Source organism: Nycticebus coucang, chromosome X, assembly GCF_027406575.1.
Source record: "Nycticebus coucang isolate mNycCou1 chromosome X, mNycCou1.pri, whole genome shotgun sequence".
Lineage (NCBI taxonomy): Eukaryota > Metazoa > Chordata > Mammalia > Primates > Lorisidae > Nycticebus > Nycticebus coucang.
Window position 1 is genome coordinate 123,147,773 of NC_069804.1, and position 144,179 is coordinate 123,291,951.

The 144,179-nt window shown below is 38.9% G+C and overlaps 2 protein-coding genes, 2 non-coding genes and 2 pseudogenes across 10 annotated transcripts; 2 read left to right on the forward strand and 4 right to left on the reverse strand.

The window, feature by feature from the left end:
* Positions 1-762: 762 nt before the first annotated feature.
* Positions 763-109,113, reverse strand: LOC128578524 (plastin-3). Of its 7 annotated transcripts, XM_053581204.1 has the most exons (18): positions 108,980-109,022; positions 53,446-53,486; positions 51,063-51,129; positions 46,897-46,977; positions 33,125-33,288; positions 26,231-26,360; positions 25,337-25,469; positions 22,217-22,298; positions 21,196-21,361; positions 18,312-18,454; positions 14,901-14,996; positions 12,699-12,894; positions 11,268-11,346; positions 10,268-10,382; positions 5,484-5,617; positions 4,458-4,581; positions 3,873-3,997; positions 763-1,968 (listed from the first exon to the last, which is right to left on the reverse strand). In XM_053581204.1, exons 4-18 carry the CDS (start codon positions 46,967-46,969, stop codon positions 1,836-1,838), a joined length of 1,893 nt encoding a protein of 630 aa, XP_053437179.1. In that variant the 5' UTR covers positions 46,970-46,977; positions 51,063-51,129; positions 53,446-53,486; positions 108,980-109,022; the 3' UTR covers positions 763-1,835. The 7 variants fall into 7 exon arrangements, with proteins under 7 accessions (XP_053437179.1, XP_053437176.1, XP_053437180.1 ...); XM_053581201.1 differs by lacking the exon at positions 53,446-53,486 and having other exon boundaries at positions 108,980-109,113; XM_053581205.1 differs by lacking the exons at positions 53,446-53,486; positions 108,980-109,022 and adding an exon at positions 108,318-108,481.
* LOC128577939 (ER membrane protein complex subunit 5-like) lies at positions 6,339-6,704 on the forward strand (annotated as a pseudogene).
* Positions 65,643-65,771, reverse strand: LOC128578836 (small nucleolar RNA SNORA19). Its single transcript, XR_008377940.1, has one exon. It is a non-coding gene; the product is annotated as a small nucleolar RNA SNORA19 (small nucleolar RNA).
* Positions 99,737-109,327, forward strand: LOC128576982 (uncharacterized). The gene is made up of 3 exons (XM_053579064.1): positions 99,737-99,864; positions 108,050-108,261; positions 108,873-109,327. Exons 1-3 carry the CDS (start codon positions 99,737-99,739, stop codon positions 109,325-109,327), a joined length of 795 nt encoding a protein of 264 aa, XP_053435039.1.
* A 1,759-nt stretch (positions 109,328-111,086) lies between these two features.
* Positions 111,087-111,191, reverse strand: LOC128578702 (U6 spliceosomal RNA). Its single transcript, XR_008377842.1, has one exon. It is a non-coding gene; the product is annotated as a U6 spliceosomal RNA (small nuclear RNA).
* Positions 111,192-133,794: 22,603 nt separating this feature from the next.
* On the reverse strand, positions 133,795-136,120 carry LOC128576984 (periphilin-1-like; annotated as a pseudogene).
* Between the last annotated feature and the right edge of the window lie 8,059 nt (positions 136,121-144,179).

Here is a 144,179-nt window from a genome sequence, read left to right on the forward strand (position 1 = left end):
TTGAACCTGCCACCCTTGGTATGTGGGGCCGGCGCCCTACTCACTGAGCCACAGGCATCACCCCAAAAACCTCTTCATTTTCAAGACAAAGTAGAGTTGTCAAATTTATCGTTCTCTTATTATTCTATGTCCCTGGAGTTCATACAATATTTAGAAAGGGTTTTTCCTATTATTATTTTCAGATTATACATATATTTTATAATATTACCCTGTAATCAGATCCTCAAAGGACTGTACTTAATACTAGTCACTCACACAAAGGCTTGAAAGGGTACCATGAACCACTGGTTGTCAAGGAGGGAAGATTTTTCTACCCAGGAGACATCTGGCCCTGTCTGGAGACATTTTTGAAATAACTGGGGGGTGTGCTACTGACATCTAGCAGGTAGAGGTTATTAATATGGCTAAACCTCCCTCGATATACAGGTCAATCCCTTCATGTGCCACCTCCAAGGAAGAATTAATACCCATCCCAAAATGTCCACAGTGATGAGGCCGAAAAAATCTTGCCATTCATCATTTCACTTCCCAGGCTGTTCAGATTCCCACTGTTTTGGGGTCTGTATATAGATTGAGGGAGATAAAAAAAAAAGGGAGGGAAGAAATATTTCATGTATATTGCCCTTACCTAACTGGTATCTCCATTTCAGTTCCCAAAACTCAAATTTAATAAACACCATTCTATAGAATGCACCAGAAAAAGGAAAAACACCTGACGAACAATGGTATACTTTCTAAGGGACAGAAACATGAAGAAGAGACTATTATGTAAATGCCTTTATTTGAACTACTACATTGCTATCAGATTACATCACTTTTTCAGAGTTAGAGTAACATGATCTTAAAAACTATAGCAAACAGCTTGACAAAGCAGGAGTACATTAAGTCCTACATGTATATTTCATTTTTAGTGATGACATCTTTTCTTAGGTGTAAAATTAAAAAATATATCATACACTTAGCATACTTGGCCTACCGAATCCTTTCGAAGTTCTGAGCACACTCTCTCCTCAGGTGCCTATTCCACAGCATTTTAATTTTAAAGAGAGTATGATGATACAGGTCTTAAAACAAATAAGCATGTATTCAACCAAGTGATTTAAGACAAAATATTTCAAATGTTTGCAGCTTGGGTGTGAGAGGGAAGATGCGAATTTAAGGTACATTTTTCCTCTACCTACAATGTATGTTTTTCACTTACTTGAAGACCCCTTAAAAAAAGTAGCAAAATCAGCAGTCTTATTTGATGTAATCAAAATATTCTTAAATGTACAAAAAAGGATCATGTAGAAAGAATACTGTAAAAAGATACTGATCTTAAGAATAAAAGAATAAGAAAAGCTTCTATTACATTCTGCACAGCCAGTTACTTCGGCAAATTTTCAGTACTACAAATATAAGCAAAGGATACTCATATCCAAATACCCTCTGATCATAGTTCTCAAATAAGAACTAACATATTGGATAGAAAGCAAAATTACTGTCTAATAATATTCATATCCAGTCATCTAAGCAAGACCCAAGAGAGGGACATTCTAAGAGGAAAAAAGTTACAGAGCGACAAAGAACATACAGAAACAGGAAAGAGTAAAACAGTTTGGCTATGAGCACACTTCAGGTGTGCCTGGAAAATCCAAGTTTGACTATGGGAAAGAGGAGTTGTTTTTATTAGAACCCTTTCCCCTGCGGGCTCTCATGATGAGCTAGTCTTGTTAATTCAAACTAAAGTCCTTTAATGACCAAGAGTTCCTTAAGCCATGAGCACTTCACCTGGAAATAGCTGACCTAGGAATCATCCCCCTGGGAGTAAGGTGGTTTTATTCAGATTGGTTATTTTACACTCTCTTCATTCCCCTGCCCATCAAACATGCAAACACGGTCATAACCATCTTGGGCTTTACTTCCACAAGGTCTTCAGGAAGAGCGTACACTCTGGCTCCAATTCTTCTAGCCATTGACACGGCATACCTATTATTTGAGGAGACAAAAATTAAGATGAAATTCTTCTCAATTAAGGACACTGCCGTATAAGGCATCTATTTCCTCTTAAATAATCATTTAGCTGGGGATGTAAAAATTCCCTACTGAAAGTTCAAATCAGAACGATTTCACTTTGTGTTTTGTTCGATTTTGGTTTTGAGTTTGCTTTTGCTTTTAAGGTTTACTTTTAAGTTAGAGCATCTCTGTTTTAAAACTCTGCTATTTGGGATTGATAATGTTTATTCATTCCTTTTATCCAATGTGAAATGAGAATTAAGCTTGAAGCACTGACTATATGAAAATGAAATTATATATATGTATACATGTACATATAAATTGTCAAGGCTGTCTATACCGTTCATTGATGTGGATATTCTTGTTACACATGTAGTAAGTTAAGACAGTCTCATGCGATGTCAGAGATATGTGGTGGAAAATTATGCCAGATGCAGTGAATATTTCTAAATATTTAAGGGAAGGGAGAGAGTCTACATTTTACATGAATAGAGTGGCTGGACCAAAGACGGGAAAGGGTAGGCAAAGGAAGGAACAAAAGACCTGACATGTCCAGCTGGGGTAACTTACACGAACACTTCAACTAATTCATAAAATGTTTCTAGGTCTATTGTAACAGGAGTCTAAAGTTGATTAAATTATCAAGTTTCTGGAAAAAGAGTTTCAAGAGTTTTTTATATATTACAGGTATTAAGCCTATATCATATCTGCTATAAATATTTTTCAAGGAAGAAAGAACTCATGTGTCTAACTTCAAAGTTTGGGAGAAATGCTTCTTGGCGATCCTATAAAGCACTGTTGTGGGTAGATTTTCAGCGTATATTAGTGAAGTTTTCATAGGTCACCCATGAATCCAGGTGACAGACAGCCTAGGCCTTTGGTGAAGAAGTGAAGAGACAAGTATAAAATACATTCTAAAGAGCAGTGCCTGTGGCTCAACGGAGTAGGGCGCTGGCCCCATATGCCAGAGGTGGTGGGTTCAAAAACCCAGCCCCGGCCAAAAAGTGCAAAAAAAATAAAATACATTCTAAATAGGCTCGGCGCTCATAGCACAGTGGTTAGGGCACCTGCCACATACACGGAGGCTGGTGGGTTCGAACCTGGCCCGGGCTAGCTAAACAACGGGTGGGCACCTGTAGTCCCAGCTACTTGGGAGGCTGAGGCAAGAGAATTGCTTAAGCCCAAGAGGTTGAGGTTGCTGTGAGCTGTGACACTACGGGCACTCTACTGAGGGTGACACAGACTCTGTCTCAAAAAAAAAAAAATGCATTCTAAATATGCAAGTAACTTTCAAGGCATATATTTATGTTGAAGGGTAGTAAGAATCCTGCCACATTGGGGACCCAGGAAGATAAACAACAAATAGTAAGAACGATCTATGTGCAGTAAAAGAGACCTAAGTGGATACAGTGTGTTTAAAAAAAAGAGTGAGGCAGACAGATGAACACTCTAAGGCAGTGGTTCTCAACCTTCCTAATGCCACGACCCTTTAATACAGTTCCTGTGTGTCACGACCCACAGGCTGAGAACTGGAGCTCTAAGGTATGACTATCCTTAGTTCATTTTTCCTTGTTGTAAACTTGTACCCGATTTGAATGAAAATATACACTACGTTATTTCTGTAATCCCCCACTAAAGCAATAATAGATTGAGCACTTGGTGAGCCAGGCACTATGCTAGGTCTTACACATTTTTTCAGTTAACCTTTACAAAACCTCTAAGGTAAGTATTATTGCCCCTAATTTACAGATGAGAAATCTGAGGTTCAAAGAGGCTTCCCCCAGGTGATAGCCCTCTTAAGTGGCAGACCCTAAATTAGAATTCAGATCTGCCCAGGTGCACAGCCTGTGTGCTTTCCACAATATTGTCTCCCTTACTTGGCATTATTGTGCTTGTCATCTTCTGTTAGATTACCACTCTTAACAAGGTCATAGTTTATGCAGCCTGGCTGGATGGCATCAATTAAATCCACAACTGCCAAACTGGAGCTGATCGTCTTGTCCTAGTATAAAAGGAAAACAAATCTGTGAATTTGAATATGTACAAAATAACATGTGTTTACTTAGTATACAAAGTGACCAAAACAAAGCCTAGTGAATTAAAAGAGTATCTTGTGGCTTATGCCTATAATCCCAGCACTCTGGGAGGCCAAGGTGGGTGGATTGCCTGAGCTCACAGGTTCCAGACCAGCCTAAGCCAGAGTGAGACCCCCACCTCTAAAAATAGCCAGGCATTGTGGCAGGTGCCTGTAGTCTCAGCTACTCAGAAGGCTGAGGCAAGAGAATTGGTTGAGCCCAGGAGCTTGAGGTTGCTGTTGAGCTATGACACCACAGCATTCCAGTGAGGGCAAGAAAGTGAGACTCTGTCTCAAAAAAAAAAAACCAAACGTTGTCCCTCCAAATGGTAGATATCATGTATTATCTAGCCATAATAATATTTAACCATCAAATATAGATTCTGACCTTAAAACTCTGAATGGAAGTAGATTTTCCAGCTTCACTCAATGTTCTATTCACCCAGTTCACAATGATGTCATCGTTAGCTTTCTGACCCTCTCCCAGATCCTCCAGGACATTGAGTGTGTACCTAAGAGAAATAGCAGAAGAAAAGTTTACATAGTCTACTTTATCAGAAAAAAATGCGAGGCCAGGTGTGGTGGCTCGTGCCTATAATCCTAGCACTCTGGCAGGCTGAAGAGAGTGAATGGCCTGAGCTCAGGAGTTTTGAGACCAGCCTGAGTAAGATCCAATCTCTGCTAAAAATAGAAAAACTAGCTAGGGGTGATGGTGCACTCCTGTAGTCCCAGCTACTGCCAGGGCACTCTAGCCTGAGGGAACAGAGTGAGACTCTGTCTCAAAAAAAGAAAAGAATGCAAATATCAGAAAGATGCTTTACCTTTCTCGTTTCTTTTATTCCTTAGGTTTGAAAGACTAAAGATTTTATGGAAAGAGATTCACATTAAGTGAAAAAAATATTTTGAGTAGTACCTTGCCACTGATATACCCTTTGAAGTGGTGGGAAGAAGACTGATGGAGCTTTCATGAGCAAGCCCAGCAATGGACTGCAGGCACATTTCATTCTTACTGTAACAGTGATAATGACTTCTAATAAGCTGTGCTTTGGGGCTGGTGGTATCCAGTCATAATGAATGTTTTTAGCATTATAGTTAAGAGATCTTAATTTTCAAATGGCTACATAGGGATGTTCATCATTTTGTTCTTAAAATATTTTTATTCACTGACACTAAATGAGGCTTAATTCTACATGTCAGGCATCCTGTTTTTTTTTTTAAAGGAAATAGTCATAGATATGCTGCCTAACTTATGAGGAAGCACCTCCTACTGAACACCCAACATATATTCATTACTTAAATTCATTTGAGAGTCTAATATATTTCAAAAGTGTAGTTATTGATGTTGACGAATAAAGACTGGAATCACAGAGCTGCATTATAGTAAAGCTTAAACAGCTAAAATTATGCATTTTACCTTCTCATCAGCTGCCAGACTAAAGCTAAAGTCAGAGTTGGGTTCCCATCATTCAGGTCTTGCCCTCCAATGCCAACCAGGGAGAATTTAGCAGGATGCTTCCCTAATTCAACAGCATAGTTGCAGTTTTCTAGCTGCAAACACATAAAAGTAAATGGTTAAAGACCTTTACTTGTTTAATCTACATACATATGTGTATGTACACCTGTTATATAATGCTAGGTATAAGCACACAAAAACAAATAAGACACAGTTCCTGTCCTCAAGAAGCTCCCAGTCAAGAGTTTTTGAAACAGAAGACAATCGAGAATAAGAATAGTCTGTAGGGGGCTGAGCACAGTGGCTCACGCCTGTAACCCTAACACTCTGGGAGGCTGAGGTGGGTGGATTGCCTGAGCTCACAGGTTCAAGACCAGCATGGGACAAAGTGACACCTCGTCTCTAAAAATAGCTGGGCGTTGTGGCAGCACTTATAGTCCCACCTACTCAGGAGGCTAGAGGGGCAAGAGGATCACTTGAGCCCCAGACTTTGAGGTTTTTGTGAGCTATGACACCACAGCACTCTACCAAGGGCAACAAAGTAAGACTGTCTTAAAAAAAAAAAAAAAAAAAAGAATAGTCTATAGATCTTTCTGTGCTGCGTGGACACCTGCTGGTGGAAGAAGGAATAGCTCCACTGCCCTTCACTTCTTTTTTTTTTTTTTTTAACTTTTTTATTAAATCATAACTGTATACAATGATATGATTATGGGGCATCATACACTCACTTCATAAACCATTTGACACATTTTTATCACAGTGGTTAACATAGCCTTTCCTTCACTTCTTTTGTTGGGTTGCAGCTCCTTTGGAATCATGGCGCCGTCACCGTGGAAGGGGCTAGTGGGCATTCCCTACCTACCCCACACTGCCTTTTCCGCTGCTCAGCATTGTTCTTATATGCAACTAACAGAAAAGGAAGATGAATGGTATAGTTCATATTGTAGGGGAGTTTAAAGACATGGATACCACTTCAGAACTAAAAAATAAGACATTTGATACATTAAGGAATCATCCATCCTTTTACATGTATTTAATCACCGTGGTTGAGTACTGTTCCAGCCTTCAGATACATCATATTCTTCAAACCAAGATGCATTGTCCTCTAACACATCATTGAAGTTATGAAAACTCGAACTACTGCATCATTATACAACAGGACAGGACACAGGGCTGGAATAGTGGAGTTTGGAGTATAAAAGCACTCCCCACATCAGTATTTATACTGATCTTTCAGACCTAATTAAAAAAAAACTATGGCCCTTATTTATACACTGCTAATCAAATCATTATTCGTGAAATGAGTCTTTGGTATTTCACATAGAGAATTTTTTTTCATTTAAAAAAAATTCACGCCTTTTGTAAAAGCTACTGTTTTGAACATCTTTCCTTAGAAAATGTTGGTTTTGTGATTATTTTCTAAGATTTCTTTCCTTTTGCCCTACGGTTTTTGGAATCCTTTATACTATGTGACTATTGCATTTTGCATCATGATCATGAACTGTAGCAAAGTGGTCTTTACTTCTCAACATATGGATTTCCCTAATGAGACCAAAATGGTGACTTATCAAGTTTTTTTTTTTTTTTTTTTTTTTTAATTTTGAGACAGACTCTCACTTTGTCACCCTTGGTAGAGTGCCTGGTGTCATAGTTCACAGCAACGTCAAACTCTCGGGCTCAAGAGATCCTCTTAGGCCTGGCGCGATAGCTCACCCCTGTAATCCCAGCACTCTGGGAGGCCGAGGTGAGCAGATCGCCTGAGCTCATGAGTATGAGACCTGCCTGAGCCAGAGCGAGACCCCGTCTTTAAAAAATATATCTGGGCATTGTGGTGGGCATCTGTAGTCCTAGTTACTCTGGAGGCTGACGCAAGAGAATGCCTTGAGCCCAAGAGTTTGAGGTTGCTTTGAGCTATGACACCACAGCACTCTAAGGAGGGTGACAATGTGAGATTCTGTCTCAAAAAAAAAAAAAAAAGAGATCCTCTTGCCTCAGCCTCCCAAGTAGCTGGGACTATAGGCGATGGCCACAACTCCCAGCTATTTTTAGAAATGGGGTCTCATTCTTGCTCAGGCTGGTCTTGAACTTGTAAGCTCAAGCAATCCTAGCCTCCCAGAGTGCTAGGATTATAGGCATGAGCCAGCATGCCCAGCCCCTTATCAGTTTTTCTTGTTTCCCCCTATACAGTGGCTCTGCATCAGATAAATTAAAAACTTGCCAGCTTTTAATTTACCCATGACTTCTCACCCTACCCCACTCCTATATAAATTGTAACATCAGCCATCTTGTTTCAATACTTCTAAGGTTCTATGTATAGTGAGCAATTTTGTGTCAGAAATTCTTGGTCATAAAAAATATATTTAACAAGGTCAACTTGATGTAAAGCTACATGTGTTCTCTTCATTGATCTGTAAAAATTTTCCCTAAATGATTATGTACTGTAAAAATAGCAGGAGATAAACCAAAAAGACCATTATTTTATTTCATTATCCTGCCTATGTAAAAGAATAATCATTGAGAAAAAAATGATGACTTATCTGTCATTAATTAGTATCAAGTTATTCAAAGTCTCTTAGTTTCTTTCACACTGAAGTAGTGAATTAGTGAAAATAAGGAAACTTCTCATTTATCTAAAGACAGACTTCAAAGGAACTGGGACAAATATTTGGAACTAATTGATATCTTTTAGAAAATTAAGGTCATTTAGGAAATTGGTAGTGCTTATTTGTAGCAAGCTTAGTTTCCCATCTTCACTTTATGTTACCGAAGGTGAGGATGAGGATGCAGAGTTGAATTTTTTTTGGAAACAGTAATTTTACTTTAGGGAGATTTGGCTAGTTCTTTGAGCTGCAAAGTGGTAGGTAGCTCAACATCACAGAGAACATTGCTTTTGTTGAATTGTACAAGTATAAAAACATTGCTTTTGTCCAATTGTAAAGGTGTAAAGGAAATAACCATATGCAGGTTTAAAAAGGAAATGTACCTTTGGCAAGAGTCATAAAATGCCCTTTATACCTACTTGAACTTGATGGCACCTGTTAGAGATAAACCTCAGCTCTTCTGTTCTGCCTAGTAACACATAGTCCCAAAGTACAAGATTGTTTTGTCATTGGGTTTTTACTGTTTAGTTTACTTTTGTTTTGCCAACACAGTCTGTCTGCGGAACACTGACTATGATCTCTAATGAGAGCAAAGTTAGAAATCTGATAACCTAAAATGACTTAGAAACGAGTAAAACATGTGAAATCAGGGGTTAAAATGATGACAATTAAAATACACGTGAGAAACAAGCTCCTTCCATCAGGCTTGTCTACCATTTCCTCAGGTAGGATTTGATTGGAGAGAGCCTCTTGTTTGCTTTTTGAGGAATTGTCCTCCTTTTCTAATATGTTTTTGTAACAATGTTACAATGAGCTGCATTTTATATACCTTACAATAACACAATTAAAAGGGTACGATTCGATGGTTTTACAATATTCACAAAATTGTGCAATCCTGACCACAATTTTAGAACATTTCATTACACAGAAAATCCCCTTAACCCTTAGCAGTCTCCTCTTCTTTCCTCTCAATGGGCTCCTGGGAACCACTATCTATTATACATTATCTCTGTAGGTTTGCCTAATGTGGTCACTTATTATAAACAGAATTCTGTAATATCTGGTCTTTTGTGATTTGCTTCTTAAGTAGGTTTTCTATGTGGAGTGAGAGACTTTTCTTCTCATCTGGAGAATGCTTATTGCTGTGAAAGGGTGTGTTTGGTAAAATTAGACTTAAGTAGGGAGAGCCAAAATACCTAAGAGGTTTCTCAGCTAATCTTATGCTGAATAATTTTTCCTCAAAGCCGAACATTCATGATGCACTACTACTTATAACATTTGGGCTAAGCCAGATGTGGTGGTTTGAGCCTGTAATCCCAGCTATTCTAGAGACTGAGGTGGGAGGATCGCTTGAGGCCAGGAGCATGAGACCTGCCTGATAGGGAGACATCATCTCTTAAAAACCAAAAAAAAAAAAAAAAAAAAAAAAGGCTAATCTCTGGAATGGTTAATGAAATCTTTGCCAAGAAAGTCCTGCTAAAAATGATGCCAAATTATTTGGTAAGTAATTAACATGGTAGTTGTCAAGTGTATCTATCTTTGCTACCTGCTTTGTGTTTCAGGTGAATTCAATGTTTTTTTAACTGACTCAAGTGAATTTCTGCTATTTTTTCAAGTATGTGTCAAGTACAGAATTTTATTTGCAGTACTATGAAATCCATTACTGCCTAGGGTAGTTCAAAAATGTAAGTGATGTGAGCTAGTTAACGCTGTAGTTGTCTATCATTTCAGTGACATTCAGAAGTGTGTACAAATCAGAGCTCTTTAAAATATGGGGAGGACTCACATTTAACCAAGGAACTAGCCAAATACTGGGCTAATGGCCCAGCTGCAGAAAATGCAGGTCGGTGAATTATCAGTACTATTATGCTCTGTTCCTCCCCCAGTGAGTTTTTCCTAAGTATTGTGGCTTTTTTGAGTGGTATGACAGCATCTTCCTGGTTGTATGTGGCCTGTTTCCTTGATGCTTTCAGTCGTGTTGTTTGTTGTGATCACTGATGCCTGTAACACAAAGCTAAACACATTTTGGGGGGATACGTTTCTTCTCTAAATGACCTTGCTCTGTCCAATAAATAAATGATTGTCTCAAAAAAAAAAAAAAAAGAATAGTCTGTAACAAAGATACATAGTAACTTAATTACCAACCTTTTTCATGTTGGCTCCAAGTTTCGGGTAGGGAGGTTTATTAACCTTACTCCAGTCAACAGGAACTTTAATTCGTTCATATAACTGTAAGATTACCAGGGCATCTTGCAGGTCACTAATGATTTTAAAAAATAACTTAATTAGTGTTTTCAGACAATTGGGCCTTTATTTTCCTTAAAAAAAATAATACTAGACTGCCAACCAAGATATACAAAATGATAAATAATACCCAAGATTCATATTTTCTATCAGTCTATGTTGAAAATAGAGCAAAAACCATCTGATTCACTTAAAAGTATTTACTGAGAGCTTACTGTGAGTGAGGAATTGTCCTAAATGCTGGGCACATGGGACAAAAATCCTTGTCCTCACATTAGAGTGAACAACATAGACAATAAACAAGTAGATAATATAATTTTGGTTGTATATAAGTGCTAGGAAGAAAAATAGGGACTAGGGAGGGTTGAGATTAACAAGCAACAAGTAGGTAGTATTCAGGAAGTCTTGGAATCAATGGCAGGAAAATAGTAAGGGTATGAGCCATTACATGTGGGCAAAGACATTCTAGGCTGAGAAACAGTGAGCCAAAGGCACTGAGACATCACAGATGTCTACTCAAAGGGTTCCCCGGTCTGTGTTTCAAAACATAAAGTATCTGCTCTCTAGGGTTCTAGAAGGACATTTATACATTCTATCACTTACAGTTAATGATTATGTAAAGAAATAGAGCTTTTGGGTGGCGCCTGTGGCTCAAGGAGTAGGGCGCCGGTCCCATATGCTGGAGGTGGTGGGTTCAAACCCAGCCCCGGCCAAAAACCACAAAAAAAAAAAAAGAAATAGAGCTTTTGTATATTTGGGAAATGATACAAATCACCACCCAACATTTTCCAATATAAACAATTGCTACAAACTAAGGTTTAGCAAATCCTTAGAGCTGTCATTTGGGTAGCATCCATTCATGATGTTCATAACTGTTTACAATAGCAGTAAGAAGGCTTACGCATAGAGATGGTTCACGTGGGGATTAACACCAAGAGAGTTCATCCAGTTACGGAAGGTTCTTTCTTCACGAGTTTCTCCTATTAAGAATATTCATAAAATTCATTCATTCGTTAAACACCTTGTATACTGTGCCAAGCCATGTATTACTTTTTCTGCTTTCTTCAGATCTAGTTTTCCCCAATACAAATTTCCAAGCATTGTCTCTAAATATATCCTCTCTAGATACATGCTTATTTTTAAAACTTGTTTATTTTTAAATCAAAGAATACAACTTAAGGCAGCACCCATAGCTCAGTGGGTAGGGTGCTGGCCACATGCAACGAGGATGGCAGGTTTGAACCCGGGCAGGGCTAGTTAAAATAACAATGATAACTACAACAAAAAAATAGCCGGGTGTTGTGGCAGGCACCTGTAGTCCCAGATACTTGAGAGACTGAGACAAGAGAATCTCTTGAGCCCAAGAGTTGGAGGTTGCTGGGAGCCGTGACACCACGGCACTCTACCCAGGCAACAGCTTGAGACTCAGTCTCAAAAGAAAAATGCAAATTTATTATAGTAAGTTAAACAATTTGGAGGTTTATGAACCTTTTATAATCTCTTCTAATGTTTCTCCAATATCTCCTCAACGTGAATACCTCAGAGGAACCACTCTTATCAGTTTAGTTTATATTTTAAAAACTCTGCTATCACCACATCAACCTATACTTATATGAATTTGTTTTTCCTCTGCTTATTTTAAAATACCAAACTACACGTAATTACTACTTTTACAGACCTATGTTAAAATAACAAATTTCTCAAAACTTCAAAGGCATACAATTTAAAGATTTTAAACGTAATGCCAGTGGATACTTAATGAACTATTAGCATTTATTAATTTTTATATACTATACTTCACCCAAATATAATCTGGAAAAGGTAAACTCTGCCTTTCTCAAACTTAAACAAATAATTACCATATGTTATCATCTGAGTTTTGAAAAGGTAAGGGTGAGAGGGGCTGGGGCTAGTTCTAGTTAAGTCTGACTGTGGAAGAATGAAACTACCAAATACTACAAATCTATAGGTCAAATTAAATGCACATATCCATTTTTCTGGTGAGAAATTTAAAAAGTAGTCTCATCCTAAATATTAAAACAAAACATTGGTTTACTAAGTGGCTTTACATTAAATGACCCTGGATTACTTTATCATCTCAAGTTCACTTATATTATTTTATATAATAATATTTATATTATTTATATAATATAAAATTATATAATATTTTCCCTCTCTGACAATTTCTACTCAGTGCTTACATCTACTTCTAGCAGATATTTACGCAAGAAAAGCAAATAAAGAAACTTATTAAGTCAAAATTCTAAAATCACTGTGTATGTATTTCTACTCTACAACCCCACACATTCGAATTTGAGAGGCATTCAGTTACCTTCTAATAAAGTCCAGTCAATATCCTGGTTCTCTGGCTTAGTTAATGCCGGATATTTATTAAACAGGTTAGCCACGAAGGCTAAGTTGAGTTTGGGGTTTCCACTGACAACATCAGCAGGAGTAACAAACTGTCTGCAACCTAATTTATCTGCTTGTTGAAGCATACTCTCAGCTCTCTTCAAATCATCTGTTTCCTGTTGAAGTAAAATAAGAAGACATTTGCCAAACTTCATACTAAAAATATAGAAATTTTCCCTACAATCGTAGTCAGAGTATACAATTCGACTTTCTTTTAGCCAACATGTGGTACTTATTACAAAATTGTTTTGAACGCAAAAAGAACAAAATAAGTTGGTTCTGCTGGAATGTAGTACCTTTAAAATACCCCAGATGGCGCAAGATCATATTGCTAACTACTGAGTATGTTTAACCCAATTGGGATTACAAATCTCCCAGGCCAAAAGAAAATGCAGTAAGAAAAAAGTTAAATTGCACTGTAGAGGCCTAGGTGGGAGGTTAGCTCAAGCTCAGGAGTTGGAGACCAGCCTGAGCAAGAGACCATGTCTCCACTAAAAATAGAAAAATTATCCTGCACTGGCTCCCGCCTATAGCCCTCACTACCAGGAGGCTGCAACAGGAGGATCACTTGAATCCAAGGAGTTTGAGGTTGCTGTGAACTAGGCTGATGCCAGAGCACTGAAGTCTGGGACAACGGAGTGAGATGCTGTCTCAAAAAAAAAAAAAAAAAAAAGTTAAGTTGGAAATAAAAAAATAATAAAACTGCTTAGATTTTAAAACTAGTCCCTTAAAGAAGGTTTAAGGCTGAAAAAGATGAAGGATGCTGAAAAACACAGGGAAAGCAGGAGGAAAGGTACAGAGGTAAAGTGATTGTTTGGAGAAGACTGAGGCACCTGGGTGGTGATGGGAAGGGCAGCTTGCGGGTTACAGGCTTATAAGTAACACTGGCTAGGAGACACAGAGCAAGATTATAGAGGGCCTTAACTGCTAAGCAGAGCCTTTTAACCTGATTCTGCAGTCAACAGTCAATCCTTGACGGATTTTGAAGAGGAAAGAGACAAACAGGCGTTTTCAGATCAATCAGGAAGGACTGACAGAAGAAGGCCTGTATCAGAATCAGAATAGTATACTTGTGCCATTTACCCAAGCATAATACCATCTGGCTAGCCATCACAGAGAGCTCCCTTAATGTACAGGATGGCCCCTCATCCCTTCCAAGAGTGACCTGAGCTGAAAAGTTTTCCATTTAACATACAGACAAAAATATAAGCACACAAATCAGTTACAAATTGCATTTGGGTAAGGGCAATGTAAAACAGCTTAGCCAATGTAATCCATTCAAACCCATTGCATAATAGGCTATATGTGTGGATTCCATTAAATAGTACGATTACATTTTATAGCTACTGGGTATAAAGAACCACAGAATCCTAGAAACTTGGGGCTAAATAGTCCAGTCCAACTCCTTACTCCACGGATAAGAGAAGTGGGATCAAATTTGGGGAAGAAACCTGTCCAAGGTCACCAAATAAATTTGTGACATAACCTAGTAACCTGGCCCCTGACAGTAATTCCCCAAATTGCATTTCATGGATGGGGATTTTGTAACATTCACATTACTCTCAGCACAAGAATATTATAGATGTATATATGAATATACAGTCTTTACATCTATTACTGTGGTTATAGTGTAAATACTTGCAAACTGTTAGTCTCTAGTTCTTATTTCCTTACACTTGCTTTGAATATTTTATGCCATCCACATAACCAATACCATCATAACGACAGAATTCACCAATAAACTTCAACATAAATTAAAGGTAATTTTTAACCTCCAAATTACATATATAGTAATACATTTTTAAATAATGCTTAAAATTGCCAACACCACTACATAATTGTAAAATTCTTGTATTTATAATAAATTAACCTGAGCAACATAATGAGACCCCATTTCTACAAAAAATTAAAAACTCAGCTGGGTGTGGTCATGCATGCTTATAGTCCCTGCTACTTGGTTAGCACAGGAGTTTCAGGTTGCAGTGAGTGATGATGATGTCACTGCAACTCTAGCCCAGGCAATAGAGTAAGATGCTGTCACAAAACAAAACAAAACACAACAAAACAGAAACTGACAATAATTTTGCAAGACTGTAGAATTCAAAGGAGTACCTATACTTACATTGAAACCTGACATGCTAATGTCTATCCGTGGTTCACCTTCCTTTTGTCCTTTTGGTGCAATTTGATTGAGAAGATGGAAATAGGCTTTGGAATCCTACAAATGAATTGAAAATGTCAGTGAGATCACATTTACAAAGAATGAATGTATCCTATTGTCCCATGTTTGGATGGCTACTTGCATTTGATTTTGTGAGAATATATGGTATAAATCTCTGTCTTCTCGTTTAACTGGTCTTTTCCCCAGAAAAGTCCCTCCATCTGGCCTTATATCTATCTTGCATATGGATGAATTGGACGCTGACACGACTTTACAATTTACTGAAGCCATCAATACACTAATGCTAATAAACATATAACTAGTTCTGTACCTTCACTGAATTACTGAAGTCAATAAGCTTGAAAGGCAAAACAAACATTAAAACAAAGGAGAGCAGAAATCCAGGAAGCATAGGAAAAGAGAAAATAAACATGTTATATATCATTACAAAGCACAATATATATCATATCCTACGCAGAAGAAATTAGCTATGTTAAAGACGTATTAATACTAAATTTAAATGAAAAATTTTTAAACAATCAACACTTCAGTTGCTAAAATAGAACTTAACCCTTTGTGATCTGAATATACTTATCAGAACAAGCTTTAATTTTTTGTTTTAAGACTCTGGACACACCGAGAATATTGTTTACTTGGAATCTCAATACATAAAACAGAGTGGAGTTGCTCATATTGGAGGTGGGGTGAGCAAATTCATGCTGTGTGGACAACGCCACATAACATAGTTTAAAAACCACTGTACTGGCTCAGAACCTGTAGCTCAAGAGGCTAGGACGCCAGCCACATACACCAGAGGTGGTGGGTTAGAGCCCAGCCCACCTGCCAAACAGCAATGACAACTACAGCCAAAAAATAACTGGGCGTTGTGGCAGGCACCTGTAGTCCCAGCTACTTGGGAGGCTGAGGCAGAAGAATCGCTTAAGTCCAAAGAGTTTGAGGTTGCTGTGAGCTGTGATGCCACAGCACTCTACTGAGGGTGACATAGTGAGACTCTGTCTCCAAAAAAAAAACACTGTACTAGCACACTTATTAAGAGTCTTCACACACACGTCCAATAAATTCCTGCCTCTCTGGAATACTAGAGGACAGGAACTTGAGTCACCATTCCTTAATCCTGCCATATCTGAAGACCACCTACCTAGCACTGGGCCTTAAAAGTCCAAATAAGCTGTATAAAGGAGTGTTTCTCATAGACAGCTCCACAGACTACGTGCATCCTAATCTCTTGGGAAGTTGCTCAATATGTGAGTTACTGGATCCAATCCCAGACCTACCAAATATGAATCTCTAGAACTGTCTAGAAAAATGCACCTTAAACAGCTACCCGAGTGACTTTAAAACATGGTGCCATAAATGATTCTAATGAGAGAATCAGAAAAGCCATTTCAGGCCAGGTGCAGTGGCTCACCCCTGTACTCCCAGCACTCTGGGAGCCCGAAGCAGAGAGATTCCTTGAGTTTAGGAGTTTGAGACAAGCCTGAGCAAGAGTGAGACCCTAATTTTTCTAAAAATAGAAAAATTAGCTGGCTGTTGTGGCCGGCATCTGTAGTTCTAGCTACTTGGGAGGCTGAGGCAGGAGGATCATCTAAACTCAAAGTATGAGGTTGCCAATACCACTACATACAATTGTAAAAATGTTTGTATTTATAAGAAATTAGCCTGAAAAATATGACAAGACCCCATCTCTACAGAAAATTAAAAATTAGTCATGTGTGACTGTAGTCCCTCCTACTTGGCTAATGAGGGAGTTCGATGATGCCATGGTGCTCTAGCCTGGGGTAACAGAGGGAGACTCTGTCTCAAAAACAAAAATCCATTTCAGAGCAATGCATGATATAAATGTCAATCCAGATCCTATTATTAGAGGGTAAAGTGTTTACCTCCTCCTAAGGAATGTGAACATGTTTCCACTTCCTATTACTTGCCAGAGGCACGTTAACAATTTATAATGAATCCTATGTGCTTGAGGAGAACACAATCTATTCACTACCCTGTACTGGGCTTTACAGGTGAAAATTTGAGCTTGCATAGAGATAAAGTGGAAGTTAGTTTTCACATTACCAAACAATTCTTTGCTTTTTAAAAATAGTCAAAGCAGGTTTCATGAAAAAAAAAATAGATTCTTTTTATATATTTAAAATATGTCTCAGTACATAAAATTCCCTTACAAATTGTTCTCAGGAACACATCTAATGCAGGAAGCAAAATATACCTGGCCACACATGTTATCTAAATTAAGGGAGGAAGTAAGGACAATTGGTCTTATAGTTTTGGGGTTAGACTACATTTTCACTGATGAAATCAGTGGTACGAGTATCCCATTGCCTCCTCTCATCACTGGGATCACAGAATGTTGTTTTCATAGCATTCTTGATCAGTGACATCTGATGAAGATCCTTAGATTTGTTCCCTATGTTAGAACATTTGGATTTTAGAGAGAACTGAGGCAGTTAATGAGAACTCCACAATGTCTACTGTGGTGATGCTGGTCCTCTCTGAATGAGAAACCAAAGGCAACATGTGATGATGAATGCTACCGATGCCCTCTTCCATTGCTAGTTTTCCCCCACTTCTGCCAGTGAACAATGAGTGAGTCCCAAAATTCAACACACGAATCATTTGAGTTTTTTTTTTTTTTTTTGAGACAAAGTCTCTAGAGTGCCGTGGTGTCACAGCTCACAGCAACCTCAAACTCTTGGGCTTAAGAGACTCTCTTGCCTCGGCCTCCCAAGTAGCTGGGACTACAGGCACCTGTCACAACGCTCGGCTATTTTGTTGTTGTTTAGCAGGCCCGGGCCAGGTTCAAACCCACCAGCCCCGGTGCATGCGGCCAGTGCCCTAACCTCTGAGCTATAGGAGCCAAGCCTATTTGAGGGTCTTTATGTGCCAGATATTAGGTTGACTTTGGAGGAGAGCCCTGGGGTAGGGGCTGAGGTAGGGAGCCCATCACTACCCTTAAGAAACTCACATCTAAAGGTGGAAGAATATGACAGGAAAGAAGCCAAATAAGAAAGATGAAGGGGAAATCTTGAGGCCTTTCTTCTCTTTTCTAGGTCTTTACTAACAAGTAGACTGAGGCCAAGGAAAGGCAGTTAGGGATGGAATAGTCATGTCCCATTCTTTTATACGCCATGTACAACAGTAGGCAGGATATTAAAGATTGGCATTCTAACACTTATACCCTTTTCCACAAAATGCACCATAGACTTAGTGTTCATGCTCCTTACCTCTCTAACTGAAATCTATCATCAAGGTCAAGAGGCAACCAGGCTTAGTGACAGTGTTAGGATTTTCCCTCTTTTGAGCTGGGATAAACTCTCCCCAAGGTATTATGCTTCTTTGCACAGTTACCTTGATATCAGCACTGAAGTTGTTGATTTTTTGCCAGCCCGAGTTTTCCAAATGAAAATTTGCCCATCTAAGCAGAAGCTCTTCTGGAGACAATTTCATAAGCTCCTCCAATGTCTCACCATCTCGAAGTAAAGCAGCCAAAGCTAAAAGCAAAAAAATCCCACAACAAATATATGATACGGTAATGGTCACGCCAAGTTTATTCAGTCTTTTGACACTATTAATAGAGTTACAAAAGCTAGCATGAAATAGTGCCTAGTTTCAGAATACTCCTAATGTAATGAAAAAGAAAAATAATTAAGTAGACAATGATAAAACAAGGTGATTCAGATAGATGCATGGCATTATAAGAATGCACAGCAAATATTACATAATAAATTATATATGATTATAATTTATGTATTCTTTTCTCTATTATTCTTCACATTCCAAATACCATGTATGGCTACAACTTTTTAAGTTTAATGTTTTCACGTTATGTCACATATTTATACAAATGCTTCTTGTTTAACATTTTATTTTTTGGTGAGACGGGGGTCTTGTTCTTGCTCAGACTGGTTTTGAACTTCTGAGTTAAAGCGATGCACCTGCCTCAGGCTCTCTGAGTGCTAGGATTACTGGCCTGAACCACCTTGCCTGGTCTTGTTTAACACTTCTAAAATCAGGGATTTGGGAAGGTTATTTAAAATTTGAGAATCATCTTCTTGCCTTGGTATTTATATTTAACTATAATTAATCATTTAACTCTTGAAGGGTTAAACCTATTTTAAAGGAAATGTAATATTTTCTATAGGACCTAACATTATAAAGGCCAATTGATAATTTTGTTGTTATAGAACTAAATGTATGAAAACCGCCAAACTTTTTTTGGTAGATATTACCATAAGAAAAGGCAAAAGCTTAAGTGTTTGCATAGAGAAATGTCCAAATTTAGGTCAAATGTAGTGGCTTATGCCTACAATTCCAGCACTTTGGGAGGCCAAGGCAGGAGGACCTCTCCAGGAGCTTGAAACCAGCCTGGGCAACATAGCAAGAGCCCATCTATTAAAAAAAAAAAAAAGAAAGAAAGAAAATTAGCTAGGCATGTTGGTGCAAGCTTGTAGTCCCAGCTACTTGGGAGGCTAAGGCAGGAGGATCACTTGAGCTCTTGAGTTGGGAAACTGTGGTGAGCTATGATCACACAACCGTACTCCACCCTGGGCAACAGGGCAAGAATTCTTCTCGAAAAATAAAATAAAGGGCAGCGCCTATGGCTCAAAGGAGTAGGGCGCCGGCCCCATATGCCAGAGGTGGCAGATTCAAACCCAGCCCCAGCCAAAAGCTGCAAATACATAAATAAATGAATAAAATAAAATAAGCATTGTTTTAAGAAGTAGAATAGTCCTTATACAATAACTGCCTCCCATTAAATGAAAGGATATTAATATGATTCAACAAGAAGAATAAAACCACCCGATTTCTGAAGAGGTCCAAGGAATACCTACATTAGGCAAATTTCATCTTCGATAAACCCCACTTTATGCCATGTCATTTTGGTACTCATGGATTTAAGCAATAATAGAGGCAACATGGCCATCTATCTGTACAGAGCCCTGTTTCTGCTCTACCATCTCCACCAAGTCAAAGGCTGGAAAGGATTAACAACATCTATGTACCTGTGACTTCGGCAAGTCAGGTAAATTATTCGATTTATTACCTTAGCCAATGTTATTTTATTTTTGTTTTCTCCTTTTCTTGTTTAAATGGACTTCAACTCCTTTAAAGAAGACAAGCACCAAGGTGAAGAAGGCCAACACTTAGAATAATTTTATTAATTTTCAAAATGAGGTATCTTTGAGTGGCCGAAAATGTAAGTGTAATAAACTCTTGAAAAAGTCTTATATGAGATAAATGTGCAAAATGAGACTATTATCAGACATTATGAACATATCGAGAATCCCAAATCTATATTTTTCCTCTAGTGTATCTGAGGATTGAGATAGTGATGCTAGGGATTTCTAGAATTAGATCTGAGTATTAAGAGTGATGCTCAATATTCCCCCCCCCCTTTTTTGAGACAGAGTCTCACTATGTCACCCAGGGTACAGTGCCGTGGCGTCACAGCTCACAGCAACCTCAGACTCTTGGGCTTAAGTGATTCTCTTGCCTCAGCCTCCCAAGTAGCTGGGACTACAGGCGCCTGCCACAACACCCAGCTATTTTTTTTGTTGCAGTTGTCATTGTTGTTTTAGCTGGCCCAGGCTGGGTTTGAACCTGCCATCCTAGATGTATGTGGCTGGCACCCTTCCCACTGCGCTACAGGTGCCACCTGATGCTCAATATTTTCAATTTGATAGGGAGAGGATAATATAATGTCATACTTCCTAGGACCTGGTGAGTACTGTATAGCATATGCTTATACATTCTATAAACCCACAATGTGATTTTAAACCTATGCTGTAAAAATGATGCCAGTTAGAAAAATATGAGAACATCAAGGATAGGTTAGAAAAATCTAACCTAAATCTATGATAGAATATAAAAGGCATTCAAAATAATAGGAGGTGGACCATGGTGGTGGGGGGCTGCAGGTAGTAATGGGGTGGAGGGTGTGTAGGTAGAACAGAAAAAAAAAAACAATTCTCAAGTTTGGGGTCCTTGAGAAAATTCCCTAACTTCTCTGTGCTTTCATGTCTTTATTCCAAAAATAAGTTGTAAAATGCCAGACAAACCTGAGTTACTATTAAGAAGAGAGTTATATAATTAGGTTGTTTTCCTGAATTACTCACCATATGTTAATTCTAGTTTTCATCTAATTATGCCAATTAAGTGAAAGTATGACAGTTTGCATGACTAGAAAAAAAACCCAATAAACAACTTTAAAATAATGACTATGTTCCATTACCTTCATTCCTGCTTAATTCAATGTCAGCGAACAAACCAATCTTAATAATCTGCCAAAGTAGTCCCAAAACCAGATGCGGTTTCCCAGCCCGCAAGTCCTCTGCACCAATGTTCACAACGTGACACCCAATGGCAGAAGCAGAGTTCAGTGCCAAGTTCAAGTTTTCCTGCAAGACAGCCAAATAACACACTCGCTTCTTGACCTTTCCATTTTTTAGCATTCTACTTCTTTCACTGAACACTCAAGGAGGAAATTAATACCTTGCATTAATTTTATCCATATACGATCCACAGAAAATAATTTTCAGATTTTAACGTTAAAAAGCACAACGAAAACAAACAAATTTCAGCCTTACAGCTATTGACTTTTGCAGAATTCCACAGGATGTTAACTTGGTATTTTTATTTGGTCCTTTTTGAAATATGCTGACACTAAAGGAAAGGGTGACTGACTGACAAGAGAAAACATGTATGTGAGTAAAGTGTTACATTTTGGAAAATGCCTAAATCAGAGTCCAATAGTTATTGAATATACTTGGAAGAGTTCTAGAAGTTATCAATGTCCATATCTCAGGGGGCACTCTTGCCTGAGGGAATTTTGCTATCTACTACTAGTCTAATACTCACTTGACAGAAAAGAGAAAAGAGACAAGCTCCATTCCTTAAGTATGCCAGTCAATTAAGAGTTTAAATAATTTTGCTTATTTATACAATGTTTGAACACATTATGAAATGAAAATGACATAGTACTTTGGTGTTAGAATGAGATCTGAACCTCAGTTCCGACATTAACCTCAGGAAAGTTAAGAAACCTTTCTGAGTCCCAATTCTCTTTGTAAAATCTGGACAATAATCCTAACTCACAGGGCATAAGAGCGAGACTCTGTCTCAAACAAACAAAATCCTAAACTCAGACTTGTTAGGAGGATTAACCGAGAACATTTAAGGGCAGAGCCTAGAGTCTGTAGAACAGGTCCTTGAATAGTAATTTCATGGAAGATGGATGGAAGAATAATGCGCACCTGAATGATGAAGGGTGTAAGTTTCTTCTTATTAATTGCTCTTTCATCAATTGTATCAGGAACTGAAAGGTTGATCATTTTACTGAAACCAAAAATGAAAAAAATGAGTTGATTTACTTTTAAAGAGTTTATAAATATTCACAAATACTTTAAGGCTTACTATAACTTGTCTTTCATGAAATCTAAAAAAAAAATCACTGCAAATGGATGACTTTTATCATGGTGATCACAAATAACTATATGTATGAAAAGTTAAAATTATAAAAAATACTAAAATGTTTATAGTTGTTGGTTATGTCTAAGTAGGGAATTAAGACATGCTTTCTCATTTTTTATTTTTCAAACATTTTTTTGTAGAGACAGAGTTGCACTATGTTGCCTAGGCTGCTCTTGAACTCCTGACCCCAAGTGATCCTCTGATTCTGGCCTTCCAAACTGCTGGGATTACAGGTGTAAGCCACTAGGCCCAGTCTCTCATTTTATTTTTTTAATTTAATTTGTATTAAATCGTAACTGCATATATTTATGGGTTACAATGTGATGATCTGATATACAATGTGGAATGCTTAAATCAAACTGATTAACATAACCATCACCTCACTTACTTTTTTAAGACGTTTATAATATAGTCTTAGTTGTTTTGAAATGTACCCTTGCATTGTGCACATTAAGTAAGATCCTGCCAAACACCCTCCCCTCCACTTGTCCTTCCCTTTCCCCTCCCTCCTCTCCCTTCCTTCTTGCTGGACTATATTTGTGTTCCCAGCCTCTCATTTTAATTTAAAACATTTTCTTCCACATTATCTTATAAGAATGAATAACTCAGTATTGAAAATAAAACTTTATTGAATAAATGCTAAGAATAGATAAAATTCCATATTGAAAACGAGTCTCTCTCTCTCTCTCTTTTTTTTTTTTTCCTGAGACAGAGTCTCACTCAATCACTGGGGTTGAGTGCCGTAGTGTCATAGCACACAGCAACCTCTTGAGCTCAAGTGATCCTCTGGCCCCAACCTCCCGAGTAGTTGGGACTACAGGTGCCCACCACAACACCTGGCTATTTTTAGAGACTAGGTGTCACTCCTGCTCAGGCTGGTCTCTGAACTCCTGAGGCTCAAGCAATCTGCCTACCTCAGCCTCCTAGAGTGCTGGGATTACAGGCATGAGCCACTGCACTTGGCACTCTACCAAGGGCATCAAAAACCCCCTCAAAATGTTAAAAGGGAAGGCCCAAGTGAAGGCACCCCTGGAATTAAGAAATCTGACAAAAAGTATGCTATTTCCTGTGCCTGAGTTGATGATGACCCTTGATTCCATTCCTATTTTAAACATCTAGATTCCGTGCCATAACATCTATTGCCACCTATACCTAAAATGAAGTGTTGTCTTAGAGCCTGTTGTACATTCGAGAACAAACTCTTGTTAAGAAAAAAAAATCATATGGTGGCTCATCATCTGTTCAGTTGTTTTCACTCAGCTGTTCCTACCTTAACTGTGAATATAAAGTATCAATAAAACCAGGATGGCTATGGTAGCTCATGCCTATAATCCAAGCATTTGAGGAGGCTAAGGCAGGAAGATCACTTGAAGCCAGAAGTTTGAGACCAGCCTGGACAACACAGCAAGATCCCCCGTGTCTACAAAAAAAAAAAAAATACTAGGCGTGATTGTGTGTGCATGTAGTCCCCAGCTACATGGGAAGCTGAGGCAGGAGGATTGCTTGAACCCAAGACTTAGAGGCTGCAGTGAGCTATGATGACACCACTGCATTCTAGCTTGGGCAACAGAATGAGACTCTGTCCCTCTACTCCAAAAATAATAATAATAAAATCAAATAAAACCAGCCCAGGATCTGCAGAGCCTGTTCTTTGGCCTTTTTCCACTCTAAATTCTGTATTACTGGAATTAAATCAACTTATTGGCAAAAAATTAAATATTAAGTTAAAGTAGTTCTATATGATTATCTCTTATAAAACACAAGGAAAAATATTTCTTTAGTGCCCATTAATGGACCAAAAATGGGATAGCTTACATTTTCAAAATCAGCTTTTCAAACAAATAAAAAAGACCTCATTGCAAAAAGGGTAAGTTTACCTATAATACACTGTCACTTGAAATATACCTATTGCACTGTTCTAAGCACTCTATATTTAGTTAACAACTTTCACGACAGCCCTCTGAGGTAAGTACACTAAGGTGGAGATCATAATAGATGGAAACTGAGAAGCAAAGTGGTTGAGTATCTTTTTTTTTTTTTGGTAGGGGTGAGTATCTAGATCACAGCTGCCCAGCTGTTAGTGGTGAGAACAAATATGAACCCTGGCAGCTGATTGTGGAGCATGCTTTTTTTTTGTTTTTTACAATAGACTCTTCCTTTGTTGCCCAGGCTAGAGTGCCGTAGCATCAGCCTAGCTCACGGTAACCTCAAACTCCTGGGTTTAAGCCATCCTTCTGCCTTAGCCTCCCAAGTAGGCCTCACTTCCATGCCCAGTTAATTTTTCTATTTTTAGTATAGATGGGGTCTCGCTCTTGCTCAGGCTGGTGTCCAACTCCTGAGCTCAAAGGATCCTCCCGCTTCGGCTCCCAGAGTGCTAGGTTTACAGGTGTGAGCCACTGTGCCCATCCTGGAGCGTGCTCTTAACCACTGTGCTACACTGCCTCTATGAACAGGAGCACCTACCAGCAGTGTTGATAATCTTATATCATTTTTTTCAAAAACATTGTTGACTGTGGGACAGCAGCAGTGACAAAGAAATTTTTCAGAAATAGGTCATTGGAGAGTGAGAACTGAAGAGTAGTCTCTTTTTTCTTTTGAAAGCTATGGTCATTTAGAATAAATAGATACTGACATACTTAAATTCAACAAAGTTGTAATATTCTGCTTACTCAGTGGTAAGAAAAAAATGGAAGCTGACAGCTTCTCTATAAAGAGGAAAGTCTGTGACTGAGTTTTAAGTTCATGGACAGATCTAGAGATGAAATGAAAAAGGCAGAACCTGGATAATTTTTTATTCTAATTATTTCCTGAGGTGAAGCTGTCAAGCATACAGAAAACTAATACATCAATGATGTGGAAGACAATTTTTGGAAATCTGGATATAAAGCAAGTTAGTATCTTACCAAAGCACAATTCCATCACCAACAGCTTTGAACAGGTCATCAGTGTTTGGGTTCATTGGTATAACGTGTCTACAGTCAGGATCATTTTCCAAAGCTTTGTTCATCCAGTTAACAAAAGCATATTTTTCTTCCTCTAAAATTATAATAAATAACAAGACATTAGTTCATACTTTAAGTTAACTATGTGACTCCAAAGCCTAAAATGGTTGTGAAGTCATACTGAAAGTTAATGTGTCATAAACATGTGATTATCCTCTTTAGAAACCCAGACACTGGGTGGCTATTAGGAATTACAAAAGTTTTTAAAAGGCTAGAACACATTAACTGATCTTTAGAGAAGTTAGTTACAAAATTCTTTAAAAAATACATTTATGTTGCTGTAGAACTCTGCCTACCATTAGGTGAATGGTATAATGTCTTTTGCAAAGTAACAAAGCCACATGATAAACACCTATAATGCCTTTATGACCTGTATTAGCCCCAACCTCAAATACATGACACAAAGAACTTCTACTCTTTTTTATTTATTTATTTTTTTGAGACAGAGTCTCATTCTTGTTCTTAGGCTAGAGTGTCAGCCTAGCTCACAGCAACCTCCAACTCCTGGGCTCAAGTGATCCTCCTGCCTCTGCCTCCCAAATAGCTGGGACTACAGCAGCCTGCCACAATGCTTGGCTAATTTTTTTCTATTTTTAGTAGACATGGGTTCTCACTCTTGCTTTTGCTCAGGGTGGTCTCAAAGTCCTGAGTTGAAGTGATACTCCCTCCTCGGCCATCCTAGAGTGCTAGGATTATAGCCATGAGTGATTACACCGAGCTTCTTTTCTATTTTTAGTTAGGAGGAAATAGACATCACCTTACTTCATTCATAGTGTTAACCTAATGACTACTTACCTGAGTAAGAATGCTGTGTTCCTTCGCTGGACAATTCTGAAGTTCCTCCCAAAGCACAAATGCCTTCTTTTCTGTTGATTGCTTTGCGGAAGGTCTTGGCAATATCACTGCTTTTAACCTCTTGAAAAATCTATTAATTGAAATAACCTTGTTGATTCATGATTAATTTTAAGTCAGGCACTGTAAGCATATTTATCTTCTTGTACCTTGATCACTTATTTTTTTCAAGGTCATGAGTATTAAAATACTCAAACTCAATACGGAATATTGGGCTTGAATTCTTTGAGTGCCACACAAGTGCTACAACACTGCTGCTGAAAATGTGCCAGAAAGCCAATTGCACACACACTTGTCAAAAACATTAAGGGCTACATGCACTGAATTCACTTTAAGCCAGAAACTAGTGTGGTTCAAAGGCACAGGTAAATCTGTTAATTTTTTATGAACAAGGAAGGTTTTGTTCTTTTCCTGAAGAAAAAAGGCTGAAAGATCCCCCTTCTTTGACCACAATTCGTAGTGCAAAGAAAGATAAAACATTATGACTCAACCAAAAAAATATTTTGTGGCCTAATGTGGTAGCTCAGTAAAACTTGATTCAATCAAAAGTTACAGAATAATAAGGAAAAAAAATGTGTTAAGTTGGCAGTAATAGACAACTATCAAGAATAAACAGCAAAAAGATTTTTTCAGTGATTGTCTTGTGTGGGCATTTATGAAATCCAGCTTTTCTTCACAGTAAGGAACATGGCTGAAGAAATTACTTTGTACATTCTAACTGTATAAAAGCAGTTGTAACTATATAACCACTTGATTGAAATGGATGGGCATTTAAAAATTTTCCATACTTTTGAAACACTGCAAATCACCTATTCTGCAATTTGTTCCTGATCTCTGTCTGTTTGGCTGAATTAGCCACTGCCAGTAAAACAAGAATAAAATGTAGCAATTTTATAAAATTTTCTCTAAATGGTGTTTAGAGCTCTGTTTAAGGGGACTTATCAAAAGACACTTAAGACTTAATGGAAAAGTTGTTGTACAAATGCAAAATAATCAAATGTCTTTAGAGTTTACTTTTTATTTTATTTATTATTATTCTTTTTTTGAGACCGAGTCTCACTTTGTCATCCTCAGTAGAGTGTCATGAAGTCATAGCGCACAGCAACCTCAAACTCTTGGGCTCAAGTGATTCTCTTGCCTCAGCCTCCCAAGTAGCTGGACTACAGGCGCCCACCACAACACCTGGCTATTTTTAGAGACTGGGTCTTGCTCTTGCTCGGCTTGGTCTCCAACTCTTGAGCTTGGGTGATTCACCCTTCTTGGCCTTCCAAAGTGCTAGGTGAGCTGCCACGCCTCGTGTCTTTAGAGTTATTGACAAATACATACTGATATACACACGTCAGGAGGACACAGTGTACATCTGAGGTTCATAGAATAGGATCAAAATATGTAATAGTAGTTCATGTTGTTGCTGTCAGAACAGAAATCCAGTTAACCAAGCCTCATGTCTTGTACAAGCCGGTGTCAAGATGAAAGGAGTGCCTTTTTATATTTAGTCTGTCCAGGAGACCACCTTTTTGTAATTAATCCATACAGAGGAAGTGATTTTTTTTGTAACTGGTAGAAAAGTTACTGTATGTGTTGTCAGTAGCCCATCACAAAGTCATCTTTTCCTACTACCTTTCTTAAATCCTAACTTTCCTTGAACTTTTATTATTATTATTATTTTGCAGTTTTTGGCTGGGGCTGCGTTTGAACCTGCCACCTCCAGCATATGGGGTTCACACCCTACTCCTTTGAGCCATAGGTGCTGCCTATTTTTTTTTTGGCCAGGGCTGGGTTTGAACCTGCCACCTCCAGCATATGGGCCGGCACCCTACTCCTTTGAGCCACAGGTGCCGTCCTTCCTTGAACTTTTAAATACAATTTTATGGCCAGGTGCGGTGGCTCATGGCTGTAATAGCACTTGGGAGGCCAGGGCGGGTGGATTGCTTGAGCTCATGAGTTTGAGACCAGCCTGAGAAAGAGCGAGACCCTGTCTCTAAAAATAGTCGGGCATTGTTGCGGGTGCCTGTAGTCCCAGCTACTTGGGAGGATGAAGCAGGAGAATCACTTAAGTCCTAGAGTTTGAGGTTGTTATGAGCTATGATGCCACAGTACTCTACTGAGGATGACAAAGTGAGGCTCTGTTTTAAAATAAATAAATAAATAAACAAACAAACAAATAAAATTTTATTTAGAAAAGTAGTAAGCAGTTAATTTTACAAAAATTAAGCTCACTGAATTTCTATAGCTGTGATTTGTGTTATATCTGTAATTTCAGAGGTAGAATTTTAGGATGGATATGTGTTTGTGTATTTATCTGTTTATGTATAGAGATATACACACACACTACTCTAAATACTGCACACAACCAATGAAATCACCCATCCGACTTCATGGTCATTATATTGACTCTTTTTTAGTATTAATAGTGTGGAGCTGACTCTAGGTAATTTTCAAATTAATAAAATTATTTTTAGTTATGATCTGATTTTTCGGGTCCAACTTTACTGGGAATGTAGCAAAGCCTTAACTGCAATGCATTTTAACCCCATTAACTCTCTTTTGATAACATTGAAAAAACATTATTCACTAATCTACCTCATTCTGAACTCTATTTCATTTAGTAAAACATTGTCTAGTAAGTTAAAATCTAAAAGGTGTGCCTTTCCTCATGCCTAACATACCACAAATCACTGCAATGACTAAAAATGCTGCTGCCTCAGAACAAGACATGAAATATTTTTCTTATTATGAGTGCTCTTGCTTCAAGGATCATTTACTTCTAAAAATTAGGCTGTTTCAATGATTACAGTATCAGCTGAAAATTAAAGCCAAATTTGTGTACATCATAGAAAGTGAAATAATCTAAAATTTTTAGAAAAGTCTTTCCTGTATATCCTAATGCAATTACTTCCACAGCTCTGGTAAAACTCCTTATTGCTTGGGAATGCATGCCAAATAGTAATTAAGTTTGTTGATTTTAAACTGTCTTACAAAAGTTACATGACTTTCATTTTCTAAATAGTTTTAAATAAAGTATTCTAGCTAAGCTCAAGTTTTCATCTTCACAGTATTTTCCTTTGTTCCTTAGATTAAAAATGTTTTTCATAATGATAAGAGAAAACTTAAGATTTGCATATCGTTTACATTGATTCACTACACAAGAATTTGCATTTTACTTTCTACTTTAGCAAAGAAATTGCTGGAGTGGATGATAAAGCTATTTGAGTATAAGCTTTGCTTAACAAGAATCGGTGAAATCAGAGATAGCACAAGGCTTGACTACTGTGCTGGAGACTTCTCAATGAATCTTTTCAAAGCTGCCTGTTGTGATACTAAAGAGCTCACTGTTTTATGCCATTTTCTCGCCACAAGGAAAGAGTTGCTTTATTTTCTGTGAACAAATCCTGGTGTACTTTCCTCAGGCAGCAATATCCACTCTCATTCTATCTTTTCAGTCCCTTTATGGAATGTATGTTTCTTATTCTTTTTGTAAGTTTCATCACCTTTCTCTCAAAGACCCTCAGCAACCAGTTAACTTCTTTTGACCTCAGAGTTAGCTCAGCACAGGACTAGTGGCCAAACCAAAGCAATCCAAAGGCATATGATTTCAACTTTTTTTTTCTTTTTTTTGCAGGTTTTGGCCGGGGTTGTGTTTGAACCTGCCACCTTTGGCACATGGGGCTGGTACTCTACTCAATTGAGCCACAGGCACCGCCCCAAAGGCATATGATTTAAAGAAGGAAAAATTTGAGAGAAGAATTGCAAAAAAACAAAAAATATTGACTGGCTTCCAGTGTTGTGGGTTTGTTCTCAAAGTAGAAGGTTTAATTTTTTCCTTTTTTAAGAATCTGTTATAGACCTAAAACTTAGTAATCATTGGAAAAGAATATTGCTTTTCGAAAAAATAGAAATAACTACCCCAATAGCTAACACCTCTGTAGCATTTACTAGATGCCTGACACTATTCTAAGCACTTTACTGGTATTATTTAATCCTACGAGAGCAGTACTATAGTAAAAACCTTTTAAAAGTCAATAACTTATTTTTTTTTTTTTGCAGTTTTTTGGCCGCGGCTGGGTTTGAACCTGCCACCTCTGGCATATGGGGCCAGCGCCCTACCCCTTTGAGACATAGGCGCTGCCCAAAAGTCAATAACTTATTACCATTATGCAAGAACAAATTTCTCATTGTGAAAACTGCAGCCATCTCTTCTGAAAGAATTTGTTGCCATGCTAGTCTTTAACAATAGAAGGAGGCAGGGTGGGGGGTGTGAGTGGTGAGAGATAAAAACACACCCGTGGGGTATGATGTACACTATCCTGGGACTGGCACACTAAAAACCCTGACTTTAGCATTATACACTTTATCCATGGAACAAGAACACTCATACTCCCTAATATTTTGAAATAAAAATAATTTTTTAAATGGAAGGACATAAATCCTATTGCTTTGTAAGTATAAAAATCCAGTAATCTAGTTTCAAGTTGCTTAGCAGAAACAAAAGCAGAACGTTAAATTTAATTTTTGCATTTGAAGCTTATATATAACTTTGGGACTCTTTTCTGCCTTCCATATTCTTCTCCAAAAGTAATATAATCTGATTTTGGTTGTTAGCTTGATTGCAATTAACACCCTTAAACAGCAATTCAAATAAAAATAAAAACTTAATATGCAAGAACATGTTTATTTCTATTTCCTTATGTTAATACTTGAAAGGAATAACATGCTTCCTATTTCTTAGATAACTAAGTTTTACCCATAATTTGTAAGATGTTTCACTGATGACAAAGCAAATTGGAGTGCACAGATGTTTGGTTGAACTCCCACTTTTCTTTCAGTACAGTCAGGATAGTACCATTCTGAAATTGCAGGCAGGATACTGTTCATATTTAAAATTTCTTCCATAGCAGGGAGGTACCTGGAAAAAGCCACTAGTCCTCTGTGTAACGTTGGGCAAGTCACTTCCTTTTTGAGAAACTTAAGTTGGTTTCTTTTAATTTGAAAAGTGAAGGAGTGCAAACATATTGATTCCAATTCTAAAATGTATGTCTTAATCTAAAATATCCTCATTAACGTTTTATTTTTTTTAAATCCCCGATGTTGCCAAAATTATTATGCATGTTCTTTAGTTTTTGAGAATAGGTAATCACACCTCCTTATTTAAAAGTCACACACAAGTTGTGTGAAGACGTAACGTTTCGAAATCTACAAAATCAAAATTTTCCCAAGACATTTTCATAATTTTGTCCTTAATAACACTGGCATACTGAAAATCGTAATGATTTAAGTCTGTTCTTTCTAGTAAATTAAATTCTGCTAGTAAAAAATTCCAAGCAGTAAGTTGTATCAAAGACAACCAATCATTTGCTGGTTTCTTGGGTCATTTGGGGAAAAAAAAAAATAATAAAGAAAAAACCAACCATCATAGTTAACTGTTGCTCTTCGCTGCTTTAAATTCACAATTAAACATGCAGTCACAAGGGGAGCAAGTTATATATGTCAGAGGACATGCAAGTGAGCAAACTGAAAAATCAACTTCAACTTACTATTGAACCTAGAATTCAAAACAAAAGGCTTTCGCCAGAACTGGAGACAAAAACAGTGGGAGGAAATCAATACTATGGCATTTCAAAAGAAAAGGGCAAGAAATATATCATTGTAATTACAACACAAGTCTATATTTTTAAAATCAACATCCTTACAAAGTCCTGTCAACCTGAGGAGGTAAACATTACTCAATTCGCTTTTTGAATTCCTACAGGGGTTCTGAAGGAATCGATTCTAATCAGAAAGAACATACCAGAATTTCACTTGCTCTAGTGAGCTATAGTTGCTGATGTTATCATATCAGATGTCTTGGGGCAAAAATAAACCATAGAAGAGGAGGATAGGACTGCTAAGAAGTTTGTGATAAATATTAGGTACTAATTACTACTTTGTAATATACTGAAAGGAATGCCCTTAAGATCTAGCAAATTCAACCTTAAATTACCAATAAATACATCCTTACAATCTTAAGAGTATTTTTAATTGAGGGAATAAGCAACAGCTATTCTTTAATATGTGTATATATTTCAATATATGTCAATAAATACAGACTGAAAATGACACGAGTCTAGAAAAATCTAGATCCTACTTTCTAGCAGCCAAAAGTATTAGGCTTCAATAAAGAGCCATTTGCCACACATGTATTTTCCAGACACTGAGTATGAACACCAAAGTAGGTGTGTGGGGGATAGAAGAATTAAAAAATTAGCCCCTAACCTTTACTAGTATGTGATGGATGATTATAAGTAGAGAGCAAACATTTTAAATGCCTCTTGTAATGGCTAAAAAGATATGCTTCTAACTTTTAATTATCAAAATTATCATCCTAGAGAAAGCAGTACGGTTAAGTATCTTTACCACTAGAGTAGAAAACAACTTTTTAATCAGAAAGTTCAGCTCAGGAAGCTTCCAAGACTGTTGAGTCAGGGTGTATCATTAAAATTTTGGAGCACATTGTTCACCACAGGAGAGAGAAAGAACACATCAAAGATGTCACTTAGCACCTTGAAAAATGCCTTTTAATGATGCTTCCAAATGAGACTATTCACCTTACACAGTGAGCATCAGGCATTAAATTATATCTTTGCTTCTGTCACTGTGCTTTTTCTCAATTCTTTCATTAAGGTATTTCCAGTGGCTAAAAAAACTAACAGAAAATAAGTGGGAGGATGACAAATGTTATTATTTATAACAGTACTAATATATTTAGGAACTTAATAAAATAGTGCTTTTTACTATACCATCCCACTAGACAAAGCAACACACATTGCTTCTAATAATGGTGAATTTTCACATACTCACATAAACAAATTCATCAAAACTTATCTTCCCATCTTTATTCCTGTCACCATCCAACATGAGTTTCTGAATAATCTCTCTCACTTTATATCCCGGTAATGGCATATTGGCTTCCTTGAACAGCTCATGAAGTTCATAGTCACAAATGAATCCATTGCTGTTGAGATCTTTGTAAAAAGGGAGAGAAGAAAAAAAGGAGGGAAAAATTAAGAGAAATAAGTTTAAAGAGAGTTTTCCTTCATTTAAGTCTCAGTTCATAAGTTCGCCTAAATATTAATGCATTCTTTTCTTACTGTGTGGCACTCTAAGGCTATTGGAAAGGAAAATGCTCACTTTAAATGAAAGAACAAGGTTTCACATCATATATCCTGTATTTTAAATAATGCAAAAGTAGCTTTATTACAAAGAGCATCCCCAATTTCAAGAAATATTTGGTTAATAAAAGCATCATTAAATGGTAGATCTAAGAAAACTTTAGAAGAAAGAATTAGCTGTCAAGAAGTTTCATATTCCTTATTCTTCTACTGGTCTAAAAGAAGTTTTACGAATTTAATACTGACTGTATTTCAAAGCACACCTGAAATTAAGCAACTACTTTTAGTGCCAGTTTTTTTCAAGAGTTAATGTAAACAAACATTAATCCAAGACAAATACAGAGTTCATAATAATAAACGCAATACTGAGTAAAGCATATGTTTAACATGTCTCTATAAATAACCTTTTCGTGCTACTGTAGTTTTAAGAATATGTATCATAGGGCTGATTAAATAAATGATGCTTATTCTAAGACTATTAAAAATGGGGAAAAAACTATTGTCAGCAAAAGTGAATTTGTTGACAAAAAGAGCTAATTTCCTAAGGACTGTAAGCACTGGTTTAATTTACTGTGTGTGAATAAAGTTTGATGTTCATTAGCAATTTCTTTGTTTTTACAAGAATATTCATAGTAGCTTTATTCATTATATATATATATATATATTATCATTATTAGGGAAACATTAAGGGTACAATGAGCCAGGTTATACTGCTTGTGTTTGCTAGGTCCCTCTATTAATAGTGTTCCACCCCCAAGAGGTGTGTCACACACTGTGGCCCCACACTCCCCTCCCCCCACCATGAACTAGCATCAATTGTCCTCATATCAGAATTGAGTACGTTGGATTCTTGCTTCTCCATTCTTCTGATGCTTTACTAAGAAGAATGTATTTTAACTCCATCCAAATTAATACAAAAGATGTAAAGTCACTATCCATGGTATACATATACCACAGCTTGTCAATCCATGCCTAGATTGGCGGGCATTTGGGTTATTTCCACAGTTTGGCAATTGTAAATTGAGCTGCAAAAACAGTCTAGTGCAAATGTCCTTATGGTAAAAGGATTTTTTTTCTTCTGGGTACATGCCCAGTAATGGGATTGCAGGATCAAAAATGGGAAGTCTAGTTTGAGTTATTTGAGGGTTCTCCATACTTCCTTCCAAAAATTGTATTATTTTTCAGTCCCACCATCATTAGCAATTTCTAATACCTTCTATTCAATAATACTCTTTATGCCTTAGGCCTTACTGCGTTTCATATGTGAATTTAATTATAATAGAAGGAAACAATATGAACAGAGAGATGACTCAAGATGACCACAGCACCATTCAAACAAATGTACTGTGAATAATTATATTTAAACTATTTGATATAATTATTTTAAAACTGTGTAGTACGTACTGTTTGGGAGATTGGATATACCACAGCCAACAAAAGAAAGTCTTGCTCTCAGCCAGGCAAGGAGGGTCATGCCTATAGTCCTAGCACTTTGGGAGGCTCAGGCAGGAGGATTGCTTGAGGCTAGGAATTCAAGACCAGCCTGAGCAATATAGCTAGACTCTGTTTCTACAAAAAAAATAAAAATAAACTAGCCAGATATGTGAGGCTCAGGCAGAAGGATTTGATTGAGCCCAGGAGTTCCAAGTTGCAGTGAGCTATGACCATGCACTATATACCCAACTGGGCAACAAAGCAAGAAACTGTCTCCAAAAATTAAAAAAAAAACAGTCTTACTCTCAAGGAGCTCACATTTTAATGACAATTAATAAACAAATAAAATATGAAGTATGACTGTAAGATAGAGTATAATATAAGTGCTAGGAAGAAAAATAAAGCAGGGTAAGGGGTTAGATTTAGGCTATTTTATGCCCCAGGGGACATTTTAGGACATTTCTGCTTGTCATAATGGGGGAGAGAGAGAGCAGGGAGAGGATGCTCCTGGCATACAGTGGGTAGAGGCTAAGGTTGCTGCTCAGTGCTGATGACACCCTCTACTGCAATGTGCAACCCAGTATTATGAAGCTCAAATGTCAACTGTGCTGAAGCTCATGGGTTCTGAGTTATAGTGACACTGGGAGGTGGGAATGGCAGTGGTGCTATTTGGACAAAATGGTCAAAGAAAGCCAAGGCCACATTTAAGACACTATATTTGACTGAAGAATTGCATGAGGTAAGGGAGCAATTCATGCAGATATCTGGGAAAAGATTTCAGGTAGAGGAAACAGCAAATTCCATCTGTGATACAGCAGTGTGATGCATGTGTTTTAGGACAGCAAAAATTCAGTATGACTTGGGTAGAATAAGCAAGGGGGAAAGTGAGAGATAAACTCAGGGAGCTGATCGTATGTTCTTCTAGGCCATGGAACATATTTGGGAGTTTTTTTCTAAGTGTGATCTAAGTGTAATTCATATTAGCTAATACTTTGTCAATTAATAAGAGATAGAGCATCTCTCTGTCATGTGGGCTAGACTGCCATGGTGCCAGCCTAGCTCACAGCCACCTCAAATTCAAACTCCTGGGCTCAGGTGATCCTCTAGCCTCAGCCTCCCAAGCAGCTGGAACCAGACACCCACCACAATGCTCGGTTAATTTTTCTATTTTTAGGGGAGATGGTGTCTTGCTCAGGCTGGTCTTGAACTCCTGACCTTAAGCAATCATCCCGCCTCAGCCTCCCAGAGTGGTAGGATTATAGGTGTGAGCCACCAGACACCACCCCAATTACTAAAATATTAAATATCCTATATGAAACCATATCACTAATACTTTGAAGGCTGATAAACGTCTATTTTTTTTTTTGAGACAGAGTCCCACTTTGTTGCCCTCAGTAGAGCGCCATGACATCATAGCTCACAGCAACCTCAACTCTTGGGCTCAAGCAATTTTCTTGCTTCAGCCTCCCAAGTAGCTGGGACTACAGGCCCCTGCTACAACACCTGGCTATTTTTAGAGACAGGGTCTCGATCTTGCTCAGGCTGGTCTTGAACCTGTGAGCTCAGGCAATCCACCTGCCTCACCCTCCCAGAGCGCTAGGATTACAGGCGTGAGCAACTGTGCCCGACTGATGAAGTTCTACGCTTAGTGTTACGTATCGAATATTCTTAAGTATCAAATATTCTTACTAATTGATTACTACATTTTAATCTACGGGTTAAGGTCATGCCTGGTGGCTCACATCTGTAATCCTAGCACTCTGGGAGACCAAGGCAGGAGGATTGCTTGATCTCAGGAGTTTGAGACCAACCTGAGCAAGAGCAACACACCATTTCTAAAAAATAGCCGGGTACCATAGTGCATACCTATAGTCCCAGCTACTTGGGAGCCTGAAGCAAGAGAATCGATTCTATGGCTTGAGCCAGAGTTTGAGGTTGTTGTGAGCTATGATGCCACAGCACTCTACCCAGGGCAACAAATGAAACTGTGTCAAAATAAATAAATAAATAAATCTACCAATCAAAATATGTGTACTTTTAAAACATCAATAGCAAACCACCCAGGACTTCTGAAAATCACTTGTATTTCCTTCAAGGAAAGAACTTAACTTCTTCACTTTCTTTGCTGTGAATTTATAAAAGATCATACATCAAACTCTTTATTTCTACATATAAGTGTTTATTATATGTAGAAATCAATCCAGCAACATCTGCAGTAAAAAGAGACAAAGTAATCCTTATGGCACTGGGACCGACCTTTAGCAGCTCTTATGTGAAAGTCTTGGGTTTACATACACCTGCCCCTGTGCAGAAACTAATCTGTTTCTCCCATTTCCTTTATAAAGTTAAAATGGAGCTCAGTACTTGGGAGTTAAGTGTGGCATAGCCAAAGATACACAGCATAGCTGAGCGGACACAGAATCTAATTTCAACTTGGCTATTAACTTGCACAAGTCTACCTTTTTTATTGGTAAAAGGAGCACTTTGCACCAAATGATCTATGAAGCTCCCTTTTCAGTTCTATTACTCTCTGATTCCAGATTGGAACACAAAATTTTCTTTTATTATTTATTTATTTTATTTATTTTTTTTTTTGGAGACAAGAGTCTCAAGTTGTCGCCCTGGGTGGAGTGCCGTGGCATCAAAGCTCACAGAAACCTCCAACTCTTGGACTTAAGTGATCCTCTTGCCTCAGTTTTTCTCATTTTAGTAGAGATGGGGTTTGCTTTTGCTCAGGCTGGTCTCCAAACTCCTGAGGTCAAGCAATCCACCCTCCTTGGCCTCCCAGAGTGCGTGAGCCACCGTACCCGGCCAAAATTTTCTTTTAATAAAATAAAAAACAATTGCAACACATGGGACTTCACAACCCCTTCCCCTACTCACACACTTTTTTTTTTTTAATTGAGTTTCACTCTATCACCCTGAGTAGAGTGCCATGGTGTCACTGCTCACAGCAACCAGCTATTTTTCTTTTTAGTAGAAATGGGGGTCTCACTCTTGCTCAGACTGGTCTCAAACTCTTGAGCGCAAGGAATCCGCCTGCCTCGGTCTCCCAGAGTGCTAGGATTATAGGAGTGAAATACCGCACCCAGACCACACACACATAGTTTAAAAATCGGAGATAGAATCATAATTCACATCAAAATACAGATGCAGGGGTGGCGCCTATGGCTCCAAGGGGTAGGGCGCTGGCCCCATATGCTGGAGGTGGTGGGTTCAAACTCAGCCCTGGCCAAAAACTACAAAAAAAAAAAAATACAGATATAGAGTGATACACTTATGAACACTACTATTCCTCATTAAATATAGTATTCTTTCATTTTATGTTATCTTTGGAGAAGTAGATAGATTGTACTTCTGATCCTATAGTCCCAGCTACTGGGAAGGCTGAGGCTGAGGCAGGAGAATTACTTGAACCCAGGAGTTTGAGGTTGCTGGAAGTTAGGCTGACAGCATAGCACTCTAACCTACTCAGCAGAGTGAGACTCTGTCTCAAAAAAAAAAAAAATAGACAGGTCATTCTTTTTAACTATTAAAACTTTGTCCACTTTAGTACTTTATTGGGCAGTTTATCTGTATTAGGTAGAAATAGAAGTTTTGGTAAAAGGGAAAACACAACTGCTTGCATGAACCCTTCTCTGAAATAACCTCTCTTGAGCATTAATTAGAAGATAGCTCACTGATGTGATTAAAAGATGCCAGGAAGTAGCTACCCTACAATGTAACTGACATAACCACATGCAGAAACTCCATTTCAAAGCAAGGGTATCAATAACAGATGCTTTTAGGTAAGCGACAGGAAAATTTTAAATGGGGTTGGATTGTATGGCTGGGCACAGTGGCTCATGCCTGTAATCCTAGCATTCCAGGAAGCTGAGACGGTAAGATCCTTTAGGGCCAGGAGTTCAAGACCAGCCTGAGCACAAGAGCTAGACCCGCCCAACTCTACTAAAAATAGAAAAAAAAAAAAAATCAGCCAGGTTTGGTGGCATTGTAGTCCCAGACACTTGGAAGGCTGAAGCAAGAGAATTGCTTAAGCCGGAGAGTTGGACGTTGCAGTGAGCTATAATGATGCCATTTCACTGACTAGCAGGGTATTGACCAGGGAAAGAATGCCTTACTCCTAGATGAACATTTAAAAAACAAAACTAAATAACAATTACAAAAAAACACAGAAATAGCACTGAAGGACTGAATGGCAATTCATCAGGAAACCAAAACTTGACAGAAATATCCCTTAAATAACATTTAATCTCACTCCCTTTGTTCTAATCCTCTCCCCACCCAGCAGCCTTCAGATCTGTAATTTGGTTTTGTAAGTGAACACACCCACCAAGGAGGGCCCAAGTAGACAACCAGTGATGCCTGTCAGGTCAGGACCTCTCTCCCCTTCCAAATGTAGAAACCTGCCTTGGCTTTATTAAGAAAGGTCATTGGCACTTGTTCAGCCTGAGTCACCCTCCAGAGAAAACTGAGGTAGATACCCACTGAGCTAGATACCAAAGATATACAAGTGAATCAGACAAAACACCTTGGTCCTACCTGAAGCTGTGGCTTCAAAATCTCCATAAAGTGTGAGTCACTTGGGATATCCTTTATCCTTCCTGGGATAAGAACATGTGTCTTCTTTTGAAAGTTTCACCTCCTCTACTATTTTTCCTTATTTTATCAGCAGATGTTAATCTAGCTTATACTACCTCCTGTGATCAAAGGCATTTTAGCATTAGTACTAATGAATTACATCAAGCCTTTCTTTGAGGTCCTAAATCATATATTTTGAAGAAAAACGATTTTAATTTCAATAAGAAGGCAGAGGGAGCTTAAAAAGGCGGCTGGCAATTAATTTTACAAAATCTCCCAGCTGGTATAGTACTCAAAACACAAAATAGCATGCAATTATTCTCAAAGAGTTTTATGTTAATTTTATGTCCAATCCCCAGTCAAAAAACAAAAACACATCCTTAAACAGTATCAGGGATTTAATGTGCTTTGGAAGGCCAGAAAATGAGGTAGCATAATGGCATTTTAGAATGCTTCCATCTCGCCAGAGATGTTCACAAGGTGCTTAACACTTTTTGTCTACTTCTAAGATGAACATGTCATAATTTAAAAAAATAAACATAAACAATGACTATTAAATCTAATTTTTTTACACCTGAGAGAAGTAGTTTCACTTTAAAAACCAGTTAAATAGGGTGGCTCCTGTGGCTCAAAGGGGTAGGGCCCCAGCCCCATATGCGGGAGGTGGTGGGTTCAAACCCAGCCCCATATGCGGGAGGTGGTGGGTTCAAACCCAGCCCCGGCCAAAAACTGCAAAATAAATAAATAAAATAAAAGGACATTTATTATTTTCAAAAATGGTTAAATAATAGCCTTTAGGGGGATGGTTTATTTTAAATGATAGCCTTTCAGTTAGGCTTTCCTCATTTGTAAGGTGACTGAGATACATGAACAACTGATTACCAAATAATCATCCAAAACGAATTTTGGATAATTTTTAATCAATCCATAGCAATATAGTAAAATCTACGTGCCGCATTTTTCAAATACAATTTAATTTTTTAAATCTTAAGCCTATATCCTTATTTGCTGTTAAAATATCATTTTTAAAACAAAGTGATGGAATTAGAATGGTGCTTTTTAGTATGGTGGATGGTGAACTTTTCCTATTCTGAATTTTGACATAAACGTGAGAATCTAACAATAAACTGATCTCAAAACACAGACCTAGATTGAAAGCAATTTTAACAACTGTAAACTAAAATCACAACCACCAGGCATGATGGCAGTCCTTTATTTTCTCATTAAAGCAGTCAATATTCTGGAACCCCTTTCTGGCTCCCACTTGCCACTGGCTCATTAACTATACATTGGTATGGGGTGGGAAAGTCTGCATTTTGAAGACTCTTCTGTTCCAGTATCATAGTTCTCAAACAGCTGCTAAAGTCGATAAGAATTACCATACAGTGAATATTATCCACAGCAACTTCAACGTTTCTGCCAGTAAGGTCTCAAGTCTTTGGTTCAGAAAATATGGTCAGTATGGGTAGATATTAACAAGCAGCAGGGAAAAAGAAATCCCACTTAACCACTGAACAAAGTTCTGGCAGAAAGTAAAGTGCTAAATTTCAATAAACTGACAAAGCTTTCTTTTTTTTTTTTTAAGAAGTTAAAAAAAAAAAAATGACTATACTTTGAAAAGAACCCTAAGAGGTTCCCAGTGCTTCACCAGACAGGCCCATCTTTCATGCTGGCTACTGAATTCATTAGAAAAGAACCAACTGTTATAAGCAATTCATATTCTCTCTCACTCTTTGGTCTCTCTCTCACTGATGACACATGTAGGTTCACATGTGCATTTTATTTTAAAGGACACTTCATTATTCTTTTTTAGCAAGTATTATTTTAAATCCAGTTAACTCCCCCCAACCCCCTTCCCCAAGAAACTTTAAAGTAAATAAACTTATTACATAGCCATGTTCCTGCAGAAGTTTGAATCACACCAAGAATGCATATCCTTAAAAGGAAATGTTTTCCCTCCCCTTGTATCCTGTTATTTAAGCTATTTTAAGTACTTGTCTGGAGAAAGCTGAGCCAGAATTCAAGTGGTTTTGATTTTAGCTGCTGTTTTACACTGCCCTTGTCCAGGTGGTATGTGGCACAATCAATCTATCACTTCAAACGCATCTTTTGGTGCTACTTTGTCTTATAAATCTGACAGTAAGACAAAGACTGGGATTTCCTTTGACCCTCAGCTTGTGCGTTGTGTGTATGTTGCTTTAACCATCCTTGAATCTGCCTAAATCTGGTGTCTTTCTTTGTAAAGAGGTCACATGTTATATGCTCTCATCTGCAACACACATGGAAACCTCTTTATTAACCCACTCTGGACAGTGCTCATTAGGACTTAAAGAAGAAAACCAATCAAGGGCAGATGCGTATATTTTCAGAAAGCTGGATTTAAAAGTTCAATTTAGTTTGACCAATACATTCCACAAATTTTTTGCACTGAAGAAATGAAAAAATGAATCTACATGTCTAAGAATAACAGATTCTCTCTATCTCTGTTTCTTTCTCTCTCTCACAGACACACACTCTCTCTCACACACACAGACACACACACACACACACGATCTTCAATGCCCATGAAAGCTCACAAAATATTGATTTAAAAGACTCAGTCAAAAGACATGGGCAGAAGAATTTAAACCATATTCTATCCTAAGTTTTACTAAGCAGTAAAGTCAAGCTTTCATTAGACATTAAAACCTTAGGAAAGGCAGCTGCTAAACATTTCCAGGTGCCTTTCACAGCTTCTACCTTTTGGGGTAGCTCACTCCAGCAAACTTAAGAGGCAGTTTAATGGGTCCCAGCTAAGAGTAGACTAGAGGTTGACACATTAAGAGTGTCACCCTACTGGTGAATGCCCAAAAGTGGAGGTCAAGTACTGCTAAAGGCTGGACAAGTTTAGAGGGCTGTGAAAAGGCAATCAAATGTTTATCAATCCTTTTCTCATTCAAAATTTCCAGTGGTTTGGCCATCACTTTTCGCATGCTGCCACTCTACTAGTTTTAAAAATACATACCTGAATACACACGCTCACATGAGTGTTCTTACACCCATGATGCTCTTGCCTTCACCCACACACCCACAAAAGTGTGCTCCTATTTTGTACACAGTCAAAACAATGTTTTCAGACTATCCCCAAACCATCACTTCCAGTAATCCATAGATAATTAACCAGATGGTAAAGCAAAAGAACACTGGTTAGTTTTGTTGTAGATGGCCTATAGTTTTTATTTTTTAAGGCATAATTAAGCAACTATGCACTGGTACAGTTTTATAGAATACTAAAAGAAAATTAAAGTACCATGTTTTATGTGGCATCATCCTGATGTGGTTTTTATATACTAGAGAATAGCAAGTAATTTGAAACAACTCAACTTCCTGGGATGAGAGACGTCTGGTACAGCTACAATCACCACAACCAAAATTTTTTGGCTGAGTTTGGTGGGTAACCTCAAAGGAATACACCCACACTATTCCTAGTCACTTAAGAAACCCATTATTCTTTTATTTCAAAAGTGCTGAATTCATGCTTTAAAAAGCTCAGTACAGAGTGCTTAAGAGAGAAAAAAAGTCAGATTTAAGTGTTTGCAGGACTAAAGCAAACCTGAAAAGATTTACATTACATGGATGTCCTTATGACAAGTAATCATTCAAATGACCACTAGCTTCCGTAGCAAGATTAAAGTTTTAGAATGTAAAAGACATTTTTTAACTGGTAAAATATTAGTACCTAAGTGTTCTGAAAGTCTTATTTATTCCTCTTTAGAAGGAAGTTATATGATATCGCTGCACTGAAATTAAAACAAACATTATGAAGTAGGAAAAATGAGCAGGTTTCTGCTAGTGGGAAATACTAGAAACAATTGTTGAGAAAATTGAAATAATTATATGAGCTTGAAGCTTAAAACTAAGCAGGTGCAGAAAGTGAAAGGAGAACTTTAAATTCTAATACTCAATTTATTTCTAGTAAAGAGAGTTTCAAAGCACTATTAATTGATTGAACAAAACCTACGATTAGTGGTAATTACAGAGGGTTTCCTCCACACACTATGATTTTGGTGAATTTCTAAGGAGATAATCAAGGCTATTATTGTTAACAGATGGGGATGGGGAAAAATCATTTAATGATTTCCACATTTTGTCACAATTGAACTGAGACAAAGTAGTCTTCCCTACTTTCTCCCACCACTTCTATCAAAAAAAAAAAAAAAGAGGGGGGACACAACTGTCCTTGACAGCAAAAGAAGTTATGGAGCCTGTTATTAAAATAAAGTTTCCCTGAATGTAAACAAAAAATTCTGTAACAGCTTGGACAGTTGCCTGAGGGCTCTATAACTAACAACAACTAAAAACTGCAAAGATTTTTTTTTTTAAACTACAAAGTTTTTTTTTTTTTAATTGTTGGGGATTCATTGAGGGTACAATAAACCAGGTTACACTGATTGCATTTGTCAGGCAAAGTCCCTCACTACAAAAATTTTTAAAAAGAAAATCAAAAGACTCAGCTGGGTTTTTAAAGTAGTTTCTAAAAGACAGACTACACACAAGCCTTTATGATGCTGAAATATATATATATATATATACATTTTATGTGCTACAATATAATAGCCAAAACTGTTAATAATAAATTCCACTATAATAAAAATCTTCATAACAAAAGCCCTTTGAATGTATAGTTCATAATGATAAAATCTCAGTACATCAAAAGACTATAGCTCCTTGGGATTCAATCAATTAAGTATTTATTGAGAACCTAACACACGTGCAACACTGTGCTAGATTAGATACTGAGCAGGGGTTACAAAAGAATAATATTTGGAACTGGCAGAAATTCTGGACTCCAGAATTCATATTTACAGCATATTTAATAGTAAGAGTCTGCATGTCTTAAGAACATATGCTGGTAGGGGCTTCAGGAAGCTGTTTATCTTAAACTCTACTTCAACAATAGTTCCATCATGACCTTTTTGCACAGTCAATCCTCTAATTATTCCCTGAGTTACTACAATTTAACCTTGTTTCCTTCATGGAGATAATTGGTCAATCTTCTTTATATCATTAAGCTTTTAAGGAGCAATTAAGCTCTTTTACTGATAAAAGTGTTCCAAATCCCATCATGTAAGCACTCTGTGAATTAGCTTTAATTTTTAAGAAATATTATGCACAAATTTTCCAAGATGCTACCCATGAGCACAAGGCCCATATTCAACAATAAACATTTACTTGAGAAGAGATTAAGCGACAACAACATTAAAAAGGTGTGCTCTCTATCCCAACATTCTAGTCACAAAGAACAAGGTAAGCCGCTCCCAATACTGAACAATTAATATAAATAAAACAGGAGGTTTGAAGGGAATTATAAATTACACAATTATAAGTAAAACAATTATAACACTTTTGCTACAGAATAGAGAGAAAAATAAAGAAATATATCTTGCAGCCAAGAATCCACTTGCTGTTTTTCATAATCAATCTACTATCAGACTGTGTAGTGCTCTTCTTATAGTTAATGGTATCTGTGGCAAGTTAACTAACCTCTATATTTGTATGCACAGATTGAGAACTATTCAGTTTTTGTCCAGTGGGATTCTGAAGGGTCACTCTGGCTATGGGTTATTCTTCTTCCCAAGGTATGCTGCTACTACTAAAGGCCTTCATAAAAAATGTTGGTCAGAAATATATATAGGAATAGAGATGTACATTTTCTCACTTTCACTAATAGGACTTTCAACAGAAGTATAAGAACAAATTCTGATTTAAATAACAAGTAATTGTAATCTAACTTTATACCCTTTAGTCAAGGAGTTGTCAAATAATAATGGTCAACCTATTTTTTTAAAAATAATAGTCAACTTCTGGGCGGCGCCTGTGGCTCAGTGAGTAGGGCGCAGGCCCCATATGCCGAGGGTGGCGGGTTCAAACCCAGCCCCGGCCAAACTGCAACAAAAAAATAGCCGGGTGCTGTGGCGGGCGCCTGTAGTCCCAGCTACTCGGGAGGCTGAGGCAAGAGAATCGCTTAAGCCCAGGAGCTGGAGGTTGCTGTGAGCTGTGTGATGCCACAGCACTCTACCAAGGGGCATAAAGTGAGACTCTGTCTCTACAAAAAAAAATAAAATAACAGTCAACTTCTGTAAGCACATGTAGACTCTGTTATGTGTGTGTATGTATGTGAATCTCAGTTTATATTCTGTTTTCTCATTATCTCCTACAGACTTGACCCAAGCACTGGAATTTGGGATATAAATCTTATACAGGGCTTTCATAGCTGCTCAATTATATGACATGTTATATGATGTTGATGTATACTTTTCCATCTTTTTTTTTTTTTTTTGAGACAGTCTCATTATGTCGCCCTCGATAGAGTGCTGTAACATCACAGCTCACAGCAACCTCAAACTCTTGGGCTTAAGTGATTCTCTTGCCTCAGTCTCCCAGGTAGCTGGGACTATAGGTGCCCACCACAGTGCCCCGCTATTTTTTTGTTGTAGTTGTCATTGCTGTTTAGCAGGCCCAGGCCAAGGTTCGAACCCACCAGCCCCGGTTTATGTGGCTGGCGCCCTAACCACTGAGCTATGGGCACCAAGCCTACCTTTCCATCTTACACTGATGCTATAATTGAATGTGTGAAGATATAACAAACTACATTATCCTAAGGCACAGAAAATCCCTGAAAAAAGGCAATAAGGTCAAACTAATTAGGGAAGGGTAAAACATCACCTAATTTTTTTTTGGGGGGGTGTCACACTTCCCACTTGAGAATATGATGAAACCTCCAAATCATCTCCTACAAAAAATGATACAAAAAAATACAGTAATTACGGCGGCACCTATGGTTCCGGAAGTAGGGCGCCGGGCTCCATGTACCGAGGGTGACGGGTTCAAACCCGGCCCCGGCTGAACTGCAACAACAAAAAAATAGCCAGGCGTTGTGGCAAGCTCCTATAGTCTCAGCTACTTGGGAGGCTAAGGCAACAGAATCGCCTATGCCCAGGAATGGGAGGTTGCCGTGAGCTGTGTGATGCCACGGCACTCTACTGAGGGCGATAAAGTGAGACTGTCTCTACAGGAAAAAAAAATAGTAATTACACAAAATTTGTCATAAAATATTCAGGAGGCACTAAGGCCACCAGTTAAAAACTCGAGGCTAGAGCAGCGCCTGTGGCTCAAAGGAATAGGGTGCTGGACCCATATGCCGGAGGTGGTGGGTTCAAACCCAGCCCCAGCCAAAAAAAAAAAAACCCTAGGCTAAAACCTTTAACCATGTTAGATACCAGATAAAATTAGAAATAATGTAATTTTGAGTATATAGTTTCTAAAACTTTATATCATCCATTTTTGCTATTTTACCCTAAGGTTCATGTTTAATCATTCATACAATGTTCTAGAGAAGTAACTTTGTTTAGGACTAAACAAAGATGCTTTCTTACAGTTATAATACAAAAAAAAAAAAATACTCACCAACTTTTGCAAAGGCCTCCCTGAGTTCATCAAGCTCATCTTTGGAAATTTGAGTGGTAGCCATCTCATCCATTTAAAGATCTAAAGAAATACCCAAAATTTTGAGACTTAAAAAAGTTTGTGATGAATATAGTGTAAGCATTCTTGCTAAAATTCTCATTTGAAGGGTAATTTAAACAGAATTTCAAACTATCAAAACAATCTGAATAGGTTACCATATCTGTAGGCACAACCTTAAGAAAATAAATTGAAAAGTCATCATTTACTGAAAGTTATTCAGAAAAAATATTTCTGAATTTTCCTCTCAAGGGCAAATTACATTCAAAGAGTTTAAGGAAGGGCCAAGATACCCAGCAATGACAAGAAATGCATACATAATGGAAATTCCTGGTTATATGTGCCAAAGATTAAAGTCAAAATTATGTGACAATTGATTCATGTGAAATTTCATTTTTCCATTAAGCCACTTTAAAATCACTCACAGTGAAAACATTGATTTTCAAGTAATATACTGACATCTATCAATCACTCATGTTAAAGGAGGGGTAAAGAGGAATCAATTAAAACAAATTATATTTGGTTTTGATATAAAAGAACACAGAGCATGTGCTAATATTAACACTCTTATGCATGTAACCTATTATCTATATTTGCACCCTTTCCAATTTGGCTCTATTTGATCAAACTACATATGGCCTGTGGACCAGATCTAGATCACAACTTGTTTTTGTTAAGAAATCAGTTGAACTTTATTCATTGCCCTTATAGCCAGTCATTGACTGGGGCCACTTCTCCTTCTTGCTTTGGCTTTAGATCCAGTTAGACTCTGTTTTCTCCTTTACCCAGGTAGACAAACCTACACATGACTTCTTGCAGTCTCTCCTTATACAACACAACTTGTTTTTGTATAGCCCCAAGCTAAATATGTTTATTATAGGAGAAATTCGGCAACCAATGTTGATGATAGGGCACATTAACTTTGAACCCCAATTAGTGAAATATCCCAGAAATAAAAGAATTCCACTCTTGTCATAAGAACCATATTACAAAAAAATTATATTTGGCTTGGCACCGTGGCACAGTGATTACAGCGCCAGCCACATACACCCAGGCTGGTGGGTTCGAACCAGGCTTGGGCCAGCTAAACAACAATGACAACTGCAGCAGTAAATAGCCAGGTATTGTGGCGGGCGCCTGTAGTCCCAGCTACTTGGGAGGCTGAGGCAAGAGAATCGCTTAAGCCCAAGAGTTTGAGGTTGTGAGCTGTGACGCTACGGCACTCTACCCAGGGCAACATAGTGCAACTCTGCCTCAAAAAATATATATACTCAATTATATAATGAATTATGTCAATAAATATTTGTAGAAATTACATATCCTTGATATTAACAGCATAATATTCTTGATTTTGCCTCTTGACACAGTCAAGAACAGAAAAACCTTGGTTATCCCTGCAATAGAGAAAGGAGATCTGCACATGGATAATCTCCAAATGCAACTTATTAACAATTTTTGGACAAAGAAAAATGAAAATAATTATATTACCTTGCTCTTTTCCCCTTTGTTTTTATTCTTTCTTTCTTTCTTTTTTTGAAACAGGGTCTCATTTTGTTGCCCTCAGTGGAGTACTGTGGCATCATACTTCACAGCAACCTCAGACTCCTGGGCTCAAGCAGTTCTCTTGCCTCAGTTTCCCAAGTAGCTGGGACTACAAGGCACCTGCCACAACACCTAGCTGTTTTTAGAGATGGGGTCTTGCTCTAGCTCAGCTGGTCTCGAACCAGTGAGCTCAGGCAATCCGCTTGCCTTGGCCTCCCAAAGTGCTGGGATTACAGGTGTGAGCCGCCGTGCCAGCCTTTTTTTTTTTTTAAAAAATACACTTTAATTTTAGATCAGTTTAAGGTTCACAGCAAAATTAAGCAGAAGGTATGAAGAGTTCCGATATACAGCCATGTGTCATTTTATGTTGGGGACAAGTTTGGAGAAATGCACCATTAGGAGATTTGTGGGTGTGTGTACATCACTGAGCATACACACACAAACCTGGATGGTATAGCCCACTACACGCATAGGCCAGATAGTATAGCCTACTGTTCCTGGGATACATACCAGTATCAGTAACAGTATGTTACTGTACTGAATACTGAAGGCAACTGGACCACAATGCTAAATATTTGTCTATCTAAACATATCTAGGAAAGGTACAGTAAAAATACAGTAATATAATCCTATGGGACCAGCCTGACACTGACCAAAACGTCATTATGCAGCACTCAAACATGCATAGCCACTATCAATATCTTGCATCTGAATGGTACATGTGTTAAAAATGATGATCCCACATCCATACATTATTATCACCTAGAGGCCACAGTGTACATTAGGGTTCACTCCTGGTGTTGTACATTCTGTAAGTTTGGACAAATGTATGACTTGTACAGTATCATGCCCAGAAGTTTCACTGCCCTATACATTTTGCTTTTTCAAAAAACTATTCTATACATCTTTTATGTATCAATAAAAAATTAAGTATTCTACATGTTAAATTTAACAAATTATACAAAATACAATTTTGAGATCTTGCATTTATCCTTTCTAGACAGTTTTTATTTTTTAAGTAAATTTATTTCAGATTAATGTGGGGGTACAAGCAACCAGGTCAAAATAATTGATTTAGTTAGGGAGAGTTCCTCTTGTGGTTATGTCCCAAACACAAAAGGTGTGTCAACACCCCCCACCCCACCCCCACCCCTGAGCGTGCCTATTCAGTGAGAGCTCCCCAATTCCCCCCTTCCCTGGTTACTTCTACCCCCAGCTTGAATTGAAATGAGTTTTTCTCCTATTTGGGCATACATTGGATCATCTACTGGCTTCATATTAGTATTGAGTACATTGGATACCTTTTAGACATTTTTTATTTATTTATTTATTTTTATTAAATCATAGCTGTGTACATTAGTATGATCATGGGGCACCATACACTTGGTTCATAGACCGTTTGACACATTTTCATCACACTAGTTAACATAGCTTTCGTGGGAGTTTATCTAACAAAGGATGTGAAAGATCTATATAAAGAGAACTACGAAACTCTAAGAAAAGAGATAGCTGAGAATGTTAACAAATGGAAAAATATATCATGCTCATGGTTGGGAAGAATCAACATTGTTAAAATGTCCATACTACCCAAAGCAATATATAATTTCAATGCAATCCCCATTAAAGCTCCACTGTTATACTGTAAAGATCTTGAAAAAACAATTCTTCGTTTTATATGGAATCAGAAAAAACCTCGAATAGCCAAGACATTACTCAAAAATAAAAACAAAGCAGGAGGAATCACGCTACCAGGCCTCAGACTATACTACAAATCGATAGTGATCAAAACAGCATGGTACTGGCACAAAAACAGAGAAGTAGACGTCTGGAACAGAATACAGAACCAAGAGATGAATCCAGCTAATTACCGTTATTTAATCTTTGACAAGCCAATTAAAAACATTCAATGGGGAAAAGATTCCCTATTTAACAAGTGGTGCTGGGTGAACTGGCTGGCAACCTGTAGAAGACTGAAACTGGACCCACACCTCTCACCATTAACCAAGATAGACTCTCACAAGACATTTTTTAAAAGATAATTTACTCACCAACGAATTTTCTTGCTAATAAGCACAATACTCAGTACAGAGAAGTAGGAGACCAGGAGCATGGGAGGGATTCGTAAGAGAGCCAGGCCATATCTGCCTTTTTTCATAGCATAGTTGTTATTTCTAGAATTTATCAGTCCCAGGCACAGAGTAAGGCACTCAATAAAATACCATTTTAATAAAATTCATTCATTCAACAACTATGTGCCAAGTATTACATTAGATAAATTCAAATGAATATTAATTCCCTGAACCCTTGTAATAGCCCTATGAAGTAAATATTCTTGTCCCCTTTTTTTTCTTATTAGAAGAATTGGGCTCATTGGGACTGTGGAACTGGATTTCAAACTCAGGTTTCTCAAATCCTAGGGAAGTTTCAAAATGACCATAAGATACTATTAGCTAAGTGCTCACTATAATGTAATATACATATATAATGACTGGCATTTAAAAAAACTAAAGACAATCAAACTTTTTAAAAAATATTAGAAAACTTGCCTGTTCATAAACTATTCTTACCTATGATATTAAAATGTCACTAAAGATGGAGAACTTCTCAGTAGATCTTTCAGAGTAGTCTCAGGACCTATGAGGTAGAAAAAAAAGATCTTCAGTTAAATGTGAAGTTAGGTATTTCTACGATTAATAAAAAGAAATTTTTGTGCCAGCATGGTGGCTCATGCCTATAATCCCAGCACTTTGGAAGGCTGAAGCAGGAGGATTGCTTGAGGCCAAGAGTTTGAAACTGACCTGGACAACGTAGTAAGATCCCATCTCTACAAAAAACATAAAAATTTGCTGTGTAGGTACTGTGGTAGGCACCAGTAGTCCCAGATACTTGGGAGGCTGAGGCAGGAGGATCTCATGAGCCCAGGGGTTTGAGGTTGCTGTGAGCTATGCTGAGGCCACTGCACTACAGCCTGGGAGAGAAAGCAAGACTAGGGAGGAAGGCAGGAAGGGAAGAAGGGAAGGAATTTTCTATAAATTAAGCTGCAGACTAAGGACAGTAATTGTTTAAAAAGTTCTATATTTCGGCTTGGTGCCTGTAGCTCAAGCAGCTAGGGGGCCAGCCACATACACCAGAGCTGGCGGGTTCAAATCCAGCCCAGGCCTGCCAAACAACAATGACAACTACAATAAAAAAATAGCCGGCTTCATGCCTGTAGCACAGTGGTTACGGCACCAGCCACATACACGGAAGGTAGCAGATTGAAACCTGGCCTGGGCCAACTAAAACAACTGCAACAACAACAACGACAAAAAAAAATAGCTGGCATTGCAGCGGGCACCTGTAGTCCCAGCTACTTGGGAGGCTGAGCAAGGGAATCGCTTAAGCCCGAGAGTTTGAGGTGGCTGTGAGGTGTGACGTCATAGCACTCTACCGAGGGCGACATAACAAGACTCTGTCTCAAAAGAAAAAAAAAAAGTTCTATATTTCACTAAGATGATGATCAATACTGCAGATTACAAAACTACTATATAGAATTTATTCCAGTTCCGTCTACATGTATTTTAATTCAATCGATGTTTTCAACATAAAACTATTACCTATCTCCACATATTGTACCAAGGAGAAAAAAGGCACAGAAAATTTGGAAGTGAGATAATCTCAGAAAATCTAAAACAGGCTCGGCACCTGTAGCTCAGCAGCTAGGGTGCCAGCTACATACACTGGAGCTGGAGGGTTCGAACCCAGCCTGGGCCTGCTAAACAACAATGACAACTACAACCAAAAAAAAGCGGGGCATTGTGGCGGGCACCTGTAGTCCCAGCTACTTAGGAGGCTGAGGCAAGAGAATCACTTAAGCCCAAGAAAGTTAGAGGTTGCTGTGAGCTGTGATGCCACAGCACTCTACTGAGGGCAACATAGTGAGACTCTGTCTCAAAAAAAAGAAAGATAAAAGAAAGAAAATCTAAAACATGTGGCCTCTTCAGATCTTAAATGTCCTTTACAGTTTGGTAAACTAATAAAGTCAGTTTATTAGTCAGCAATAATTTAAAATGAGTGAAAACAACACAAAAGTCTGGGCGCAGTGGCTTATGCCTGTAATCCTAGCAGTCTGGGAGGCCAAGGAGGTGGATGGCTTGAGCTCATGAGTTCGAGACCAGCCTGAGCAAGAGTAAAACTCCGTCTCTACTACATATAGAAAAACAAGTCCAGCATAGTGGAGCAATCCTATAGTCACAACTACATGGAAAGCTGAGGCAAGAGGATTGCTCAAGCCCCAGAGTTTGAGGTTGCTGTGAGCTATGACACTACAGCACTCTAGTGAGACAAGGTGAGACTCTGTCTCAAAAATAAATAAATAAATAAATCACAAAAACCCCACACAAGTGAGTTTATTCTCGTATTATCCTATCACTTCTATACAAAAGAAAATAAAGGCATGGCACCTGTAGCTCAGCTGCTAGGGCCCAGACACATACACTGGAGCTGGTGGATTCAAATCCAGCCCAGGCCTGCTAAACAACAATGACAAGTACAACCAAAACATAGCTGGTCATTGTGGTAGGCACCTGTAGTCCCAGCTACTTGGAAGGCTGAGACAAGAGAATTGCTTAAGCCCAAGAGTTTGAGGTTGCTGTGAGCTGTGATGCCAGGGCACTCCACCAAGGGTGGCACAATGAGACTCTGTCTCAAAAAAAAATAAATAAATAAATAAGGATTGTTAATTCCTTCTCAGAGAGGCCAGGAAGGCAATTATTTTGTTTCTCCTACAAAATTATAAGATGCTTAGATCTCATAGAAATGAATTTTAGGGTACCAGCCTACTTAGTCCAATGTATATACTTTCAAGGTTTCTAATTTCTTATTTCTGTGTGTCTTAACAAAATTCCAAAGTGACTTATTTTGCACATATAACTAAGATTTTCTTTCTAGTGGAGACATTAAGAGACTCACCTCAGTAAGAATAAAAAGAAGAGCTGAAACACACTCACATCCTGCAAACAATTCCAGGCAAAGTTGGTTATCAACAGAATAGTTTAACATAAGATCCTACCATTTAAATAAAGACATATTCATTTATTGATAATTATTCCAAAGGAAACAATTTCACTCTGAGATACCTAAGCTATACAACTAAAAAATAAAAGGTCAGACTTAAAAAACCAGCCAGGCATAGTGGTTCATGCCTGTATTCCTAGTACACTGGGAGGCCAAACAGGAGAATTGTTTGAGGTCAGGAGTTTGAAATCAGCCTGATAAAGATCAATACCCCTTCTCTACAAAAATAGAAAATATAATTAACCAGGCATAGTGGCACTCTTTGGGAGGCTGAGGCAGGTGGATTGCTTGAGCACAGGAGTTCAAGACCAGGCTGAGCAATAGTGAGACCTGTCTCTACTAAAAATAGAAAAATTAGCTAGGTGTCATACTGGGCTCCTATAGTCCCAGCTACTGGGGAGGCACTCTAGCCAGGCAATATCAAAAATAAGAAAAAAAAAAGTCCACAATATAGGCTCTAGTTGATGAGAACAGTTTTTGTTTATTTTTAAGAGATGGGCGTCTTTCTGTGTCATCCAGGCTTCAGTATAGTGGCACAATCATAGCTTACTGCAGCCTCAACTCCTATGCTCAACTAATCCTCCTGCCTCACACTCCTGAGCTATTGGGAAAAATCAGTTTTTTAATTTGCCATTTGAAATTTAAAATGAAGATGTTTAATGTAAATTTATTCCCACTATGAATAAAAAATAGGTTTCTTATTAAGACTCCTCATAGGCTTGATAGTATCTTTAAGGTGATCAAGCAATAAAACATGATCTTCGGAAAAACATCATATCAATTAACTTGGAAATGACTGAAATTTAAAAAAATTAAAACCTTGGCCAGGCTCGGTGGCTCATACCTGTAATCCTAGCACTCTGGGAGGTCAAGGCATGTGGATTGCCTGAGCTCACAGGTTCGAGAGCAGCCTGAGCAAGAGTGAGACCCCTGTCTCTAAAATAAGTCAGGCGTTATGGTGGGCACCTGTAGTCCAAGCTACTTGGGAGGCCGAGGCAAGAGAATCGCTTGAGTCCCAGAGTTTGAGGTTGCTGTGAGCTATGACGCCACGGCACTCAACCAAGGGTGACAAAGTGAGACTATCTCAAAAATCAAAAATAAATAAATAAATAAAAATAAAAGGGCAGTGCCTGTGGCTCACTGAGTAGGGCACTGGCCCCATATACCAAGGGTGGCGGGTTCAAACCTGGCCCTGGCCAAACTGCAACAAAAAAATAGGCAGGCATTGTGGTGGGCGCCTGCAGTCCCAGCTACTTGGGAAGCTGAGGCAAGAGATTGCCTAAGCCCAGGAGTTGGAGGTTGCTATGAGCTGTGACGCCCCAGCACTCTACCGAGGGTGATAAAGTGAGACTCTGTCTCTACTAAATAAATAAATAAATAAATAAATAAAACTGTTCTTAAAAAAATAAATAAATAAAATAATTAAAACCTTGAAGTCAGGTGTGGTGGCTCACACCTGCAATCCTAGCACTTTGGGAGGCTGAGGCAGGTGGATTGCTTGACTTTAGGAGTTGGAGACCAGCCTGACCAAGAGTGAGACCCCATCTCTACTAAAAATAGAAAAATTAGCTAGGTGTCAGTGTGTGCTTGTAGTCCCAGCTACTCTGGAGGCTAAGGCAACTGGATCACTTGAGCCCAAGAGTTTCAAGTTGCTGTGAGTTGTGATGATGCCACAGCAATCTATGCAGAACCAGGGTGACAGAGTCTCACTCTGGTAACCCCCTCCCCATAAAAAATTAAAAGCAGCTCTATTCTTCTTATGGGGCTTCATTGTACTATAGGGCCTTTTTCTCCAAAGCCACTAAAATATCCCAGAGGGGTTCACTAACCAAAACAGAAAACTAACATCAGTTTTGCCCTATAGATACTTTATTTAATCCTGAGTACCTGTACCAAGCTATTGTTCCTGACACAAGGACATAGTATTTTCTAAAGCTAAGACTGTTGGATGTGAAATCAGAGACATCCATTATTTCCTAGCAGTGTGTCCATGCGAAAACTTAATAACCTCTCTGAGCCTCACTTTCCTCATTTGAAAATACTAATAATAATGCCTACTTCCTCCAGATCCCCAGAAGATTAAGATGGCATGTTGTATACTATAAAGTATTATGTAGCAATTTCAAATCCTTGATAACAGAAAATGGAGAATAAATGAATGCCTAAGTAATTGTGGAAGTCTATATAATAAATATAAGGCATTAGTTCTAAGGGCCTTTTACACAGGATACATGAAAAAGTTATCTTATCTCTCCAATAATTATTTACTACAGACTATAGCAGTTCTCCCTCATATATAAAAATTATAAGCCTTTACTCAAAGTCATTTGAGAAGGATGGACCTAAAGAAAAGCTGTTTTACCTATGACTCAATTTGGTTTCTTCATAAGGCCAGTTTCTAAAACACAACTTGAAAGACAGGAGGTTTTTTTTTCTTTTTTTGAAACAAAGAGTCTCACTATGTCGCCCTGGGTAGAGTGCCGTAGTGTTACAGCTCGCAGCAACCTTCAACTCTTGGGCTTAAGTGATTCTCTTGCCTAAGCCTCCCAAGTAGCTGGGACTACAAGCGCCCACCACAACACCTGGCTATTTTGTTGTTGTTGTTGTAGTTGTCATTGTTGTTTGGCAGGCCCGGGCCGGGTTTGAACCCGCTAGCCCCGGTGCATGTGGTCAGCTCCCTAGCTACTGAGCTACAGGTACTGAGCCACAAGAGTTATTTTAAAACACAAATTTAACTTCAAATATTCCGGGACCACTTTTCAAAATGGCTCACAGCTTGTCAATATTTTCAGCTTCCTCCTAATCTGGACATTTTTTTATGAGCAATGAAAAATTAAAGGTGAAAAGATAGAAAAGTAAATATTCCTTACTGAATAAAAGTTTACCCCCGATTTCACAATATGTGATAGACAGAAAGAAAAACTGATTTTGAAATATGTCCTTTTTCCCAGTCTGTCTACTTGTAAGAGTGGACTTTATTTACATGACAAGAAAAAGAGAGAGAGAACAAATATTCAATGAAATAGAAATATACTTCCCTCTATTTAAATCTAGCAATTCAAATACTAATCAAATAAAACCTTTCAGGGTCTCTACATTTGTCTGGATTTTCCTGTTTGATCTGTCCCAAATTCTGTTTTTTCCCTAACTCCTATGCCTGCCCTCTCTATAAAGGGAAAGCCACAGAAATAAGCAAGCCTTCTTTCCCCTAAACATCTGAGACACAGGAAAATAGATTTTCAAATAAGGCAATCAAACAAAAGCAAACAAAACCTTGTTTGTTTGTTTTTTTCATAAAAGGATATGGTGTACAACTGAGTACGAATTTAGGGCGTCACCCATAGAAGAATTGTATGCCTATGAAGTCATCCCTAATTAGAGAGTTCTACTAACAATACAGCAATTATGAAACCACTCCGCCAGCTCATCTAACTATACGTAAACCCTGAACACAAATCTTTGCTAAGAAAGGTGTACATACAACTACCTGAAACTATTACTCAAATTCCAAAAGGTATTTGAGGGAGAAGAGGGGTGCTTGTTTTCATCTCCCAAAGCACTCCCTTTAGGAATGCAGCTGAGTGGATAAACTACTATTCATCTCTGCCACTCAGTACCACCTAGGTCAAGAGGAAAGGCACACACATGGGAAACTCGTCTATGGGTAATCAACTTTGATGATAAACTTGATCTTTTTGTGTTGAAATGGAAAGACAATCAAAGGATGTAAACAAGGAATATTCACCATAGATTCTATCCCAACCACTGCCGTAGTATGCTAGGCAAACAGAGTTGGGAAAGAGAGGCCAATGACTTAAATCAGAGATTGGGCAACACACACTTGAGCTCCTATCAGAAAGGAAGCAAACAACAAAGTGTGGACACAACAGAAACGAACACACGATTTCACTATGGAAATTTAAAAACAACACAGCCACCATTATGTGTGAACAGCTTAAGTGTGATCCAAAAAAGATGTTATTTTTGCCCACAGAAGAGAAAAACTCAAATCCATTCAAAGTGTGGGGGGAGGAGGCAGACAAGGGAGCAGGGAGAGGGGAAAAGGGAGGGGGATGGGTGTGCTTCCACTTAATGGGCACACCTCTTGGGGGTGGGACACAATTATAAGAGGGACTCTACCTAACAAAAGCTAACATTGTAACCTAATTCTTTGTACCCTCAAATTAACCTGAAACAATAAAAAAAATGTTATTTCTCACCTTCCTCCATCCAAAACCAGGCAGTGCTTTGGAACACCCACTCTTCACATACCTACCCATCCCAACAGAAACTGCTGCCCTGCCTCCTCCCTGATTAGGAAAGTCCAGGGCACTAGTCTCCAGGTTAGATGGGCGTGCAACATTCTGTTGGCTAAAGCTCACCTACTCTTACTATGATGACTCAAGCTCTAGTCCCGTGTTTCCTAATGGATTTAGAAGGTTTCAACTTGAATGCCTACCAAGTTCACCAAGTTATTCATTTATATTCATCAAGCTTTAACTGAAGGCTTAGTATGTGCCAGCCCTGTATTGGGTGATTCAGATACAGACCATTAGGACCTTCTCTCCCAAAGTTTACTGCATAGTAGGGGAAACAGATGGAAAAACAGGCATAGTATCAGTGTTATCATGCCATCACAGACATATATACTGAGCAGTGGGTGTCAAGGAAGGTTCCAAAGGTGACTTTTGAACTTTGTCTTATAGCTCAAGTAGGTATTTCTCAGATAGGCATCACTGGTAAAGGGCATTCTAGGAACAGAGATGGATAAAAAGGATGCTATCTGGAGCTGGAGAAAAACAGTGTGGCTAGAGTATTGTGTCCAGAATTAATGATAGATACAATTGCAGCAGCAAGTCAGGATCCAACTTAGAAGTGGCTCAGGGAGAAGGAAGGAAGTCAGCGAGGAGGATTCCATGTTAGGAAAAGTCTAAGTGTCTATGATTGAATTTATTGCCACATTATTTTTTCTCTTTTTTCCAACTATCTCTTGCCAAAGTAGGTCTAAGTTTTAACTTCTCCACTTTCCTCAGTCTCTAGGTGCATAGATTTGAACTGCAGTTTGTCCATAAAAAACAAAGGAAGGGTCAGTCAATCACCAAGCCTCCTGGATTCTTCCTTTGCAATCTCTGGGATTCTTCCATCATATCCCATTTATCACATAAAGTCTGGCCTACTACAAAAGTCTTTTAGCAGATCTGTCTGCAATCTTATCTCTCTCCAGTGTAATCTTTACATAGCAAACTTCCCGAATCGCAGATCTTATGGTACATTCTGTACAAAAGAAACTCACAATATTTTAGCACAGCATTCAAGGTCATATACGTCTCCTTTTTTTTTTTTTTGAGACAGAGTCTCACTATGTTGCCCTGGGTAGAGTGCCGTAGCATCACAGCTCAAAGCAACCTCCAACTCTGGCTTAAGCAATTCTCTTGCCTCAGCCTCCCATGTAGCTGGGACTACAGCTGGCCCCCACACCACCTGGCTATTTTTTTTTTTTTTTTGCAGTTTTTGGTCAAGGCTTGGTTTGAACCCACCCCCTCTGGTATATGGGGGCCGGCACCCTACTCTTTTGTGCCACAGGTGCTGCCCACCACTTGGCTATTTTTTTGTTGCAGTTGTCATTGTTGTTTAGCTGGCCCGGGTTTGAACCTGCCAGCCTCAGTGCATGTGGCTGGCACTGTAACCTCTGTGCTACGGGCTCTGAGCCAATGTCATACACTTTTCTGAGTTGATACCTGACTATCTTTCTAATGTGACTTCCCATTACATGTACTGCACCCTTGAACCCAACACTCTAAAGATATTCTGTTCCCCAAACAGGCCCTGCATTTTCCCACTTCCACTCCTTTTCCTCTGTAGCTTTTCCCAGTGGAATGTTTTTCACCTACCTCCTAGCTATTCTCCAAAAGCATCTGTCAGAAAGTCTCATCAAGCCAGGAGTGGTGGCTCACACCTATAATCCTAACACCCTGGAAGCTGAGGTGGGAGGATCCCTTGAGCTCAGGAGTTCGAGACCAGCCTGAGCAAGAGCAAGACCCCATCTCCACTAAAAATAGAAAAAATCAGCTGGCATAGTGGCGGGCACCTGTATTCCCAGCCACGTGGGAGGCTAAGAAGAGGATCGCTTGAACCTAGGCATTTGAGGTTGCTGTGAGCTATGATGATGCCACACCAACAGAGTGAGACTGTTTCCAAAAAAAAAAAAAAAAAGGAAAGAAAGAAAAATCTCATCAGATTGTCCTCATGCTAGACAAAATTTCTCTATTCCTAGTACTCTCACAGAACCATGTTTTCTTCTATTATGGCCAGTGCTAGACTCTCTCAGACAGGTCCAACTTAAAAAAAATCTTGTCTCAGGGTGGCACCTGTGGCTCAAAGGAGTAGGGCACCAGCCCCATATGCTGGAGGTGGCGAGTTCAAACCCAGCCCCGGCCAAGCACTGCAAAAAAAAAAAAAAAATCTTATTTCACTGTCAGACCTTATGTACCATTTTTTTATTTAAAAAATACTCACCACAGGGCGGCGCCTGTGGCTCAGTGAGTAGGGCGCCAGCCCCATATGCCGAGGGTGGCGGGTTCAAACCCAGCCCCGGCCAAACTGCAACCAAAAAAATAGCCGGGCGTTGTGGCGGGCGCCTGTAGTCCCAGCTGCTCGGGAGGCTGAGGCAAGAGAATCGCGTAAGCCCAAGAGTTAAGAGGTTGCTGTGAGCCGTGTGACGCCACGGCACTCTACCTGAGGGCTGTACAGTGAGACTCTGTCTCTACAAAAAAAAAAAAAAAAAAAATACTCACCACAATATTTAGCATGTAATGCTATTACACAAAGCTCTTGGATGGGAGGGACCATAACCTATTCACTCTCATATTCTCAGCCAGTACCACAGTGCCTACGTAGAGTAGGTAATAATAATAATAATAGTAACTTAATAACGTATTATTGTTCTAATTATGCAGCTAAGTTGTTTTTTTGTTTTCTGAGACAGAGTCTCAAGCTGTCACTCTGGGTAGAGAACCAAAGCGTCATCATAGTTCACAACAACCTCCAACTCTTGGGCTCAAAAGATCCTCTTGCCTCAGTTTTTCTATTTTTAGTAGGTATGAGGTCTCATTCTTGCTCAGGCTGGTCTCCACTCGTGAGCCATCAGGCCCAGCCTATGCAGCTAAGTTTGGGAGAACTTATTATCTATTATGGACTTACTAAATGCTTTATATATTCAGAATCTAGGATCAAAAAAGATAAAAGTTTTGTATACATTATGTAAGTTATTTCTCAGAAAAGCTCTGTGAGCCAGGTGCAGTGTTATTTCCATTTTACAGGACAGCAAACAGGCTTAGAGAAGTTGAGTAACTTCCTTGAAGTCACACAGCTAGTGTTAGAGGCAGACCATGTCTCAAAGCCAGGCCTGTCTGGCACCGAAGTCAAAGTCGGTATGTGTTTTCGGCCATTATTCTCCACAGCAACCGCTTATTGAATGACTTTACTTCCCCAACAAGACTATCGACTTATTAAAACAGAAATACAGTTTACTCAAACAGGTATTCCCCACAGCACTTGATAGAATGCTCGGACACAGTATGTTCACAGTAATTATCTTTTGAATTAAAAAGGGCCCACAACTAGTATACACAACTGTTAGATTTGTCAATTCCCTTTCCTCCAAGTTGTAACTGCTTATGCCTTATCGATTATATAATCTCTGCCAGATATTCCCAATTTTCTATAACCATCCTACTAGCCACACTTCACTACTTCTACTTTCAACAAAACTCACAACTTCTTCTTCTTCTTTTTTTTTTTTTGAGACGGAGTCTAACTCTGTTACCCAGGCTAGCGTGCCATGGTGTCATAGCTCATAGCAACCTCAAACTTTCGGGCTCCAGTGATCCTTTTTCCTCAGCCTCCCAAGTAGCTGGGTCCATAGTTGCCGGCCACATCTTTCTATTTTTATTTTTTTATCTGTCTATTTTTAATAGAGACAGAGTCTCACTATTGCTCAGGCTGGTCTCCAATTCCTGAGCTCAAGCAATGCCTCGGCCTTCCACAGTGCTAGAATTATAGGCGAGAGCCCACGCCCAGCCCAGAACAAACTTTTGATCCCAGCTATCTTCCTGAACACATTCTGTTTACTCCTACATCAGTATCTTTTGTTTTATCCTGTCCTTTTACTCTTTCCCTCTCTCCCACTAAGGACTTCCTCTCTCTGTATCTATTTCTCACACTCAGAATGCCCTCTCCTTGACTTTTCTTCTCACCCTATCCCAGTTCTAGTCACCCCTCAAAGTTCAGCAGAAGCTTCATCCTCTCCCCCAAGCATGTTTCCCAAAACTCCACTGATCTCTCTCTTCAACTCCCACAGAATTGAGAATCTTGGCACAAAAGTTAGCAACTTAATTACAGACCTCCCCCTATAGTGATACAAGTGGATATGAGGACAGTTTGGCTGGGACATCCGTCATCTTACTTGATTCAGTTCATCTGCCTCCCCCACACAGGTCTTTAAACTTAGTCAAAAAGAATAATTTATTTTTTTTGTTTTCTGGAAAAGAGTTTGAACCTGCTGAGGTGCTGGAAGAGGGTGGAGAAGGAAATTAAGAGAAACAGGGGTACGGATGGGATTTGAGGAAATGCACCTGTGTGTTGGGCAGACTGGGTGAAGGGCAAGAGTTGGAGATAGGGAGAGAGGAGAGGAAAGAGAGGAGAGCACTCAAAATAATAATCTTGACAAAAGAAAACCATTATTTCACCAACAGCACACAAAGACTTGTCTAATTCCTTGCTCTGCAAGTCTTATTTCAAGACTGTGTCTGGAGACCAATCTTTTTTTTTTTTTTAGGCTATGAAAGTTTAGACTTTTATTTTATCTTAGAAAGGGAAGAGAGGAACTCAGAGAGAGAGGAAAGGAGTGGGAAAATCTGGAGAAGGATTCTTAACTTCATCTTTCTCTTGAATACATCATAACACCTTGCTGGATACTGGAAACATAGGCAGGGCTTAAAAAAATATTCCAACTTATTGCAGTATTTCCAGGGTGGTGGTAATTACCAGCATGCCCAATCTCTGGTGACCACAAAAATGAGAATTTGAAAGCTGATAAGTCTGTGGGGTCCTATAACTTCATGCCCTAAGTTTTATTAAAGAAAAAGCAAGTGCCTGGGGTAGATAAATGACTTTGCCCAGAACACAGAGCTTTATAGCAATTGTAAAATCTTAAAAATGAGTATATGAAAAATTACTCTTCTGGTAATTACTTTCACCAAAAAAAAAAAAAAAAAGAGGCTACAGACTGGTTTGCAAAGGGAGGCTCCATACCTAGTATAGCCAATGGAAGATCATTTAAAATCTCTTAACAAGTGTGCCAAATTTCTGAATAACACATGATATTGAGAAATAAGAACAGATACCAGAAAATGTAGATGGTGACAGACCCCTATAGTTAATACTAATTTCTTTTCATTACCTTAAAAGGATAAGGGGATTCACTTAAACTTTGAAACGGAATAACCAAAAGTGTAACTGTAGGCTCAGCTCTGTTGCACAGTGGTTATGGCGCCAGCCACATACACCCAGGGTGGTGGGTTCGAACCCTGCCTGGGCCAGCTAAACAACAATGACAATTGCAACAAAAAACAGCCGGGCGTTGTGGTGGGTAACTGTAGTCCCAAGCTACTTGGGAGGCTGAGGCAAGAGAATCACTTAAGCTCAAGAGTTCGCAGTTGCTGTGAGCTGTGACAGTACAGCGCTCTATCGAGGGCAACATAGTGAGACTCTGTCTCAAAAAAAAAAAAAGTGTAACTGAATAAAACATATAGAACATAGAAAACAGGTTCTGTAAAGACTATACAAAATTGTTTTTTTAGAAAAAACACAAGTCATCAATCCTTTTTATTTGATGCATTTGATTGCTTTTTAAAAATAATCATCTTCATTGAAGTATAATTTACCTGCAATAAAATTCATCAATTTTAAGCATACAATTTAATGCATTTCATTAAAATAGTCAAAAACTATCACCACAGAGCTGGGCGAGGTGGCTCACGCCTGTAGTCCTAGCACTTTGGGAGGCCGAGGTGCATGGATTGCCTGAGCTTGTGGGTTTGAAACCACACTGAGCCAGAGCAAGACTCTGTCTCTAAAAACAGCCAGGCATTACGGCAGGCACCTGTAGTCCCAGCTTCTTGGGAGACTGAGGCAAGAGAATTGCTTGAGCCTAAGAGTTTGAGGTTGCTGTGAGCTATGACACCACAACACTCTGAGAGCCAAAGTGAGATTCTGTCTCAAAAAAAACTATCACCACTATCACAATATAGAACATTTATGTTAACTCAAAATATTCCTTCATATCCCTTTATTGTGAATCCCATCCTTTCTATGAGTCCTCGGAATCCACCGATCAACTTTCTGTCACTAGTTTTGCCTTTAGTGTAATTTGATATAAATGGTGTATACCCTTTTGTGTCTGGCTTCTTGCACTTAGCATAACACTTTTGAAATTAATCCTTGTTGGTTTATTATCAATAATTCATTCTTATGATTGCTGTGTGATATCCCACTATGTGGATATGCCATCACTTATTTCTCTATTCGCCTATTTATGGACATTTCAGTTATTTCCAGGCTAGAGCTATTATCAGTAAAGCTGGTACAAACATGAAAGTACAAATCTTTGTATGGGTATGTTTTTTCTTTTCTCTTGAGTAGATGCCTACAGTGAGATTGCTGGCTCATACAGTAAATGCATGTTTAATCCTACTGACAGACTGTTTCCCAAAGTAAGCTGTACCATTTTGCATTTCCAGGACAACGCATTGAGTATTCCAAAGACTCTGTATCTTTGACAAGACTTGTAGTTATCTGTCCTTTTAATTTATGCATTCTGATGTATGTGTAGTAATGTGTCTCACTGTGGTTTTACTTTTCATTTCCATAATGACTAATGATGTTAAGCATAATTTATGTATAATTATTTTTCACTTGAATATCTTTGTGAAAACTTTTTCTTTTTACAATTTTTCTTTCATATTTTTATACTACTTTTCCATTTCAGAATATTAGAAGGTATGTGTTTTGTTTACATACTTTGTTTTTGTACAGTGTGCCAAAGCTGTAAGAGTACCCTTCACTCAGATAGTGTATACTGTACTCAACAGATGTAAAATTTACCCACCCCTCCTTTGCCCTCTCCCACCTTAATTTTCATTACGCAAGTGTTGATTAGTTGGTTCCAATTTGGTATTGAGTAAGTGTTTATTTCCCTGTTTTTGTGATGCTTCACTTAGAATGGTTTCCATTTCTATCCAGGTTGTCACAAAAGATACTACCCTGTTTCCCCGAAAATAAGACAGTGTCTTATATTAAGGTTTGCTACCAAAGATGTGCTAGGTCTTATTTTCAGGGGACGTCTTATCTTTCCTGTAAGTAGGTCTTATTTTCGGAGGATGTCTTATTTTCGGGGAAATGGGGTAGATCACCATTTTTTTCAAGGCTAAATACTGCATAGTATGCACATATCACATTTTATTAATTCATCATATACTGGTGGGTACCTGGGTTGTTTCCACATCTTTGCAATTGTGAATTCTGCCACTGTAAACATTCAAGGGCAGGTGTCCTTTTACAAAATGACCTTTTTCCTTTGGGTGTATACCCAGCAATGGGATTGCTGAATCAAATGGCAGGTCTACTTTAAGTTCTTTGGGATATCTCCATACAATTTTCCATAAAGGTTGTACTAATTTGCAGTCCCACCAACCGTGTATATATAAGAGTTCCTTTCCTCCACATCCACACAAGCGTCTGTTGTTTTGGGACTTTTCATTACGAACCATTCTTATCAGAGTGATAACTCATTGTGGTTTTGGTTTGCATTTCCCTAATGCTTAAAGAAGTCAAGCATTTTTCCATGAGTTTTTTGGCCATTATATGTCTTCTTTTGAAACATTTCTGCTCATGTCTTTTGCCCACTTCTTATTTATTTATTTTTTTGAGACAGAGTCTCACTATGTCACTCTTGGTAGAGTTGCCGTGGTGTCACAGTTGACAGCAACCTCAAATTCTTGGGCGTAAGCAATTCTCTCTCTTTTTTTTTTTTTTCTTGTCTGAAGGAGACTGGCAGCATTACTACTTACAGTTATACTGCTAATTAGCCTTCAACTATTTGTATAGCACATAAGAAATAACACTGCTCACATATAAAGAAAGCAGGTCAATGAAATGTGCACGCATAAGCAATTCTCTTACCTCAGCCTCCCAAGTAGTTGGGATTACAGGCACTCGCCACAATACAGCTATTTTCTTGTTGCAGATGTCATTGTTGTTTAGCAGGCCGGAGCTGGGCTAGAACCTGCCAGCCTCAGTTTATGTGGCTGGCACCATAACCACTGTGCTACGGGCTCCAAGCCTTTTGCCCACTTTTTAATGGGGTTGTTTGGTTGTTTCATGCTGATTTGCTTGAGTTCCTTCTACATTCTGGTTAACAGTCCTTTGTCAGATGTATAGCATGCGAATATTTTCTCCCATTCTGTGGGCTGTCATATATGCTTTTTTGATTGTGTCCTTGGCTGTGCAGAAGCTTTTTAATTTGATTAGGATTGTACAGAGTTCTAAAAGTTCTTACTTCAAACTATTGGTATTAAATTGGCACTGACCATAAAACAAACCATACTCTTTCAAAATGAACACACAAGTGCTTATCTTTTCTTGAGACACATTCATTCCAATGTATGACAAGCTTCTGCTTCACCATATATAATATTGCTTAATTTCAGCTTCTTGAACGCTAAGTATTATGAACAACCACTCCCACCATATCAGTACTAATAAGTGACTAAGTCTCAACCACACACTCAAGTATCTGACTTATTTTTCATTTTAGAATTTTTTTTCTATCAAGATTGTTCTCAAGGAACACAGTGGCTTAGAGTTTTGTTTGCTTTGTTGTAGAAAACTTTCATGGAATCTTAGTAAAGGAGTAATTAGAAGAGCTTAATAGGGTATATTCATCATTCTCATTTAATGGTTTGTTGCTCTGAAAGTCAAAACAAGGGAGTCAAACCCTAAATGCCCTTACACGTATCACAGGTTCCTTGTCTGGGAAGTTTAGGAAAGGTTAAAGCAGAAGTGGTGAAGGGTTTTACTATTTATTAACTCTAGTACATCAGCATTATTATTTCTTCTTATAGTCAGTGCAGGTAGCAAACTTCTATGAAACAATATTCAACATGTACAGCAAAGTTTGCGAGGTTATTTTTCAGGCCTAGATTTTCTGATAATTCTATTTAACATTTCAGCTGCAAAGTATAAAACTCAACAGAGGACATCTTTTCATATCCCAAACCATTTTCTACATTTGACCTTAGCCAAAAGGCCAAGAACCTATGAACAGTATTTTCTCATGAGGCATTGTTATATGTGCTAACTAGGTTATATAATATCAAAAACTAGAGAATAAAGCAACTGCTTTATGAAACATAGATGTGGGTATATTGAGAAACTCTACTTCTATAATTTATTTAGATTAAAATAATATGAACACAAAAACATATCATGTCAGGAAACACAGTATAAGATTTTAGGAACATTTGTGAAGAAACCTGAACAATCTTACTATTTCCATGACCAAATATGCTTTGAATTCAAAATCAATCGAGAAACGAACTTTGGAAGGCCATGTCTGTGACTGAAGGCCAACTCCGCCCTTTATCCGATCCCAAGTAGCTGCCTACCTACAATTGGAAATTTTGCCTTGGGCATATCTAAAACACCTTTAAGGAGATTTGAGTATCATTAAACAGTGTACTGTTTAATGTGAAGAAGAGATTGCTCTGTCTTGCACATAATGCTACTCCATACCCCCTGAAGATCCCAGAGAGATTCACAAAGTTTTTATTAAGAAGGGCAGGGAGCGGTGCCTGTGGCTCAAAGGAGTAGGGTGCCAGCCCCATATGCCAGAGGTAGTGGATTCAAACCCAGCCCTGGCCAGAAACTGCAGAAAAAAAAAAAAAAAAAGGCAGAGAAGCAGAGCTGGGAATAGAGAAGTTATTTGCAAAGTCACGCACAGAGTTAAACTAAGCTACCTTAGCACTCTTCCTACTTCTCTAATACTCACAACCAACTAAACCGTAACTAATTTCCTGTTTGTATCTTTTTTTTTTTTTTTTTTTTTTTGCAGTTTTTGTCCGGGGCTGGGTTTGAACCCTGCCACCTCTGGCATATGGGGCCAGGTGCCCTACTCCTTTGAGCCACAGGCACCACCCCCCTATTTGTATCATTTTAAAGGAGCTGCATGGTGGGATAATGGTAGCTAATCAGTTCCTTCGGTTCCCCATATTCCTGTAGCCTTTTTCATTATAATGACCGTCTATCCACTTCCTCCTCTGGCTCTTCCATGAGTCTATGAGCTCCGTGACAGTGAGTTGTTGTTTGTATTTTGCCTCACAAGTACTCACTGAATGTTTGTTTGTTTGTTGTTGGAGACAGAATCGCTCCATCACCCTCTGGCACTCTGGGTAAAGTCAGCCTAGCTGAGGGTAACCTCAAACTCTTGGGCTCAAGCAATCCTCCTGCCTCAGCCTCCTGAGTAGCTGGGACTATAGGTACTCACCACCATAGGTGGGTACTTTTTAGAAACCAGGTCCTCCCTCTTGCTCAGGCTGGTCTCACACTTGAAGGGATCCACCCACCTCAGTCTCCCAGTGTGCTAGCATTAAAGGCATAAGCCACCATGCCTGCTGAGTATTTGTTTAATAAATAGATTTTGATGGAAGCGAGTAGGAAAAGTGCACAGATCCACACATCAATACAGGCTTTATAGTCATCTCATGTGGTTTAAAAAACACTCTATTAGAGAAAGCTGTGAACAAAATAACGACAAGATAATGTTCCCACATTCTTCACATACAATTAGCCTGTTATCACGCTTTAACTATCTACTCCTGTTCAATACTTCAAGATAACTAGAAAGGCTTCAAGTTGTTTGCAACCTGTTCTTTGTATTTAGCTGAAAGTCAAACAGAAACAAGTCTTTTCAGAAACAGTTTTTACTTGCAACTATTTTGGCATGCAAGCAGCACATTTCACCTTTACAATAACACACACACACACACACACACCGTGCACAGATCTTGTTCTGACAGATCTGCAATTTACAGATACAAGTTAATATTTAGAAATAAATATAAGTTGCCCCAAACTAAAACTATACTTACGTTTTGTATTATGAACATTTTCAATATAACCAAAAGGAAGCAAAAATAGTACTACAAACACCCATAAACTCATCACAGATTCTTCATTTGTCAGGATTTTCCCACAATTGCTCGTTTCATCTCTCTTCCTGTCCTCTTTTCCCCACCCCAATCTGTATCTCTTCCCTGAATTATATTCAAGCGAACCCCAGATATCCTGTGATTTCACCCCTATATAGCTGTTAAGAAATAAGTTATTTTTTCTGGAAACACCTCTATTTTGTGCTAGAGTCAAGCATAAACTAGATTCTAATTGATTTTTTTTTCAGCACTAGTTATCTATGAGTCACTTAAACCCCAAAGGGTGCCCAACCCTGTGTCATTTCCTGGAGGAATATCAAATACCTCCATTTTAAGTAAAAGTTTTCTTTCCTCTTTTTGTACTTAATAAACAAAGATAAGATCTGAAAGCAATGGCTATTTAAAAAATAAGTTAATACATAACCTTTCTAATAATAGAAACATTCAATTCAATTTAGGTAGATGGAGGACATTTTTAAAATGTTTTCCAAACAAGAACGTTATAGCTATTTAATGCAAATCTTAATTATGATCTATAAACCCCCTCTCCTGTGATGAAGAAAAGTATATTAAACCAAAAGACAAAACAGGAAGGCACCTCCTGCCCTATTTTTACAACTAATTCATTCCGAGGCTTGAAATAACCCACTTTCCTTTTAAAAGGTCTAATCTTTTTCCATATTTCCTAAGTAAACTTTTACATTCTCTAAAAAAATATGAAAATTTGTGGAAAAATAAATCTGCTAATGAAATTAATTAACCTTCACACCTGAGAGATATTTCCAGTTTCCTTTCCTATGAAAACTAATGTAAGTTTGAGTGAAGTGAAGGGCAACCTTCAGGGGTATTGTGTGAGGGTGTGAAGTTAGGCAAGATCAGACTAGTTAGCATGCTTCAATTCAAAAGGAAAACACCATAACATATTCTGACCTACAACTGAGAAATCACTGGATACACAATTTCAGCCTAGACTTGAGCTAAGCAGAAAGTTTACCTGCAAGTCACCAACAGTGCCTCTTGTAGTGTTATATACCTTGCTTATATATGCTCTCAAATATATACTTGTTCATTGAAAAAAACTAGTCTTTTGTTTCATACTTCACTTTTCACTTCATATAAGTGTACTAAGTACAACCAATCTGAGAAGTGACTCAACTCAGAGTTAAGATTTACTAAATATGCTTCCCTCTGCCAGAAATGTGGGGAAATAAAACTTACTATGATCACCATGTGATGGAAAACCCTGGTGAATCTGAGCACCAGAAATCACTGCCATTGCCATGTTACAGTAACACCATCACAATTTCATTATTCAACGAGTTTCATGTATTTTGTAAACTATATAAACACTAAAGCAACTGTTTGACGTAAGTCACTTTACAAGAGTAAAATACCAATCTAATCATGACATGCTGTCATGACAGCCACCTCAACCTCTATTTCACAGAATTTTGAAAAACCATTTAACAGAGATCCAAAGTATTTGAAATCCTGCCTACCCTGCCCCAGCAAGATATATAGGCAGATAATAATTTTTATCATTTAAGTTTTGGGGTATCTAACTTAACAAATGTCTATATAATTAAGGATTTTAAAACCCACTTTTAAAAAGTGCAAAGTCCCTAAAATGTTCCCCAAGTAAAGAAAACAGTACAGAGAACATATTAGATTCTAAACTTCAAAAATTTCTTAAAACAAATTTGATTCTCCTTGAATAAGTATCTAGCAAGTGCCTCTGAATGTTTTACTCAAATAAGTAAAAGGAATTTCAGGCCTCTTAAAGTAAACTTCTGTTTAAATATTTAGTATTTAATTTTAAATTTAATAATCTAACGTAAAAGGCTATCATAATAATATTAAAATAGTTACCCGTCTGCAAGGAGAACAAACCTGTTTCTTTCTCGCAGCACTAATAGAAAAGAACCTTCTCCCACGCCTAGAACGGCAATCTGGAAACCCAACATTCTTCTTACAATTACAACTTTAGCGAGCAAGTCACAACACTTCCTGCTAGCAAAAGAGAACACCCTGACAAAAGAATGATACAATACTTACGAATCCCCTTCCTGTCAGGCCTGGGAGTATTTTGCCAAGGATTTAATAAATTCTAACTTAAACACAACATTTAGAGAAAAGTTTATTTTTTCATTTCGGCTCCAGTAAAACCATACAAGGAATCCAGGGAATTTTAAAGTTGGTTCAGGTCAAACAGCTACAACCCATATACCTATTTAGAGTTTGAACAGTAGCCAAGTAACCTGCTTATTTGAGGACACATGGAACAGCTTCTCCCCAGTGCCCCAGTCGCTCATCCACAGTCAAGTACATTACTTAGGCTGGCAAATTAACTGCCTCATACCACTTATAGTTTCTATTATTCATTTCAACCCACATACAACATTTACACTCCAAATGCCAGGTACTGTAGCACTCATTTCAAGTATATACATTTTATTCTATTGAAAATGTAAGCTCTTACGTGTAGCACCAGCATAGCACATAGAAACTAAGCCAATACTTGCTGAACTGAATAGTTTTCTCCTAAGAAAGAGATCTGGGGCAAAACTGGGTTCAAATCCTAGCCTGACCTTGGGCAAGTTAACTCTTCTGTCTCTATTCTATCATTCCAGAAGGAAAAGAATGGTAATTCCTTCATTCAACAGTAGCTACTTTCTACGTTGTTGTGTGGCTTAGATGATTTATTAAGCCTCGTAAATTTGGATCACAGCCTGGCACATGGTAAACACTAGGCATGTGATAACTGCTCTTATTATTGAAATTTGCTTTTTAGTTGGTCTAGCAGTCTAATCAGTGAATTGCTAAACAAAGCAGCTGGTTAAAATCAACAGGATACTGGGCTTGGCTGAAGAGACCATTTCTAGACTGATACAGGGCAAGTTAATAAATGGATAAATGAGAGGAAATGGAGCACAATGGAAGCACCAGGGTCTTAGGAGTCTGACAGACTTAGGTTGAAGTCTGTGTGACTTTGAACAAATTAACTTAGCTTCTTTGAGCCCCAGATTCCTATCTTTAACAATGGAGCTGGGCAGGGCATGGTGGCTCATATCTGTAATCCTAGCATTCTGGGAGGCTGAGGCAGGGTGGATCACTTGAGCTCATGAGTTTCAGACGATCCTGAGCAAGAGTCCAGACCCCCCTCTACTAAAAACAGAAAAGCTAGCCAGGCATTGTGGCAGATGCCTGTAGCCCCAGCTATGCAAGAAGCTGAGGCAAGAGGATTGCTTGACCCCCAGGACTTTGAGGTTGCTGTGAGCTATAATGCCATTGCACTCTACCCAGGGTGACTGAGTGAGACTCTGTCTCAAAAAAAACAAAAAAAAAAGGAGCCACTAACCCACATATTTCATGAGGTTGCTATGATGATATCCAGGTCCAGCAAGGTGCTCAGCAAGTGGCAGACATTATCATAATCTGTCTGAGATAAAAGATACCTAATCTCATCTGCTGCTCTTATCTATCCCATGAGAATGAAATAAAGTGAGAAAATATGCTCTAGTCCTTCATGAACAACGTAAAACAAAGTAGAGTATTTTATGGTAACATAACTGAATTCCTGGCATAGGAGGAGACTCACAGTGCATTCATTTGAGAAAAGGAAGCCTCCCTGGACAGTCCCCGTCATGAGGCAGGCAGGGTTTGGTTCTCCTGTCCTTATAACCACCACAAGCAGATACCAGATTGTATTTTGTCTTGGAAGTGTTTATTTTACTTACCACAAAACTAACATGAAATATCAAAAGGCATTGTGATGGATGTATTACCTAGTTCAATGTAAGCATTTCACATTGTATATCGAAGCAGTACCCTGAACTCCATAAATCCATCAATGGAGATTAAATCACAAAGTTGTGATTTAATAAAAAATATTTAATTAAAAAAATCATTAATAACAAAAAAAAAAGAAAGAAAAGAAATATCAAAAGGTACCTGTAGCTCAGTGGCTAGGGCGCTGGCCACATACCCTGGGCAGGTTCAAACGGGCCCGGGCCTGCTAAACAATAATGATGACAACAACAACAACAAAAATAGCCAGGCATTGTGGCAGGAGCCTGTAGTCCCAGCTACTTGAGAGGCTGAGGCAAGAGAATGTCTTAAGCCCAAGAGTTTGAGGTTGGTGTGAGCTGTGATGCCCCCCCTGGCACTCTACTGAGGGCAACATAGTAAGACTCTGTCTAAATATATATGTAATATATATATATATATTTTATATATATAATCAAAAAGCAACACAATCCAGAAGAGAAGATGATACAGGACAGGTGGCGCCCCAGCCAGCTCCACCAGCTAAGGAGCGGACCTGCCGCCTCCGCCCTGGCAGTGTTGGTGCCTCATAGCTGCACAGCCGGCAGAGGAAACAGCGGGTTGGGTTGGGGGGGCACAGGAGGCTCCAGTAGCCTGAGGGGCCAGACAACTGATGAGGGGACACCAGTGCCTTAGTGCCTCCCTTCCCTTGCACTTGCGGCTGAACAGGGACCCCCCCCCCATTTCCTAGGCCTGGACAATTTCATGAATAGACTGTATCCATTCATTAACCTTGCCCCAGCAGAAGGTACTGTATCCATTCATTAATGCACTCACTCACCTCGCCCCAGCAGAAGGGACTATATCCATTCATTTGTTAGAACGTCCTGGCCTAATGTCACTACAAAAGACCCATGTGACTATATATAGCCCTAGATACAGAACCCAGAGAGAGACAGAGAGCTTTTTTCCCCCTGACTTGGGTTGTTTCTCTCTGCCTAGAGCTTTGGTGTTTTTGTATTCTTTTCTGTAAAATAAATCCTGTCTTACCACTGATCTGTGGTCCGTGGATTCATTCTTCAAATCACTAAGACCAGGAACCTACTGAAGACCTAATTCCGGTATCAAAGAAATATAACAATAGGAACCGGAAGACAAGTTTTTCCATGTGTCTTTGTTGCTTACTCACTGTGTGACTGAAACCCCTTTGACTTTCCTGAATCTCAATTTCTCCATTTGTTAAACAAGCACAGAACTACAGGCCTACAGCTTGTGAGGAAATACAGGGCATAGTAAGTAACAACCAAGCACTTTGAGCTAACTGAAAGAAAGAAAGAATATATATGTATATTGTATCACGCACTTATCAGACAAAAAATTAGGGCAGAAGCAACTGCCTCCAGTAAGAAGACAGTATCAGTGTTAGACCAGAAATATTAGGTTTTCTTATCCTTATCTTTCTTCAGCCATACCTGTCCCCTCAAACCAATTAGATGGGTCTGTCCCAAATGCTATGTAAGTACTCTTCAGATTTGTAGTATTATCATTGAGAAAATTAATGTTTTAAACATATAATGCTCAACTTTAGAAGATGGTGTTATCTTTTTAAGGAACAAGTTTTACAGTTATAACAGTGTTACCTAAAAACTGTTTCTCTGATATTCCCTTTTTTAGTTATCGGGAATGTATGTGCTATCCAAACTCGAAAGCTAATTTTTTATTTTTTTTTTATTTTGAGACAGAGTCTCATTTTCTTGCCCCAGGTAGAGTGCCATGGTGTCATAGCTCACAGCAACCTCAAACTCTTGGGCTCAAGTGACACTCTTGCCTCAGCCTCACAAGTAGCTGGGACTACAGGTACCGGCCACAATGCCCAGCTATTTTTAGAGATGGGGCACACTCTTGCTCAGGCTGCTCTCCAACTCCTGAGCTCAGGCAATCCATCTACCTCAGCCTCCCAGAGTGCTACAATTACTAGCATGGGCCACTGTGCCCGGCTTTTCTTTTCTTTCTTTTTTTTTGAGACCGTTTCAAGCTGTCACCCTGGGTAGAGTGATGTAGAGCCACAGCTCACAGCAACCTCCAGCTCTTCGGCTCAAGCTATCTTCTCGCCTCAGTTTTTCTATTTTTAGTAAAGATGGGGTGGGGGTGTATCTCGCTTTTTGCTCAGGCTGGTCTCGAATTCGTGAGCTCAAGCAATCCATCCTCATCCTCCCAGAGTGCTAGGATTACAGGCGTGAGCCACCACACCCAGCCCCTTTTCTTCTTTCAAAAACATTTTTCGAAGACTAATCTTTGATCAGAGCAAAATCTGATAACACCAAGTTGCTAATTTTAAAGTCTCTTTGCTATGACATAAGAGAATTTATTTCAACTGCAAAACATCATAGTTGGAGTTCTAGGAATGGAAATTCCCTTCAAAAATCTGTATCTTCTACTTGGTAAATACTAGGTAGGACATTTCCTAAAAGTTCTACCCAATCAGTATTCCAACCGGTTTTAGTCTGTGGCCTTTATGAACTTCTATCTCACTCACCATTTGAGGGGTACATGTGTGGGTGTGTGGAAGGTAGAGGCGGGTATGTTTGTATTTGTGTATGTGTGTACCTTTGTAAGTGAACAGGATATGTTTTTATTATGGGTAATGAACATTGGTTTGAGAAGAGAAGACAGTGGCAAGGGTTGTGTAATAAATTCTACAATTTTATAAGCAAGCCACAGAACAAAAACAAATGTACACTGCATTCCACATTCATCATGATGAAAGCTAAGGAAAGCCCATGGAAACCAAGCTCTCACTCTTTCTCTCTCTAGATGTTACAAATAAAACCATAAAGTTAAGAGCTCATACACTTGCACCTGTGGACACACACACACACACACCTCAAGGTGGAAAGAAGGAAAAGGCACACCCAAAAAAGTTGCATGAAGAGTTTCACGTACATATTAAGTGGAATATGCAATCAAAACACATTTTTAAAGTCTCTTCCAACTTTCATCCAAATGTCATGCTCTCCACCACACCCAGTCTACTAGGTGTCCTCTTTCCGTGTATGACATGTACATTGGAGGCCTCTCCCGCTGGGTTTAATGACACATCTCAATAACTCTCATCTGTTTTCCTTTCATGAAACAGGCTTTTAGCTATCTTCATGACTTCTAAAAGCAAAGCAAACAAATAATACCCAGAAGCATCAAAGCAAAGGGATCTAGCATATAAAATAGGTTATCACGTTAACATGCAGGAAACTACTACTGTAGTTCTGAATTATATAGAAAAGTTTAGGAAATCCATACTAGGAGTAGCGTTACGTATACAAACTTCCTGTTGCACAGACGTGTCAATTTTAACAATCAAGTAAATTTGGTTTGTGTAATCTCCTGTTTCATACTTGGGGAGAAGTCATAAAAATATCTTATTTCAATATTCCAAGGGATGTCTCCTTGAAAGTATTTATCAGTTCTTTGTTTAACAAAGTAATCAAATCTTTTTAAAAATAGAATGCCTTATATTGTACATAAAATTATGTATTTTGTCCTTATGCACTAAAAACAAAAGGCTAAAATAAACTGAAGACAATGTTAAGTACAAGTCCTCCAAAAATCAACTAAACTACACATAGGGCAAGGAACTGATTTAAAATACATCTGTGTTTTGTTCATAGCTAATAAAAACATACAAAGGAATAACTCATATGCTCTACACCTTTCTATCCTGAAGGTCTCCCATTCAAAAAAAAAGAAGGAAAGGACAGGTAAAGGAAGGAGGAGAGAAGAAAAATAATACCAAAAGCCCAACTCAGAAATTCCTAAACTTTTTGGCCTCTGGACCTGAAAACTCCAAAGAGCTTTGTGATAGGTGGATCAGAGATATCAATGTATTTATCATATCAGAAATTAAATCTGGAAAATTTTAAAAATATTTATTTTAAAATAATAATTCTATGCCATAGATCTGTATTTATATTTTTGTGCCAATACCATGCTGTTTTGATCACTGTAGACTTATAATAAATATAACCTAAAGTCTGATAATGTAATGCCTCCAGATTTCTTTTTATTTCTTAGAATTGCATTAGGTATTCGGGGTTTTATTTGGTTCCATATGAAATGAAGTACTATTTTTTCAAGTTCTTCAAAGTATGACATTGATACTTTGATGGAGATTGCATTAAATCTGTAGATCACTTTGGCAGTATGGACATTTTAACAATGTTGAATCTTTACAGCCATGAGTACGTTCTTCCATTTGTTAACATCTTCTGCTATTTCTTTTTTCAGGATTTCATAGTTCTCTCTGTAAAGGTCCTTCATGTCCTTTGTTAGGTATATTCCCAGGTATTTCATTTTCTTTGAAGCTACTGTGAAGGGTACATGTCTTTGATTCTCGGCTTGACTGTTACTGGAGCATATTAAGGCTACTAATTTGTGGACACGGATTTTGTATCCCAAGACTTTACTGTATTTATTAATCACTTCCAGGAGCCTATGGTTGAGTCCCTGGGGTTTTCTAAGTATAAGATCATTATCATCAGTAAAGAGCCGGGAGTTTGACCTCTTCTGTCCCCATTCAAATACCCTTGATATTCTTCTCTTGCCTAATAAGGCCATTACATGTTAACATAACATTTTTATGAAAAATAACTGCATTTTCAAAAAATAATGAGTGGAATTGTTTACATTGTTATAAATCACTTTAATTCTTAACTTAATACAAGGTATTTATTTTCAAATCTGCTTCTGCATTCGATCAGTTGCAATGTGTGTGTGAATGCTAAGAGCAGGGTGGTGTAAAACAGGGTTGGGCTGAGTCCCCTGTACTTAGCACAGTGCATGGTGTACAGTCAATGCCCAATAAAATAGATACATTATTGAAGAAGGAAGAAGTATTCTAAGAACCTTTCCAGGTAATTATGGATATTTGTCTTTAATACTACACCAAAATTCAAGAAATGTTTGTTTTTTCTGTTTTGTTTTATGACAATCTCACTCTGCTGCCCAGTCTAGAGTGCAGTGGCATCAGCCTCGCTCATAGCAACTTCAAACTCCCAGGTTCAAGTGATCCTCCTGCCAAAGACTCCTGAGTAGCTGAGACTTCAGGCATCTGCCACAACACCTGGCTAATTTTTCTATTTTTAGTAGAGATGGTGTCTCACTCTTGCTCAGGTTGGTCTCCAACTCCTGAGCTCAAGAAATCCACCTGCCTCGGCCTCCCAGAGTGTTAGAATTACAGGCGTGAGTAATCTTAAAGGTTGGTTGCAATGTGCAATCTGATACCATATCAACATTTTTTCCATATTCTGTTATATTAAAATTCATTGGTCTATCATGAACTAAGAAAGAGCCTTTCACTTGTGTCTAATTTTGTAACATCATGTATTGATCATTTGGAAGTCTTGTTTCACTAAGTTATGCAGGTCTTCCAACATTTCATTATACAATATCTAACAAATCGATTTCATTAGTTACACCATTGGTTGCATTAGAAAAGCCTTAAGTATTGAGTATTAAAAAGATATCATGGTGGCCAATGCACATTTTTAAAAAATCTGACTTTGCTTTGCTAATGTTATCATAGGCAAATACTTGCCAGTTGTTTCCTTTGCAGGGATAGGCATAGTTGGTTCATTTTTATAAAATATGTGCCAAATATTAAGGTCTGAATAATCAAGTTAATTCACTCTTTCAAGTAAGAATAGTTTCTCTGTATAAAGGCAGCTAAGGTAGCTCACAACTCAAATAATTATCCTCAACACAGCCATTGTACAAATATGCAGCAGGAATCCTTCATAGGTATATTCCATCTTATCATACAAAAGATTACAAAGGTGCATCCTGGAGTTGAGATTTAATTAAATAAATTTTTCCTGCTTCATCAAGGATACTCGAAAATGAACTCCATGTTGTTGGTTTTTCCTTCTTTCCTTCCCTTTCTTCTTCTTCTTCTTCTTTTTTTTTTTTTTAGACAAAATCTCACTCTGTTGCCCAGGCTAAAGTGCCATGGTGTTGATACAGGGTGGGTGGCACCCCAGCCAGCTTGGTGAACCTGAGGGGTGGAACTGCAGCCTCCTCCCTGGTGGTGTTGGTGCGCCAACAGCCAGCAGAGGAACCTGCTGGCTGACGGGTGGGTGGGGCTTGGGGGCACCAGGAGGCTCCAGTAGCCAGACGGGCCAGACAACTGCCGCGGAGACACCAGCATCTTAGTGTCTCCCTTCCCTGGCACTTGCAGCTGAACAGGGAACCCCTATTTCCCAGGCCTGGTCAATTTCATGTAGGTTTCCTAGGCCTGGGAAACAAAGGGGTTGTATCCATTCATTTACAAAGGACCCATGCAAGCCAAATGTAACTACACAGTCATGGCCATATATATATCCCTAACAAAGAGACCAGGGAGAGAGCTTTTTTTCCTGACTTTGGTTGTTTCTCTTTGCCAGGAGCTTTGGTATTTTTGTATTTTTTCTGTAAAATAAATCCTGTCTTACCACTTATCTGTGGTCCGTAGATTCGTTCTTCAAATCACGAAGACCAAGAACCTACTGAAGATGAAATTCCAGTTATCAGCGTCATCCTATTTCATAGCAACCTCAAACCCTTGAGCTCAAGCAATCCTCTTGCCTCAGACTCCAGAGTAACTGGGACTACAGGTGAGCCCAACCATGCCCTCCTAGTTTTTCCATTTTTAGTAGAGATGGGATCTTGCTTTTGCTCAGGCTGGTGTCAAAATCCTGAGCTCAAGCAATCCACCCGCCTCGGCCTTCCAGAATGCTAGGATTACATTATAGGCGTGAGCCACTATACCTGGTGAGGTATGATGGCTTTAACAAGAATTTTCAAGTTGAGAATAAAACTATTGTAAGATTGCGTATTTTGCTTTTAACCTGAGTTCTGTGCTGCTGAACTGTGAACAGAAAAACAGTTTCATTAATATTAATTCTGAGGTGATCAATCTATAGCTTATCTGCTCCAAAGACCATTTTGCTACATCAGGTTTATGTCCAAAAGACATGACTTTAATGTGACAGTGTAGTTTAGAATCAATTAAATTGTTTTAAAAGATTAAGAAAGGAAAAATATTTGTTACAAATTGACTTAACGTCCAGCATATATGGAGCAAATAGGATTTTTCTTCTGATAAACAGTAAGAACTTCCTCCTGTAGCATAAAGCATCACAGAAAAGGTTTAAAAGTAAAATTCTATATGAAATGCAAAAGTTATTACTATCTTAAAATATTGAAAACTAAGCATACTGTAGTATTATGGGTAAAATGACTGCTGAATTTTATCCATAATACTGAATTTCACCCACAACGGGTGAATCATTTTAAAGCAAATACCAAATAAAAAAGAAGGGCAGGGGCGGCATCTGTGACTCAGTGAGTAGGCCACTGGCCCCATATACCGATGGTGGCAGGTTTGAAACCAGCCCTGGCCAAAACTGCAACAACCAAAAAAAAAAAAAGAAAAGAAAGAAAGAAAATAGCCGGGCATTGTGGCAGGCGTGTGTAGTCCCAGCTACTGGGGAGGCTGAGGCTGAAGCAAGAGAATCACCTAAGCCCAGGAGTTGAAGGTTGCTATGAGCAGTGTGACGGCACAACACTCTACCGAGGGCAATAAAGTGAGACTCTGTCTCTACCAAAAAAAAAAAAAAAAAAGAAGGGCAGGAGAAAGATGAAATAAGAACATCAAATACTGATAATTGTTAAAGCTGTCATTTTGCACTGTATATTTGAACATCTCCATAAAGATAAGTTTTAAAAAATTCTGCCTGCCTACATTAAAGTATTTGGTAGATGGGAAAATGAAACTAAAGCTTCTGCCTCATATTCATTCAATAGGCAAATACTGATAGAGAAGCTGCTCTATAAGAGGCACTATACTAGATAGCATCAGGAAATATAAGGATTTATGAAACGTGCCTTTCATACTCTCAAGGGGCTCAGAGTAGCTGTGTCTGTATATGTAATTAACTTCCTAAAAGGGGTATAATGCTTCCACTATGACCGATGGTCTAGGTGGTATTTACTTACGTTATTACAGAGTACAATTCAAACCAATTGGATTGCAAATCATTATAACACAATTTTAAGGAAAAATAAAGGAAAATGGTATAAGAAAGGCAATACAAAAAGGAACTTAACAAGAAATGTGACTCTCTCTGGTTTTCCTCTATAAAAGGAAAGGAACAGGAGATGTGAGCATATGGGCATGACCACATCATTTTTCCACCACAACCCATCATCTTATTTCACTTCAGGACAGGAACCATCATGTCATCTCCTTTGAGTCAGCTCTTGTACTACTCACATAGACAAAAATAACTGAGCAATACATTAATTTTCCATGGTGAACAATAAATTTAAATGTCTTATAATTTTTCTGATGACTGAAGATACGTTCTGACTTTACCTTAATTTCCAAAGCTACTATGTCCTTTCCTTACTGCCCCCCATACAAATTAAGTCCATCCTCAAGAAGAAATCCACAAGTTAAACTAGTAACATTCCTCAGCATACCACTGATAAACGAAAGATAAAAATGAGTATCGGCTCAGGGCCCGTAGCACAGTGGTTATGGTGCCAGCCACATACACCGAGGCTGGCAGGTTTGAAACTGGCCCAGGCCAACTAAACAACAATAACAACTGCAACAAAGAAATAGCCTGGCATTGTGGTGGTCGCCTGTAGTCCCAGCTACTTGGAAGGCTGAGGCAAAAGAATCTCTTAAGCTCAAGAGTTTGAGGTTCCTGTGAGCTGTGACGCTACGGGATTCCACCAAGAGTGACATAACGAGACTCTGTCTCAACAACAACAAAAAAAGAATATCCAAAAGGAAAATATTTAGTTGTCAGTTTCTGGCTTCTTGCTCTATATTCCAAATAAACCGTCAATTTTTTCCTATTCAAACTTCATATAAAATGTGCAAATGTTCTTAAAACTAATTCAGTGAAGGTCTTTAAAAGCTAAAAGATAGTATTAAATGATCATAAATTGCTTTACTGTTTTATTATTTAATATTTATTAAGCTGGGCTCAGCACCTGTAGCACAGTGGTTAGGGCGCCAGCCACATACACCAAGGCTGGCGGGTTAGAACAGGGCCTGGGACAGCTAAACAACAATGACAACTGCAACCAAAAAACAGCAAAATAGCCGGGCATTGTGGTGGATGCCTGTAGTCCCAGCTACTCGGGAGGCTTAGGCAAGAGAATCGCTAAAGCCCAAGAGTTTGAGGTTGCTGGGAGCTGAGATGCCACAGCACTCTACAGAGGGCAACACAGTCACACTTTCTCAAAAAAAAAAATAATAATAATAATATGTATATATATATATATATATTTTTTTTTTTTTTTGTAGAGACAGAGTCTCACTGTACCGCCCTCGGGTAGAGTGCCGTGGCGTCACACGGCTCATAGCAACCTCTAACTCTTGGGCTTATGCGATTCTCTTGCCTCAGCCTCCAGAGCAGCTGGGACTACAGGCACCCGCCACAACACCCGGCTATTTTTTTATTGCAGTTTGGCCGGGGCTGGGTTTGAATCCCCCACCCTCGGCATATGGGGCCGGCATCCTACTCACTGAGCCACAGGCACCGCCCCCCCAAAAAATTATTAAGCTGTAAGTGGACAGTGATTTTTTTTTGCCCATTTTGTTAAGCAATCTACTTTTAGTGTCTACAACAGTGCCTGGCACACAGTAGGCACTCGAAAAATATTTATTAAATTAATTTACATTGTAGGAAGGGGGAAGGTAATGAGAAATTACTTAATGGGTACAACATACATTATTTGTGTGATGGATACACTAAAAGCCCAGACTTCACCTATAAGCAATATACCCATGTAACAAAAGGGGCAGTTGTACTCTTTAAATTTATAAGAAAGATACCATGTGACTGACTTCCTTGAAAAAGAAGAAAGAGAGAAAAAGAAAATATAAGGGAATGAAAGATGCCATAATAAATTTTAAAAATAAATGTATGTTGATGATACTGCATCCTAAAGGAATTCAACTCACTTTCGTTTACTACAGTGGCTTATTACATAAGCAAGAGGAAATGATTAGCATTTGTCTTTTGAATGCAAAGCAAATAAAGATAAAAGGCATCTACTCTTGTCCAACTGGCTAACTATAGAATAGGGTAATTGCCAAGAGCTAAACTGGGCCAAGCAATGGTAGGTTACATCTTCTAAGGGCACCAATCTATGATCATATTTGGCAGTTGAAATTATTTTCTAAATTTTGCACCTCTAGAAAATAAAGACATTTCAGAGAAAAGTGGAGTGGAAAATATAAAGAACCTTCAATGTATCACATTTTTTCCTCAAACTTGCCACACACACACAAAAAAAAAAAAAAAAAAGAAAGAAAGAAAAAAAACTCTGCTGTCAAGACATCACTGCTTTAGCTTTCCAAACTTTAAAACAACTCCTTTTTGACCTCACAAGAAATAACAAAACCTTCAAAAGAAGGAACCGATTTAGCATTTCCTGCCAACCTGTCCCAGTCCAAGATTAACCTTGTCAGTTCTTAGGAAGACATATTAACCCCCTTTTAATGACTAATTCAGATGAAGTGGTAACATGAAGCCATAGTTTTCTACTTGTTACCAGATGTTGCTATCACTTCAAAGTGTTAAATGCATCCATGAAGAGTTTCAGATAAGTTTGTAGGTGAAATACAGTATTTTCTGACTTCCGCTATTAGTGTAGAGACTTGTTCACAGAGAAAATTGTTGCCTTGATGTCTAATAAAACATCCTTAGGATTGTCAATGTTCCCTTTGAGAACTACCAGGTACTCTATGTCAGTCTAACTTGCCTGTGTAATTCTTTTTTTTTTTTGGTTTTTGGCCGGGGCTAGGTTTGAACCCTCTACCTCCGGCATATGGGACTGGCGCCCTACTCCTTGAGCCACAGCACTGCCCTGCCTGTGTAATTCTTGCAAGCACGTATATATACTTTCAAAACACAATACAAATTAAGTCCATTGTATTGGGAGTGTTGCAAGAATAGCCTTTTTTTTTTTTTTTTTGGCAGTTTTTGGCGGGGGCTGGGTTTGAACCCACCAACTCCGGCATATGGGGCTGGCGCCCTCTTCCATTGAGCCACAGGCACCACCCAATAGCCTATTTTTTTTTTTTTAATTTTCTAGTGGACCTATCTCAGAAAGGCCCAACTAAAAAATCCAAATTTTGATGTGTTTATACTTCTGGAATTACTTTTTTAGACAAGTAAACAGTCCCCAACTTTACACATAGTTCAGAGTTCCTTTGCCAGGTATAATTCAACAATTCCACTATGTTTGCTGTTTCTAACCACTTTTCTCTGGTTAATTTTTTTTTGCTGCCACTAAGGTTTTATTATCCCTTAATTTTTTTTAAATCTCCAAAGAAAGTTTAATTCAGCAACAGTGGTTACTATTTTCTACACATAATGGTCATTGTTAGGTTTGGTCCAAAACAGTCCTGAACACAATGTAGATTTATCCTTAAGATTGGCTGCAAAAATAGAATGGTCTCATAAAGCGGTTATACACCCTCACCATTCAAATGTATGGAAGATGCCCTACAAAATTTATTTATTACTGCTGAGATATCTTAATTGTAATTCTTTGAGGATGGAGTTGAATCCATAAACACAACTTTATGCTGTGTCCGATTACTACAGACTGAATTGTAACTGACTGCTTTTGCTTGTTTGGTGTTTTATTTGGCAATACATTACCTGGTACAGGTATTAGATACCATGCTATTTTTGCAGCCAGTTGTAAGGACAAATCTACATTGTGTTCAATACTGTTTTGTTTTGTTTTTTTGTTTGTTTGTTTTTGTTTTGTTTTGTTTTGTTTTTTATTTATTTATTTTTATTAACCATAGCTGTGTACATTAGTATGATCGTGGGGCACCATACACTTGGTTCATAGATCGTTTGACACATTTTCATCACATTAGTTAACATAGCTTTTGTAGCATTTTCTTAGTTATTTTGCCAAGACCTTTACATTCCACATTTACTAGGATTCACATATACCCTTGTAAGATGCACCGCAGGTGTAATCCCATTAATCCCCCTCCTTCCCCCTCCCTCCCCTCCCTTTCCCCCTTCTCCCTATTCTTAGGTTATAACTGGGATATAGCTTTCATGTGAAGGTCCTACATTAGTTTCATAATAAGGTTGAGTACATTGGGTACTTTTTCTTCCATTCTTGAGACACTTTACTAAGAAGAATATGTTCCAGCTCCATCCATGTAAACATGAAAGAGGTAAAGTCTCCATCTTTCTTTAAGGCTGCATAATATTCCATGGTGTACATATACCACAATTTATTGATCCATTCATGGATCGATGGGCACTTGGGCTTTTTCCATGACTTAGCAATTACAAATAGGGCTGCAATAAAAATCCTGATACAAATATCTTTGTTAAGCTTCTGTACAGCCAAGAACACAGTAAGTAAAGCTAGCAAACAGCCCTCAGAATGGGAGAAGATATTTGCAGGTTATGTCTCCGACAAAGGTTTAATAACCAGAATCCACAGAGAACTCAAACGCATTAGCAAGAAAAGAACAAGGGATCCCATTGCAGGCTGGGCAAGGGACTTGAAGAGAAACTTCTCTGAAGAAGACAGGCGCATGGCCTTCAGACATATGAAAAAATGTTCAAGACTGTCTTGAACCAAACCTAACAATGACCATTATGTGTAGAAAATAGAAACTCCTGTTGCTCAATTAAAACTCCCTCTGGATATTTAAAAAGATTTAAAAAGTCTCATTATTAGCGAATTCAGCCACAAGTTAAAAGGCTTTTGTGGTCTATACTTGCTAAAAATCATATTGTTAGCAAAAGGCCGGGCGTGGTGGCTCACACCTGTAATCCTAGCACTCTGGGAGGCTGAGGCAGGTGGATTTCTTGAGCTCAGGAGTTCAAGACCAGCCTCAGCAAGAGTGAGACTCTGTCTCTACTAAAAAATAAAACTGAAAAATTAGATGGACATTGTGGCAGGTGCCTGTGATCCCAGCTGCTCAGGAGGATGAGGCAAGAGGACCCATTGAGCTCAAGAGTTTGAGGTTGCTATGAGCTATGATGTCACAGTGCTCTACACAGGGTGATGGAGTAAGACTCTATCTCAAAAAATATATATATATACATATATAGATATATGTACACACACATATATATTTTTGAGATACGATTTTACTGTGTCACCCCGCATAGAGTGCTGTAAGTGCCATTTATATATATTTTTTAAAATGATGAAATTGTATGTGTGTGTGTGTGTGTGTATATATATTGCTAGCAAAAGGTCACCCATGCAGGAGTAACCAACCTCTTCCCACTCCTGGCTTATTACCTCAGAAATTGGCTAAAGCAATTAACAGAATTCTTTCAGTGTAGCTTATTCTGGGCTCACCAGCTCTGATAATTCATTGCTGTAAAGAATGAGCTTTTAGGGCAGCTCCTGTGACTCAAAGGAGTAGGGTGCCAGCCCCATATGCCAGAGGTGGCGGGTTCAAACTCAGCCCCGGCCAAAACTGCAAAAAAAAAAAAAGAATGAGCTTCTAAAAGTCTCTCATTAGACTGAATAAATACAAAAATGCAGATAAATTGTATGTGAATGAAGTTAGATGTCTCCTCATGAGTGCATTGTACTCTATTTTTCTTTAAATTATATCTTTTTCAATTACACCTTTATGATTTTGCTGCAGCTGTGACTATTACCTAAGCAGGTATCTAAGAGTAAGTGGGAAGAAACAAATCACTGATATCAGTGGTGATAAACTTGACTATAATGATAATACTATGAGCCTTATGCTATAACTTAGGGACGTTTTATTTAGAGAATTCTGTTAACTGTATTTAGGTTAGGACATTTTGGACTGTGATTTTTTACATCTCTGCTAAGTCTGACCACTTAATCCCATATTCATAATGTTATAGGTCAGCAGTGATGTATTTTATTAAAGCAATAATAGCCAATTTAAAATATAAACAGGATGGGAAAAAGAACCAGAAGTTTTTTTGTGCCTCTCACCCTGAATCAGAAAGCCAACAGAAGAGTGGAAAAGCTTTGTCTTGAGAAAGGAAGACAGAAATGAAAACATGAGCTCATTCAATTCTCCCTCACCCAAAAGCAACAAGGTGACATTTCACCTCAGTTTTTCAGCCCTAATGGGTTTGACAGCTTCCTGCTTTTTAAAAAACATCTATTAGTAAATTGCTGAGTGTTCTTTTAAATCCAGCAGTTTATCAGACACTTTTTGTAATTTTTATGATTTTATTTTGCAAGGGTGGGCATGGTGGCTTACGCCTGTAATGCCAGCATTTTGGAAGGCTAAAGTAGGAGGATCACTGGAGGCCACAAGTTTGAAACCAGCCTGAGTAACACAGCAAAACCTTGTCTCTACCAAAAAAAAAAAAAAAAAAATAGCCAGGCATGGTGGCATAAGCCTGTAGTCCTAGCTACTCAGGAGGCTGAAGCAGAAGACTCTCTTGAGCTCAGGAGTTGAAGGATACAGTGACTAGGTATGGACCACTGTACTCTGGCTTAATTAAGACCCTCTCTCTACAAAAAATTGTGTTTTGCAGAATCAATGATCAAAGCATGCGCATACACAAACATTTTCTTTCAAAATGTTTCTTTCTTTCTGATTGGGTGGCACTTGTGGCTCAAAGGAGTAGGGCGCCAGCCCCATATGCTGGAGGTTGCAGGTTCAAACCCAGCCCCTGTGAAAAACTGCAAAACAAACAAACAAACAAAAAAAAAACTTCTGATTTAGGCTCAGCCCCCATAGCTCAGTGAATAGGGCACCAGCCACATACACTGAGGCTGGCGGGTTCAAGCCTGACCCTGGCCTGATAAACAACAATGACAACTGCAACCAAAAAATAGCCAGGCTTTGTGGCAGGAGCCTGTAGTCCCAGCTACTTGGGAGACTGAGGCAAGAGAATTGCTTCAGCCCAAGAGTTGGAGGTTGCTGTCAGCTATGATGCTACAGCACTCTACCGAGGGTAACATAGTGAAATTCTGTCTCAAAAAAAAAAAAATTCTAATTTACTTCATGAATAACAAACACATCCCAAACAATGTATATTAGTAGCATATTATTTTGCTATTTGGGGAGATAAATTTGTTTGAGACGACAGAAGAGGAAAACCATACTACTTTCCATAAGCCAGAACAATAAGCTTAGGAATCTTGTTAACAGTCTCATAAATCTACTGGGTAGACACCCAAGTTATATGTGTAGAGAAACTGCCCAATTAACGTTCCTTCAGTGTTTTGAAAATCATTAAAGTATTTCTTTAGAAAATAAGAAACTTAGACTCTAGAAGGAACTAAATTGTTTTCCTTAATACAATTACCATTTTTTAATATTACACATGAAATCTTAAAAGTCTAATTAATGAAATTCTCAAAATCCTAAAACAGAGTTTTGTAGTTATAGACAAGCTTTTTCTAAAAGTTTGCATGGGAAGAAACAAGCTTTAGATTAGCTAAAACGCACTGCAAAGTAAGGTAAGGTGGGGCACAGTGGCTCATGCCTGTAATCCTAGCCCTCTGGGAGGCTGAGGCAGGTGGATTGCTTGAGCTCAGGAGTATGAGACCAGCCTCTATTAAAGTCTCTGAGTAAAGTCTCTATTAAAAATAGAAAAACTAGCCAGGGTCTACAGCAGATGCCTATAGTCCCAGCTACTCAGGAGGTTGAGACAACAGGATCTCTTGAGCCCAAGAGTTGAGGTTGCTGTGAGCTATGATGTCACAGTACTCTACCCAGGATGACAGAGTGAGACTGTGTCTCAAAGACAAAGTCAATGGACAAAACTAAAAAGAACACTAAAGCCAGGGCACAGTGACTCATGACTATAATACTAGCACTCTGCAAAGCCAGAGTGGTGGGAGGATCGTTTGAAGATCACTTCAAGACCAGTCTGAGCAAGAGCAAGATCCATCTTTAATAAAAATAGAAAAAAAAATTGCCATAGTGGTGTGCACCTGTAGTCCTGCAGTCCCAGCTATTTAGGAGGCTAAGGCAGGATGATCACTTGAACCCCGGTGTTTGAGGTGACTGTGATCTAGCCCAGGGGACACGGTGAGAGCCTGTCTCAAAAAAAGAAAAAAACCTCAAGGTAAACCTCACACCTTGCAGTAAAATTAAGTAAAGTAAAAATAGATCACAAACCTAAATGTAAAACATAATACCATAAAACTTCAGGAAGAAATTCTTCAGTAACCGAATTTGGTGAAGAGTTCTTACACATCAAAGATGTTTATGAATTTTTTTACATAAAAAATTCATAAAAACAAATATTGATAAATATAAATAAATACTTTTGTTCTGTGAAAACTCTTTGGTGAAGAGTTCTTACACATGAAAGATCTGTAAGGATTTTTTTTACACAAAAAAATTCATAAAAACAAATTTTGATAAATATAAATAAATACTTTTGCTCTGTGAAAAACCCTGTTCAGAGGATAAAAAGATAATCTACAGACTAGGAGAAAATATTTGTATACTATGTATCTGACAAAGGATTAGAATCTACAATATATAAAGTCTCTCAAAACTCAACAACAAAAAAACCAATCCTATAAAAAAAAAATGGGCAAAAGACATGAACAGACATTTCACTGAAGAGGAAATACAGATGGGAATTAAGCACAAGAAAAAGATGTTCAACATCGTTTGCCATTAGAGAAATGAACAAGTGAAGAGGAAATACAGATGGGAATTAAGCACAAGAAAAATATGTTCAGCATCGTTTGCCATTAGAGAAATGAACGAGAAGACTTCAGCTCTCACTACACACCTATCAGAATAGCTAAAATAAAAAGGTGACACCACCAAATGGTACAAGAATGTGGAAAACCTGGATCACTCATACATTGCTGGTGAAAGCACAAATTGGTACAGTCACTCTGGGAAAATACTTTGGTGATGTCTTATAAAACTAAACATGTAACTCCCATACAGTCACACAGCCCAGCAATTGCACTCTTTAATCCCAGAGAAATGGAAACTTACGTTCACATAAACACCTGTACACAAATGTTTACAGCAGGTTTATATGTAACAGCTAAAAAACTGGAAATGGCTCAGATGTCCTTCTGAGGAAGAATGAATGGTTAAATAAGAACAGTGGTATATTCACACCACGGATTATTTAGTAATAAATAGGAACACGGTATTGATATCCACAACTTGTATTAATAAGAGGAATTTCAGAGAATTATACTCAGTGAAAAAAGCCAATCCCCGAAGTCTACAAACTATATGACTCCATTTATATAATTTTTTTTAAAGTTAAGCCATTATTTTATTTATTTATTTGTTTGTTTGTATTTATTTATTTATTTTTTTTTTTGCAGTTTTTGGCCAGACCAGGTTTGAACCCACCACCTCCGGTATATGAGGCCAGCACCCTACTCCTTGTGCTACAGGCGTTGCCCAATACATATTTTTTTTTTAAATGACAAAGTTATAGAAACAGAGAACAGATTAGTGGTTTCCAGGGGGTCAGTAATCTCAGTGGGAAAAGGCAGGAATTGTGTGTGGTTATCAAAGAGCAACAAAACAGGGCTGTGCCTGTGGCTCAAAGGGGTAGGGCGCCGGCCCCACATACCAGAGGTGGTGGGTTCAAACCCAGCCCTGGCCAAAAACTGCAAAAAAAAAAAAAAAAAAAAAAGGCAACAAAAGGATGGAGATGTGGTGACCGAACCATTTTGCATCGATGTCAACATCTTGGTTTTGATATTGTACTATGATTTTACAAGAAGTTACCATTAACGAAAATTGGGTAAAGAGTACATGAGAGCTCTCTGTGCCATTTCTTAATACTATGTATGAATCTACAATTATCTCAAAATAAAAAGTTTAATTATAAAATCGAATTCAGGATTAAACACAGAATATGGTATAATTAAATGGATAGGGTAGGCCAGGCACGATGGCTCATGCCTGTAATCCTAGTAGATCTATTGCGCTCAGGAGTTTGAAACCAGGCTGAGCAAGAGTAGAGACCCTCTCTTTACTAAAAATGAAAAACTGAGGCAAGCGGATCACTTCAGCCCAAGAGTTTGAGGTTGCTGTGAGTTACAACACCATGGCACTCTACTGAGGACAAAAAAGTGAGATTCTGTCTCAAAAAAGAAATGGATAAGAAAAAGGAAAGAAAATTTACTTGCATTAATTCCACATTATATTTTATGCATTGTCACTAATTTTTCCAAAATATTACTGACATAGCTACTAACATGATCTTCTCAGCACATATAGTCAATTCATGATTTCACTATAGTGTTTAATCTTTAAACAAAAGGTGTTTTGTTCTGTTCAATACTAAAATTAATAAGAGCTGACACAGATGAATTTTAGGACTAAAACCCACCAATCCACGATGATTTATTCAGGTATCTGTTATTATGCCATAATTTTTACTTTATCAAGTGACACTTCTCCTCCGCTAGTCATGGGGTAACTCCTTAATCCCTTTTATGTCTTGCCTGAAATATTTACCTCAGTGACACTTCTGTGACCACATGATTTAAAATGGTAATGCCCTTCTTCTCACTACCTATATTGTTTAATCTTACTTTAATTTTCTCCATAACACATAATCATCTAATACACTAAATAATTTTTTTCCTATTTACTCCCTAGTAGGACATAAGTTTCAAAAGGGTGGAAATTTTTGTTTGTTTCATTCACAGTTATAATTTCCAGTGCCTAAAATAGTACCTGACATATGTAAGGTGCTCAGTACGTACTTAAGTAAATGAAGAAATGAATGAAAAAAGAAAGCAAATGAAAATTTTTTCTCAGTGAGGGGTAATATAGAGGGGAAAGACTGACTCTCTGAAAATGATAAAATACAGTTTAGAAGAAATCAGGAGTGATAAACCCTATAATATATTCAATATATTTGAATTAAAGTTTTTGAATCTTTTCACTATAGGAAACTCTTTACAATCAGTAATTACAGCTGCAGTTTTGTTGGCATACAAGTACTTTGGATTGAACATAATGACCTAGAAAAAATAGTTTACCACTGTAATGCTATTGCTAATGCATTTCCATTAGCTACAGAAAAGCTGGTCAGACTTAAAAGCTTTAGCTATAAGTAATGTGAGTTTCAGAGAGTTCATGGCAGCTTTAATGACATGACATCTGAAATTTTGTTAATATCTAAAAGAAAATGCCAGTTGTATAAACTGATTTAGGGAAGAATAGGCCATTAAACAAAGTTGCCCTGCATGTGGTGTTTAAATGTACAGCAAGGAAAGTGATGTATTATGTTCACTACTAAATCCACCACCAATGTCCTCGACCAGTCTAAACTGGGGCAAGCCAAAATCAGATCTCAACTCCTTTGTCTGTAAAATTAGTTGCTGGATTAGACTCTGAGCTCTTCAAAGGATGGCATGTTGTTTTATTTATCTTAGTGTGCCAAGCACATTGTTAATGATTAACAAAAGCTTGTTAAATGAATTAAGTAATTATACAGGAAGTTAGAAATGGGACTTTTCTGAACTCAAGCTCTCCTTTCTCAAGAAAGCCTATCCTTTCCTAAAGGACCTGCAAGGTACTAACTGCCCATAAGAGGAAGAAGACTGGATCCAGAAATTTCTCTGTGGGTTCACCCCAGAAGATAATGGCAGACTAAGGTTCTAGGGGTCATAAGCTATTCTGAGCTGAGGTCATGGAGGTAGATGTGTGGTCAAGGGTGCTTAAGAGAAAAACTCTCTGACACTGAAAATGATTCTTTTTTACCATCCTTTCATGATCCCTCGTTCTCATTTTCATCCGTAAAAAGCCAAAAGGTAAAGATTCCATCAAAGGTCATGCCACAATTCCTAAATGTAAAATACCAAACTCTTTTGAAAATGTCGTGTTACCTTATTTGCTTTTCATTATGTCCCATTATAGCTTTCAATTTTTGTTCTATGTGAATATATTTCATATTTGAAAGGTAAATATAAAAAATAAATGTGTTCAATAATGCTTTTAGTTGCTGCAGTGTGGTGGCTCATGCCTGTAATTCTAGCACTTTAGAAGGCTGAGGAAAGAGGACTGCTTTAGCCCAGGAGTTCCAGATGAGCCTGAGCAAGAGAGAGACCCCCATCTCTATAAAAGAGAAAAATTAGCTGGTGTGGTGTCATACACCTGTAGTTCCAGGTACTCGGGAAGCTGAGTCAAAAGGATCACTTGAGCCTAGGAGTTTGAGGTGGCAGTGAGCTATGATGACATCATTGCACTGCTGCAGCCTGGGTCACAGAGCAAAACTTTGTCTCAAACAAAAAGAAAAAATACTGTTTTAAGATGATTACAAATATTGTGTTTCAAAGCATTTATGATTTATTTCTATACTCCTTAATACTGCTTGGCTTTGTTCCTCACAGTAGTGTTCAAAACTGTGATTAAACAAAAATGGTTTTTATTTTTTGGGTTTTGTTTTTTTTTTGAGACAGAGCCTCACTTTGTCACCTTCGGTAGAGTGCCTTGGCATCCTAGTTCACAGCAACCTCCCTCTTGGGCTCAAGTGATTCCCTTGCCTCAGCCTCCTGAGTAGCTGAGACTATAGGCGTCTGCCACAACACCTGGCTATTTTTAGAGACAGGGTCTCGCTCTTGCTCAGGCTGGTATCGAACCTGTGAGCTCAGGCATTCCACCCGCCTCGGCCTCCTAGAGTGCTAGGATTACAGGCATGAGCCACTGCGCTTGGCCAAAACAAAAATGTATTTAATAGAATTTTGTAAACATCAAGTACACAAGTTTTAGGAAAAAAATATGCTATGTTATTTAAATATTACTAATGAAAAAGTTATTGAAAACAAGTTGATGATTAATAAGCCAATAAGCATCAAAAACAAGGAAAAATAATCAAACAGAAAAATCAGTATTGCTCAGAGTATATCAAAGCAAGGATTTACACTAATAGCAGAGTAGTAATAAATGAAATGTTATCTTGTTAGCACCAACTTTAGTATTCAGAATAGTCAAAATGTAGAAACAACCCAAATGTCCATCAGTGGACAAATGGATAAACCAAATATGGTATACAGCCACAGAGTGGAATATGGAATATTATGCAACTACAAAAAGGAATGAAGTACTAACACCTGCCACAATGTGTGTGAACCCTGAAAATGTTATGCAGTATGACAGAAGGTGCTCACAAAAGATCCTCTATTCCATTACTCCATTTATATGTAATGTCCAGAACAGAAAACTCTACGGAGACAGAAATAGATCAGTATTTGCTTAGGGGTGGGGAGCTAAGGAATGCAATAGCGAAAGAGTATGGAGCTTCTTTCTGAGGGGATGAAAATGTAACCGGTGCTATGAACAAATTTCCACGACTTCTATGTTTTTATAATCCTCTCCCTGTCATGATTTAGATTCTCAGACCAGTAGGACATGATGACTAGAAACCGGAAACTTTTAATTACTTGATCTTTCTGAGTTGTTTCCCAGAAATACTGGGATTTCTGCGAGACAAGGTGCTGAGATTCAAAGGCCCCTGAGTAGACTTTTTGACTCCAAGGTTCACTGTCCCCCACAACCTATCCCAGTGCACAAAGTCCCTCCCTAAAAAAGCCCATAATCTCTGTTAGTTGAGGAGATGAATTTGAGGTTGATTCCTCATTTGTATTAAAAAATTCCTTTTTAGGCTTGGTGCCTGTACTCAGTGAGTAGGGCATCGCCCACATACATACACAGAGGCTGGCAGGGTTTGAGCCCAGCCTGAGCCTGCTAAACAACAATAACAACTGCAACCAAAAAATAGCCAGGCATTGTGGCAGGCGCCTGTAGCCCCAGCTACTCAGGAGGCTGAGGCAAGAGAATCGCTTAAGCCCAAGAGTTGGAGGTTGCTGTGAGCTGCGATGCCACAGCACTCTATGAAGGGTGACATAGTGAGACTCTGCCCGCCCCCACAAAAATTCCTTTCTTCCTTGGGGATCCTCATTTGCTCTTTGTGTTGCAAGCAGTTGGATGTAGGCCAAGACCCCCTTGTGGTTTCTATAACAAAAATGTTTGAAAATTGTGGTAATGGTTGGACATATCTGTCAATATACTAAACTCTATTGAACTGGACACCTTAGATGGTATGGGGTGTGAATTATATCTCAATAAAGCTTCTAAAAATTAAAATATAAGTATGTCCTATTTTCCTCTTTGACTGTAAAGTTAAGCAGTTCTCACAACAAAAGCACTATTCCTGGGTGGGTTTGGTGGCTCAAGCCTATGATCCTAGCACTCTGGGAGGCAGAGGTGAATGGATCCCCTGAGCTCACGAGTTCGAGACCAGCCTGAGCAAGAGTGAGACCCTGTCTCTACTAAAAACAAAAATGAGCTGGGTGTTGTGGTGGGCACCTGTAGTCCCAGCTACTCAGGAAGCTGAGGCATGAGGATCATTTGAGCCAAGAGACTGAAGTTGCTGTGAGCCATGATGACTCCATGGCACTCTACCCAGGGCGACAGAGTGAGATTCTATCTCAAAAAAATAATAACAATAAATAAATAAATAAATAAAAATTAAAAAAAAAAGAAAAAGAAAGAAGGAAAGAAACCCTTCACTTAAAATAACTAACATTCATAACAGTCATTTAAAGGGCCAGGTGTGGCTCGGGGCCTGTAGCTTATTGGCTAGGGCACCCACCACATACACCGGGCCTGCCAAACAATGACAACTATAACAAAGAAATAGCTGGGCATTGTGGCAGTGCCCATACTCCAAGCTACTTGGGAGGCTGAGGCAAGAAAATCACTTAAGCCCAAGAGTTTGAGGTTGCTGTGAGCTGTGACCCCATGGCACTCTACCAAGGGCAACATAGTGAGACTCTATCTCAAAAATAAATAAATAAATAAATAAAGGGGCCAGGTGTGATGGCTCACACCTGCAATCCCAGCACTTAGGGAGGCTGAGGCAGGAGCATTTCTTGAGGGCAGGAGTTCAAGACCAGCCTGGGCAAAATAGTGAGACACCATCTCTACAGAAAACTTAAAAATTAGCCAGCCATGCTGGCACAGGCCTGTAGTCCCGCTACTTGGAAGGTTAAAGCAGGAAAATCACTTGAGCCTAGGAGTTGGAGGTGATCATGCCACTGCACTCCAGCCTGGGTGACAGAGTAAGAAGCTGTCTCTTAAAAAATTTAAAAAAACCCTGAAAGGAAAACTAAGGAACCCGTTTGCTTAGCCTTCTTATAGGCTTGAATCATAATGTATTTTATTCAACATAGTTCATAAGTTGCTAATTTATTGATTAGATTTTTTCAATTTAGTCTTTATCAGCCAGAATCATTTGCGATCATCCATTTTTCACTCTTTCAATTTCAAATATAAATATCAAGACCTGCTGTGCCCACATGAACTGTGAAAGAACTAGGAGAAGGGGCTTTTCCTCAGGGCTTATTTCCTTTCTCCCTAGAAGTGTAACTCTTTCCCTTGGTACATGGCAGGAATTTATTACTGCCCATCTACAATGGACATAGTACATTGCTTTGATCCTCTCCCACCAAATGATGCAATTGTCAGATTTGAAATCCCAGGTTTTCCTGTTCAATTCAATCTATGACAATCAGGAAGTTGAAGGCAGGAAATTAAGGTGTCAGTTATACCTGTAGTTATTTGCTATTATCCACGAGTCAGATAAAACTTAATGGAATATTGTATTACAGAAAGTTATGAGAGTCACATGTGTGAGTAATGGTGAATAGATGTTTTTTAGAGCTTCTGCATACATAGATATTTCCACAGCTGCGGAACCAACTACTGCAGAAGTACATGCTGTGCACAACATCTACAATTTAGTAAAGCTGGAAAGAATTTTATTTTTGTAAAAAACGAAATGGGGTGTGGCTCATTTTCTTGCCAAAGGGCTATTTTCTTCCAAGACACTGGTGTCTGCTGACCTTCATTTGTAGGCTGAGCAATGTTCTATTTAAGTAACATTAACTCATAGTGGGCTCTTTTTTTAGGATGCAATAATTATTGCAAAGAAATAACAATGTTTAAAGTTGATTTGTCCTTAGTTTAGATTTGATTATATTGGTTTATAAGTGAATGTCTTTGTTCACACAAAGTTATATTTAGAAAGTAGTATATGCTGAGAAAAAAGGGTTGTATTTAAATTCATTTGTACATGTAAGAATATTTTTAGTTTTCTTGAGAACCAATATTATTTTAGTGTCTTTTTTTCTCTTCTACCAGACTGCAGGAGTGTTTTATTCATCTTTGTAGCCCTAGCACCTAACAATCTTCAGTAAACTTTTTTTTTTTCTAGAGACAGGGTCTCATTATGGCACCCAGTTTGGAGTGTAGTGGCGTCATCAGAGCTCACTGCAACCTCAAACTCCTGAGCTGGAGTGATCCTCCTGCCTCAGCCTCCCCCCATGTGCCACCGTGCCTAGCTAATTTTTCTATTTTTTTGTAGAGACAGGGTATCGCTTTTGCTCAGGTTAGTCTCGAACTCCTGACCTCAAGGGATCCTCCAGCCTTGGCTGCTCAAGAGTGCTAAAACTATAGGAGTGAGCCTTCATTAAACTTTTTTTCCTTTTATTAAGTCATATACACATAGATCATGAATACATTTATGCATTTGTGGGATACAATGTGTTGATTTTTTATACAATTTGGAGTGCTTACATCCAACTAATCAACATAGCTTTCACCTCATTTACTGATGAAACTATTCCACAAATAGACTGTTGTTCTCCATGCTACCATCCTTGGTTAACTATTACTCTATCTGTAGTTTGTACTACATCTCAATATGTACTTAAGAACTTTGGGCATATTTTACAGTTGTCCTGAGTTTTACATTTATTTATCAATGGCCTATAGGCTTTCTTTTATGTAATCCATATATCTTTAAGGGTACTTGACATGTCAAACCTTCTCTTCATTTTTACACAAATCTCTGGTAAGGAAAGTTCTTGCTCTTCTGCTAGCACCTACAAATATATTCTAGTTTGCTTTCATCCTGAGGGCGTGGTGGCTCACGCCTGTAATCCTAGCACTCTGGAAGGTCAAGGCTCATGGATCACTTGAGCTCATAAGTTGGAGACCAGCCTGAGAAAGAGAAAAATCCCATCTCTAAATATAGCTGGGCCTTGTGGTGGGCATCTGTAGTCCCAGCTACTTGGGAGGCTGAGGCAAGAGAATTACTTGAGCCCAAGAGTTTGAGGTTGCTGTGAACTATAATGCTATGGCAAAAAAAAAAAAAAAAAGCAAGAACACTTTGATTTAGGATAAGATAACAAATGCATGAGTTGGCTTATATTTTTAATCATGTAAATCTCTCAAATATTACTTCTGTCTTATCTACACTTAATGATAATTTGACTCCACTTTTTTTTTTTTTTTTTTTTGGAGACAGAGCCTCAAGCTGTTGCCCTGGGTAGAGTGCCATGGCATTACAGATCACAGCAACCTCCAACTCCTGGGCTCAAGCGATTCTCCTGCCTCTGCCTCCCAAATACTGAGACTACAGGCACCCGCTGTAACGCCCGGCTATTTTTTGGTTGCAGCCATCATTGTTGTTTGGCGGGCTCGGGCTGGATTCAAACCCACCAGCTCAGGTGTATGTGGCTGGCACCTTAGCCACTTGAGCCACAGGCGCCAAGCCAACTCTACTTGTTTTTTAATCAACATAGCACTAAATATAAAATTTCAATTATTCATAACACTCACAAAAATGATTCAACTGTATCTTTAAACTGGAGACCCACAAACTGCTTAAAATATTTGTTGAATGTGTCAATATCCTTCAACATTTCCTGGTTTTTGCTTTTGAAAACTTCCACTAGGGGAAATAATGGAATCATAAATTTAAGATTAGTATGTTTTGGTTTCAAACCATTTTTAAAGGTCACGTGTCATCCTGGAAAGACACTGATTTAATTTCTAATTCTCTGCCTCTCCAGCATCTTAAGTTTTAACTAATCTATTTTCTCATTACTCTTATTTTTCTCCCAAAGGTAAACCTTCCAATATTCACATTCTTACTATTTCTACTACTGTACAAACACTGAAGAACTTGAAGATTTTTCTCACCTCTCCCCAAACTCAGGCATCAACATTATCTATTATGTTTCATATTAATTTAAACTATATTTGTTAGTGGCAATAAATTTATAATAATGTCAGTAATTTATTCAGTAGTGTCTCCAATTTTCCTTTGAAAGTGAGTTCTTTAGACTATAAGATGTCATATACTCACAAAAGGATAAATTAAACAAGTAACAAGGTTTCTGAGCTAACCAAGGAACCCTCTGCAACCTCGAATATTGCTAAAATCCTTCACATTCACATTGAAAAGCAATAGAGAGCAGTATTTTCCTAATGCCATTAAATAAAACAACTACTTTATTTCTCTTGAATGGTGATATTTAAGGAAAAGGGGTTCACCTTACAGGAAACTGAAGAGGTAAATACAAATAACTGATAAAAATCATCTAAGGCAATATTAACTGATCTGAAAAATGGGAATATTTATTGAGCACCTATTATATGCTAGCTGCATAAAAAGCAAATGGTATTACCTTCATTTTATAGATGGGGAAACTGAGGTTTAAAGGAGTTGAGAAATGCCACAGGGATATAAAATGGCAAAGCCAGCAGGTGCAGTGGCTCATGCCTATAACCCCAACACTTTGGGAGGCCAAAGTGGGAGGATAACTTGAGCACTGAGTTTGAGACCAGCCTGGGCAACATAGGGAGACTCCATCTCTATGAAAATAATTAGCTAGCAGCCAGGCATTGTGGCGGGTGCCTGTAGTCCTAGCTACTTGGGAGACTGAGGCAAGAGAATAACTAAAATAAGCCCAAGAGTTTGAGGTTGCTGTGAGCTGTGACACCACTGCATTCTACTCAGAGTGACATAGTGAGACTCTGTCTCAAAACAAAAAACAATTATAAAGAAAAAAATTAGCTAGGCAAGGTGGCACACATCTCTGTTCTCACCACCAAGTTCAAAGGAGGCTCAGGCAGAGGATTGCTTGACCCCAGGAGTTTAAGGCTGCCATGAGCAATGACTGTGCCACTGTACTCCTATCTCAAAAAAAAAAAAAAAAGGCAAAGCCATTGAGACCTTTATTTTATGCTAAAATCCATTCTGACTATGCAACATAGCATGTACAGGATCCTTAAGAAGGAAAACATGGTGGTGAGAATGTGTTTTTGGGTCAGACAGACCTTCCACATCACTTGTGGGTCATCACAGAAGGTGCCTAGATCAATAGGGTCTTTAGTGAGGCTGGTGAACCGGGGTAAGGAGAAAAACACCAGGTAAGGGTCTGTGAAGTGGCAAGGGTTAAGTTTTAGGAAGGAAAAGCAGTGTATGACGAGGCATTCAAGTATACAAAATATTTGTGAAGACAAGTGTTTGTATTATTATTTAAGCAATATGAATGAAATATAAAACTTTGAGATTAACTATAGTTTATTAAGTGATAAAGTAATTTTAAGAGGCCAATAACCTGAAATAAAAGTGCCTATCAACAGTCATTTCACTAATTCCAGGGTTAAAAATTTCTTTAGCATACTGAATGTTTATGAGCACAAATAAGCTATATATACTTGAACTGAGTTTTATAGCTACCTGAAAATAAAGGCTACTCATTAAAAAAAAAAAAAAAGTGTCTCCCTTCCTCCATTAACAGTTTCATTTCAAAAAACAGAACTTCCTATGATTGTATACTCCACAGGATCCTACTTCATCCATCCTGCCTTCCACCTGTAAACTAGATCAGAGGAAACAAAAATATTTCTAAGGCATATACTTTAGCTAAAACAGTTCCGGTTTAAAGTTACATATGATACAATACACTATATAAAGAATGGCCTCTTTTTTTAAGTGTCATTGTTTGAAATCAAGGCTATCTTTTTGTTTAAACCTCTTTATCTGTTTGTTTTGTTTAAATGTCAGAGACTGTAAAAGGAATTAATATTTTAAAATAGTGTTAGTAATTTCCAGTTAATAATCACAGAGTTGTGATTGATGCTTGAGCAAGAATATTCACTAAACTAAAGCATTATCTATATGATCTGTAAACAGCTTAAATGTCCAACAACATGGAATTAGTGAAAACAATTATGAAATATCCATTAAATATGCAATGTTTTACAGTAATTTTTAACATTTCCAAAAATAAATACGTGCGAACATGTTCGTAATGTAATAAGTGGAAAGAATGGATACAAACTATATATACAATAGGAATCCAATTTTTAAAATTGTCTCTCCTTGGGCCAGGCATGGTGGCTCACACCTATAATCCCAGCACTAAGGAGGCTGAGACGGGTGAATTGCCTGAGCTCACTGGTTCGAGACCAGCTTGAGCCAGAGTGAGACCTCATCTCTAAAAATAGCCAGGGGGCTGAGACAAGAGGATCGCTTGAGCTCAAGAGTTTGAGGTTGCTGTGAGCTGCAACGCCACCACACTCTACTGAGGGTGACCAAGTGAGACTCTGTTTCAAAAGGAAAAAATGTCTCTCCTCATATATATGAAATAAACAATTAAAATACGAGCAGGTGGTACAAATTATGAGTAATTTTTACTTTCTTCTTTATTAACCCTTTTATGTCTTCCTCTAATGTTTACTACGATCTTGAATTTTTCTAATTCAAAGCAGTGATTACAAACATCTTAAATATGCACTACTTAAGACACTTTCCCAGTAGATTAACTAATTTAAACATACTGAACATTACACCAATAGGATGCAGTGGTATATGCATTCATATCATTTTTACCTCTGAGCAAGCACCTCATAGCCTATAGTGGTACTTCTCCCTGACTTGAAACACAAACCCCCAAATATTAAAAAGAACAGTAAGAAACGGCAAAAATGGGAAAATACAAACAAGTTAAGAAATATACGGCAAAAGCTTAAAATTACACTCATTTATGAAAGACAATGTATATTATTCAGTGTCAGTAGCAAACATCAATCTGACTGCCACACTATGTAATTAGAGCTTTAATGTAGAACACAACAATATGAGTATTCAAACTTATTATATGGCCCTAGTAAATCTTATTTTATAGAAAGTAAAAACTTTATATATATATATATATATATATATATATATTACATAAAACTTTGTGTAACATCCATATATACTTATAGGTATATTCTGTATATTTGTGTGTGTGTTTGTGTATGTGTGTGTTTATCACAGCTGAAGGCAATGACAGTTGTATTTCCAATGAATGAGTTACAAGATTATAAAAAATGTTTTGCTACTCAATCTTTTGAACCAGAGATAGTAGAAATAAGAGACTGGACTTTACAAATGAAAATAATTTCTAGTGGCAAAAAGAAACGACTCTTCAGAACTAGTCATACCACCTTATTTTCAAAAGCCATTAAACATTAAACTCAGGGCTTTCTGATTATTCCTTTTTAATTAATCACTTGATAAATTAATCACCTGATAAAGGATATATGACACCTGATAAAGGACATATGAATAAATATTATCGATATAACTTTAACAAAATAAAAAAGCATAACTCAAAGACAGACAGTTATAGAACCATCATAGCAACTAGCAAGATGAGAATATTGAAAATATTGAAAATTCCCAGTTAATAATTTTCAGGGTGGGGATTGAAAACAACCTCACAATTTATCTTGTCCAACATATTTATTTTTCTTTAATTTTTTTTTATTTTGACAGTAACATTTCCGTTTTTCTTTCTTTTTTTTTTTTTAACACAATTTCACTTTTTCACCCTCAGTACAGTGCAGTGGTATCGCAGCTCACAGCAACCTCAACCTTCCAGGCTCAAGCTATCTTCTTGCCTCAGTCCTCTGAGTAGCTGGGACTACAGGCATGTGCCACCATGCCAGCCCTATGCTTATTTTTCAAATATAGATCTGGATTAACTTCTCACATTTTCTGTGTTATTAATGGCATAGCACTTAAAATATACAGATTATCTTTTCTTTCCATTATGCACTTTTCCACACTTGCATATTGTCTTCCTTTAGACTGCAAATTATGAGGACAAACACTTGATTTTTTTGTGAGCTGTTTTACACAAAATCTCCCATTACAGGTAATCACAAAACTAAGAATGAACTATCATAAACAGATTCTTAACTATTACCAGGAAAGACCAAAATGCTGCTCTGTAGATAGCTAGAGGTGGGGGGAGCTCCACCAAATTAATGGCACTAAACAGGCTACTTTACACATTATTTGTGGGAATATAGGAAAGTTTTACATGTAGGGTTTTTTTTTTTTCTCTTGTTATCAACCATTTCTCTTATTTTTCATTGTACGATGTCTGGCTTTATTTTCCCTTGGCTTGTAGTCACTGGATGGCTACAGAACATTTATAGACAAGTAAAACTGTGGCCGGACTTAAGTGGTAAGAACTCTGCCATTTCTGTAAACTCTCATTAAAGCCTTAGTGTTTCTCTGAGATACTACTACAGTACTTTGAATTTATAATAGCACCTGTCTACTGAAGAGCCAAGGCTTCATATAGCTTTTCACCATGCCTGTGAAATACGTAGATTGGAAACAGATGGCTTAAAAATAAAGTGAAATCCAGATATGACTACAGAGAACTTCAGTGATTTACTTATGATGGTCTATCTGTCTGGACCATCTGAGGACTCAAAGACCCTGGATTCCATGCTCAATGTTTTTCCAATAAACACTATCTTCTTATCATAAAACAACTTTCTAAACTTCAAAGAAAACTTAAACTCCCTCATATTATAAAGTCAGTAGTTTTAATGTACCAAAAATCTTTGTTAAGGAATTATATAAATGGTACCCCTGTATTTTAATTTAATTAATTCTTTTATTCATCTATTTTTAGATATAGGGTCTTGCTCTGTAGCCCAGGGTGAAGTTCAGTGGCATCATTACATCTCACTGTAGCCTAGAACTCCTGAGCTCAAGAAATCTTCCTGCTTTAGCTTCCTAAATAGATGGGCCTATAGGCAAGTGCCATCATGCCTACTTATCTTTTTATTTTTTGGTATGGCACCCAGTTTGGTCTAGAACTACTGACCTCATGATTCTCCTACCTAGGCCTCCTAAAGTGTTAATATTTCAAAATAATTAAGAGTAATTTATAGGCTCAGTGCCTATTGCTCAGTGGTTAGAGCACCAGCCACATACATGGGGGATGGCGGGTTCGAACCCAGACTGGGCCTGCTAAATAACAAGGACAACTGCAATAAAAAAAAGCCAGCCGTTGTGGAGGGCATCTGTAGTTCCAGCTACTGGGAGGCTGAGGCAAGAGAATCGCTTAAGCCCAAGAGTTTGAGGTTGCTGTGAGCCGTGACGCCACAGCACTCTACCGAGGGCAACATAGTAAGACTCTGTCTCAAAAAAAAATAAAAAAGTAAATTATAAATGTCTTACCACAAAAAATAAGTGAGGTGATGGTAATGTTAATCAGTTTGATTTAAGCATTCCACATTACATATCAAATCATCACGTTATATACCATAAATGTATACAATTATGATTTTAATTTAAAAAAAAGATTACAGATGTGAGCCACAGTGTCAAGCCAAATATATTAAGGAGCTAACATTAGATATGGAATAGCCACGGATGATCATCTTCCTAAATAGTCACCATTTGCCAACAAGGTGTTTAGCTTGGTTAAATAGAGTTGCACCAAAATTTGGAAAATCACCTGATAAATATAACTGAAATACATACACCAAATTATAAGTATTTGAAAAGAAAATCAAAAACCTTGAGCCATATGAGATAGAGCACATTCATGGTGGTATGGACAACTTGGACTTTACCTTACAAACGCAAACAACATAACCTAATCATATATATCCTTATATTAATTTGAAATAAAAAATATATAAAATAAAAACCTTGTGCCAACCCCTCATTTTACAAAAAAGAAAATGAATGGTGCTTGGCACATATAGGTACTCAATGTTAGTTATGAAAATAATAATTTTAAGTGACTTTCTCAAAGTCAAACTATGAGAGAGAGGCAGAGCATTGTCCAGAATATAGTTCCTCTGCGGCCAACTTCAACATCTGTCCCCCTTACTATCTTCATTTTCATGTATCAGTGATGTTCCTTCATTCCTAAAATACTTTACACTCAGTAGTATTTGTCTTTCAAGTGCTAAGAATAAGGCAACATTCAAAATTAAATTTATTAAGAGTTTTTGAAACTGTCTTACCTCCATACCTAAAATAAATTGACCCAAGTATGAGCCTACCTCCACCTAAGACTTATATTTCATGATCAGACTATTTCCATAACTTTAACCAAAGCTCTCTCACAACTAAAAACAGGTAGCAGTGACCACTCATATGTAAAAGAGCATCCAACATTATGATGTATCCAAAAAGCTTTTGAAAACTCCAACACATTGAATATACATTATATATCACTCTCCAGAATAATAGAAACTCAAAACATGATCCAGCTGTTATTCTAACGTGAGTTATGTTATTTTCAAAGATCAAATTTTCCCCTGTACATCACTCTGCATGAAAAGAAAAATTACCATATGAGCAAATACAACATGATTCTTAAAAACAGATATCCGTGTTACCATGTACTGATAAATATTCATTTACAAATTTTATTTTATACGAGTTACAATTGAATCTGTACCAAATAGCAAAAACAAGAAACTGTCTGGCATATACATTGCACCTAGATTATACCAAATTCATCTATTTATTATATGTGCTAAGAATATTGTCAATAAATTTCCTGGAAAGCCAAGTAGAAATAATCCCTAAGGTTTGGCACCCATAGCTCAGCGAGTAGGATGCCAGCCACATACACTGAGGCTGGCAGGTTCGAACCCGCCCAGGCCTGCTAAACAACAATGACAATTTGAACCAAAAAATAGCCCAGTGTTGCAGCAGGCACCTGTAGGCCCAACTACTTGGGGGGCTGAGGCAAGAGAATCTCTTAAGCCCAAGAGTTTGAGGTTGCTGTGAGCAGTTTTGGATGCCATTGCCTTAGAGGCGACATAGTGAGACTCTGTATCAAAAAAAAAGAAAAAGAAAAAGAAAAGAAAGGAAGAAACAATGCCTAAAACAGAATATGGAATTATGGAATAATGGCAAGTGGACTTTCTTCCTTTTCCCTGTCAGTTTCACCAAAAAGATCAATTTAGTGTTCAAGCGCCATGGCCAAGCTATCCTTTTCTTTTCAGTAATTCATTGTGTTTCCCTAAGAAGAAAATCTCTTTGGGTTTCTGATAGTGCTCTGGATGCTGACATTTTGCCAGTAATGAATAGTCAAAGTCTAACATGTACCTGTAACCATTTGTAGAAGACACTTAACTCACCCAAAATAGTACCCACTAGTTATAATCAATCCTTCTAACCAAACTGTCATTTTTAGCAGCTGAATTTAAATCTTGGCATCAGACTCGAGACTTTAGACTTCAATGCTGATTGTATTAAGCAAAGGCAAAGCATAATTTTTCTAGCTCTCTATCCCCAAGTAAAGAGATGGGTTGCTGGATGACTGGATCTAACAGTAGAAATTGAGAATTAGACTCATAACCCCCTAATTTTAATAAAAATGTATGTTTACTAGATCATAACAATAAAATGAAGTCTTACAATATTGAGGATGGTTTTAAACGAGTGGGCATCCCAAGACAATGAAATACTGTGAACTAGAGCCTGTTTTGACATGATTTTATAATACTTAAAAAAGAACTTACCTTCTTACTACTTTAACCTGGTTGGATGGTAGTAAACCCCCCTTTTTGAGGTGAAACATTTATTAATTCAATGTAAGATTCTATTATCACCTTACTTCCACTAGGGGGGTCTATCTACCAGTGTAGCTAACTCTAGTAACTCAGGTGCAGCTTAAATCCATTTCCAGCTAATTTGTGCCACAAGCCAAGATAGAGGTCAGAGCTACATGCTTTAAGTTCTAGTTTTCAGGCTTAGAAAAGGATGCACAGCAAGAAAACGGTTGCTTAAGTTATTCATAGGTTGCTGCAGTAACGATAGGGTTTCGGCTAACGAATACAGGGACAAAAATCTTTTTTAAAACATTCCCCATTTCATTTATAGCTTCAGCCCTAGTTGTTTCCAAGGCTGAACATTATCATCCAATCCATTTTTGCAAATAAGTAAAGCTAAACTTCTGACCTCAGAGATTTCTCTGCCCGTTTCTATACTCTGCAATGTATAATCTGAATAGCAAAATTGCCACGTTATCCCAGCAGCAACCATAACTTGGGGCACATGGGCGGGTATAAGTCAATATGGGAAAGTTGCATCAGTGTCCTCTCATTATTCTACAAAGCCATGGGCAGGCAAAAACCCAACAAACTCGATTTTTCAAATTTAGTGTTCACCTATTTTGTGCATGATTTTTGATCTAATAAATTTCGAACCACAACTAACTGATGGTGAATTTTAGCTGAGATTATCCACTACTTTTAAGTAGATGCATCATATACAGAATGATTCAATTAAAATATAGGCCAGATCAACCAATATAACAAAACCTTATTTTTTAAACACTACTTATGGCTTCAAATCTAGCATTTAGGGATGAAATGGGGTATGAGTAAAAGGATGACTTTCCTAGAAAATAATTAGTAAGACTTTTTAAAATTTATGAAAGCCATAACCAGATTGAAGGAGACCGGGGGAGATGTATGTCCCAGCACACATATATTTCAAGCTTTAATTTCAAAATCAGCTCCTGTTATTATTTTGGATAAAATACGAGCACCAAATTACCTTTCTGTCCCCCTCATCCAAATCCAAGTACAATTCCTTAAGTGGAAGCTAGCTCACACAACCCTCCTTACTCCCCCCAAGCTCCCTCTTTTTTGTGTGTGGAGGTAATTTTTGGAATATGGGCCTCAGCCATTACATTCCAATTTTAAAGTCAAACGATGTCATGTGACCATCACCCTGGGGGCATCAGAGACTCCGGCATGTGATGCTAATTGGCATGAGTGGGACTGAGGCCACTTAGTTGGAATTCACGGTAAACTTCACCTCCAGGATCAAGTTTAGGCTTCCAAATCCATTGTGACAGCCAGTAATGTGGAGTACATGCTTCCGCCTCAGTAGTTTTTAATTCCACCTAAGTTTTTTACCGACGGTGACGAGCCAGGCTCCAACCTACCTCCCCAGCCCTAGCAACAGACTGGGCACCCCCAGAATCCCGCCTGTGTGATGCTAAATAGCGAGGCTCTTCAGCCCGCTTAGTTTCAAGCTCAACCTTCTGTACAACGTTGTGCCCATCAGGTGAGAAGTAAGGAGAAGCGCATACCACAAGTTGTCAGATGCCATTAACCTCACTCAACTTCTGGACTGGGATCATCTAACTCCCCCGAGCCCGGGCGGTCAGAAACGCCAGCACGGCAGAGCAGCAGCGGCAGCAGTAACTTTGGTACTGGCCAAAAGCCAGGGCGGGGTTGGTCGGCGTCCCCGGGCCTCTCATTAGACCGCTTAAGTACTGAGGTTGGAGAAAAGTAAACACAGGCAAGTGCAGCTGTGCTGGGGGAAGTCGGGGGATATTACCCTCTCCCAACACTCCCTCGGCTCTGTCCGTCCAGGAGGCCGGAGAGGTTCCTGGTTGCGGCTGCCCGACCGCGCGCTCGGGGCTGCAGAGCCGAAGGAGCTAAGCAAGCTGCATACAGGAGCGCGGGGTCCGAGGAGAAGAGAACGGAAAGGTACTGCCCTACTGGCCTGGAGATGTTCTGCTACTGAAAGAAAAAAAAGTGCTTACTCATAGGGAGACGCCGTGCGATCGCGATGCTCTCGCTAAGGGCAAACGAGGGAAGCAGCTTGAGGAGGCAACCCGAGCCTGTTCCACTCCTGGGCCACGGCCACCCCACCCCCGAAGCCCAGGGTCGGCTTAAGCCCGTCGGGTCACCCGAGGCGGGCGTGTGGGGGCTGGAGGAGTAGCAGGCTGCTGGCTCCGGGATTTCCTGAGTCCGGGCGGGAGTGGGGCGGGGTGGGAGGGAGGTTGGCAGTAGCTGGAGGACAGAGGGAAGTTAGGCGCTCAATTTCCACTTCGGGGCCGAAGCCGCCTAAGAGGATCAGGGCAAGGGCTGGCGTCAAGGACTCCAGCCCAAGGTTTGCAACAAGTTAAGAGCAACTAGTGAGAAAGCACCGGTTAATAGAGTGAAGAGCAGAGAGCGTGTTTGCAGTGGGTGGGTGGTGGGGAACCCTCCGTCTCTCCCACCCATTTCTGTTTGGGAATGAGCGTCTGAGGGCTCCTACTGAAATTTCTCCGACCTCCCTCTGTGCCCTCCGCACCAGCTCCACCACCCCGTGCGAGACACGTTCCTGCTGAGATTCCCGAGATGCTGTACCCAGGACTCAACTCCTGCCCACGCCCAGGAAACCCGCTCCCCTGGTGCCGGTCTGAACCATCAAAGCACTTACGTAAAGTCGCAGAGTCCGGGAGCCGGCCCCACGACCTCCAACCAACGCGCTCAGACAACTTCTCCGCTCAGAATCTTTGCGGTTGTGGTTCTAAAGCCAGCGCTCCCTCGCCTCTTGCCAGCCCCCTCCGCCCCTCGGCCGCCGCCATTGGCTCGGGTGGTGCTAGCAGTCGGCCTGGGAACCAGGAAGGGGATTGGGCCACGAGTCTGTCACGTCAACTGGGTGGGGATCTGGGAGAACTGGCTTGGGGATGGGCACCCAAGAAAGATGGGGACTGTTACTCTGGGGCAGGGAGCGGAGACCGATTCCCCCCCCCCTTCTTTATCCTCCTCCTTCTTCCTGAGCTAAGAAGAGGTTTTCGAAGCCCAACATGGGAGTACATATTCCTAAAATCTTGAGGAATACATGAAAAATGGGAATGTCGGGCATGAGAATTTGAACGTCGCTTATTTAAGTTTGGGGGGAGGGGTCGGAATACAATCTTGAAGAGAATCTCAGCATGTGGGTGGGGGGGGCTTTCCTACTTCACTCTGTTTGGACTGGCCCAGGTGCCCAGTGACGCAGAGGGAAATCTTCCCTTTGCTTAAGAAGTCAAGTGGGGGGGGGGAATATAGGCAGGGCAGCGCCCTCAAACCTTTGGCCTCAAGCCAAGTAAATTGTTGACCAAAATCACCTCTCTGATGTTTGTTCTTGCGGAGAGGGCTAAGAGGTGGAGATGAGAGAGGGTGGTGGAAGCACCTTGGAAGTACTCTTTGTCTGAAAATGAGTGTCAATTCTTATTTCCTTTCACCAGAAAAAACCTCTTGCTTCTTAGAGCATCGTTTTTTCTCTGATCACAAAGATTGCCTCAATACCATAGCTGACCTCTTTAATTAATACACCCGGGGTTTCCCCTTCTTTCTTATCTGTATTCCAATCCTATAGCTTATCCTTGGTCCAAAATCAACTCCTAGGGCCAGAGTTTGAGGGATTCTCCAGGGTCATGTCAAGTAATTGGCTTGTGGGACAGCTGTAGAAGAAAAAGTCTAAACTCAGATGGTGCCTGTGGCTCAAAGGAGTAGGGCACCGGCCCCATATACTGGAGGTGGTGGGTTCAAACCCGGCCCTGCCAAAAAAAAAAAGAAAAAGTCTAAACTCTTTCTTGTTCCAGTCCTACTCCTTTTGTTCAGAGAACATGTACTTGGAATGTTCTGTCAAAAACTGAAATGGGTTCAATGAAGTTGCATTTTACATGTACCAGGAAAAGTGGTAAGAGAAGCTTTAAAATTTGAATGTTCTTGTAAAGGAACCCCCATTTCATCTGCTGTTATGAATTTCCTTAGAGAAATTAACCCATAATGAGTGCCAGAGCTTCTTAAATGGGAGAGAGTTGGGGAGTTCATACACTGCCTAAAGGCTAGACTAGCAGAGGACTTGGCACTGGGAAAAGGCCTCCTCCTTAAATATTAATTAATGATTAACCAGCTGGAAGAACTTATGAAAGGCACAGGAAGGTGAAAAAGAAATGAGAGAGCAATCGTGCTTTCAGAAACATTAAATTTCTGTATGGGAGATTTTCTTCTGGGTCAGGTTTGGGTCAGCGCAAAAATACTGATTGCAACATGTTGGTGATGGATAGAATATGCAGTGTACCGCCCCACACATCTACAGTAGGCTCCAAAATGAGATTTCTAACATTCAATAATTGGCTCAAGGTTAAATGTGACTTCTGGAATTCTCTGTGCAAAATTTATAGATACAGGAAGTGACCAGTTTTCTACCTTTACGGTATCTTTCAGTCACCACTGAAGAGTTTCCACCTGCTTTTTTGTTATTGTTAGAGAGACTGAGTCTCACTTAATCGCATCAGTAGAGTGCTGTGGTTTCACAGCTCACAGCAATCTCCAACTCCTGGGCTTACGTAATTCTCTTTCCTCAGCCGCCCAACTAGCTAGGACTACAGGAACCCTTCACAACGGCCTGCTATTTTTTGTTGCAGTTTGGCCGGGGCTGTGTTGGAACCCGCCACCCTTGGTATATGGAGCCAGCACCCTACCCAATAAGCCACAGGCCGCCCTCCACCTGCTTTTTTTTTTTTTTTTTGTGGGTCTTATATTGCCTTTATTTTCAAAATATGGAACGCTTCACGAATTTGCATGTCATCCTTGCGCAGGGGCCATGCTATTCTTCTCTATCGTTCCAATTTTAGTATATGTGCTGCCAAAGCGAGCACCCTCCACCTGCTTTTAAACTTAAATTACAATCTGAGCAATAGCATGAAGGGACTCTACAATCTAAAATTTCAGAATGGATTTATTTGTCTCAATTACTTCACTTGGTATTCGAGTTTAGTTTATTTTTCAAGTTTTAAGGTTTAAAAAAGTCAAAATATTAAGAATCTTATGCATATGCTACTTATGTTTTCCTGTTTCTTATTCAAGAAAGCTTGCATAGAAGCTTCACTTTCATAAAGGTCTTCCTTCACCACTAACACTGAGGATGTCAAAATTCAGTGAAGAAGCATCATTTTTTTTAATTTTTTTTCTTTTTTTTTTGAGACAGAATCTCAAGCTGTCCCCCTCAGTAAAGTGCCGTGGCACCATCATAGCTCACAGCTACCTCCAACCTTTGGGCTCAAGCGATCCTCTATTTTTAAACTTTATTTAATAATTTTTTTTTTTGAGAAAGCGTCTATACTCTGTTGCCTGCACTACAGTGCTGTGGCGTCAGCAAGCTCACAGCAACCTCAGACTCCTGGACTCAAGCTATCCTCCTGCCTCTGCCTCCCAAGTAGATGGAACTACAGGTGCCCACCACGACGCCCGGATATTGTTTGGTTGCAGTTGTCATTATCGTTTGGCAAGCTGGGGCTGGGTTTGAACCCACCACCTCCAGTGTATATGGCCAGCGCTGAGCTATAGGCGCTGAGCCACAGGTGCTGAGCCAAGAAGAGACATTTTAATGGAAATACAGTAGTAGGCCATAGTCTCAAAACTGCAGGGTGTCCAGGTAATGGCTTTACTTTTCATTGCCTCAGAGTAACTTGCCAACAGATAAAATATGCCTTAAACACAGAAGCACCTATCTGGATGCTTGTTGAGATTTCTATTTAACAAGCTCAAGGACATAATCCAGGTACAACTCCATTATAGGGAGTACTGTTAAGATGGCCAATTTTATGTAACTAAGCTCCCTTTTGTGTTGCCCAGAATCTAAAAGCCTTTTCAAAGTTTCGCATTTTGCTCTAAGAAAGGAGCCTGAGACTCAAAGCTCTATTTAAATACTCTTTCTTTAAGATCTTTCACACCATCAGTTTACCTACTATAGGATAATTCATCTTTCTTTAAGGCTGCATAATATTCCATGGTGTACATATACCACAATTTATTAGATGGAGACTTTACCTCTTTCATGTTTACATGGATGGAGCTAGAACATATTCTTCTTAGTAAAGTATCTCAAGAATGGAAGAAAAAGTACCCAATGTACTCAGCCCTACTATGAAACTAATTTAGGGTTTTCACATGAAAGCTATAACCCAGTTACAACCTAAGAATAGGGGGAAGGGGGAAAGGGAGGGGAAGGAGAGGGGAGGTGGGTAGAGGGAAGGGGATTGGTGGGATTACACCAGTGGTGCATCTTACAAGGGTATATGTAAAACTTGGTAAACGATCTGTGAAGCTAGTGAATGATGCCCCATGATCATATCAATGTACACAGCTATGATTTAATTTTAAAAAAGGATCATTCACAGAGTAACCCAAAGTTGATAGTTTTCTTATCTGTACCAAAAAGCCTGCACAGATGATCTTCAGAGTCCCCTACAGCTGCTTATAGGCAGGTTATAGACTCTAATTCGTCTTAACAGTGCCTTGCATAGAGCTGGCACATAGGAGTTCAGTAAATGTTTGGTGAACTAATGGTTATTTTATGAGTCTATTCTTACAAAACAACAGCAACAAAAAGCAATGTATGTAAGTCTCTCACAGACCCTGTGAATCAGTAACTTAAGAGTTTTTGCCTTTTCCTTCCATCTCTAATTTTCAATCCCACATGCCTTTGTAATAAATAACCTAAAGTCAATATCACAAAAATTTGAAAAGCATTTCTTCTTCCTGTCCTCTTTTGATGTCACAGGTAGGCTTCAATTTCCCCATTAGGTATTGCTGTCTGTCCAACCTACCTTTCTTTCCTCCTTTCAATATGCTCATCCCCCTTTTCCTTGCTCTTTTTCCTATTTGTCTGCTCAACATCTCCCCAGTCCAGTGCACAATTTATTATGTGTAGTCTGAATTTTCCCTTGAAATTTTCCTGGAGTAAGTTGTCAGTTTCCTTTTTATCCATTTTTTAAAACCTCCTTTTTATAGTCTATTAAAATGTGATTTTGCTCTGCGAGCTTTTTATAATATTATAGAAGAATAACCTACAAAATGTTGATCAGTTTAATACTGAAGCCTTTTTCTAACTCATCTAATTGCTTTCTCAGTGCCTAAATGTACGGTTGTGTACAAATCTGTTTTAATTAATTGCTTATTATTTTATCAGTTCATTTATTATTTTTTTACATGATAATTCTGTTGCATGTTGTGCTACTTTTCAGGTTCCTGAATTGATACTCAATTCATAGTATGGTGGCATCACAGCTCACAGCAACCTCAAACTCCTGGGCTTAAGGGATCCTCTTGCCTCAGCTTCGCAAGTAGGCAGGACTATAGGCGCCCACTACAACGTCTGTCTATTTTTAGAGATGGGGGGGTCTCACTCTAGCTCAGGCTGGTCTGTAACTTGTGAGTTCAGGCAATCCACCTGCCTCAGCTTCCCAAGTGCTAGGATTACAGGCGTGAGCCACCGAACCCCGACTTTTTTTTTTTTTTTGAGGCAGACCCTCTATTGTCCAGTGCCATGGTTTTAGCCTAGCTCATAGCAACCTGAAACTCATGGGTTCAAGCAATCCTCCTTCCTCAGCCTCCCTGAGGCCTGGCTAATTTTTCTGTTTTTCAGTAGAGACTGGGTCTCTCTCTCTTTTTTTTTCTTTTTTCTTTTTTTTGCAGTTTTTGGCCGGGGCCGGGTTTGAACCCACCACCTCCGGTATATGGGGCCAACGCCCTACTCCTTGAGCCACAGGCACTGCCCCCTGGGTCTCTCTCTTGCTCAAGCTAGTCTCAACTCTTGAGCTCAAGTGATCCTCCCACCTGGATCTCCCAGACAGCAAGGATTACAGGCATGAGCTACTTTTCCCACCCCTCAATTTCTTTTTTTTAGAACATAATTGAAGTTAGGTATGGTGCCTGGAGGCAGTAGCATCGCTTGAGGCCAGTAGTTTGAGACCTGCCTGGGTAAGAAAGGGAGATTCAACCTCTAAAAAAATATATGAAAAATTAGCTGGGCTTGGTGGCACTCCCCTGGGGTCCCAGCTACTCAGGAGGTTGAGACAAGAGGATTGCTTGAGGCCAGGCGTTAGACACTTCAGTGAGTTATGATGGTGTCACTGTACTCCAGCCTTGGTGACAGAATGAGACTTCATCTCTTTTTAAAAAATGTTGTGACATGAAATTTTTATTACATTATGATTTGAAAGGTTTATTCTTAAAATATCAGGGATGGAGGAAATCTAGGTAGATGTGAACAATTCTTAATTTTTTTTATTTTTTTATTTTTTGAGACAGAGTCTCACTATGTTGCCCTTGGAAGAATGCCGTGACATCACAGCTCACAGCAACCTCAAACTCTTGGGCTTAAGCGATTCTCTTGCCTCAGCCTCCCAAGAAGCTGGTACTACAGGCACCTGCCACAATGTCAGGCTATTTTTTTGTTATTGTTGTCATTGCTGTTTTAGCAGGCCCTGGCTAAACAACACTCACCAGCCCCAACCACTGAGCTTAAAGCGCCGAGCCCAATTCTTAAAATTTTTTGATCCAGGCTGGGCATGGTGTCTCTTGCCTGTAGTCCTAGCACTCTGGGAGGGTAAGGCAGGTAGATTGCTTGAACTCATGAGCTTGAAACAGCCTGAGCAAGAGTGAGACCCCATCTCTACTAAAATAGAAAAACTAGCTGGTGTGGTGGCACATGCCTGTAGTCCCAGCAACTCAGGAGGCTGAGGCAGGAGGATTGCTTGTGCCTAAGAGTTTGAGGTCGGTGTGAGCTATGATAACACCACAGCACTCTACCAAAGGCAGCAGACTAAAACTGTGTCTCAAAAAAAAAAAATATATATATATATATATATATATTTGATTCAAAGGATGCAAAGTTGAAGTTATTCCTATTATTTACTAAGTGAAGAGTGTTTTCCTGTTTTCAACTCAAAATATACACATGCATAGCACAGGAATGTTAATTTCTTTTTTTTTATTGTTAAATCATAGCTGTGTACATTAGTGCAATCGCCTATACCCATTCTAAGATGCACCATAGATGTGGCCCCACCCATTACCCTCCCTTCACCAAAAAGGAATGTTAATTTCTTTAATAGGCAATTGTCAAATATTTTTAAAGCCTCAGAAGTTACTATAAATCTGGATGTCTGCTAAGGCAGGTCAATTATCTTGCAAACACGTTCTTAAGAACTACTGTGATGTGTTCGAAGTTATTTCAGAATTTCACTTGCTGAAAAAAAGAGTAGGGTGGCACCTGTGGTTCAAAGGAATAGGGCACCGGCCCCATATGCCAGAGGTGGCAGGTTCAAGCCCAGCCCAGGCCAAAAACTGCAAAAAAATAAAAAAAAATAAAAAAAGACAAAAAGACAAAAAAAATTGAAATATCTTTAATATAATTAGGACAGATTTAATCAGCATTAACTTTATATTATGTACATTCAATGAAGGTCACTGTCATCGCTGAAAATACTCAAAATTAAAGTGTTTCCCCTGAGTTTGGTGCCTATTAAATATATATAATCAGTCAAGAGTAATCTTTAATGAGCCTGTTATGTACTACTAACATTCAATCAGGTATTATAAGCAACATCAAAAAAGTATAGGCCCAGCATCCAAGGAATTGAGAATCTAATATTCAAGATCAAAATCAACATAAGTGCCTTGACACCTGTAGCTCAGCACCTAGGGTGCCAGCCATATACACTCGAGCTGGTGGGTTTGAATCCAGCCTGGGCCTGCCAAACAACAATGACAACTACAACCAAAAAAAAAAAAAATAGCCAGGTGTTGTGGTGGGCACCTGCATTCTCAGCTATTTGGAAGGTTGAGGCATGAGAATCGCTTAAGCCCAAGAGTTTGAGGTTGCTGTGAGTTGTGATACCACGGTACTCCACCCAGGGTGACACAGTAAGACTGTCTCTCAAAAAAAAAAAAAAATCAACATAAGTAAAGTAATGAGAAAACAACTCAAGGCAGAATATTTAAGGAGTGCTGTGAGAATTCCAAAAAAAAATGGGAATGTGGCCAGGAGGGGTGGCTCAGGCCTGTAAACCCAGCACTTTAGGAGACCAAGGCAAGAGGATCTCTTGAGGTTAGGAGTTCAAGACCAGTCTGAGCGGGTGGCACATGTGGCTCAAAGGGGTAGGGCACCGGCCCTATATGCTGGAGGTGGCGGGTTCAAACCCAGCCCTGGCCAAAAAGCTGCAAAACAAACAAACAAAAAAAGACCAGTCTGAGCAACATAGTGAAATGTCCATCTCAACAAAAAAATATAAAAAAATTATCCCAGTGTAGTGGTATGCACCTGTAATCCTATCTACTCAGGAGGATGAGGTGGAAGGATCATTTCAGCCCAGGAGTTTGAGGTTACATGGGCTTTGATGTTTGTTTTGTTTTGTTTTTTGTGGTTTTTGGCCGGGGCTGGGTTTGAACCCGCCACTTCCGGCTTATGGGACTGGCACCCTACTCCTTGAGCCACAGGTGCTGCCCAGGGCTTTGATGTTTGATGTCACCATCATACTCCAGCACGCCAGTGTAGCAAGGGGAGACCCTGTCTCTCTCTCTCAAAAAACAGAAAAAAGATACAAGGTGGCTCAAGTCTGTAACCTAGCGCTCTGGGAGTCTGAGGTGGGAGGATAGCTTGAGCTCAGGAGTTGGAGACCAGCCTGAGCAAGAAAAAGACCCAGTCTCTCCTAAAAATAGATAAATTAGGCTCAGCACCTGTAGCTCAAGTGGCTAGGGCACCAGCCTCATACCCCAGAGCTGGCGGGTTCAAATCCAGCCCCAGCTGCCAAACAACAATGACAACTACAACTAAAAAATAGCCAGGCATTTGTGGTGGGCCCCTGTAGTCCCAGCTACTTGGGAGGCTGAGGCAAGATAGTCCCTTAAGCCCAAGAGTTTGAGGTTGCTGTGAGCTGTGACGCCTTGGCAATTTTTTTTTTTTACTCTGTCTCAAAAAAAAAAAAAAAAAAAGAAAAAAGAAAGAAAGAAAAGAAAAATAGATAAATTAGCAGGACAGTGCAATGGACTCCTGTAGTCTTAGCTACTCCAGAGGCTGACGCAGGAGGATTACTTGAACCCAAGAATTTGAGATTGCTATGAGCTAGGCTGACACCATGGCACTGTAGCTTGGGGGGAAAAGGAAAGCACTCAGGGAAAATATGTTTTATGTAAGGGGACTCGTGCTAAGCTTGAAAATACAGTTAAGATTTGATATAGCTAAGTAGAAAAGGAATTCCATTCCTGGGAAGAAAGGGAAAAAAGAACATTTTATTTATTATTACTTTATTTTTGAGACAGAGTCTCACTCTGTCACCTAGGCTAGACTGCCAGAATCATAGCTCACAGCAACCTCAAACTCTTGGGCTACAGCCATCTTCTTGTCTTAGTTTTTCATTTTTAGTAAAGACAGGGTTTTACTCTTGCTCAATCTGTTTTTTGAACTCCCGACCTCAAGTGATCCCCTTGCCTAGGCAACCCAGAGAGCTACTAAGATGGGCTTGAGTCCCTGCCCCTGGCCTAAAATGACAGCTTTTTTTTTTTTTTTTGAGACAAAGTCTCACCATGTCACCCTGTGTAGAGTGCTATGGCATCACAGCTCACAGCAACCTCAAACTCTTGGGCTTAAGCGATTCTCTTCTCACCCGCCTAAGTAGCTGGGACTATAGGCACCTGTGACAACATCTGGCTATTTTTTTGTTGTTGTTGTAATTGTCATTGTTTGGCAGACCCAGGCTGATTTTGAACCCTCAAGCTCCCGTGCATGTGGCTGGCACCCTAGCCGCTGAGCTACAGGCCCCGGGCCAGGATCTTGCTTTTGTTTGCAATAACTTTAACAATTAATTTAGATTAGCCAAACTAATCCCTTCTCCTCCCAATGAGGTTTACATAACTGACACATATCACAATTTGTTTTGGAGGACAGAGAACAATGCTGTAACTTAAAGGGATATTAAGGTAGGTGAGTACAGCGGCTCACATATACATCTTGATGTCATCATTTTTTGTGTCTTGGTTATAAAGCATTATTTTTGGTGAGCCTTCATCAGAATGTAATTTTAAAATTAGAGGTTTCCTGTGAGAAATGTCTGTTAAATATATACTAATGACCCCTCAAAATAAATTATGAAGCATATTTCAAAATTCATAAGGACTTAGGTGGGGGAATCACTTGAGCCCTGGAGTTTGAGGCCAGCCTGGACAACACAGTGAAACTTCATCTCTGAAAGCAAAAATTCATAAGGGATTTATGAATTTTATATATTATAGATAAATATATTTATCTATAATTCTCCACACCACTAACTAGACTCATAAACAGTCATATCCAATCTATTATGTTTGATTAATATCCAAATATGTGAGGCCAGATGTCAGTGAATTTAGAAGTTTCATCCTACATGTGTGTGACAGAGAGAATATAAAATCACGTTTTAAAATGCTATCACTATTTATTCTTCCAAGAATGCTCATAGTTAAATATGTGGGTCTACGTCTACTAAATATGCAAAATGTGACTTTAAAAAGAGATTGACAGTATTACACTGGGATGAACCATGGAAATACTGTGCTTAGTAAAAGAACCTAGTAACCAAAGACCACATATTATATGATTTTACTTATCTAAAAGGCACAAAAGTAAAATCCCAGAAATAAAAATTAGATTAGTGGTTGCTTTGGGGTCCAGGGAAGAATTTAAAGGAAATGGAGAGTGACAGTTAATGGGCATGGAGCTTGTTTTTGAGATAATGAAAATGTTCTCAAACAGATTATGGTGATGGTTACACAATTTTACAATTTTACAGGCTTTTGCCTGTAATCCTAGCTCTCTGGGAGGCCAAGAGGGAGGATCCCTTGAGCTCAGGAATTGGAGACCTGCCTGAGCAAAGCGAGACCCCATCTCTACTAAAAACAGAAAAAAATAGCTAGTCATAGGCTGCCCTTGATAGAGTGCTGTGGTGTCATCATAGCTCACACCAACCTCAACTCTTATGCTCAAGCAATCCTCCTGCCTCAGCCTCCTGAGTTGCTGGGACTACAGGCATGTACCACCACAACCAGCTAGTTTTTCTATTTTAGTAGAGATGGGATCTCAAAAAAAATGAAAAAAAAAAAAAACAAGGAAAGTAAAGAGAAAAGAAAAACTTTACACAAAATAAATTTAATAGCATTTAACTGAGCAAGGAAAAAGGGGGGGAAATGATTCAAGAATCAGGCACCCCACAGAGTTAGAACATATTCAGAGAGACTCTAGGGTTGCCACATGGATGGAAAAGATTTACAGATGGAAAAAGAAAAGTGATGTACAAAGAAGGGAAGTGATATAGGAACAGCTGGATTAGTTAACAGCTTTCCCATTTGCCTTATTTGGACAAAGTTTAAATACTTGGTCACCTGTGAATGGTTGAAATATAGCTGCTGTGATTGGCTGAGACTCAGCTATTGTTACAGAATCTTAGTTAGGTTTTCAGTTTGCTTAACTACTCAGGTTATGGTTCTATGTAAGAACTTAAGTATTCCAGTATGAAGGCTTTCTCAGGCCAAATTTTAGTTCAGTTTTTTTTTCTTTTTTTTTTTTTTTCGTTTGTTTCTTTTGTTTGTTTGTTTATTTTTTAAGAGACAAGGTCTCACTATATTGCCCAGGCTGGAGTGCAATGAGCTATTCCCAGGCAGGATCATTGTATGCCATAGCCTTGAACTCTTCCTAATAGCTGGGACTACAGGTGCTTGTCACCATGCCTGGTTCAAATTTTAGTTTGATAAAGCACATAATGTCATTGAAAGGAGAACAAACCACTTCAATCTACCATAAAAGAAATTTAAGTTAAACATTACCAAAAATATTACAAACAAATCAAAGAAGCCAGACAGAATCTGAATAGCGAAAGGTGACACTATGTATATTTCTTCTTTCATACATTTAGAAGTTTTGAAGTACCGGGCGGCGCCTGTGGCTCAGTCGGTAGGGCGCCGGCCCCATATACCGAGGGTGGCGGGTTCAAACCCGGCCCCGGCCAAACTGCAACCAAAAAATAGCCGGGCATTGTGGCAGCCGCCTGTAGTCCCAGCTACTCGGGAGGCTGAGGCAAGAGAATCGCTTAGGCCCAGGAGTTGGAGGTTGCTGTGAGCTGTGTGAGGCCACGGCAATCTACCGAGGGCCATAGGATGAGACTCTGTCTCTACAAAAAAAAAAAAAAAAAAAAAAAAAGAAGTTTTGAAGTACCTTGTGACTAAACTTGCCTCAGTATTTAAATCATGCCACCTTTCCCCCCCCTGAATTAGAGTCTCACTCTGTGCCCAGGCTAAAGGGTAGTGGCATCATAGCTCACAGCAGCCTGAATCTCCTCCCTCAGACTCTCAAGTAGCAGGGACTACAAGCACCCACCACAACTCTGGGCTAATTTTTCTATTTTTAGTAGAGACAGAGTTCCACTTTTGTGCAGGGTGGTCTCAAATTCCTGAGCTCAAGCCATCTTTCCACCTTGGCTTCCCAGAGTGCTAGGATTATAGGCATGAGCCACCATGCCTGGCCCATGCCACACAGTTCTAAAGATAATTGGTCATGTGGTCTGAATAACCAAAACGTTCCTTAGGAAGTGTCACAGAAGGTTTGATGATATGAAGTTTCAGTTTCAGTTTGAATCAACAAACAGCTCCTGAAATTGAGAACCAATAATGCTTTCACTATTTTGCTTCTAGATCTATGCCATAGGGTCACCTGCACTAGGGTGTAAATTAATGTGAAGCTGTCCAGGGTGGTGTTACCTTTCATACCCTGAGCACCGTTACCTTAAAATAAATCCGATTTTGTAGGTGAAATAGAATAGGCTTATAACTAACTATATTTAAGCTTTTTTAAAAAATTTAAAATAATATGGGAGTCTTCTGGAAAGAATGTCATGTGAAACAAGATGAGATCCTAAGGAATATCCTAAGTTAGGTGTGAGTATACTTTGTCTGTAAATGACCAGTTGGTTAGTGCTTTTGGCACATAAGCCATACAGTCTTTCCTGTTTGTTTTTTTTCTGAGACAGAGTCTCAAGCTGTCACCCTGGGTAGAGTGCCATGTTGTCATAGCTCATAGCAAACTCCAAACTGGGCTCAAGAGATCCTCTTGCCTCAATTTTTTTTTTTTTTTTTTTTAGTAGAGACGGGGGTCTCATTTTTGCTCAGTCTGGCCTTGAACTTCTGAGTTGAAGCATTCCACCAACCTCAGCTTCCCAGAATGCTAGGATTACAGGCGTGAGCCACTGTGCCTGGCCAGGCAATACAATCTTTGTTGCAACTATTCATCTCTGTTGAAGCCATAGAAAATAAACAAGCTTGAGGGTGTGCCAATAAAACTTTATTTATAAGAGCAACTAGTAACAAATTGGGCCTGCAGGTTGCAGTTTGTCAACCCCAATCTAGATTCTGGTGCTTGCCCTGCCATGGTCTTGTCCTCTGGGTGGAGCTCTTTTTTTAAAGAGGTATTTCATTAAGAGTCAGTTCATCACTGAAGATATGTCACCCTTCCTTTATTATAATCTTAGGCCTTTAAATCTTTAATATAAAGCTACCAATGGATGGCTATCTACTCTCTTTTTTTTTGTCTTTCAAATTTGAATGTAATCACAGTGGCAAAATTCCATGGTGTGGGGAGGGTTCTAGTGAGGAAGGAATAAAATGGCAACTACTACAAACACTCCTTGAGTTCCTTTTTTATGGCAAGCTTTGTACTAGGATCTTTATGTAATCTCATTTAATGCTAATAACTCCTTTTTTCCATTTTCAGATGAAAAAAGATGAAAATGAAAGAAGTAACTTTTGCCCATGATCATTTGGCTCATAATGCAGGACTAGGGGTGTGTGAGTGTGTAGGATGATTCCATGTCATGTCTGACTCTACAACTTGTGATTAGAAGCAAAGGATGTTACAAGAAGTATTCATTGTACTTTTATCCCAAGAAATAAAGCATGGGAACGCTGCTAATGATTTCACTTTCTTCTCACTTCTATGGAAAATTGGTTAGTTCAACTGGTAGTAAATCTCTCAGATAAGCAGGCATGTTTATTACATGCTGTGGTCTGAATGTATCCTCCCCAAAATTTCATTTGTTGAAACCTAATCGCTTAGGGGATGGTGTTAGAAGATATTAGATGAGGCGGCGCCTGTGGCTTAGAGTACAGGGTGCGGCCCCATATACCGAGGGTGGCGGGTTTGAACCTGGCCCCAGCCAAATTGTAACAAAAAAATAGCCAGGCGCTGTGGCAGGTGCCTCTAATCCCAGGTATTTGGGAGGCTGAGGGAAGAGAATCACCCAAGCCTAAGAGCTAGAGGATGCTGTAAGCTGTGATGCCACAGCACTCTACCGAGGTCGATAAAGTGAGACTCTGTCTCACACACACAAAAAAAAAGATAGTAGAGGATGGCATTAGAAGAACAAGGCATAATTTACACAACTTTCCAGAAAATATACTATTACAGCCCAACTTGTCCTACTTCATTAACTCTAAATAATGGGTCACATAAATCACTATAGAGGGGTAGCTTTAAGCAAATTAAATATATAGTAAAATAAATGGGTTCATAAGAAAAGTACTGAAAGCATATGGCTGACAATACATTTCATTTCATTTAATATAGGATCACTAGGGCATCAAATGTAAAAAGTAAAATAATTTGGCCAGGCAGGCTGGCCCACACCTGTAATCCTCGTACTCTGGGAGGTAGAGATGGATGGATTGCCTGAGCTCAGGAGTTCGAGACCAGCCTGAACAAGAACGAGACCTTGTCTGTAAAAATCTAGCTGGGTGTTGTGGCAGAGGCCTATAGTCCCATCTCCTTGGGAGGCTGAGGCAAGAGGATTCCTTGAGCTCAAGAGTTTAGGGTTGCTAGGCCTGGCACCGTGGCTCACACCTGTAATCCCAGCACTCTGGGAGGCCAAGGTCCGGTGGAGGTCGAGCTCAGGAGTTTGAGACCAACGTGAGCAAAAACAAGACCTTTCTCTACTAAAAATAGAAAAACGAACTGGGCATAGTGGGCACCTGCAGTCCAAGTTACTCAGGAGGCTGAGGCAAGAGATTCGTTTCAGCCCAAGAATTTGAGCTTGCTGTGAGCTATTATGCCAAGGCACTCGAGGGTGACAAAGTGAGACTCTGCCTCAAAAAAAAAGGGGGGGTGGGGGAAAGCGCCTGTGGCTCAAAGAGATAGAGCGCTGGCCCCATATGCCGGAGGTGATGACTTCAAACCCAGCCCTGGCCAAAATCTGCAAAAAAAAAAAGCAGAGAAGCAAGATTGTTGCACCCTGCATTAGTAGAGTATTTGATTCTTCTCTGGCTAATTCCTGGGAGGGGGGTAGAGAAGATTGAAAGTTAGTGTTCTATGAATTATATGAGTTGTCTGAGCCCATATTCTGTGCCAACCTCTGCCCCAGGCCTCCTACCTCTTCAGAACAGGCTGGAAACCTCCAATCCTCAGCATATTTTTGTCATACCTAGTGCCATTCCCCTGGCCCAGACACTTCATCATAGCTTATGGTACACTTACCTATTGAGTTTGAAAATAGACACAGAGTACTTGTGTTTTTTTTTTTTTATATTATTCAGACATGGTTGTTTTATTTTGCATTTTAAAATTCACAAACAGCTTTACAGTATCTGCATTCCTCTTTTTGATCAGCAAGGCTTTATGATAAGACAATGACAATTTTATCACATAATTGGGCATATTCAAAAACAATGGATAATTTACAAACACATCTCTTTATTTATTTATTTATTTATTTATTTATTTATTTATTTATATTAAATCATAGCTGTGTACATTAGTATAATCATGGGGCACCATACACTTGGTTCATAGATTGTTTGACACATTTTCATCACACTAGTTAACATAGCTTTTGTAGCATTTTCTTAGTTATTTTGCTAAGACCTTTACATTCCACATTTACTAGGATTCACATATACCCTTGTAAGATGCTCCGCAGGTGTAATCCCATTAATCCCCCTCCCTCCTCTTCCCTCCCCCCTCCCTCCCCTTCCTTTCCCCCTTCTCCCTATTCTTAATAAAAAACATTTTGTAAAATACACGTTCTGATACACACCAGAATTATCTATTTTAAATTAGACTTTAAAGAGCTTAAAAAAAGCTCTAAACAGTTTAACACTGACAAGCCTACCAGAATGATGCTGATGGTAAACTATAAACAGCTTTAAATGCTAAATGTAATTTGGGGGATAGAGAAAGGAAGAAATTATCTGTTGAACCTACATTTATTTATTTATTTATTTTTATTAAATCATAGCTGTGTACATTAATGTGATCATGGGGCACCATACACTAGTTTCATAGACCGATTGACACATTTTCATCACAATGGTTAACATAGCCTTCCTGGCATTTTCTTAGTTATTGTTCTAAGACATTTATATTCCACATTTATTAAGTTTCACATATAACCTTGTAAGATGCACCGCAGGTGTAATCCCACCAATTCCCTCCCTCTGCCCACCTCTCACCTCCCTCCGCTCCCTTTCCCCGTTCCCCCTATTCTTAGGTTGTAACTGGATTATAGCTTTCATGTGAAAACATAAATTAGTTTCATTGTAGAGCTGAGTACATTGGATACTTTTTCTTCCTTTCTTGGGACACTTTTCTAAGAAGAATATGTTCCAGCTCCATCCATATAAACATGAAAAAGGTAAAGTCTCCATCTTTCTTTAAGGCTGCATAATATTCCATGGTGTACATATACCACAATTTATTAATCCATTTGTGGATCGAGGGGCACTTGGGCTTTTTCCATGACTTAGCAATTATGAATTGGGCTGCAATAAACATTCTGGTACAAATATCTTTGTTGTGATGTGATTTTTGGTCTTCTGGGTATATGCCTAGTACAGGAATTATAGGATTGAAAGGCAGATCTATTTTTAGATCTCTAACTGTTCTCCATACATCTTTCCAAAAGCAATGTATTAATTTGCATTCCCACCAGCAGTGCAGAAGTGTTCCCTTTTCTCCACACCACGCCAACATCTCTGGTCTTGGGATTTTGTGATATAGGCTAGTCTCACTGGAGTTAGATGATATCTCAAATTAGTTTTGATTTGCATTTCTCTGATGATTAAAGATGCTGAGCATTTTTTCATATGTCTCTAGGCTGTGCACTTGTCTTCTTCAGAGAAGTTTCTCTTCAAATCCCTTGCCTAGCCTGCGGTGGGATCACTTGTTCTTTTCTTGCTTATACATTTGAGTTCTCTGTGGATTCTGGTTATTAAACCTTTCTCGGAGACATAACCTGCAAATATCTTCTCCCATTCTGAGGGCTGTTTGCTTGCTTCACTTACTGTGTTCTTGGCTGTGCAGAAGCTTTTTAGTTTGATCAGGTCCCAGTAGTGTATTTTTGAAGCTGCTTCAATTGCCCGGGGGGGTCCTCCTCATAAAATACTTGCCCATGCGGATTTCTTCAAGGGTTTTCCCTGCACTCTCTTCTAGTATTTTTATAGTTCATGTCTTAAGTATAAATCTTTAATCCAGTGAGAGTCCACCTTAGTTAATGGCGAAAGGTGTGGGTCCAGTTTCAGAATTCTGCAGGTTGCCAGCCAGTTCACCCAGCAACATTTATTAAATAGGGAATCTTTTCCCCACTGAATGTTTTTAATTGGCTTCTCAAAGATTAAATAACATTAAGTAGCTGGATTCATCTCTTGGTTCTCTATTCTGTTCCAGACATCTACTTCTCTGTTTTTGTTCCAGTACCATGCTGTTTTGATCACTATCGATTTGTAGTATAGTCTGAGGTCTGGTAGCATAATTCCTCCTGCTTTGTTTTTATTTCTGAGTAATGTCTTGGCTATTTGAGGTTTTTTATGATTCCATATAAAATGAAATATTGTTTTTTCAAGATCTTTAACGTATGACAGTGGAGGTTTAATAGGGATTGCGTTAAAATTATATATTGCTTTGGGTAGTATGGATATTTTAACGATGTTGATTCTTCCCAGCCATGAGCATGGTGTGTTTTTCCATTTGTTAATATTTTCAGCTATTTCTTTTCTTAGAGTTTCATATTCTCTTTATAGAGATCTTTCGCGTCCTTTGTTAGATAAACTCCCAAATATTTCATCTTCTTTGGCACTACTGTGAATGGGATAGAGTCCTTAACTGTTTTTTCAACTTGACTATTGTTGGTATATATAAAGTCTACCGATTTATGAATGTTGATTTTGTAACCTGAGACACTGCTGTATTCCTTGATCAATTCTAAGAGTTTTTGAGTAGAATCCTTAGTGTTTTCCAGATAAACAATCATATCATCTGTGAAGAGCGAAATTTTGATCTTTTCTGACCCTATATGGATACCCTTGGTTGCCTTTTCTTCCCTAATTGCAGTGGCTAAAACTTCCATTACAATGTTAAAGAGCAATGGAGAAAATGGGCAGCCTTGTCTGGTTCCTGATCTGAGTGGAAATGATTCCAATTTAACTCCATTCAATATGATATTGGCTGTGGGTTTGCTATAGATGGCCTCTATCAGTTTAAGAAATGTCCCTTCTACACCAATTTTCTTAAGTGTTCTGATCATGAAGGGATGCTGGATATTATCAAAAGCTTTTTCTGCACCAATTGAGAGAGTCATATGGTCTTTGTTTTTTAATTTCTTTGTGTGCTGAATTGTACTTATAGATTTATGGATATTGAACCAGCCTTGAGACCCTGGGATAAAACTGACTTGGTCATGATGTATAATTTGTTTGATGTGTTGCTGGATTCTGTTTGTTAGGATCTTGTCGAATATTTTTGCATCTATATTCATTAGTGATATTAGTGTATAATTTTCTTTTCTTGTTGGGTCTTTTCCTGGTTTGGGGATCACGGTGATGTTTGCTTCATATAATGTGTTGGGTAGTCTTCCTTCCTTTTCTACCTTTTGGAACAGGTTGAGTAATATAGGTACTAATTCTTCTTTAAAGGTTGGTAGAATTTTGATGTGAAACCATCTGGACCCAGGCTTTTCTTTTTAGGGAGGTTTTGTATGGTTGATGCTATTTCAGAACTTGATATGGGCCAGTTCAAAATTGCCACTTGATTCTGGCTAAGTCTTGGAAGGTGATGTGCTTCCAAGTATTGGTCAATTACCTTCAGATTTTCATATTTCTTACAATAAAGTTTCTTGTAATATTCATTAAGGATTTTTTGAATTTCTGAGGAGTCTGTTGTTATTTTGTCTTTGTCGTTTCTGATTGATGAGATTAGAGATTTTACTCTTTTTTTCCTGATTAGGTTGGCCAAAGGTTTATCTATTTTATTGACCTTTTCAAAAAACCAACTTTTTGATTTATTGATCTGTTGTATAATTCTTTTGTTTTCGATTTCATTTAATTCTGCTCTAATTTTGGTTATTTCTTTTCTTCTGCTGGGTTTGGGGTTGGAATGCTCTTCCTTTCCCAGTTGCTTGATATGTCCCATTAAGTTGTTAACTTCCTCTCTTTCCATTCTTTTGAGGAAGGCTTGCAGTGCTATAAATTTCCCTCTTAGAACTGCCTGTGAGGTATCCCAGAGATTCTGATAATTTGTGTGTTTATTGTCATTTGGTTCCAAAAATTTGGCAATTTACTTCTTAATCTCATCTCTGACCCAGCTATCATTCAGCATAAGGTTATTTAACTTCCATGTTTTTGTATGAATATGCAGATGCCTGTTGTTACTCAGCTAAACTTTTATTCCATGGTGGTCCGAAAAGATGCATGGAATAATTTCTATCCCTTTAAATTTACTGAGGTTAGACTTGTGACCTAAGATATAATCAATTTTGGAGTAATTTCCGTGGGCTGATGAGAAGTATGTGTATTCAGTTTTTTTTGTGATGAAATGTTATGTACATGTCTGCTAGATCCAAATGTTGGATGGTTAGGTTTAAATCTAAAATTTCTTTGCTCAGCTTCTTGTTGGAGGATCGATCCAACACTGCCAAAGGAGTGTTGAAATCTCCGACTATTATGGAGCTACAGGAAATCAAGTTGCTCATGTCTGTTCGAGTTTCTCTTATAAATTGAGGTGCATTCTGGTTGGGTGCATAGATATTAATAATGGAAATCTCATCATATTGAGTATTACTCTTAACAAATATAAAGTGACCATTCTTATCCTTCCTTACTTTTGTTGGTTTAAAGCCTATTGTATCTGCAAATAAAATTGCAACACCTGCTTTTTTCTGATTACCATTTGCCTAAAATATGGATGACCATCCTTTCACCCTGAGTCTATATTTGTCTTTTAAGGTAAGATGTGACTCTTGTATGCACTAAATATCTGGCCTGAGTTTTTGTATCCAGTCCGCTAACCTATGCCTCTATAGATGACAGTTTACGCTGTTCACATTAATGGAGAATATTGATAAGTCTGATAGAATTTTGGGGATCGAGTTTTTCAAAAGTCCAGTGTACATTTTTAATCCTTTCAGCAGTGTGGAAGTTGGAGTTTGATCAAAAATTTCTGAGTGAGTTTACTTTTGTGGTAGAGGATTGGGTTGGTCATTATGGAGGATAGGCCTGAGAATATCCTGAAGAGCTAGTTTGGTTATGGCAAATTTCTTCAACGTATGAATGTCATTAAAGTATTTAATTTCTCCATCATAAATGAAACTCAGTTTAGCTGGATACAGGATCCAGGGTTGAAAGTTATTTTGCTTTAGGAGATTAAAAGTCCATGACCACCCTCTTTTGGCTTGAAAAGTTTCAGCAGAGAGATCTGCAGTCATTCTAATATACTTCCCTTTGTAGGTAATGGCTTTCTTCTGTCTGGCTGCTTTGAGAATTTTCTCCTTTATATTAACTTTAGTGAAGTGAATTATGATATGCCTGGGGGATATTTTTTTGGGGTTGAGACATGCTGGGGTTCTGAAGCTGTCTGCTATCTGAATTTCAGAATCTCTAGGCATGTCTGGAAAATTCTCTTTCATAATTTCATGGAGAAGGGTCTCTGTGCCTAGAGAGGCCACTTTATCGGTTTCAGGGATTCCAATGAGTTAGATATTAGCCTTCTTCGGAATATCCCAGAGCTCTCTGAGAGAATGATCCATTTTTGGTCTCCATTTCTCTTCCTCTTTGAGAGTTTGGAAGTGTTCAAAGGCTTTGTCTTCAATGTCAGAAATTTTTTCTTCTACTTGCTCCACTCTGTTACTGAGGGATTGTACTGTATTTTTCAGATCTTTCAGGGCTGCAAATTCTTGCTTCAGTGTGTCTAAGTCTTTGGTAGTTTTGTCTTTAAATTCATTAAATTCTTGAGACAACTTTTGAATTTCTCCTTGAATTCCTAATTCCATTTTATTAATCTTGTCTGCAATCCAAATTCTGAATTCGATTTCTGACATCTCAGCCAGTTGTTTATGAATGGGATTTTCAGTTACATCTGCCATATTTTTCCTTGGGGCGGGGGGGGGGGTCGATCTATTCTGGTTATTCATGTTACCAGAGATTTTCCATTGATTCCACTCCATGATTGTTTTACTCCCTTTGATTTTTCCCCTGGAGCTTTGTGGAGGACCAGTACAGTGCTGTGGCCTGAGAAACTGGGGCCCTGTTTGGTGTGGTGGGGCTAAGTGGTTCTGTCTTGTTTTCAGTTGGTTTCTGTTCAATCCTAGTGAAACAGTTACTGTGTGTTGAAGTCTCAGCTGTGGAGAAATACCAGCAATTAAGTCACCCCGCCCACTACAGGCAACAATTGGAAAAGGAAAATCAAACCTTCCTACAACCACACACCCAGGGCACCACCTGAATAGTCCTCAGGCGACTGGCTCAGTTCAAAAGGTCCAAATCAATTGTGTCAATCAGCACCTGTCTCAGGTGGGAGAGTTTAAGAGGTCTCTGGGAACTGGATCACAGGGGTCTGGTGACTACTCTGATATGGCTTGCTCCAGTGTTGTGTGGAGTCAGGATGAGCCACCCAGCAAATAGATCAGTCTGGGAAGGTTGATGCCTCCTTCCCCACCTTGCACCTCTGTCACACCCAGTCACTGATAGCCCTGCAGTTGGCTGACCCAGTTGCCTGTAGTGAACAGATACTCCAGGTTTTTGCACCTGCCTGAATCACAAGGAAATCTGCTAGGCCTCTGCGCTCTGCCTCTATCTAGCAGGAGGAGGTGAGGCCTGACATCCTTGGTTGCTTTGTGAAGGTTGGGAGGTGTTCACTCAGGTCCAGCCCTGCCCCTGATTGATGTTACTGACAGAACCAAACAGAACTGCTAAATTCCCCTGCAGAAGAGAAGCTATTTTGAGTTCCAAAGCCCTGTCTTTGCTCCTGCATGTTTGTATTAGGTTACCTGTCAGTTCTATCCTGCTGACTTCCTTTGTCAATAGGCTGATGATCCCCTGAGGCCCAGGTGTGTCTTAGGCTCAGTAAGGCAGTCCTCTGTGTCAGCCCCGCCCTGAGAGCTTCTGGGTCTGTGATTCAGTACCGCCTCAGGCAAATCCTTTACTCACACGTTGTCCTGGCCTCCTGTGGTTGCCCAGGGAGACAGGGGGTGTGGCTTCAGAATATCCAAGAGTGAGCCGTATTGCTCCTAAAAGACGGCTGCTGCTCCAAGCCTTAGGGAACTGCTGCTTTGGTGTGGATCTCTCTCAGCAAACTGTCCTTTGCTTGCTCCTACACCCCAGAGTCAGCACTGACCAGCTGCAGTTTAGGCACTGTCAACACTCCTCGAAAAATCACCCAACAATCTGGACTCCTGGGGGACAGGCTTCCAGACCTCAGAGTGAGAGTGCAGGGGAGTGTTGGGAGCTCAGAGTTGCAGGTAGAGAATATATACAGTTTTACATAGTTTCATGCCTGGCCATATTCCTGCTAAAAGATGGTTGCTGCTCCAAGCCTCAGGGAACAGCCGCTCTGGTGTGGTTCCTTCTCAGCCAACCATCCTCTCCTCTCTCCCATGCACCAGAATCAGTGCTGACCAGCTGCAGTTTAGGCACTGTCCACACCCCTCGAGAAATCACCCAAGAATCTGAACTCCTGGGGGACAGGCCTCTAGACCTCAGAGTGAGAGTGGAAGGGAGTGCTGCGAGCTCAGAGTTGCAGGTAGAGAATATATACAGTTTTACACAGTTTTATGCCTGGCCGTATTGCTGCTAAAAGGTGGCTGCCACTCTGTGCCTCAGGGAACTGCTGCTCTGGTGTGGTTCCCTCTCAGGCAACTGTCCTCTCCTCACTCCCATGCCCCGGAGTCAGCAGTGACCAGCTGCAGTTCAGGCACTGTCCACACCCATCAAGAAATCACCCAAGAATCTGAACTCCTGGGGGACAGGCCACCAGACCTCAGAGTTGGAGTGAAGGGGAGTGCTGGGAGCTCAGATTTGCAGGTAGAGAAATTTTATACAGTTTTATGCCTGGCAGGAGAACACCATGGCACCCTAGTAGGGAAGGCAGGTCCAGTTTTTGTAGGGTCTCTCCCGTGTAGTGGGAGGACCTTTGAACTCTGCCCGATTGTTTGTGGGGCACTCTGAGCCATTCTCATGGGGGAGGGGACTCCAGTCTGCTTGGTGATGGATTTTGTACCTTTTGTTTGTATCCTTGTGGTCGCAGCTCACCTCAGCGGGGTTGATGTGCATTCTTCAACCTTCTCTCTTGGTGCAGCTCAAATCCACCAGGTTACTTGCTAAATTTTTATCCTTTAACTGTCCTTCTGGATGGGAGCCTCTGTGGAAAGCTGGCTTCAGTCAGCCATCTTGTCTCCACCCCCCACCCCGACCCTACATTTAAATGATTCTGTTATTAAGACTTATCTAACTTAATGAATTTCAACAAAGTGGACAACTCCTTTGCCTTTGGTGGTTTCAGTTTTATTTTTAAACTTGTGACATCTTGACTAAAGATAATGAATCCTGGGACTAGAATATTTGAGGAAAAGAAAAGCATTGGTGGGGAAAGAGGGAAAACAAGATCACTACCCTCTTAGTTTATCCAAAGTGGATAACAAAAATCACTGCCATTAAGGAAGAATACTATAGTTGATATGTATTAGTTTGGCTTAAGATTAGGTAAGTTAACATCTAACCGGCAAAAATAAAGATTAAAGGTAGTCTCATTTATGAAATTTTAAAAAGTAATTGTTTCCCTCAATTAGTTGGTAGATCTATGGTCAGCATAATACATACTTCAAGGCACCTATTATAGGATCTGTTAAAATTATTCATACTGCAACTTCCATTTTTCATATAATTTTTTTGTAGCTCTTTAGATTTTATCAGTAGGGAGCCACTAAAAATGCCACCAGAATTTGAGGGAGAATAGAGCAGAAAATGAAAAGAGGATGGGAGGGTAATGAAATTGGGTAGCAATAACAAACATTTTTTAAGGTTTCCTCGCTAAGCAATGCTACATAACTGTATTTTGGCTCAATGCCACTGGGCTCCTGAAGTGATCAGGAAACGAATGGAACATCGTAATTGTCCCACTTAGATTCTCAACTAACCCGTGATTTGGATGGGTCACTCATTAACGACTGTTTACACAAACTTCTTGGGAAGGGGTTGCTGAGTTGGGCCTACTACCTACTGCTTTGTTTCTTTTAAGAAAACTTCTGAAAGGCTAAGGACCTCTAAAGGGCAGAACAAAGAACTCACTCAACTACAGAGATTAAAAAGAATATAATCTATACATAGTGTAATCATGGGCATGTTATCAATCACCTTTCTTGTGGTGAAGAGTATGGGCCTATGAAAAAAACACAACTCCACCCCCCTACTGAGCCTACGACAAAATAAAAGTCTAATTTTTTTCTCTTTTGGTCAGAAATCTCAACTTTGAGATATCCCTAATCTCCATCCAAATTACCCCTTCTTTTAGTTTTATTAAATAATATTGTTTAAGTCCCACATCAGTGAAAGACTCAGGAGTTTCAGGATTAATAGAAGATGCTGATTCTTGGGAAAAAAGCCTTTTAATTCTGAGGTGTATTTCAGAGATTTAAAAGCTCTATATTATTGGTGAATGAGACTTATTCTCAAACATTCTGTACGATCCTAAGCATTCAGTTTATGATAGTACTTTAACACATAAAAGTTACAAAGCCTTAGAAAACCAAGCAACAAGTCAATAAAATCACAACTCAGAATTCTCAAATTTTCACATGGTATCATGCACTATGAGAAGCAAACAGACTACTAATATTTAAGTGGAATGATCTCTGGCCTGTAAATTACACTCCTGTGACCAAATGATTACATACTTGGAAGACGAGGGAACTTGAGTAAGCACAGAAAGCTATTCTTCAGGACTGCTTTTTCAGAACTTGAAAAATTAATTGACCATCATTTTAGGGAGCAAAAAAAAAAGGTGAGTATGGATTAAGACGCTCTACATGTAGAAAAAATTCTAATGAAAACATTTTAAATAGACTATTTTAGATGTTTATTTGATACTGGAAATATGGTCAGCCATCATTAAGTTACTTCTCTTCATCACAAAACGTCCACATATTAAGGATTTATGCAATTCAGGGAGGGAAAAAAATCTAGAAACATTTTGCCTGAGCAAGAAATCCAAAAAGGCTCTTCAAACTCTTGAGTCGAAGTATCGGACTCTGCAATGAAATACTTGAGTTCTTCAACTCGTCGCTCACCTATTTCATGTAAATTCTGCCTCAGCGCAAACTGTATAGACTTTTCTAATGAAGGATCTTTTTCAATCAGCATTTTCACTACCCTCTAGAAAGTTTCACAGTCTTGTCAGTAAGGCTGTTCAATCTCTTTGGTTTTTAATGCTATTGCTTTAGAGGGACGGGTTAGCTCGTCTTCCTATAACTCTATGCCATATGCTGCATTTGCCTCAGGTTCTTCTGCCTGGTAAATGAACGGTGGTGCTGTGGATCCCTCTTCATACTGGTAAAAATCAGGCAAATTACTTGCATCTGACTTCTCTCACTTTTCAGCAGCCCACTGTCTTGCAGCCTCAGCAAGTTCTTTTTCAGTTAGCCTATGCGGTTTGACTAACACCTTGGATGACGAAACTGCTGAATAAAACCAGGGTGAAATATCTCTTGATGTTTTCAAAGATCGTACAGGCCTCTCCTTATCTGTTTCTGGCTTTCTTTCATGCTGCCGTTTGTAGGAGACATCAACACCCCTGTACTTTCTACGTTGAAACTGAAGGAAAGACTGCCAGGTTCTCTTGAAAGGATTTCATAGTCAAATCGTCCCTCCGACCACATTTCATCTCTTCTATAAACCATGAGTCCAGGCCGCCCAGAGACTCCCCGACCGCTGCCCACAGCTATCCCAGGCAACAGGCACTTCCGGCGTGCACGATGATGTCACAAAGCGCCAGGTTTCAAGAAGCATTTTGTTTTGTCTTGAGGCAGAGTCTCACTATATTGGCCTGGCTAGAGTACGTGGTGTCACAGTTAACAACAACCTCAAACTCTTGGGCTTCAGCAATTCTCTTGCCTGAGCCTCTCAAGTAGCTGGGACTCCAGGCCCTCGCCACAACGCTCAGCTATTTTTTGGTTGTAGTTGTCATTGTTGTTTGGCAGTCCTGGGCTTGATTCCAACTCGCCAGCTCTGCTGTATGAGGCTGGAGCCTTAGCTGCTGAGCTACAGGCGCCGAGACAGTACTTGTGGTTTTTAAAATCATTATTAAGGCATGAGAATTTGCCCCCCAAATTAAACCCATTTAGCATCATTTGTCTCATAGCTGCCATGTTGTTCACCGCACAAAGGCACGTGAATGACAGAAAGGAAATGAAGCTGGTATCCCACCCATGCTTTGTTCATCATGGTCTGAGGCTGTGTTCCAAGAGTGTCTTTTTCTAAATCACACAAAGGTGCTTTATTGACTAGCAGCAGCTCTCTCTGTTCTAGGGAAATAAGCTTGGAGTACTTGGTATAATTGGTACTCATGGAAACATCTAGCTCAGCTAGATGCTTTTTTAAAGACCTGGAGAGGCTGGGTGCAGTGGCTCATGACTGTAATCCTAGCACTCTGGGAGGCCAAGGTGGGCAGATTGCCTGAGCTCAGGAGTTTGAGACCAGCCTGAGCAAGAGCAAGACCCCCTTCTCTAAAGATAGCCAGATGTTGAGGTGGGCACCTGTAGCCCCTGCTCCTTGAGTGGCTGAAGCAAGAGGATCGCTTGAGCTCAAGAGTTTAAGGTTGCTAGGCCTGGCACAGTGGCTCACACCTGTAATCCCAGCACTCTGGGAGGCCAAGGTGGGTGGATTGTTTGAGCTCAGGAGTTTGAGACCAACGTGAGACAAGAGCAAGACCCTTCTCTACTAAAAATAGAAAAACAAACTGGGCATGGTGGTGGGCACCTGCAGTCCAAGTTACTCAGGAGGCTGAGGCAAGAGGATTGTTTGAACCCAAGAATTTGAGGTTGCTGTGAGCTATGATGCCAAGGCACACGAGGGTGACAAAGTGAGACTCTGTCTCACTAAAAAAGGGGGGGCGGTGCCTGTGGCTCAAAGGAGTAGGGCGCTGGCCCCATGTGCCAGAAGTTGTGAGTTCAAACCCAGCCCTGGCCAAAGACTGCAAAAAAAAAAAAAAAACCTGGAGAGGTAAGAGTGTTGCACTTTGCATTAGTAGAGTATTTGCTTCTTCTCTGGCTAAGTCTGCTGGGCGAGGGGGGACAGAGAAGAATGAAAGTATTTGAAAGTTAGTGTTCTATGAATTATATGAGTTGTCTGAGCCCATATTCTGTGCCAACCTCTGCCCCAGGCCTCCTACCTCTTCAGAACAGGCTGGAGAACCTCCAATCCTCAGCATATTTTTGTCACACCTATTGGCATTCCCCTGGCCCAGACACGTCATCATAGCTTATGGTACACTTATCTACCCTGTTTTCCCAAAAATAAGACATCCTCTGAAAATAAGACCTACTTACAGGAAAGATAAGACGTCCCCTGAAAATAAGACCTAGCACATCTTTGGGAGCACACCTTAAAATAAGACACTGTCTTATTTTCGGGAAAACAGGGTATTGAGTTTGAAAATGGCCTCAGAGTACTTGTGTGTTTCTTTTTTTTTTTTTTTATTCAGACATGGTTTCTTTATTTTGCATTTTAAAATTCACAAAAAGCTTTACAGTATCTGCATTCTCCTTGTTGATCAGCAAGGCTTTATGGTAAGAGAATTAAGTAGTCATTGAAGTAGTTAGGACTAACTGCCTCACTGTACCCAGAGCAACATAGTGAGACTCTATCTCAAAATAAACAAATAAACAAATAAATAAATAAAGTTACTTTAACAGGTCACATTTTGAGGATTATAGTTTTCTTTTTTATTTCTCAATTTTTAGTGTGTCTTTGCAAATATGCTAGATGATGCATTCCAGGGATATTGCTTTAACTCATGCCATGTAGTAGGGTGGAGTCCCTTCCAGATGTCAGTTTCCTAGAGAAGGGTTGTAAACAATAGGGTACCAGTTGAGGTGAGTAGGTAGATAGGACATAAGTGGGTCTGCAAAGTCTTGCACTTACAGAGCAAGAGTAAGGCCAAGATCAGGAACCCTGTCAACCAAAGGAAATGCAAAATCCAACCTTTAAGGATGTAATTCACGATGAGGGCTTGACAAGGAAGCAAGATAAGGCAGGGGAAACCTGAACAGCGCCTCAGCAGAAAGACGATTTATTAGTTTTGAGACACTTCCCTAGGCAAATCACACCATGCAAAGATTATTTATGCTCCTTGGGTCTGTTCTCTAATGACCGATTCTAAGAGGCATGAAAGTCACTACATCGTTCTTTGGGAGGCTGGAGGTCCCTTGTCAGATCATTCTGCCACATAATAGAAAGACTTCATTTTCTTTGCTTCCTTAAGTCTCCTTTCTTCCTTACCTTATCTTTGCATATATGAGATCCCTTCTATTCTGTTAAAGGAGAAGGATGCCTTTCTCTTCATCAATTCTGAGAAATAAACTCCAGCCTTATTTATTCTTTCTTTTCTTTCTTTTTTTTTTTTTTTTGAGACAGAGGCTCAAGCAGGCCTCCCTGGGTAGAGTGCTGTGGCATCACAGCTCACAGCAACCTCCAAGTCCTGGGCTCAAGAGAGTCTCCTGCCTCCGCCTCTCAAGTAGCTGGGACTACAGGCACCCGCCTCAATGCCGGGCTATTTTCTGGTTGCAGCTGTCATTGTTGTTTGGCGGGCCGGGCTGGATTTGAACCCACCAGCTCAGGTGTATGTGGCTGATGCCTTAGCCACTTGAGCCACAGACGCCGAGCCTTATTTATTCTTTCTAATTTCTTTTTCACATTGATTGAATCAGGTACTACCTACTTAAAAGGCATGATCATTCTGGATTAGTGTAAATTTCAACTTTTACAGAATAGAAATCTCACCAAGGAGAGAATCACAGGTAACAGATTGTAAAGGGTTGGCAGTACTTCCTTTAAATTCGAATATGAATATCAGCCTCTCCTACCTTACAGCAACATATGATTATGTATGGGAGCTCCTTGGGTGCACAAAATGGATGTGCAAGAGCTGAGCCAGTTGTCCGGGATTCTTTCTTCTTTCGAAATTTGTCTTGTAATATTTGAAATGTTAATATATGTCATTCTTTTTATCAGAAATGATTTAGTACATTGACATATTTCCTATGGCCTCTTTTCCATTTTGAATTAAAATACATATTTTTCAAAATGAATCAATATCTTCATTAATATTTATATCAGCCCAATTTTTTTGTGTGTGTAGGAAAGAAAATCCTCTGAAGATTTGGAACAGCTCAGCCTCCAAAGTGTAGGTCAGAAAATTGGGCTAATTTATCCATAGGACTTATCCATAGGACTGTAATTTTTTCCAAATGTCTATAACATTTTATAAATAATTGGGAAATACAAATTTCATTTCTGAAAGAAAAGTTGATGCATAATTTATAACAGGTATGAATTCATAAAGTGTTATATAAACTCAGGAAATGCATACTCAGTTTTTTCAATTATTTAAAAATTGTGTAAAATGAAAGTGCTGTGTTCATAGCTAATTTCTGTATTTTCTCTTATTCTTATTGTAAACCATTAAATTGTAATGCTTCAGTACTCTAGGGAAACTATTTGTGTAAACATTAACATCTACAAACTTAAAGCCAATATCTTAAATCTCAGTACAGGGTATTCTTTTCTGTGATCACTAAGATAGGTCATTTTGATTACTGCCCCAAAGCCTTAATAAAATTCCCATGAAATGACTGTTGGTTTGAGATATTGTACAACTCAATTTTTATTGCAAAACACTTCCTTTTATTTTGTAACACTACTCAATATATTTATAGATCATTTAAGGGGATTTAGTTTTATAAGTAATGAGTTTTCAAGGTTTATGCAGATTTTGGCAATGTTTTTTGGAATAAGAAAACATGAAACTAAACAAAATATAGTTATGATTCAGTGTGAAGACTGTCATTTTTGTGTGGCACTCTTCTCCATATTTGCTTCAGACAGCTGTTCCTTTATCGTTGGTTGAGTCCTGGTATAGTGACTAGAAAGCTAAGTGATAAATATTCACGATTCATGATGTTTTCAAGTAATTGCAAATAAAAATGGTTGCATTGAGAATCAATTTTAATTCCTTCTTGTTTTTTCCCCTCTCTACGTTATGGGGTCATAAGTCTTTTAAAATCTTTAAAAGTTGTTATTGTACTTGTTCCAGGATCTCTTTGAAAAGGCACAAAAAATGGAATCATTCCCTCACCACCACCACCCCCACTTTTGAGACAGAATCTCACTTAGTTCCACAGGCTTGGGTGCCATGGCCTCAACCTAGCTCATGGCAATCTCAAACTCCTGGGCTCAAGAGATCCTCTTGCCTCAGCCTCCCGAGTAGCTGGGACTACAGGCACTGGCCAAAACTTGAGGCTAATTTTTCTATTTTAAAGGTGGGGTCTCAAACTCCTGAGCTCAAGGGATCTGCTGCCTTTGCCTCTCAGAGTGCTAGGATTGCAGGCGTGAGCCACCAGGGCTGCCTGGTCTTATTTCCCCTTCTCTAAAATCAAATGTAAATTTGATCAGATATGAAAACTTTAACATGCAAATTTGTGAAACATTCCACAGATATTCTGCTGCCACTCTTCATCCCACATTTGCTTACATATTCTAGTCCCACCAGATATTTCATCATTACCCAAATATGCCTGTACACCTATATAATCTAGCTTAGGGAAGTGGAATGGAGTACATGCACGTTTAGTAGAGAGTTAGAACTTGGTTTAAATCTTTTTCTCTGTTTCTTACTTCTTGTGTGACTTTGGAAAAGTCTCTTTCTCTCTCTAGGTCTCAGTATCCCCATGTGAAAATTTCTTTTTTTTTTTTTATTGTTGGGGATTCATTGAGGGTACAATAAGCCAGGTTACACTGATTGCATTGTTAGGTAAAGTCCCTCTTGCAATCATGTCTTTATTTTTTTTTTTATTTTTATTTTTTTTTAGAGACAGAGTCTCACTTTACTGCCCTCGGTAGAGTGCCATGGTGTCACACGGCTCACAGCAACCTCCAATTCCTGGGCTTATGCGATTCTCTTGCCTCAGCCTTCCAAGTAGCTGGGACTACAGGCGCCTGCCACAACGCCCGGGTATTTTTTGGTTGCAGTTTGGCCGGGGCCGGGTTGGAACCCGCCACCCTCGGTATATGGGGCCGGCGCCTTACCGACTGAGCCACAGGCGCCGCCCCTGCAATCATGTCTTGCCCCCATAAAGTGTGACACACACCAAGGCCCCAACTCCCTACCTCCATCCCTCTTTCTGCTTCCCCCCCCGTAATCTTAATTGTCATTAATTGTCCTCATATCAAAATTGAGTACATACGAATCATGCTTCTCCATTCTTGTGATGCTTTACTAAGAATAATGTCTTCCACTTCCATCCAGGTTAATACAAAGGATGTAAAGTCTCCATTTTTTTAAATGGCTGAATAGTATTCCATGGTATACATATACCACAGCTTGTTAATCCATTCCTGGGTTGGTGGGCATTTAGGCTGTTTCCACATTTTGGCGATTGTAAATTGGGCTGCAATAAGCAGTCTAGTACGAGTGTCCTTATGATAAAAGGATTTTTTTTTCCTTCTGGGTAGATGCCCAGTAATGGGATTGCAGGATCAAATGGGAGGTCTAGCTTGAGTGCTTTGAGGTTTCTCCAGACTTCCTTCCAGAAAGGTTGTACTAGTTTGCAGTCCCACCAGCAGTGTAAAAGTGCTCCCTTCTCTCTACATCCACGCCAGCATCTGCAGTTTTGAGATTTTGTGATGTGGGCCATTCTTACTGGGGTTAGATGATATCTCAGGGTTGTTTTGATTTGCATTTCTCTAATATATAGAGATGATGAACATTTTTTCATGTGTTTGTTAGCCATTCGTCTGTCATCTTTAGAGAAGGTTCAATTCATGTCTCTTGCCTATTGATATATGGGATTGTTGGCTTTTTTCATGTGAATTAATTTGAGTTCTCTAGAGATCCTAGTTATCAAGCTTTTGTCTGATTGAAAATATGCAAATATCCTTTCCCATTGTGTAGGTTGTCTCTTTGCTTTGGTTATTGTCTCCTTAGCTGTACAGAAGCTTTTCAGTTTAATGAAGTCCCATTTGTTTATTTTTGTTGTTGTTGCAATTGCCATGGCAGTCTTCTTCATGAAGTCTTTCCCCAGGCCAATATCTTCCAGTGTTTTTCCTATGCTTTCTTGGAGGATTTTTATTGTTTCATGCCTTAAATTTAAGTCCTTTATCTATCTTGAACCAATTTTTGTGAGTGGGGAAAGATGTGGGTCCAGTTTCAGCCTTTTACATGTAGACATCCAGTTCTCCCGACACCATTTATTGAATAAGGAGTCTTTCCCCCAAGGTATATTCGTGTTTGGTTTATCGAAGATTAGGTGGTTGTAAAATGTTAGTTTCATTTCTTGGTTTTCAATTCGATTCCAAGTGTCTATGTCTCTGTTTTTGTGCCAGTACCATGCTGTCTTGAGCACTATGGCTTTGTAGTACAGACTAAAATCTGGTATGCTGATGCCCCCAGCTTTATTTTTATTACTAAGAACTGTCTTAGCTATACGGGGTTTTTTCCGGTTCCATACAAAACGCAGAATCATTTTCTCCAAATCCTGAAAGTATGATGTTGGTATTTTGATACGAATGGCATTGAATAGGTAGATTGCTTTGGGAAGTATAGACATTTTAACAATGTTGATTCTTCCCATCCATGAGCACGGTATGTTCTTCCATTTGTTAATATCCTCTGTTATTTCCTTTCTGAGGATTTCATAATTTTCTTTATAGAGGTCCTTCACCTCCTTCGTTATGTATATTCCTAGGTATTTCATTTTATTTGAAACTATGGTGAAGGGAGTTGTGTCCTTAATTAGCTTCTCATCTTGACTGTTATTGTTGTATACAAAGGTTACTGACTTGTGGACATTGATTTTATATCCTGAAACATTACTGTATTTTTTGATGACTTCTAGGAGTCTTGTGGTTGAGTCTTTGGGGTTCTCTAAGTATAAGATCATGTCGTCAGCAAAGAGGGAGAGTTTTACCTTCTCTGCTCCCATTTGGATTCCCTTCATTTCCTTGTCTTGCCTAATTGTATTGGCTAGAACTTCCAGCACTACGTTGAATAGTAAAGGTGACAGAGGACAACCTTGTCTGGTTCCAGTTCTAAGAGGAAAAGCTTTCAGTTTTACTCCATTCAGTAAAATATTAGCTGTGGGTTTGTCATAGATAGCTGCAATCAGTTTTAGAAATGTGCCACCTATGCCTATACTCTTCAGTGTTCTAATTAGAAAAGGATGCTGGATTTTATCAAATGCGTTTTCTGCATCTATTGAGAGGATCATGTGATCTTTATTTTTGCCTCTGTTAATATGGTGGGTAATGTTTATGGACTTGCGTATGTTAAACCAGCCTTGCATCCCTGGGATGAAGCCTACTTGATCATGATGTATGACTTTTTCGATGATAAGCTGTAATCTACTGGCTAGGATTTTGTTGAGAATTTTTGCATCTATATTCATGAGTGAGATTGGTCTGAAATTCTCCTTTTTGTTTGGGTCTTTTCCTGGTTTTGGTATCAGGGTGATGTTTGCTTCATAGAATGTGTTGGGGAAGATTCCTTCTTCCTCAATTTTTTGGAAAAATTTCTGCAGTACAGGAATAAGCTCTTCCTTGAAGGTTTGAAAGAATTCTGGAGTGAAGCCATCTGGACCAGGGCATTTTTTGGTTGGAAGATTTTTTATTGTTTCTTTGATCTCAGTGCTTGTAATTGGTCTGTTCAGGAGCTCTATTTCTTCCTGGTTAAGTCTAGGGGGAGCATGTGATTCCAAACATTGATCCATTTCTGTCACGTTGTCAAATTTCTGGGCATAGAGTTTCTGGTAGTATTCAGAGATGATCACTTGTATCTCTGTGGGATCAGTTGTTATTTCCCCTTTATCATTTCTGATTGAGGTTACTAGAGATTTTAATTTTCTATTTCTCGTTCGTCTGACCAATGGTTTATCTATTTTATTTATTTTTTTCAAAAAACCAACTCCTTGTTTCATTAATTTTCTGAATGATTTTTTTGTTTTCAATTTCATTGATCTCTGATTTGATTTTGGATATTTCTTTTCTTCTACTGAGTTTAGGCTTAGATTGTTCTTCTTTTTCCAATTCCATAAGATGGCTTGTGATATTGTTGATGCGCTCTCTTTCTGTTTTTCCAATGTAGGCATCTAAAGTGATGAATTTTCCTCTCAAAACTGCTTTTGCCGTATCCCACAGGTTTTGGTAGCTTGTGTCTTCATTGTTGTTATGCTCAAGGAAGTTAATGATTTCCTGTTTTATTTCTTCCTGCACCCATCTGTTACTCAACAGAAGATAGTTTAATTTCCATGCCTTTGTGTTGGGTCAAGCATTTTTGTTAGAGTTGAGTTCCAACTTTAGTGCCTTATGGTCTGAGAAGATACAAGGTAAAATTTCAATTCTTTTGATTCTGTTAAAATTTGTTTTGTGTCCCAGGATATGATCAATTTTGGAGAGTATTCCATGGGGTGATGATAAGAATGTATATGCTTTTACTTTGGAATGGAGTGTTCTATATGCGTGTATCAAGCACAGTTGTTCTAGGGTCTCATTTAAATCTCTTATATCTTTGTTTAATTTCTGCTTAGAGGATCTGTCCAGCTCTGTAAGAGGAGTGTTACAGTCCCCTGTTATTATGTTATTATCAGATATCATATTGCTCAGACTGAGTAAGGTCTGTTTCAAGAATCTGGGAGCATTTAAATTGGGTGCATAAATATTTAGAATTGAAACATCTTCTTGTTGTATTTTTCCCTTGACCAATATAAAGTGACCATCTTTGCCTTTTTGACTTCAGTTGCTTTAAATCCACATGAATCTGAAAACAAGATCGCAACTCCTCTTTTCTTCTGAATGCCATTTCCCTGAAAAATTGTCTTCCAACCCTTGACTCGGAGCTTTAATTTGTCTTTTGAAGCCAGGTGTGTTTCTTGCAGACAGCAAATGGATGGCTTGTGTTTTTTAATGCAGTCAGCCAATCTGTGTCTCTTCAGTGGTGAATTCAAGCCATTAACTTTTATTGAGATAATTGATAAGTGTGGTAGTATTCTATTCACCTTATTTTGTGAGAGTCCATTGCTTAGTTTTATCTTTTGCATCAGTGTGGAGGTTAGGTTCTGTCCTTTAATTTCTGAGTTCTTACTTTGCTGCTGATCCATTGTGGTGGTCAGTGTGTAGAACAGGTTGAAGTATTTCCTGTGGAGCTGGTCTTGTTGTGGCGAATTTCCTCAATGTTTGTATATCCGTAAATGATTTGATTTCTCCGTCAATTTTTAAGTTTAGCTTAGCAGGGTACAGAATTCTGGGCTGGAAATTGTTCTGTT

Coding starts and splice junctions, on each gene's coding strand:
- LOC128576982 (XM_053579064.1), top strand. CDS start 99,737: ATGGTGGTGAGAATGTGTTTTTGGGTCAGACAGACCTTCCACATCACT. Junction 99,865..108,049: donor GGTAAGGAGAAAAACACCAG/GTAAGGGTCTGT, acceptor TTAAGTACTGAG/GTTGGAGAAAAGTAAACACA. Junction 108,262..108,872: donor GAGGAGAAGAGAACGGAAAG/GTACTGCCCTAC, acceptor ACCCCGTGCGAG/ACACGTTCCTGCTGAGATTC.
- LOC128578524 (XM_053581201.1), bottom strand. CDS start 46,969: ATGGATGAGATGGCTACCACTCAAATTTCCAAAGATGAGCTTGATGAA. Junction 14,997..18,311: donor ACTTCAGTGCTGATATCAAG/GTAACTGTGCAA, acceptor ATTCATTTGTAG/GATTCCAAAGCCTATTTCCA. Junction 5,618..10,267: donor TTGGAGCCAACATGAAAAAG/GTTGGTAATTAA, acceptor ATGTGTTTGCAG/CTAGAAAACTGCAACTATGC.